The 144,179-nt window shown below is 40.6% G+C and overlaps 2 protein-coding genes across 7 annotated transcripts; one reads left to right on the forward strand and one right to left on the reverse strand.

Annotated features, from left to right (window-relative positions):
* The first annotated feature begins 1,020 nt into the window (after positions 1-1,020).
* On the forward strand, positions 1,021-57,731 carry CHD1 (chromodomain helicase DNA binding protein 1). 6 transcript variants are annotated; one of them, XM_038123801.1, is made up of 37 exons: positions 1,021-1,179; positions 3,997-4,205; positions 21,450-21,654; positions 22,660-22,761; positions 24,083-24,150; positions 25,886-26,035; positions 26,343-26,611; positions 29,012-29,237; positions 30,138-30,238; positions 30,490-30,668; positions 31,689-31,816; positions 32,392-32,608; positions 33,303-33,392; positions 34,282-34,472; positions 35,596-35,784; positions 36,099-36,261; positions 36,677-36,829; positions 37,320-37,391; positions 39,062-39,211; positions 39,795-39,943; positions 40,180-40,276; positions 40,370-40,465; positions 41,448-41,624; positions 41,802-41,962; positions 43,306-43,347; positions 44,061-44,191; positions 44,628-44,766; positions 45,478-45,628; positions 46,583-46,705; positions 47,075-47,212; positions 49,431-49,694; positions 50,092-50,232; positions 52,963-53,141; positions 55,034-55,130; positions 55,336-55,393; positions 56,326-56,536; positions 56,743-57,106. In XM_038123801.1, exons 2-37 carry the CDS (start codon positions 4,153-4,155, stop codon positions 57,104-57,106), a joined length of 5,424 nt encoding a protein of 1,807 aa, XP_037979729.1. In that variant the 5' UTR covers positions 1,021-1,179; positions 3,997-4,152. The 6 variants fall into 6 exon arrangements, with proteins under 6 accessions (XP_037979729.1, XP_037979732.1, XP_037979728.1 ...); XM_038123800.1 differs by lacking the exon at positions 1,021-1,179 and adding an exon at positions 1,246-2,208 and having other exon boundaries at positions 56,743-57,731; XM_038123803.1 differs by lacking the exon at positions 1,021-1,179 and adding an exon at positions 2,219-2,409.
* A 21,001-nt stretch (positions 57,732-78,732) lies between these two features.
* Positions 78,733-96,901, reverse strand: RGMB (repulsive guidance molecule BMP co-receptor b). The gene is made up of 3 exons (XM_038124925.1): positions 96,551-96,901; positions 93,605-94,116; positions 78,733-84,634 (listed from the first exon to the last, which is right to left on the reverse strand). The coding sequence occupies exons 1-3, from the start codon at positions 96,648-96,650 to the stop codon at positions 83,951-83,953; spliced, it is 1,296 nt and encodes a 431-aa protein (XP_037980853.1). The 5' UTR covers positions 96,651-96,901; the 3' UTR covers positions 78,733-83,950.
* Between the last annotated feature and the right edge of the window lie 47,278 nt (positions 96,902-144,179).

Below are 144,179 nucleotides of genomic sequence, written 5' to 3' on the forward strand. Positions count from 1 at the left end.
CTGGGATAAAATTAGTTTTCCTCACAATAGCTGGAATGAGGCTATGTTTTGGATTTGTGCTGGAAACAGTGTTGAAAAAACAAGTATGTTTTAATTACTGCTGATCAGGGCTTATGCAGAATCAGTGCTTTTCCTGCTCTTCATCCTGTCCCACCAGTGAGGAGGCTGGAGGTGCACAAGGAGTGGAAGCCAGGAGAGTTGAGCCCATATGACCACAGAGATGTTTCCGACCATATGGTGTCATGCTCAGTATATAAAACTGAGGGGAAAAGAAGGATAGTGGGATAGGTGATAGGGCACTGCTCCCCTAGGGATGGCTGAACAACCACCTGCCCGTGGGAAGGGGTTAGGTATTTTTTTCTAATTTACCTCAATTTAAAAGTTATTTTCATTTTGACACCCTTCAAACTTGAGTCCATTGCTCTTTGCAGCACTCTTATCTATCACAAAATATTCTCTGTTAAGATGACTTAGGCAAACTTCAGTGCTTCAATAAGGAACATAGTATAATTATCCCCTTGTTGTAAACTTTCAAGCTGTTTTCTTGTTCAAGCAATTCCTAAATGCATTTTTCTTAACCCCAGAGGGATTTTTTCTCTGCCATCCATCAGAGATTTTGTGGTGATCTCCTATACGGTGCTTGAGAACTGAGCCCGTGTGTATGCCTCATCTGGCCTCTGCAGCTCCTCAGACAGGGAATTATTGAGTGTGACAGCCAACACCACATCATGCTTGGTGCACTGAACTGAAGGTTCCTTGGTAGGCTCCAGGAACCCTAACCAACTCAGCTGCAAGGTGGTGTGTACATCAGCTGTCCCACACATGAATGAGCACCAAGGCAGCCAGCATTGCTCACCCTGGAAGAGTAACCATGAGTTAAGGTCTCCAGCTGAGTGACTGTGGCTCACATCTGGGTCCTGGCCAACACAACTCTTCAAGCCTGAATTAATTTGACAGCTGCTGTGACTATCTTCCTCTTGTATACCCACAGGGTGAGTAGCTTCCTTCAGGATCTCCTTCACTGATGACGCAACTGTTTTCCTGCTGATTTGACCTCTTTCATCCTTGCAGGGTGTTCAAAGGTCTGGTGCCAGACGTCAGTCAGTAATGTCCTCACAATCCTCTTGCAGAGTGACAGAGCCTTACAGCGCAGGTGTGCTTTCACGGGGAACAGGGCAGGTAAGCTGCTTCCACTTTCCAGCGCCGTGTTGTGTTGTTTACAGCACACTCTCACTCAGCTGCTACTTTCCTTTGCCACTCTGGGAGCATTTGGATACACAAAATACTTTTTTGCTTGTGTGTTGTTTTTTTCGGGGTTAGGCTGTTCGTTTTTTTTTCCAATAACGACCATGCATCTCATTAAACCATGCTGATCACTGGCAAGGTGTGGGCATAAGAGACCGGGTGTAGATATTTGGATGCAAGGAGGAAGGCCAACTCCCTGCCAAGGAACGGCCCAAACCTCCTTAAGCATGCTTCAGCACCGCTTGTGACCGCGTGAAGGAAAAAACGCGGTTGCATTTGTCGTCGGGCCGTGATTTTACACCGAAAACTGCAAACAAAACCCCTGCGCCGCGCAGCGCAGTATCATGCGGCCCGCTTCGGGCTGCGGCCGCAGCGCTCATCTCATGGCGCTTCTCGGGCAGCGCCCTGCGCCTGCACGCCGGGATGGGAGTATTCCTAGCGCTAGGCAGAAGGGAGGTAAGGACAGATAGCGGACGGGAGCTGCAGCCAGCCGGCCGGCTTCCGCCGTGCTGTGCGAGGCCCGCCGGTGGGACTGCTGCTTATCGCCCCCGCCCGAGGCTCCTCCTCCCGCTGCCGGTCGGTCCCAGGGCGCAGGGCTGACATCACGCTCGGGGTTTCCATCCGATCGCGGGAGGGGGAGGCTGAACGGAGCGGCGGCGTGATGGCGGCGGTCGCCAGGACTTAGGAGTCGGCGGCGGAGCGGAGCTGCGCCCACTCCGGTTCTCCCTGCGCCCCTCCCAACGTGGTCCTAACCCCATTGTTCGAACGACAGAGCGAGCGAGCCCGCGGCGCGGGCAGCGCGGAGCAGGCAAGAGCAGCGGCGGCCGCCCAGGCCCGGCCGCGGGAGCCGCCTGCGACCCGGGTCTGCGGTACGAGCGGCAGTACGCCCCGCGGGGCGCATCGAGGTCTCGGGCCTTGGGGGTCCCTGGGAGTATTGGGTCGGCCGGGCCTCACGCACCGCAGGTAGGCAAAGGCGGCCATGGCTCCCTTCGCCGGCCGGGAGCTGTGCAGCTGCCGGAGATGAAAGCCGGAGGGGGGCGGGCGGTGCGAAGGAAATGCGGCCCCGCTGCCGGTCTCGAGGGGGTCGATGCCTAGCGCCGGGCTGGCTCCTCGGGCCCTCTGCCTGCTCTCCGCCGAGAGAGGGAGGGATTCTTCGGGACCGAGGTGGGCAGTGTGGTCGAGCTGCTCCCGCGCGCTCCTGGGGGGGGAGCCAGTGCAGAGCCGCCCGGGCGGCCCGGGAGCGGCTCCGCTTCGGGCCGCGGGGGGCGCCGGGGGGAGCGACCGTGGAGGGCGGCGGCGGCCTTGGAAGCTCTGCCAGAGAGCGGCGCCCGTGCAGGCCGCGCCGATTGCGATGCGAGCGGGCGCCGCTGCCCGCGCTCCCTGTGGGCGGGCAGCGAGAGAGTGGCGCGGGCGGTAGAGGATGAGAGTCGAGATCGGATCGACCTGGAGCAGAGAGCGGGCGGCGGGGAGAAAGTTTTGCCGCCGCCCGCGATGTTTTCTGGGTGCCCAAGGCGCAGCGGTTCGTGCCGTCGCGGGATCTCTCGGCGCCCCCCTACTTCCCCGCAGGGTGCCCAGTCGCTCTTCGCGGCCCCGCTGTGGCTGCGGGGCTCCTTCGGATCGCGCTCCCCTTCCTCATCGCCATTGTTCGGACCTCGTCGCGGTCCGGAGCGGCCCGGCAGTGTGAGCGCAGAGCAGTGCCCGCCCCAGAGCGCGTGTTCCGTCACCTCTGTCTTGATGGGCTCGGAGTTGGGCTATAGCTTGTTCCTGGGGAGCACCCCGGGGCAGGCAAGACCCTAATCGCCTTCACACCGCTGAGTTCATGAGGGCGCGAGTTGATCTGATTATCACGAAGCTTATACTTGCGGCCTATTTACCGTGAGCCTAAACTTTCTCTGGCTGCATCAAATACTGACTGCGTAGTAATCAGGCCTAGGAGACTGATGTATATGGAATAATGATCATTCCATCTCTGGGATCTTGCTGGTTTGATTTTGTGGGAGCTCGTGTACAGTCTTTTATCTTCCTGCTTCTGCCCACAACTGTAAGTGGGTAGCATTATGTGTGTTCCTGGAAATGCTTGCACTATGTTTTGTGTATGAAATACGTTTTACGAAGAAGACCTTAGCAGAACATTAATATATACCTACATCTTCTAGTAGGCATTTTTTCTTTAATATTTAGATTTGTTTTATCCTGAATTCAATAAAATGCCCAAAGTTAAAACATGACGTATAGTGCAGATAGACAGTAAACTGTTCTCACCCTGCAGTACTAAAGAAAATGTAATTTCTGTAATTTTTCATATTCTGGAGCTAGTAGTTCAGCAGAAATTGCCATCTTTATAGCACCATCCATGAAAAGTTGCATAAAGAAGCATAATGGCAAAAAGAAGTGTATGCTATAGCCCTGCTGCTGTCAAACAAAAAGCAAGACAGTTTTTCCTTGCATTTTGTGTATTTTATTTAGATCTTCCATAAAAAAAAATTATTATGAAGACCTCTTGTTCTCTGGACATTATTTTTTGTTGTTTTCCCAGACAGCGGGAATTTAATTTTTTTTCCTTAGAAAATGGTGATAAAATGATCAGCCATGAACATGTAATGCACAAAAAAAAGCTATTTTTGAGTTACAGATATGATGTCAAACATGCCTCCTTTCACTGTTAGTGGAAAAAAAAAAGTTTAATTTTGGTATATCTTTAATTGCAAACATACTTTAAAATTGTGTTTATGTTTTCCTGTCCTGTTTTAGGTGTTTTGGGAGAAATCTTGAATACCCGCCGAGAACACTAAAGCAAACACATACAGTGTCTGGAAAACACACAAAGTAGCAAGAAGTGTATTTCTGATATCCACCTTGTACCTTGAGTGGACTTCTATTTATTTTTTAAACTTTTTAATATTTACAATGAATGGGCACAGTGATGAAGAAAGTGTAGGAAACAGTAGTGGAGAGTCAAGGTAAGCACTTGTTTATTTCTTTTATTCTTGGCTATGTATTTTCTTACATTTTATTTACTAAAACTAATTTATATTTGAACTGAATGCTGAAATGTGGTGGTTAGCAGGCAGATCATAGTTAGAAAGACTGGCTTTGCTTTCTTACAGGTGCTTAATCTGCTTGTTATGTTCACATCATTTCAGCTAAGAATGGGAGTGATCATGTATACGTCTTACATAATAAAGCTGAAGTAGTATTAAAACCATGTCAGCATCCAACAGCATAGTATCTCTCTTGAGGGAAAAAAAGTGCCTGAAAAAACAAATTCAAAAACATTGAATTAAAGTGTTAAAGCTATCCTCTATAAAGTGCAAGACACCCAAGCATAATACTTGTTGTATAAAACCCTAATTAGGGTGTCTTTAAAGGAGCAGTGGTTCAGTTCAGTTTTTGAGATGAAATATTTTATGATTCTGTCATTCTTCAGAGCTGTCAGACTTGTGTAGCTGAAAGTGTTAACTTTGTTTTTGGAAGTGAAAGGACTGTTGTCCAACCATGTTCTTAACTCAAAAGAAACCTAAAATCAGTCCTCAAATGTCAAATTACAGTCTTCTATCAAGTGCAGAACGTTCAGATGTTTGGAGGAGCCCGATGAGAATGTCCTTGTGTCCATGCAGGATTACAGCCAGTTTGTAGGGGGTGGAATTAAGTTCACTTACTAGAACAGTTCCAAGTTAAAAAAGCCCCTCCTGTGCTACAAAATTTAGATTTCTAAAACTGAAAATATGATAAACCTAGAAGTTTAAAAATCAACTTACCAATAAAGGGTGAGCATTAGACTTTTCCTCTAAGAGGTGGTTTGTGACTGTGCTGTTTTTTTGCCCCCTTTCCTGTCAGATTACAGCCTGTTCAACTGGTTAGCTAATTCTGTCAGTCAGAGGGCCATAAAGAAAACTACGTTCTGCAGACTATGAAACTTCCAGCTGGGTAGAGAGAGATCTGAATTATTGCCTCAAGAGAAGAAATGCAAGAAGAACATATAACTGCCAGCTAATCAGCCAGTTTGTGCTGGCCATCAAACTTCTACAGTGTATGATGGACTGGGAAGACAGGGAAGAGAGAATTTTTTAGGTGACCCTGGGTACAAATCACAATGAAATTCATGAACAGTGAAACTAAAAAAACTTCTTTAATTCTTGTGTATTTTTATGTCAAGATTCCTGTTATATGCAGAAGTGTCCTAGAAAGACAGTTGATTTTCAATTTTATGAATAATTCATAAGATCTAACACAGTAATTTTTGAGGATTTCTGCTTCCTATAAAGTTGATACTGTTATAGTTAACAAACAAGTATGAAGTCTCTTGTGGGGAAAAATATTGCTTGTTGCTTTGAAAAAAAGGCAAAACAGAACCTTCCAAGGAACACGAACCTACCTGGGACAAGTTAGCATGTGAATTTTCTTACTGCTTGAAATAAGCCACCTTACTAAAGGTCTGTGGAGAAACTATTTTGTATTGAGCCGTGATTGCCCATAACTGTCTGTATAACAAAGTTACTTAAAAGCCGTAGCAGTTCATAATACTAAATGAATTAAATGTCATAAAATTCCCATGAATTTAATGAAAAATAAGTATCAGGAGGATGCACAGTACTCAAAACTTCATATTTGCCTGGAAAGTGAGACTTTATTTTTCATCTTAAATGTCCTGCTGAGCACATCTTAAAACTTCAAAAAATTTAAAAATCCAAACAGCTGTATTTCCTAGGCTTGTGTCACTTGATAACTTCATAGTCTAATTCACAGGCAGGCCTTGGAAAGTTTTTTTTCATGTTCATTATCAGAAAGCTGTTCATGTAAGTGAAGTGAGAGAACTTGGCATTTTAAATGATGGAACTCTCTTCTGTCTAACCTAGTTCCATTATTAAAATAATGCAGAATATTTTTATATGACTTATCCTTGGGTTATAGCTGAGTGGTTTTTTACTTTAATGTGTAGATTTCCTGTACTCTAGGTGATTTTCACTCTGAGGTGAGGTACCTTAGCAAGTTGCAACTGTAGACAGATTCTTTACTGTGACTTGGGATGTGTTGCTGTAATTATCCTTCAAATCTGGATGTGTGAATTTTAGAGAATGAAGGTAGAAATCAGCAAAAGAATATGTTTACTCAGCTTATAGTGATCCCATTTAGTCATCCCAAAGCAATTGAGAACTGCTGCTGGGAGTGAATTGCAAAGAAGATAATATTCAAGAATTAGTAGGAAAAAAGAAGAGGTGAAGATGAGTACAGTGATCATCTAAGCAGCAGCATTGGTATTAAGTAGAAGAAGTCTTTGAAAAGTTGTGTCAGTTTGCAAATTTGATACTTCAGAAATGCAGTAAAGCAGTTCAGTTGCCTTTAGTGTATGGTGTCAACTTCCATTCCTGTGTTATTTTCATTAATTTCATTTATTTTCATTGATTTCATGTTTTCATTTCATTTTACATTCATGGTGTTTTATGGAAACACCATGACTTGAAAAAGTTGTTGGGAGCTTGTAGTATTCTCAGCAGTAGGAGGGCAGAAGGGACTGATCAAAGTCTGGTCTGAAGGGACTGGTCAAAGGAACAGACCTTTGACTTGATACACTGTGGTAAGGGATTGTAGCTTGTCTTTATTCATGGTGTCTAGCTATGAAGGTGATTGTTTTTTCTGAAGTGAGAAGAATGAACATTTTGCCACACTACTTCATACCTTTCCAGCATTGCATCTATTCATCTGTCTGCTAGATCACTAGAAAACTTAACCTGGTTGCAGGTGTTCATCCTGAAGTTTTGTTTTGCTACAGCTGGAAAAGTGCATGGCCACACGATTTGGACTTTGTTTGCCTGTTTCAGCCTCTGAAGCTCTAAATCAGTACTAGAACTGAGCATAATGGAAATTGTTGTAAACATTGTTCACTAGTCTTGTTGCTTGGTGTTCCAGTTTCTGTCCAGTAGTCACAGTGAAGTCTACTTTCCAGTTTCTTGTTTACTAGAAATAACTGCTCTATAATGTTTTTATGTAGCTCAAGGTAAAATACCACAGATACTCTTCATCTGTATAGCAAGGGAGTGTAGACACAAAGACTAATTAGCAGTACGCTGAGAAGCTTACTCAAGCAGAGCATCTTTGTATACCATTCTTGATGGCATTCAGTACAATTCATCGTACAATCTTCAATATGAATACATACATTGGAATTACATAGCAATAAGAAAGCTTAATCAGCAAGGAAGGGCAGTTGTACCTCAGCTGCAAGACAAGTGCCAGGCAGAACAAGGACTGCAGCAAAGAAATGTTGGCACTATTTGAATAACAATCTGATTCCCCATCTCTCTGCTGTTTCGTGTTTCTGCAGAACAAGGTATAGAGGACTTGAGCATACCTTTCCTATGTAAAAAGGCATGTGCTCAGTGTAGCTTGAGTGGAAGGTAGCTGGCTGTTTTTGCAGTAAGCAGGAAGCAGCTGCTTACGCCAAAGACTTCTACAAGTCTTTACACACTTGAAAGTTGATGTTAAAAGAAGATAGGAATTTCAGTGGGTTTAATTTGTTTTGTGGATTGCGTAATCTGTGGACCACATAATTAAGTAAAGAGTAAAGACTTGGTCAGCAGGCTTCAGTTTACTAAATAAACGCATACCTTCCATAGAAAGTAAAGAAGATTCGTTTATAGCCGCAACTTTAGGTTCTCGCTTTCCTGAAATCTAAGTGGCAGTTAAAATAGACATTGACCAAGCATACTTGCAGAATTACTTGTATGCACTGGCTTCATTTTAGTAGGAGTTTATTAGATGATATTAGTAAAAATGTGTGTATACAGCAAGAGAGCATATAAATAAAACTGTATATATTTAGATACATATTTACTGCATAGGAATTCTCAGATCAACAAAAGTACCTAAATGGTAAAGAAGACTGTTGGTAGCATGTACTGTAAACAGCTGGTGGATAAAGCAAGCTCTTTGTAGTATTTTTCTCCTTAATTAACAAATAGTAATTTTATCAGGAACAATCTCTTAAAGAATTAAGCATACTGAAGCATGATAAGGTGTCCAAATCCAAGTTAAAGCATATTTTCCCTTCTTTTTGGAAGAGTTCAGAGAGAGCATGTATCCAAGGCCAAGTATTTTTTTTCTTAGAAACCTTTCCAGCTAAAAGAAAAAATTAAAAATTCATGGTCTGGCTCTAGATCTGCATGTGATCTTAAGTTTGGTTTTGTAACTCCTGCTGAGTTTATCCCTGTGTTTTGTCTAACCCAATGGGATGCCACATACCTGTACCACATATTTTAAATTAAATTCCTTCATTCGAGTTTCAAGATTTTTGCTGATGCAAGTTTTCATGTTCCTCAAAACAAAATGAAGTGTTACAATACCGGCAGTGTATACATCAGACCGGTCCAGATGTGGTCCCTCAGCTGTCTTCAACTGTTTTCTTTGGTTGGTTTTTTGTTTGTGGTTTCTAAGGTTTGTTTTTGTTTGTTTGTTTATTAAATCCCATGTAATACTTTTTTGCTGGTAGTCTCTAAGGAGCTTCAGGTAAAGACATCATTGTGTTGCTGCCGGATCCAGCTGTGTGTTGAAGGTTTCTAAGGTTACATAACAAAGTAGTAGACCCCTGGGTAATCACTGATACCTCCTGCCTGTGAAGGTTTCCTGGAACAACTTTGTGCTCTTAAGATATGTGAATTGCATCTTTCAAATAAAGACTTGCAATGTAGTTCATAGGGTCATGAAAGTTGGTAGGTAATCAGTTTAATTTTGGTAACATTGCTTTGCTTACAGTAGTAGCAGCAAATAATTAGTCTACAGGACAGGAAAGACAATACTGGTGATTGTTAGCCCATACCAGGAAAATTCAATGCAGTTCATACTCTGTAATAGCTGAGGACAGGAAATAACATTTGGCAGATTGAACATTATACTCTTTGTGCCTCTGTTTTTTACTGGCAGTGATGAATAAGATAAATCTGCCTTATGCATTGTAATTAAGTTAAATAGTTAAGAATTCTGGAAGAAATAAAACTAGAAAAGCTTACTATTTACATAGCATTTGCCTATAGAAAATTACTTGCAATTTTATGAGTTTGGCATTTAGTATCTGTTACTTCTGCACATTTTGAATGGGGTCTTCATATTCCTATGCTTTTCTTCCTTCAGCTTTTTTTAAAAAACCCAACAACCAAGCATCAAAGGAGACAGTCCATTATTATCTCAGATAAGTTTCAAAGACTCTGAAGATAGTCATCTCTTTTATTTTTTAGTGTGTTGAGCTTTAGTTTGCTTAAATTGTTACACTCTTACTAACCTTGAAACAGAAGATAACTAAGGTAACATTGTCTAATGAATGCGCTTAAAATCAGTGGTGTTAAATTAGCTGTACTTGGATCAGTTATTATCCTAGACAGGAGTCTGAATTTTTTATCAGTTCTTTCACAATGTGATTTGTTAAGCTTTCCATTTTAGGATTTTTATTCCTAGTGCCTAGTTTCTCATTAGGAGGCATTTTTGAATCTGCCCAATCACTCGTTGCCCTTCTGGAATTCCAGGATTGACAGACAGTGCTCAGCAGGGGTTGGGGTGGGGAAAGGGAGAGGTGATTGACACACCTGGGGAAGGAATCTTCAGGGAGAAACCCCGGGGTATCTGAGGCAAACTATGATATCACACTGCAACACATACCAAATCAGATTTGACATGTGCTGCTGTACAGATGGAACTATCAAGGGCTAGAGGTAAGAGATTTCATTCTGGAAAATGCTCTTTCTAGACATTACACCTAAGTTTGTCAACATACATGAAACTAATTTTTCATGTAGAACTTCCATCCTGACACCTGCTATTCATTTTCAGTATATGCTGTTGGCCTGCTACTGAAAGTTACTGCTGACTGCTAAATTTTTCATTGTTACTGGGGTTTGTTTGCGCAGTAAAGAAGTAGTCTCACTTCAGCAGCACCAAGGAGATGATTAGTGCTTTATCCATGATGCTTGTTTCTATTTTCCATATCCTTATGAGGGTCCCCTATTCTGCACAATCTTTTATACTGGTCTTAGTTTAGTTTAGAGAGGGGAGGTTGGATTTTTGAGTGTTTGTTTTTTCTGTTTTAGTTGGGCAAAGTGAATGCAATTTAAGGTTTCTTATTCAGGAGCATCTTTAAACAAATAATAACATTTTCATATTACCTTTTAAAAAATAAGTAATACATGTAATTTGCTTGGAGGTGGAGGAGGGAAGAAGGCTTATGTGACACAGAAGACGGACTTAAATTTCGTTTTGATTAATGGAGTTAAGTGCCTAAAAGCATAAATGGTCTTCAGTGGTTAATCTTACCAAACATTGTATTACTTTATCAAGTACAATTACACCTGTGTTATGTAGCTGAACTTGCTTTGCCGTGTTTGCATCTGCACTTCATGTTGTGGTCTTGATAGTGTTTATAATTTCTGGAGCCATTTGACTTATTGGAATCTCAGTCATCTGGGAAGAAGGTAAGAAAAAAAGACAAATTGGACAATAAAGTACGATTGGTTTGAAGAGGTCAACAGTAGAAGACCAGAGCAAGGAAGGGATAAACATAATGTGACGTGGTAAACTAGGCTGAATTTGACAAACACAGATTCACAACTGAGAATGAAGTCTGTTATGCTGATAGTTCCTCTGATTATGTTAGGTAAAGTGACTGTTCTGCCAGAAGACTTGAATGAAAAAAATAGGTTCAGTTCCGGCTCTTCACTGTCCTGTAGAGAGACCATCTTGACTAAGTTTGGAAATGCTGAGGGAGAGACAGAGGGAGGTCTGAATTTGTGCTGCCTAAAAATGGAGATTTCTTTTAGTTATTGTGTTTAATTGGGCTTTTTTGGAAGAAAGAAAAAAGTAGATACAGATGCATGCACAGGCGAAATAAAAGGCTGGTTAAGTTGTATCTAGGTCATCTGTCCTATTCTTCCTTGGGTGTCTGCAGGTGTCATTAAGGTATCCACTTTTGTACTTTGCTGAACTGTTTCCAATGGGCAACTTAAGCAAAGGCCCTGGCTTGTATAAGAAGAAGAGTTGTCAAGAAATAACACACTTGGCATCTCTTTTTCTGTAAGATGAACCCTTAAGAGAGGGAACCAGAAGCCCTGTTCCTGAGACAGTATTTGTGCGATAGCATTACACAGCAGCAGACAGCAAGTTGTTACGGTATTCCAGTTAGTGTTTAGGAAATATCTAATGTTCTTTGCCATCCTTCCCCTAGAGATATGACACCAGAATCTCAGTAATTTGTAATGTCATTTCAGGTGATTTTGTGAAAGTCAGTGATGTTATTTTGCACTAATAGGCATTACTTGTTGCAAGGAAAGTTGGTCAAATTAGGGACCCTAGTTAAACTGTATCAGCTGACGCTTAAAAGTTCTTTGGCTAGAAAAGAAATTACTTATAGACTATGCCTGGAAAAATGCCGGTGAAGTTGAAGAATCACATAGGCCAACATGGAAAAGAATGTAACAAGATATTATGAATACCTCACTGCTATTATCTCCCTGTGTTTTTAATATCTTCATTGCAGAACTTAGGTTCTGTTTCTTAAGTGCAGGTAAACTGCTTTTCTGTCAGACAGGTTTTTCGTCTTTATCGTAGCAATGATTTTAAAAGTCAAATTTTAGCATAGTGTGAAATAGTCTCACTTATCATTTGGTTTGCATTAGTGGCTTCCCTTGAGTATTTTCAGAAAATACATATTTTCTCCTTATTTCACATTTCCTTTCCTTTTCCACTTCAAGGAAGATTAAACCATTTCTGAAATCCTGCAAATACAAATTGTTGAAATCAGAGATTCCTTATTAAAAGAAGAGATTATTTTTCTTCATGCTCTGAAAAGCTTTTAGACCTCTCTCCAGCTGATTATAATTATTTTTGTCTTGTTATAGCTGATTGTTGGGGTGTCCCATTTCAGCGGATGAAGAAAGTGTCAGCTGAGCTACTAAAAATCTGTCTGAAACTTCTGTATCTATTTTCCTATGACCTTCAGAAACTCAAACAATTGCATTTCAAAAACTGGTAAATGGGCTCTAAATTTGCAGTGGTGCTGCTAGACACTGAAGTGTGGTACGAGTTCTCTATGCTATTGCCTGTTTTATTAGTCACATCTGCAGTTCCATGTGCTAGGGAAAAGGAGAGAAGGTGTTATACCATGTAGTAGATGTGCTAAAATTGAATAATACCAAAGACACCTTTTTCATTTGAAATTGGTTTAGGGTTTTTTCCTAGATTCTGTGTTTATTTCCACTGGTTTATGCCTTGGTTTCTGGACAGCAGTCTCAAGAAATACTGCCTGATCATTCCTGCTTGTTTCTTGCACGTTTTCATAGATGTTTAAGGAAATTTATGAGAACAGAGGCAGTTTTGAAAAGCTCTGTCTTCCCTCTGACACCATAGGGGACATTGGAGAGGGCAACAATATCAGTGTCAGAAAAAGTTGTTTTTATATATCCTCACCTATAGGTGAATGTATTGGTGAGGACTGAATGTGTTTTCAGAGTGTGGAAGGGCATACTGTTCCCAGTATGAATTGTGTAAATATTTCTGTAACTCGGAGCAAAGGTAGGAGCAGTTAAAGAGAAGTTGTACAGTTCTGTTTCTTGTTTCTGCATTCCCCTTTTACTATGAGGAGATGACAGATGTAAATGCTCTCTTTGAATCCCCGTGTGTAAATGTATATACCTCTTCTTAAGTAATTCCATTCCATTTCTATTCTTAAGTTTAGCATCTAGCATGCTAGGATTTAATCTGAATTACTGCTCATGTAGAAGAGAGTCATAGTTAATTTTGCAAAATGGATTACATTCTGATGTTTGTTTCTAATAACCAAGGCTTGCTCCTTGTCTGGGTGAAGGAGGTCATCTCTCCTTTACCTTTTTTTTTAATGCCTTTGTGCAGTGGTCTCCAAAATTGTTGTTTGAGCACTCCTGTCAGTATTTCAGCATGCATCTCAGTGTATATATATTTCATTTATGAAGTATATACATGTAATAATACTTGTGGGATACGGTCTTCAGGGCAGCCAGGACGTGGTGAAGAGACAGAGAAATCTTGACTCCATGTTTCAGAAGGCTGGTTTATTATATTATGATATATAAAAAAGAACCACACTATAACTATACTAAAAAGAACAGAGAGAAAGATGCCTCAGAAGGCAAGACAGGAATAGAAAGGAATGAATTACAAAGTTCTGTGACTCCCAGAGAGTCTGAGAGCTGCTGCCTCCTTGATTGGTCAGTAAATAGAAACATCCCACATTGACCAATCAAGGAGTAGCAGATAGCAATTTGTTTACATTTATTCCTAAGGCCCTCTCAGCTTCTCAGGAGCAGAAAATCCTAGGAAAGGGATTTTCATAAAATATCATAACTACACTTGTACTAAAATCTACCTTTATAAAACATATAAAAGAATTAGAAAACTTAATAGTATGAGCTATAGATTTAATATTTGTAAATATTAGGTTTTTATTGGTAAAAGAACCCTTTTTCTAGCACTTACTAGAAAAATATTGAGAATATTCTTGTTTAGTGATATCTTGGTTTAACATTTTGTGACACAGAGGCTTGAAGGTATGGTTCTTCCTTAAGTTTATTTTGTTACCTTATTTTAATGATTAGCACATCCTGAAGAAGATATCTAGCAAAAATACATGGCTTCAGATGGAAGAAGTGCATTGTCTACTGCACTTACTAAGTCGTAGTACTATTTTTTTCAATCCAATCAGCTAATTAAGTGAAGGCTTTTATTAAATTTTGTCTAGTAAATTTTCAAGTACCCTGTCAATCATTTCATGCATGTTAATCTGAAGGGATGCAGTTTTTGTGTTTTTAACAAATGGGTTCAAAACCCACTGAAACTTCTTGGAAGATTTTTTTAAAAGGCTGGAAATTTTTATCTCCCAGCTTTAAATGTGTATAGATACAATAGCTTTTTTTTAGGTAACATGCATTGGTTTTAGTAATATGATCATATAATGATGGAAACCTTTCCAAACATCTGTTTTCAAAATGCTATCTCTATGGCATGAGTTTCTTTTGAAAAGCACCTGCCTTTTCCCTGTTAAAATGTCACCTTCACTTGGAAGGGATACATAAAGTCTGTTTATTTTTTTCAAAAATATCTGCTAGGTAGCATACTACTGGTAACAAATTATTTCCACAGAAATGGTCAGTATATTTGAAGTACTCTTGTTTTTAAAACAAACACCCTCAGAGCTCACCCAGAACTAATATTCCTGGTTGACAGTGTTGCTTATCAGTTAAACCTCTTATGGTATAAATAATTTTTATGTTAATTTCCTATCTTGTTACAAAATATGGTAAGTATTGTACTATTTAATGGATTTGTTTTCATAAAATTAAGAACATCAATGACTTCCTGCATTCTTCTGGCTCCAGATTCTTTGCTGCAATAGCTTGCCTGTTGATGGAGTGGGTGAATTTACTTTGTACTGCAATCTCTTAGCACCCTTACTAGACTATGGTTTTTATTCCAGTCAAAGCAACCACACATTCCTATTTATATTTGCATTTTTTTTCATAAAACTTTTTTTTTTTTTACTTTTTTAAATTAAAGAAGTAGTTTACTGTTGATAAAATAACTTATCTAGTGCTTTTCCTTTAGTGGCTTAGAAAAAGTAATTTTTTATGTACCTCATTATTGAAATTCCTGAATTTGAGACATGTTAGAAACATCTATTCTTTCATCCAACTGTAGAGCAAACCTTCTGAAATGGATGATATGTTCTACTACTTGTTTTTTCAAATCTTCAGCAATGTTTTCTATGTGTCTTTGAACAGCATTTGCTGACAAAGAAATGTGCTTCAGTTTGTCACTGTAGTTTTCCATGCATTATTTTAGCTATTTTTAAGCCACAAAAATTCAATTCTCAGCTGGCATGATGGTTTTTTCCCCTTGATCTTAGGTAAGAAAACCTCAGAACAGACTGCTAAACATTTATCATTAAATTAAGGGACATTTTTTAAAGTACAAGATTGACTATTATGTCATTACTTGAAACATTACTGGAAAAGTTGAAGGTTTATCTTTGTTTTCTGGATGGTTAGTTTTCAGATGTCTTGTTAATTGTGATGGTTTCATGCTACCATTGCCTAATATCTCAAGGTATAATACACATTTTGGGTACAAGTAATTGTTAACATTGGTAAGTAATATTTGGAATAGTCTTGATAACTGAAATTTTCTTTAATCCAACTTGTCAGATGTCATTAAATTGTCATTGTTTGTTACCTTGAAGTGTGGCTTATGAAGAGCTTGTGTTGTAGTAGAAGTGTCAGTGCTGCCATTTTCACATGCACTCACAGAACTTTCAGTCCATTGTTTCCTTATAGGACTGTTTTTAAATTACTCCATTCTGTAAGGGTTAGTTTGGTTAAAACTAAGTAATACCATCTCATCAGTTAAAACTAAGTAATCCACCTCATCAGGCAGAGAGAGACAAGCTGCACACAGGTCTGTCTCACTGCACACAGAAGGAATGGAGTGATCACACCACTGTCACCTGTCTGGGTTGTGGAGCACATACTTCCCCCAGGGCCCCTCAACTGCCTTGTGTGACACCGACCCATCCGACATACAGGGCTGAGTGAGCTTACAAGTATCAAACTGTCAGCCATGGAGAGAGACTGGGAAGACTGATTTGGTGATCAGAATCCGATTTTATTGTGGGATACAAACGCTTATATACTATTTCAAGGAGATGTAGTAATGTGTACTACAATGATTAGGTTAAAATCACGTACACAAACTTATGCATATAACAACATCTCTTGCTTGCAGAATTTAATGGGATTTCTTTTTCCATTAAACCTGTCTGATTTAATCTTCTTGCAATCTAGGTCTAATTTTCAAAGTTCCGTTTGCTTTTGTCAAGGCATCCTGTTATCAAATCTCTTATGTAAACCAGGTCCAAAGTCCATCATCTGTCTTGTGTCCCCCAACATTCCAACATCAAACCATTTATTAAATAGTTGAATGTTTGTAGAGTTGAATTTGTGGTTTGGGGTCTCCATGCCTCCCCTTCCTTCCTTTCTGTCCCTTGCCGTCCTTCCCGTCCTTTCCTTCTTGCATTTCATGGGTTGTTACTTTAGTTTGGGTGGGGTTTTTTTGCTTTGTTTGTTTTAGATAAAAATAAATCTAAACATCAGTTCCAATATATTCTTTACATACCCCCACTAATTGTCATGTCTGCTTATGTGCACTCCTCTTTGAAAACCATTGTCTTCATGTGCCAGTTTTGTCTCCTCAGTGAAGTGCGGTGAGGCTGGGAGAGGGGGAAGCTGTTTTTCTTTCAAAGAACACCTTAGGGCAAATACTGCAGCTCCAAGGCTGGCTCCTTCGAGCATGATAAATCCTTTAGGTAAATCCTGGCATTCCTCACATCAGTTTGAAGTCTGGATTGTCTTTATCATTAGGAAAGCTGTCTTTAAGAGATAGTCCTGAGGCAGGGTCAGTCTGGCTAATGCGATAATGCAAAGCAACTTCTCACCGACTCATTGTTTTGTTTAGGTCAGCACTACATGCAAAACAAAAAAAAAAAGTACGGATAATGTCCCAATGATGTTACATCTGCAGAGGCAAAGTGCTAGAAATCCTTGGTCTCTGTGTGTTAAATTGATATGATATAGCAACTTCTAGTATCTGTGCTTAAAAGAAGTTGAAATGGAAAACTGCTGCTACACTGGGTTTTCAATAAGACTTAATTTTTACTGCCCCATTTTTTTCATTATGGACACTGCTTAAGAGATGTGCCTAGAAAATGCCACAGATATATTTAACTTTTCCATTTGTTGTGAGGGGAAATATAATTCTTTATTCTCCTCTTTACGTAACTCTTCTCCCTTTGTCCCAAGTAAGTCTGTGCATATTTTGGTGGATTTCTTCATTTTTAGAAAAAGTTACATAGGTCTATGCTTTTACTTCATTGCTGCTGCTTTCTTACAGGCGTTTTGTAGAAAACAAGTAAGATCCTCCGTTATATTGAAAGTGGATCATAAGTTGAGTTTGATATTGGTCCAAAACTGCTTTGCATGAGATATGTGAAGAAACAAAAAAACCAGTTGCTAATCAACTCTATTCTTTCTGTCTTGTAGATACAGAGCTTTATAGCTAATTCAGAATTAATTTTTAGACTGAAAAATTCTATTCAATTTTCGTTTGAATAGATACCTAGTCCTGTTAGACAGTAGAGGTTTTTTTGTTGTTGTGTTGATACAAAAATGTTTTCTTTAAACTGCTGTGTTATACAAAATAATATCATTGGAAGTGCTACACAAATATTTTTTTTAAGTATGAGAAAAGCAAAAGGACAGCATACATCCAGAAGTGTATAAAATTTGGCATAATCTTGGCATTAAAATGCTCTCTTTTGGATCTTTGAGTTATAGAAAGAAAAATACTAATTTTCTAATATTGAAAATACTTTACACACTGAAAACTGAGCCCTAAACCTCTAGTTCTTACTGTAGGTGTAGTTTTTGCCTTATGTGCCCCATCTCTGTTACTGTTGGTTCATATCCTTCATATTTCTCTGGAGGAAAGTCCTTTGATGTATGGACTGTTGCAGCTGTTGGGGATTTGTAGGTGTTATATCTCATGCAGTGCTGCTTGTCTATACTCTCTTAAAGATCTGCAATTTGTCTTTATGCAGAGTTTATTTATTATTCAACTTTCTATCTCCTTTGCAAACAAGAGCTTTAGGTTTCTGACTTACAGTGCTATCTTAGTAAGAGTTTGTGCCTTCAAGTTTCAGGTTGAAACAGTGTATGAAAGTACCTGATAAAAGACACATTGCTTTGGTAGCCCTCAAGAGAGCTTGTCAGTTACTTGTTCTGTGGCAGGTCGACCCAGAAGAAGTCAACAGGCAAGTCAATAGTAGAAATGAAAACCTATTTGTTATTCTTATCTAATTTTTTAATACATGCTGTAGTTCCATGAAGATATCTGGGACTATGTGGTGCATAGGCAAAACTTGTAGTTCACACAAATTTCACACAACTACATTAATTTGGATGATTATAGTTGAAGTAGACTCTTCCCAACATAGACTAGCCTTGTGTGTTTGAACTCCTGTAGTGCTTTTTATGAGTTAATTTCAAATGTTTTATGCTTGTATGTAAACTGACATAGATTACTAAGCTTTGATAAATGTTCCAGTCGTTACTGTTACCCTGGTTGTATAATGATTTTAGGCTACTCAGTTTGTCTTTTCCCCTTTCCTTGTTCTGATTGGACGCTGTGTGATAAGAAAGCCTAGTAAGTTATTATTGGTGCTATAGTGTTTGAATTTCAAATAACTATTTTTTCTGTTCTATGTACTGTATGTTAATCTCTGATAGGGATCCTACATTGTCCTTCATGCATGGTATCATTAGGGCAGCTCTAAATGAGTTGTGGTGAACTTCATTTTTTGTTTTTTCTTCTTGTAATTTCTTGTAATTTTCTTGTAATTTCTCTCCCCATTTCTTTTACTTCTATGTGCAGGTTTGTTTTGTAGTCCTGCATTTATTAGTAATGTGGTTGAATTAAGATTTTTACTCTTTGTCAGATGTTACTGTGAATTGTGATGTGAGTTGCATTAGGCTGCTCTTCTCCATATCAGGCCAATTTATTTTGAGAAACAAGGATTATGGAATAGCACTTACTTTGCTGGTCCTTCTTATAAGCCTAATGGAAATTCATTACCAGACTCAAAGCTTCAGTGAGAGCTAGCTGGCAAGATAAGGAGCCCATGTTCTTTTCTTTGAATATTGTGTGATCTACACCTATATCCACATGTTGGTATTGTTTAACAATAGAGACCTTAGATGATAGTTAGCTGATCTCTTAGTAAATAATAAGATCTGGCATTCACAGGGTTTTTGTTTTTTGTTTTTTTTTTTTTTTGCATTGAGCTCTACAGCAAATAGCATTATCCACTAGACTTTTATTTTCTCTATTTCAGTCCCTTTGGTTTTGAACTTATACTCAATTCCTGTGAAGAACATAAAACAACTTAAAATTTCCCATCAATTGTCCCTGGAGATGTCCAAGAGGCATTTGGTTTGGTGCTGGGTGATGTGGTTTAGGGGTTATAGTGATAGTGCTGGGTTCACTGGGTGATCTTGAAAGTCTCTTCCAATCTTGATTCTGTGATTCTGTCTAATAAGTGTAATTCTTGCTTACTTATGTAAGTAAACTAAATTTCTTTTTGTATTTTCTTTTATTTCTCTACCATTCTCTTCTGTATCTGGTTTAGATGTTTCTTACAGTGTTAGCAAGTTGACCAAGGTGTATTATTCCAGTGTTAGTTTCCTCATGCTACCTTAGAAAATAGGCCCTTTGTTTTGGTTACCTCTGTCTCTGTATGCAGTTAATCCTATGGTTAGCACTGTATTAGTACGTGTGAACTATTTTACTGCTACATGGAAAGCTAACTGAATTACCATCCATATGGCTTAGTGTTTTGCATAAGTTTTTGATTTGGTAATCTGTGTTATTAATGTCCTCTTCGAGCAAGCCTTGTCCTGCATGAGGGTGCTTGACTCATTTCGCCTCCTTCAAGGTTCTGTAGGATTTACATATTTTTGGTAGCTTTTTATGACTGGAACTTTGTCTGGTATTTACTTGTGTCTCTCCATGCTGAGTCTTCTTCGATATATCTTCATTTACAGTTAGCGCTGCCTTCTGTAGTCTCTCTGACAAGTATTTATGGCACTTTGCTTTGCTGAGAAATATGGTTGTTTTATAAAGGTGTGATTCACCTAGGATTTAAGGTAAGGCAATATTTGTGTGCATAAACTCTATTACAATAGTTTTTCTTCTCTTAAAAAGACTATCATGGAGTGTTATTAATTTCTGGTGTCATTTAACCTCTGGTCATATATGGTAGCATCATATTCTGTAACCTGCTTTTTGGGCGAGTGGAGTTTGTTATAGCACCATGCCTGAAGTAAGACTTTGATGAAAGAAATTGGAAATTTCGGAGCAGCCTTCTTGTTTCCCAGCTTTCCTCTCAGCAAGTGCAAGGAACCCAGTAGCAGCATGTTTCTCCACATCTTGCCCTTCAGAGCAAGGAAGCTTCACTGTGTTCACTTTGCCCCTCTTTATTTTCCTGATTGCTGGTTGCAGATGGCTGATGGAGGTGCACTCTGCAGGGATCTGTTAATGAATAGCTTCATTTCTTCTTTTCTGGCACAGTTTTGTTGGTGGCAGCAAAAGCAGAGGAGTGATTTTGCTTTGTTCTGCAGTTCTAAAATAGTTAAGTATATTCTGGGGCAAATGATCAATTTTCCTCTCCCCTACCTCACCTCCAGCTGACTGTCAACCAGATAAATTGTGCTGGCAGTGACCAGCTGGGGTTTGATACAGTTTTGGCTTTAACATTTTCAGTTCCAGTTTCATGTTTACTCTGGTTTTTAAGCATTTGTGTCAGTGTGTACAGAATTTGAAATTATTTTGTTATATGGTGTTTCTTTCTCATGATATCGTTGAAATATATTATTAATCTAGTAAGGAATTTTACTAAAGTTTCAAACTCATCTACTCTGTGAAAAACAAATGCTAAAAATTATAAAAGAAGTATCTTTAATTAATGTGTGTTCTAATTATGTTAAATCTGGTGTAAGATGAATATACAGATGAAGTGATTTAGACAGCCCAAGTGTATGCCAAGGAAAGTGCTTTGGCAGAAGTCATACCACCTCTGACAAATTCAGAGTTGTCTGTGTGGGAAAAGCTTCTGCTGCTCTTTTAACAGAAGACCACAGTCTCTGTAGCTTTCTGTTTTAACACTACCACAGCTTCATGAAGATTGAAAACAATATTGGATAGTCTTTCTGAAGTAGACTAAAGCATTAAGCTAATGTGGCATTTGATGGCACTAAGCAGGGATTTTGAAGGGCAGGGATGGCTACAAAGCATTTCTACCACTTTTAGTTCCCCTGTGTGACACTGCTGTATTAATTTTAATGGTTTTGCTTTATCTTTATTTTGGCTTCATATGAAGTATCTAATTACACTTTACATTCTTATTCCCTGTTTATTTTTAGCTTTATTCAACTCAGCTTATTTAGTCAATTGGCTCCATTTGTGTGCTACCCATTTGTGTGGTCTGACTTAACAGTTGAGTTATAGGTAAAGCTAAGGTGACTTTTTTTTCTTTTAACCCTGTTACTTTGGCAGTTGTGTAATATCCTACTAACTTGTCATTGCAGCCGATCAGATGATGATTCTGGGTCAGCATCAGCTTCTGGATCTGGTTCAAGCTCTGGAAGCAGTAGTGATGGAAGCAGCAGCCAGTCAGGCAGCAGTGACTCTGACTCTGGTTCAGAGTCAGGCACTCAGTCAGAATCAGAGTCTGACACATCTAAAGAGAAGAAACAAATTCAGTCTAAACCACCAAAAGTTGATGGATCTGAGGTAAACAAGATACATAAATGAATTCTTTGTCAAAGAAATGGCAAAGGAAATACTAAAAAAGTGGCAAGAAAATACTAAAAAAATTCTTTAAATTATTTTAAAGAGCAGTGCTCATTAAAAAAAAAGAGGTAATGAAGTGTTCTTAATTAGATTTTAACTTGATTGGGTTAATGAAAGCATGTACTTTGCTGCCTTAAACATTGGGCAAGTTTCTCATATAAGTATTTAAATTTGTGCTTTAAAAATTCTCACATTTCTAAGTATTTTCACTTAAAAGGCTTTCTAAATTTCATCATACAGAAGCTTGTGCTAATTTACTGGAACTTATGTAAGGGAAGGATAACACATACTGTTGTTCCTGAATTCTGTTTTTACATTGTTTCTCAAATGCTTGGTTTCATTGTATCTATAAATAATTGTATAAAAATGTGAAGCTTACATACAGTTAGCTTTCTTTATCAATAAGTCTGCTAAAAGCAGGAAAAAAGTGGTCTTGAGAAATCTCTTCAATCCAGTGGGCCAGAATTACAAGCACTCTCCCATGTTTATGGAGTGGTATACCATATTTATGAAGGTAGTTATAGATGAGCCACACCAAGAACTGAAGATTGTTAAGGATTCTCTGTTAAATTTTTTCCCATGTGTTTAACTACTACTGTATGAAACAAAATCATAGCAGTTGAGCAATCTGAAAGAGTTTATCTGTGTGAATTTAAAAATGTACTTTATAAAATTTTGCTTTAATGATTATCTACACAGCTATGGTTAAACATGTTTCAGTAATTATCCTGGTGATTGGCATATAACATTCTGTTTTGTAGAAATCTTACAACTTTAAAAAGCTTTCTGATATTGTTAGTTAATGTTAGTGTTTTGTAGTGATTTTTTTTGTAGTGATATGTTTTAATTCATAAAATTAAGATGCTACTTAGGAAAAGTAAATATTTGGTAAACTGGAGATTTTAAGTATGTTTAACTGACTCTTGCATGTCTGTTCCTGTTTAGTTTTGGAAATCTAGTCCAAGTATACTTGCCGTGCAAAGATCAGGAGTACTCAAGAAGCAGCAACAACAAAAGGCAGCCTCATCAGACAGTGTTTCAGAAGAGGTGATTAATATAATTTTTAAAATGTACACATTCCTGTCTCATTCCTGCCTTACACATTTCAATAAAATTACATAGAGCGAATTCATATTCTCTGAGTGAGCATAGAAGCCTGGGGTTAGTCTATAAAATCAACATTCAAGCAACTAACATTTTTATGCAGAAAAGTAAAGATACCTCTGGTTACTTGTTTCCAAGTGAGTTGTCCTAAAATTATAGCAGTTTTGATTCTGTGTTTTTTTTAGGTAGCTATTCTGTGTTGTCTAGACAAAATTTTCAAGCCACACTGTACTGACTTACAGTGTATTTCCAGCTTCTTGAGTTTGTTGTAAAGACAAATAAAAATGCTACTTTTTTTCAATGTGTTTTTGGAAAAGATGTCTGCTGTAGTTTTCGGAAATTCCATATGAAGTAGAAAACTACTTTTTACAAGTCTTGTAATAGTTACTACAAAAGAATTGTTGTATTTTAAGAATGAGGCCTGTATTCCAGATATTTTAAAACCTAAATCATAGGCTAAAGAAATACTGACTTTTTGCAGTAGGAATTCTTTTAAGAATACTAATTGGAGCTATGAAATGTAATTATTTGTAAAACTATCTTTTTGTCCTGTTTTACAAAGATTTTGTACTGTAGTCACACTCATTTGGTTGAATATCTATTTTTATCTGATTTAGGAGCTCATCTTTTAAACAGAAAACTTAATCATGTATCATTAAAATGTTAATTTACACCCGTTAAGCCCTCTCTTCCAGAAAGATACTTTTCAGGATAAATGTTACTCTAAACTTAGTTTAAGACATTGAGACTGGCCTTGAGAAAACCTAGCTTTAAGAGGGTTCTTGTTTTTTCTTCTGTTGTAAAGAAAGAAGGGATATGCTATTCTCAAAATTTTCTTAAACTGGTGTTTTTATGTGAACGAAAATGAAAAGTGAAGAAGCTCTTCAGGATAGGAGATTTCATTAGGATTTTTACAGAGACATCATCTTGAGTAATGTGGAGCAGCTTACACCATGACTGTTTTTATGTGGGCACAATGTTGATTTTTTTAAGATGGGAGTTTTATGTGGTATTCTCCAGAGTGGTATTGGCACATTGTATTCATAGATGGATAAATTCAAAAACAATAGCAGTATTCAAACAACTAAATTGCAAGGCATGAAGAGGGTAAAATATGAATAATATGCCTCAAATTTGAAAGTGGAAACTAATGTATCTTTTCAAAATCTACTTGTTATAAGATTTTTTACATAATTGTTTTTTGTAAAAATGAGTTGGCTTTGGTTTATTTCCTTTGACTTTGGTTTATTTCCTTCCCCTGCAGGACTCCTCAAGTAGTGAAGATTCAGCAGATGACTCATCCAGTGAAACCAAGAAAAAAACACATAAAGAGTAAGATATTTTCCTAAGTAATAGCACACATTTTTTTTACCATAGAGACAGATGCTTGTAACTTATGTTGATTTCCTCACTCTTGAAATGCTTAAGTTATCTTCTTAATTTGTCTTGATCTTTCATTTCCAATTTTGTAATTTTAAAATGAACTGTCAAATTAACATCTCTCACACTAGTTTCTCAGCAAAAGAGTCTTCAATATTGTTTGAAAACGTTCATCAGTGCTTTTATTTCTAAAATACCTTGTTGTGGTTTACTTTTGAGTTGGAGGCCCTCCATAGAAATTCTTGTAGAGGTAGGAAACTACTTAAATAGATTGTCTCAAAGCAAATTCAAGTTAGAATCCCTTAATTAAAGCCAGATGGCTTATCTTTTGGATTTTTGTGGGGTTGCTTTTGTTTCCTTTTTTCCTTTCCTTGGACGTGCTTAAAAGTTATTATAGTTTTGATATTAAATAACTCTATTAAGTTGTTATTTAAGCTATTAAGATTGAATTTTCCTGTATAAAGTCAGAGTTTGAATCAAGATACTCTACATCATCTTTCCTGTCATAAAGTAAAAAAATCTCATTTAAGCAGAAACCAGGGTATCCTGCTACTCAGTGTTCTGGTTTGAGAGCAAAACCAGCGAGAGATTCCAAGTCAGAAAAAGGGAGAAAAATCCCAAAACCATGAAATAATACAAAAGAAAAAAAAAAACACTGACAGAATCAGAATACTACCTAACACCCTGCTAGTTAGGGTGGTGGTAGCAGTCCCAATGAAATGGTCTTTTTGAAGTGGTGATCCTGTAGAAAAGATCTGGTAGCTCTTGTCATCTGGAAACCAGTGGGTAAGGGCTGCCTACTCTGTCCCAAAGCCCAGATTATGTCCAGGTGGGGATGCTTAGTTCCTCTCCCCTGGGCAGAGCATCTCACAATGGGCTGATACCATACCAGCATTCTGAGTCATGTGCTGGGTCCTTGATTACTCGTTAAACAGAAATGGCTCCTGGAGGGAGTTATCTCTGCATCATGCAGCAAGGCATTGGTGGGCCCATTAACAGGACATAAGGAAAAAACAATGCCCATCCTGGTTTCAACAGCTCTTGAGGATGGGAATAGAATACATTTTTATATTGTAACCTAGGACACTCAGTCACAAGTGTCTTATAGTACCTTGCCTGACTTTGAAGCACTGATGTGAGAGTTTAGTGGAAGCTTTTGGGAGCCAGTGCCACTCACTAGTTGCAGCCGTTCAGGTTTTTCTGCATTTCTCAAATCTGCCTCTGTTATTTTTCAATTCTTGTGCTCAAGTTGCTGATTTTTCACATGGGCCACAGAGACCATAGGCTTTAGTCAATATGAGACTCTCCAGAATACAGTATGATAGAACTTTATGATTTGAACATGTCTAACTTCTGATGAATATGTATCTTACAAGGTAGACTTGTTTTCTTAGTGTCACATTAACTCAGTTCTTCATGCTGAAATTTATATAGAAATCCAGATTTTTGTTGTTATTTTAGATTTTAAATCTGCTCTTAATCCAAATCCCTTTGATGCCATTGGACATTTTTTAACTTACCTAGTATTCACTGAGGACAAATTTCTGTCTCATCAATTTAAATAACTGTTCCAAGACTTATATTTCTGTGAAGAGTCTTGAAATTATAGCAGATCTCTCATGGGTGAATAACTGTTCTAAAAAATGCAACAGCATGAAATTACTGTTTTGTCTTTCATCATGTACAGTGAAGACTGGCAAATGTCAGGATCAGGGTCAATGTCGGGAACAGGTTCCGATTCCGAATCAGAGGAAGACAGGGAGAAGAGCAGCTGTGAAGAGAGTGAATCTGACTATGAGCCGAAAAACAAGGTCAAAAGCCGTAAACCTCCAACCAGGTAAGAAGTTGGGCGTTTGAATGCTCTATTCTAAACTATTTCTAAAAAGCAATTGAGTATTTACTACTACTATGCCTGTGACTGAAAAAGATAGTACTTACTGAGAAAAAGAAAAAGGTTTTTTTTTTAATATGCATAATAGGATAATATATTAATGCTTTCTAGTGAATACCTTTTCCTGTCTGCTTTAAATGAAAGCAGAGTAATTGAACATTCATTAAATACATGTATTCAGGAAACAGTGCAGAAAATTTATTGTTGCCTCTGTTGAAACATCATTGTTATGTCATATATTATTGTCTTGAAGAATTAAGCCAAAAACTGGGAAAAAGAATGCAGGACCAAAAAAGAGGCAACTTGATTCTTCAGAGGATGATGATGAGGAGGAGGATGATTATGATAAGAGGGGATCTCGTCGCCAGGCAACAGTCAACATTAGTTACAAAGAAGCTGAAGAAACCAAGACAGATTCTGATGATTTGCTAGAAGTTTGTGGAGAAGATGTTCCACAACCTGAAGAAGATGAATTTGAAACTATAGAGAAATTTATGGATAGTCGAGTTGGCCGTAAAGGAGGTATTTTATTTTTAAGTGTTTTTAAAATCCTTGTTAAGATCATGGTGCAACTTCAACTCATATTCTCATATATAGGTTAAAAAGCAATTGTTTTGTTGCAAAGAAGTCATACTGTTTCACCTTTTATATTCATAAGAATGCTTCTATTCCCTTCTAAGTATTGCAGAATACAGAAAAATTGCATACCTAAGTAGAAGATAAAAATCAGCTGGAAGATAACTCTGTATTGCATGAATGCACACCATGTTGTTATGACACTGTTTGTACAGTTCAGTGGTACTTGATCAGTATAAATTATGTACAATGCAGTGGAGAGAGTAGACTACAATGTTCAGACTACTAGTAGTCTGTGAACATTGAAAGACAGTGTTGGTAAGGCTGAACCACTGAAATAATTATTTTAGTTTTAGTTACTGCAGTACAAATACAGAACAATGTATGGAATGGCTACAACAATGCATCTAAAATTGCAGTGGTATCTCGAATTCTACTTTTGAGTAGAATTTGGGTCTGCAAGTTAAAATCATAGATTCATAGATGGTTTTGGTTGGAAGGGACCTTAAAAATCCTCTAACTCCAACTCCTCTGCCATTGGCAGGTATACATTTCACTAGACCAGTTTGGTTGAAGACCCATCCAGCCTGGCCTTGAACACTTACTTCCAGGCATGGTGAATCAACAGCTTCTCTGGGTGTAGCCAGGCAACCAGTTATGGTGCCTCACCCCCCTCATAGCAAAGAATTCTTCCTGTTACCTAATCTAAGTCTCCTTCAGTTTAAAGTCCTTACCTCTTGTCCTACTACTATGTGCCCTTGTCTAAAGTCCCTCTCCAGCCTTCTTGTAGCCTCCTTTAGGTACTAGAAGGTACTGCAAGGTCTCCCCAGAGCCTTCTCTTCTCCTGGCATAACAGACCCAACTGTCAGCCTGTTTTCATACCATAGGTGTTTCAGCCCTCTTTATCTTGTTGGTGGCCTCCTCTGGATGTACACCAGGGTCTCCTTTTTTCTCTTTTTCAAAAATGAGGTTTATATTTCTCCTTTTCCAGTTAGTGAGAACTTCCCTGGACCACTGTGACCTCAAAGATTATGTTGTGGCTTAGCTGTTTCCTCCAGCAGTTCCCTCAGGACCTGTAGATGTATCTTATCTGGTGCCATGGACTTGTGCACTTTCAGTTTCCTTAATTGGTCTCAAACCTGGTCTTTTCCTGGAGTGGGTGATTCTTCCTTCTCCCATTCTCTCCCTGCTTTTGCTTCCTCTGGTGTGGCTGAGTCACTTGCTAGTGAAGACTGAGGCAAAACAGTTGTTGAGTACCTCAGCCTGCTCCTTGTCCCAAGTAACCAGTTCTCCCATACTACTCTTAATTATCTAAACAAACACATGAAAAAACCCCACCCAAATGCTGAGCCCCTTGCACTTCAGGGCTACCTTTCTCCATTAGTTATACCTAGTGTCTTAAATTATTGGCCCTTGCAAGAGCTAGTACTTTTCTTTTCTTTCAAATTCCCTGTCCCATGCTATCCCATATCCTGCTCCACTGTATGGTGTTACTGCTGTGGTCAAAGCCTTAGGAACTAAGCTTCTTTTATTCTTCCTGCACAGATGATGTTGCTGCTTTTTCGGCATTGCCTCTCTGTCAGAGTTTATCTGCCCCAGCAGCTTGCTGGTCTCGTTTCCGTATCAACACCACTGAGATTAGCTCACTTGGTTAGAGCTGGATGGTAATAATGACAGGGTTATGGGTTTGAGCCCTATAGAGGTTTAAGAGTTGGACTCCATAATCCTTGTGGGTCCCTCCCATCTCAGAATATTCTGTGATTCTGTAATCCATCCTCACCAAAATTAGCCTGTTTCCTGCTGCTAGTGTACTGCAGCTACAATACAGTCTGTACCTAATCTGTGCTTTATAATTTTTACCTTGTAAGATAACAGAGGGAGGACAAGCAACAAATTTGTTTAGGAAGAAGAAGATTTATAGTATCCCTATTAGTAGATTTTTCATGTCTTGAGACTGATTAGACATAACATCAGATATCTTTTTTATGCTCAGAGATAAGACTAGTGTAACAGAAGTTAACAAGCAGTATTAGTGTGGAGCATTCCCTAGTGACTGCTTTAAAAAGCAGGAATACAAATAAAATTTTCTACACCAACCCTGCAATAAGATATTGCAGGGTTAGTGTAGAAGTTTTGGTTGCTCTTTTATTCTCTTGACTACCTTGTGCATGTCTTAACATATCTACATCATAATCTTTCAAATAATGGTAATGACATGGGTGCAGTAGACACTAGTCAAGTATATGCTCATCTAAAATTACCACCAATTAATTTACTACATTTCTAACTGGTTAACTTATGACAATGCACACTTACTCAAGGTATATGATGGGGTTTCTTTCTCAGCCACAGGTGCTGCAACCACAATATATGCAGTTGAGGCCGATGGTGATCCAAATGCTGGGTTTGAAAAATCAAAGGAGCCGGCAGAAGTACAGTATCTTATTAAATGGAAAGGTTGGTCACACATCCATAACACTTGGGAAACTGAGGAAACACTGAAGCAACAAAATGTTAAAGGAATGAAGAAACTGGACAATTACAAGAAAAAGGATCAGGAAACAAAACGATGGTGAATATTTTTCTTTTTTATGATACTTATTTTGAAATACTATAGGTATTCTATTGTGTTTCTGAGACTTGTTACCTGGTTTTGAGAAGGTAACAAGAAGGTTTTTGTCTTTTTGGGAAGACATTAACTTTGAAAGCCAAAGCCCCTTTAACATGTTCCAGTAACATAATTCTCTGAATCTGGTGTGGGTGGGTGGGTGTAGGTATGTGTCTGTATCATATAACTGGAGTTTTAACAAGATGGGTAGAATTTAAAAATGAATAATAAATTGTAGCTTTTGGTAATTTTTCCATTATACTTTGATTTGAGTTCTTCAAGAATTGCTGCAAGGATCAATGTTTTCTTGGTGCATTAGCCATTTCAGGTAACTTTGAAGAATTCAGTTTTGTTTGCTGAAACCTGAGGTTGAAGCTTGAGAATAAAAACCATGAAGAAATGCATTTTAAAATGCATGCATTTTAAAATCACCTCTTTAGTGTCCAGTTTTATTATTATGTTTAATATAATCAATGAATATTAGTGGGATTTTTAGCAACTAATCATTAGATGGATTCTTACAGAGTGAGCCACCCTGACTACTATTCCATGAAAATAACTTGTAAACTGTTCTTAAAGTGTACTGCTTATCCAGAGACATAGCTACTACAGCTACCAGTTGTACTAGTCAAGCAGCTAATGGAGAATACTAATTTTCAGTGATAAGTGCTTTCAGTCGTTGATGGTGAGGCACTTAGGCTAGATGCAGCCATTTTGTAGTAGAGATTTTTAAGTTGTTCCTTCAAAAAAACTTTCCAGGCAAGATTCATGGGATGGTTACATTCAGAGCTATAGCGTTGCTGAATTTTCTTAGTTTTAGAAGTATATGGTGTACTAAGTGTTGTGAATTAATTCCTGCTCCAGGCTGAAAAATGCTTCTCCAGAAGATGTGGAATATTACAACTGCCAGCAGGAGCTTACAGATGATCTACATAAACAATACCAGATTGTGGAAAGAATAATTGGTATGTTACAAACTTGTGGACAGAAATCAATGTCAGGGGTCCTGTATGTTCTCAATGCTCTTGTATTTGTAGTTAAGAAATGTAAAATATTGTTATCACCAAATTTTACTCCAAAACAAAACTTCAGGTAAAGAGAAGAGCTGTCGGGCTGTCTGTATGGGCCTAGCTTCTGTTGTATTATTACGTAAAATGAATGTTTTCCTACAGTACAGAAGTAAAATGCTGATCAGAATTCTGGTGCATTTTTGCAGCTCATTCAAATCAGAAATCAGCTGCTGGTTATCCAGACTACTATTGTAAGTGGCAGGGTCTGCCTTATTCTGAATGTAGCTGGGAAGATGGAGCTCTCATTGCCAAAAAGTTTCAGGCACGCATCGATGAGTACTTCAGCAGAAATCAATCCAAGACCACTCCCTTTAAAGATTGCAAGGTGAGTAGATAATTTGCAGTGGATTTATAATCAGTTGTACTGGGTCTGACTAGGATAGGGTTAATTTTCTTCATAGCAGCCTCTACAATCTGTGGTTTATATTTATGACCTAAATGGTTTTGGTAACACATATTGGCTGTTACTGAACAGTGCTTGTACAGTGCCTTCTCTGTGTCCTGTTGTGTCATCCCCACCATGAGTAGGTTGGGAGGGAACACACTCGTAGCAGCTGACCCCCCACTGACCAAAGAAGTGCTTGGTGCCGTTTAATGTCTTGCTCAACAATAAATTGAGTGGGCTGAGCAGGAGCTGCCTGTTGCCTGGAGATTTGTTGGTCATCAGTCTGCTGATGAATTGATGTGTGACTCATTCTGTCACTTGTGGGATTTTTTTTCTATGTGTTCTTTTGATTGGGGGGGTGTTTTTCCTTCACCCAGTTTTTCCTTCGCTTCTTATTTTGACCCACATTTTTTTTCTCACTTTTACCTTTTCATTTCTCTCTCTTGTCCCTCTAGGGTGGGAAGTGAGTAAGCAATTGGGTGGCAGCTTGGCTCCTGGCCAAGTTCAAGCTACCACATCAGTTGCAATAGAAAAAATGTGATTTTTTTTTAAATCCACATATCAAATACACATTATGAGTTTTTTTGAAAGTTTTTTCAGAATACCAATAATGATGTATAGTAGGATGCATGGACAATAGCACTAGTGAGAATAGGTTTTGTAGATGCTAGTTCCCTGCATTTTACTAGCATTCAGAAATGGATTTGTTTAGTATTGTAGTTTATTTAAAAAGAAGACTTTGAGTGAGTTAATGTCCATCATGTTGTGACACTTGGGTTGGCAATCAAACTAGTTTCAACTTGCTAATTACTTGGTGTTTTTATGTGGCCTAGCTTACATTGATAGATAAAAACTAGAGTTGATGAGCTAGTAAATACCTCCTGTTACTTTTTCTATATGAAGATCTTTTGGTAATTTCAGTTACAGTTCAATAATTGATGATCAATTTGCTTTTCGCAGGTTCTCAAACAAAGGCCGCGGTTTGTTGCACTAAAAAAACAACCGTCTTACATTGGAGGACATGAAGGTTTAGAGTTAAGAGATTATCAGTTAAATGGATTGAATTGGCTTGCTCACTCATGGTGCAAGTAAGGAGTCTCAATTTTGTTTGTAAATTGCGAGCACTTGTAATGTATTGAAATGTTTTTTTCTGTTGGGTGGGGTTTTTTATGTGTTGGAAACTTTCATACTGTAATCTCAAAACAGAGGTCCAAAGGGACTGGTTTTGCTCTAAGTAGTACCAAAATTATCATTTTATGGCCAATCTCAACAAAAAACAGCTAAGATGCGTCATTACTTTGCTTTTAGTGTCAATAGAATAAGTAGTATTTTTAAAACAACCAACAGACCTAAAACAGTAAAATGAGAAAAACCAAACAAACATTTATGGAATGTCAATATTGCTGTTAAAATTTAAAAATTAGACTCAGGAGGACTACTTGTAACCTTTTTGTTAATTCAAGGGGGTAGGAGGGATTGGAAATTGTTTGATGGAAAAACAATGTAAATAAATGTCTTCAGAATGTATAGTAGTAAAATCTTGAAAACTGTTATGATTGCATTTTATGTTCAAAAGATAATGATTTCTTTTCATCCAAACCTTCTCTATCTCCCCACATCCCCTAAATAGCTTTGTTTCCTTTTTTTTTTCTTTTTTTTTTAGAGGGAATAGCTGTATTCTTGCAGATGAAATGGGTCTGGGTAAAACAATACAAACAATTTCTTTTCTGAACTATCTGTTTCACGAGCATCAATTGTATGGGCCTTTCTTGTTGGTTGTGCCACTTTCTACCTTGACGTCTTGGCAAAGAGAGATTCAAACCTGGGCTCCTCAGATGAATGCTGTAGTTTACTTAGGAGATATAACCAGTAGAAATATGGTGAGTATTTCTCCTTGTCATTGGAAAGTCTTGTGCGTAAACAAGACATACTTAATATTTTTATCATCTGAATATCTCAAATATTTTGGTTGGGACTGAGCAAATATTTGCTGAAGTCCTATGTCTTTAAAATGTGAATTGAAGGCTTGAATTTTGATCTCATGTAAATGTGTGTGAGAGATTTCCTTTCTGCTTAATAGTGGACAGAATTAAAAATTTTGTCTTGCATTTGAAAATCAGTTATCTTCTCCCATGTGATTATTTAGGTGGATATAGTGAAAGTATATAAGAAAGCCAGTCATGATCTTACTTTATTTCCTGAATGGTTGTTGGTTTGTTAATGCTATTAAACTTACCCATTAAAGTAAAAAGTTCTTGTCTGTTATAAATGTGTATATGTGTGTATATATATATATATATATATATATATACACACACACACACACACACACATATATATAATGTGCATATGTATGTATGTGTACATATTTATGTATACAATGTATATATGTTAATATGTATATATATTTATACATTTTTATATATATATAAATGTTATATATATGTTGTCTTTCTGTTCCATTATCATATTGTTCTATGCTAGTAAATATCTACATTGTTGCAGTATTTAATTTGATTCCAGTCAGCAAGACCTTTTTTCTGCAGCTTGTGGTTTATTTGTTTCTTTTTGTAGATAAGAACTCACGAATGGATGCATCCACAGACCAAACGATTGAAATTTAACATACTCTTAACAACATATGAAATTTTGCTAAAGGATAAGGTAATTGCCCTTCTGTGGGGAGACAAAAACAATTTCCCCAGTATAGAATAATTCTCTTTAGATGTGCATATATTTGATTTATGGCCCATTAAATTTATGGAGAGTCTGATAGTTTTTGCTACAACATTGTGTAGTTTGGGGTTTTGGTTTTTGTTTCTTGGGGGTCTTTTCCTATTTTAAGCACTTCTGGATTTTACATACATTTGGTGAGGCTTTCAGCCTTTTCCCATTTTATGAGGTGGGTAACACTTAATTTTCTTCAGTTTGCTTGAGAGTCTTATTGCTGTAATGATCTCCTCTCAACTTCTTGCTCTGCTTCTTTGCAAACCACCATCAAAGAACTGAAACAGAAACTTACAGAACCTAATGTAATCCCAAATGAGATACAAAGCTAGGAAATCTCATATAGTTTTTCTGTGATATACAAAGCTAGGAAATCTCATATAGTTTTTCTGTGATATTCTGCATACAGTAGTATGTGCATATGTATTAATACTGAAGTGATAGCACACAGAGTTATTGTTAATACTTCTAACAGTATGTGGAAATTGATACAGTTATTCAAGAAGCGTTTGACTTTGTTTACTTCATTGTTTGTATGGGAAGAAGTCAGTAATGATTTTTTTTTCTGCCATGTAAAAAAATGTGAGTCATACTTTTGGATATTTTTTTAAATAATAAATTGATTTTGTTTTCTTAGGATGACTACACAGATTTTCATTAAACCTGGAAATGTAAAAGCCATAATTAGTACTGAAAACATATAACTGTTATTTTATTAAAATAAACCAAGAAATGATCGGGTTTATAGCTTGTTTATATTATGTGGAATATCATGTAATGTGTTGATTTCAATAATGTTTCCCCCCTTCTCCATTTCCTTTTCAAGTCATTCCTTGGTAGTCTGAATTGGGCATTCATAGGAGTTGATGAAGCTCATCGTTTAAAAAATGATGACTCTCTTCTGTACAAAACTTTAATAGACTTTAAGTCTAACCATCGTCTTCTTATTACTGGAACACCTCTGCAAAACTCTCTCAAAGAGCTTTGGTCTTTACTCCACTTCATCATGCCAGAAAAGTAAGAAGGAGTTTTTTGTTAAGTTTTTTATGGCAAAGTAGTGTAGTGATACGAGAATCAGTAGAAGTAGGGAATTGTACTGAAAGATAGCTTAAATATCCTACATAAAGTAAATGCATGTATCTTTGGATGCTGCTTTAGGTAAGTAATGCTGGTAGCAGATGTCACCTTTTGCCGTTTTAGCTGTGTGCAAAAGTGAAGGATTGATGTATGTGTCAGAACCTGGGAAAAAGGCTTTATCTTCGCCTAAGAAAAAAACCATGTAGATTTGCTCTGGGGGAAGAAGAATAAAATTTTTCATATATTAATACTATTGATGAAAACAAATTTGTGTCAAGATGCCAAATATCCTGTAATTCAATCAGATAGCTGATTTTCCCATGTGTTTTGAACACAGTAAACTTATTGCATTGACCTGATTTTGTACTCACTTGCTTAAACCTAAGGTAAACTAGAGGGTCATGTGTGAAAGCACATGTTCCTGTCAGACATCTTGTAAATCCCAAGCACCATAGCTCTGTTTGAGCTATGGATTGAGCCGTGGAATTGAGCTATGGATTATACAGAATATTACAAGCAAAGCCACTGAGGTTGGGTAGCCATTTTTCATTTGTTTGATCATAAATTCCATTCTCCAAGTCGATTAGTACAGACAATAGCTACACATAAGCTAGACCATACAAGCTGCAAGACATATTTTAAGTATATTCTTATTCTCTTGCACACCCTCTTGATGTGGAGCTGGCTTTTTATGCTGTCTTGATAAAATATAATAATGGACTTTTCTGCAACCATCTAGACAAGTGTCCTTGGAGAAAAAGAAAAACATTGCAATTCTGTTGTGGAATCAGAAGTTTTCATTCTGTAGACATTTTTTGAAAATTCCATTCTTCTATTTACAGGCACAATATCTGGGATTTCTTGGGAGATGAAAGCTCAGAAATTATGAATTTCTGAATGGGGAATGAAACAGAAGGGAGTGGGGAAGAAATCTGAATGTATATGTGTTTTTGTGGTATATGTATACATGTACTGTGTCTGTGTTACCTTTCTTCCTGAATTTTGCTTCATCAGGGTGCTTACAGTATGTCATTTTTTTTCACTTATATTTTTTATGTTGAAGGTTTTCTTCATGGGAAGATTTTGAAGAGGAGCATGGCAAAGGGAGAGAGTGTGGTTATGCAAGTCTTCACAAAGAACTTGAACCATTTCTGCTGAGAAGAGTTAAAAAAGATGTAGAAAAGTCCTTACCTGCCAAAGTTGAGCAAATTCTGAGGATGGAAATGAGTGCATTGCAGAAGCAATACTACAAGTATGTACCAACTCTTTGTACATTCTGCTGTTTCAGGGATATGTCTGTGTACAATTTACTGAATTACAGTGATTTGTATACTGTATGGAAGATGGGGCTTTGATAGGGTTTCACAGGGATAAAATTCTGGGAAGCAAGGGCTCAGGAATTGCATTGGTCTAATGTCTATTTATGTAGTTTCTTTTGTTTGGCATATTGATATACTCTTTTGGGAGATGCTTTTTATCTTTAGCTTTTTCATATTTTGACGGTTACATCTGTCATACGTCCACATACAGTTAGAAGTTACTAATATTGTACATCTTATTTCATAGGTGGATTTTAACCAGAAATTATAAAGCCCTTAGCAAAGGTTCAAAAGGCAGTACCTCAGGCTTTTTGAACATCATGATGGAACTCAAGAAGTGTTGCAACCATTGCTACCTCATTAAACCACCAGAAGATAATGAATTCTATAATAAACAAGAGGCCTTACAGGTAGTGTCACTTTTTAATTAAAAAAAAGAAAAGAGAGGTTTTACATTTGTAGTTTTCACAGAATTTTATAGTTCCTTGGCAGTTCATTAGTTCTTATTGAAATATATTAAGGAAAAACAGGTTTTCCATAAAATGTGCATTGTGGGTTTTTACATAGAAGTATTTTTTAATTCTTAATTTGAACTGAATAATTGACAGAGAATTGAGTAAATAAATGTGCCCAGTTTTAATTAGATACTATTGTATGGATGTTTTAAATTGTAAAATTCTTCAGGAATGTCAGAATTTGTCTTTTATTTTTCTGCCCACAGTAATAGAAAGAAAGGCAAACCTCAGATGGATGTCCAACATACCCCAGTGTGTATTAGTGTTGAGATTAATTTATTTTGCAATGTATGTTTCTTGGTTTTTGTAGCATTTAATACGTAGCAGTGGGAAACTAATCCTTCTTGACAAGCTACTGATTCGTCTGCGAGAACGTGGCAACAGAGTCTTGATTTTCTCACAAATGGTAAGGATGCTGGACATCCTGGCAGAATATCTGAAATACCGTCAATTTCCATTTCAGGTAAGAAACTTGCTGGTAATAGGAGCTAAGAAGCTTTAATCTTGAATATTAAATTTTTGTTTTCTTTACTGTGAGGGTGTCAAAACCACTTTTCCAGAACAGCTTTTCCAGAGGTTATGAAATTTCTGTTTCTTGTTGAGGAGCAAAAGCTACTTGGACATGAACTTGGGCAGCATGCTTTGGCTGTCCCTGCCTGAGTAGGGGATTTAGACAAGAAGACTCTCAGCAGTCTCTTTGAGCTTTGTGATTATGTGGTCTTCACCACTTTGATTCAAAAAGGTGGATGGAAATGTCTTCTTTTTCTGGAGGGGGACTGGCTCTATGATGAATGTTATTTTGAAGTGAAACAGATGAATTAAAAAATTATGTGAGCTGTTTATTTACCTTCTTTCCCCCTTCACATAACAGTTTGGCAGCTGGCAATTGAAGTTGCTTTGATATTGAATACAATATAAAATTACTTTTTAACTGTAGTTCTCAATCTCTCTAGAGACTTGATGGATCTATAAAAGGGGAATTGAGGAAACAAGCACTGGATCATTTTAATGCAGAAGGATCAGAGGTATGGTATTTTTTTTTCCTGGGGAGTCTGTTTTATTTTTTCCCAAGTACCAAAAGACATTGCACAAAAAAGGAGAGCTGAAAAAAGTGAGGAATGTATTAATAAGGTTGGAAATTCATTGCTACTGCCTAGAGTATAAGGTTTATATAATATTTTTTTTAGGATGTTAAGTAGGTAACACATAAATTAGGAAAGTGGTAGCTGATTGCTCTATAAATGCTGTGGAATTTAACCCAGCTTTGTTCCTCTGTAGAATTTATTAATATTTACAAAAGTGCTGAACTTAAGCAGTTAGTATCCAAAAATCCTTTGGCAATGGACAGAACTAACTTCATATATCCTTGCACAAGCAATCATATTTTACTTGTTTCAAATACAATTCCTGTTATCTTCATTTGTTGACACCTGTTACACACCATGGAAGAAATAGTAAAGTACTGATTTCTAGCACTTCTTTGTGAGCAACCTGTGAGTAGGTAGGCGTCTGTTATGATTCTTTAGATTCTGAACTGGAATATTTGTACCTTATTTGGCACTCCTATTAGGCATGTCATTCCATACCATTGGATTGGTTTAAATCTTTTGTCCTACAGTCTCAGATTTGAGGGAGAAGAGGTTGGTTGGTCATTGATTTTGGTTTGGTTTAATTTGTATTTGAAGACAGCATTTGTTAGTTGCTGCTGAGCTTGTTTCTGCTTTGTGGAGGGAGAAGAACCAAACTTCATGTTAAATGCAAAAGCTAATTCTCTTTCAAATTTTTTTCATAGACATTGTTGACATTTTCTGAAATCTTAGCAGTTACACTATACATTTTTTGAGATGAAGAATTTATGCATTTCTAAAATTGAGGCAAACTCTGCATTTGTGCAGCAAGAAGAAGAATGCTCTCAGTTTTATTTTTTATTTCCTAAAATTTCATAATATTTTGGGGTGGATTTTTTAGAATTTTTGTGCCACTGAGCTACAGGCTACCTGGAAATCTTTAACACAATTCTCAGGACTCTTTCCTTATTGTAATGGTTACTGGTTCCTGTAACTGTACTGAAAATTGGATTTGGTTGGGGCTTTTTAATCCACTTTACTTTACCTTGGATTTCATATGTTGTTACTTGCATGTCTCAATATCCTTCTACAGTCTTTCATAGTTATGAAAGACTGATTCACTAAGTTTATATTGCCTACAGGGTTTTTTCTCCTTGCTGCTTACCCATTTTAATTTTGTTCATGAATATGCTGAGCAGCATTGAACTTATGAGAAGATTTTTGCTTCTGTCTCTTAATTGGTTATGTGTAGGCTCAAGTGCTCAGACATGACTGTTTATGCTTCCAGGGCTTGGGGCAGGGAGGGTGGGAGAGGGTTTTTGTAGCATTAAAGGCTTTGACAGTAAGATTTGGTATGTTTTTGGCCAGTCTGGTTTTGTTGGGGTGTCTTGCTCAATGATTGTCGTCTAGGACACTGCTTCCTTTAAACTGACTTGAGAAGTCAATAACTATAAAAGAAATTGGTAATCAGTGTTTGCTTTATATTTAAAGAAGCTTTAAGCATAGAGGAATTATGGATTTGGTAGCACCACACACATACCGCATAAAGTAAATTGTAAAGTATGTTGGTTCCTTTAGGAATATTACAAATATTGTATATAAAACTATTTCCTTCTTTATGATTTCAGGACTTCTGCTTTTTACTGTCTACCAGAGCTGGAGGATTAGGTATCAACTTGGCATCTGCTGATACCGTGGTTATATTTGATTCTGACTGGAATCCACAGAACGATCTGCAAGCACAGGCTAGAGCACATAGAATTGGACAGAAGAAACAGGTAAACACACTCAGTTTAAGCTCCAGACCTGAAAGACAGTTCTGTACATTAGCTGTCCACCCTCTGTCTGCACCATTCCAGTCCTCATGTATTTTTGAGAATAACTAATACTTTCTGCATATCTCCAGAAATGTTAGTAATGCTAATTTCTTTTTTCCTAAGTCTCCATACAGGAAGAAATAATATGGCAGCTGTGGTATTTGGGTGGGAGAGGGAGAAGAGTTGTCAACTGGTCTGTCTTAAATTCATTGGTGTTATGTCATTCTACAAAATAACTGCTACATCAGGCACATCTCCAATGCTTGAATATTGTAGTTCTCAAAAGGATTCTTTCCTTCTTACAGAAGACATACAGTAACAATTAGAAATGTAAGATTATTGCCTCTGGCAATGCTTGTGCCAAGTCACTGAAGTTTATAAAGAAAGGTCTAAGATGATTTATTGTAAAACATTTCTGTAAAGACTGTGGTAATGTGATTAAATTAGTATTTCATATTTGAAACCCATGAAAAAAATTCAAAAGTTACATAATAAAGACTGACATTTCTGCTTTTAAAATTTTTTATTTTTTAACTACACATAGGTTAATATTTATCGACTAGTCACAAAAGGATCAGTAGAAGAAGATATTCTTGAACGAGCCAAGAAAAAGATGGTGTTAGATCATTTAGTAATTCAGAGAATGGACACTACAGGGAAAACTGTGTTACATACAGGCTCTACTCCTTCAAGGTACCTTTGTGTTTATTTCTATACCAACTTACCCTTAAGAATATTTCAATTGTAAATGAAAGGCAAAACAGAAGGCACAAAGTCTAGATTTTTATTTGCATAATAAATACATATCGCAAATATATATTAAGAGTTTATATTTAACAGTAAGAAGAATGCTTAATTGATTCATGATTATAGAAAACTTTCGAAGTTTATAAGTTAAAATGTTTTTCCTGAAACATCATTTATTTCAGCTCAACACCTTTTAATAAGGAGGAGTTGTCGGCAATTTTGAAGTTTGGTGCTGAGGAACTTTTTAAAGAACCTGAAGGGGAAGAACAGGAGCCTCAAGTAAGTAGCATTTCTGGACTAGGTAGATAAAATATCCGGAAATATGTATGAATTATTTAATTGTAAAGAGAAACTTCTTTTTTTTACCCTCAGGAAATGGATATAGATGAAATATTGAAGAGAGCTGAAACTCGGGAAAATGAGCCAGGTCCATTAACTGTAGGAGATGAGTTGCTTTCACAGTTCAAGGTATGGCTCGGTTCCCTCCTTCCTGCCATAATTATACTTTCCTTTTTAAACAGTACTATTTCTCCTCTGGCTATCTATCTATCTATCTATCTATCTATCTATCTATCTATCTATCTATCTCTTAATTCTTCAGAAATAGATGCCTCAGTAAGTCAACTCTGTATCACTTCCTAGTAATATGGTTTTTTGCCTATACATGATACCTTACCATCAGTATAAACAATTAGAAATATATTATTTATTTTGATAATAAAATTAGATGTATTTATGAATGGGTTAATGATTAGAATTAAAAATTTGTGTTTTATTTACTGTCTTCGTTATTAAGCAGCTATAGTATCAATAAATGCAATGTGTTCTTTGTGTTTCTTAGCTGATCATTTCTCCAAGTTGCTTTTAGCCCCAAAGTAAACTTGGAATGCCAGGTATTTTTAAGTGTTTTCAGTTAAACATATTATGTGTGCAAAACCAAAAAAAAATGCAGAGCATGATATGTTTGTTTAGTTCAGGAGATTATTAAATAGCTCTCCTGCTAATCACTCATTCACAACATATTTGGATATCTGCATTGTATTAATGTTTGGTTAATTTTATATTATTATAGTTTCACATTTAATCAGGCATTTAAATCTTGTTAGCTCTATTTTGAAGGAAGTTAAACCACAATCATATAGTTGTGAGGGGTGTGATTCTCCTTGTATCTCTTCTTAGCCCATGCTGAAAGGAGTCTGTCTTTCCTAAATGATCAAAAGTACTTTCATTAGAGACTGTTTCAAGAAACATTTCAAATTTATAAATTTAATATGTATCTTATAAAACAATAGCATACATATAAATAGATAAAATATGTAAATGTTATATGTATATATGCTTAAAATATGGGATCAGTAAGCTTGTTTTCCTTAAATAGTAGTGGATTAGGTTTTTTTTTAATTGTGTCATGTATTAACTTGATGAAAATGTACATGTTTTGATGTACAAGGTGGCCAACTTCTCCAATATGGATGAAGATGATATTGAGTTGGAGCCAGAAAGAAATTCAAGAAATTGGGAAGAAATCATTCCAGAGGCCCAGAGGCGAAGAATAGAAGAGGAGGAAAGACAAAAAGAACTTGAAGAAATATACATGCTTCCAAGAATGAGAAACTGTGCAAAACAGGTGTCTCTTGGTTTTAACTGAATTGTAGTTCTGCGTTGCTTTTGGTGTAGTTTGTTGCTTTTGGAGTTTGGGTCTTTTTTTTTTTTCCTTTTCTGAACACTTTTTTTGACAGAGCAGGTAAAACTTGCTTATATTTGTTACTTACATATAGCTTGCTTGCTTGCTCTGGAATTCCAGATTAGCTTCAATGGCAGCGAAGGGAGACGCAGTAGGAGTAGAAGATACTCTGGATCTGATAGTGACTCCATCTCAGAAAGAAAAAGGCCAAAAAAACGTGGAAGACCAAGAACTATTCCTCGGGAAAATATTAAAGGATTTAATGATGCAGAGATAAGGCGGTAAGATATGGGAGGATATGCATATTTAAAGGAACAAGAAATTATGATTATTTTTATTAATAATATTAGTCTGAAAATTATAGCTGGTAATCTATTTTTCCTGAAGTTGTTTGAAATCTTTTTATTCTAGACATTTATTGTTTTTACGTTGTGGTGCTGAAATAGTGAACTGTTTTAGCAAGAATCTGAACCCGTTTTAATGGGGTATAAAATTAGGTTTTAAAAATATGCATGATTGGTTTAAATTTTTTAGTTCCTGCAGCCTATGAAGACAGTAATTTCACTGAATAATTATTGACAGTGATTTTACAAGGGGTACTTTCCTTTAAAAATAAACAAGCAAAATCATCTGGTTTCCACCAATTTACCTAAAACCGTGGGGTGCTCAAAGACTTATGTTACATCTATTTGGTGGCAAATGAAACAATTTGATTGGATTTTGTTTTAATTTTAAACTTCTTGGCACTATAATTGAATTATTACATCCTGCTTTTTTAAAACTAACAAAATATAAAATCCTGTTTGAAACTTGTATTATCATTGGTCCCTTCTGTATATCCTAAATATTTGCTGAAGTATTGTTTTGGTAGGAGGAGAAGGAATTCTTTTGGTTAACATTTTTGGGTTTGTGAAATGCTGCTTTGCTTCTGAAATTGAAGTATGCATGTTTCCCTAAATTGCTGAAAGTCTTCAGAGTATTTTTTTAGAGGAATAACTTCAAAGATCCTTTTTGGCTTTCTATCTCATCTAACAGTGAGGCAAATTGGTACATTTTTAAGGCTATTCTTGTGCTTGAACAAGCAATTTCATTATTGAGAAAATTTTCTTTCTTCTTTTTTTTAATTTTTAAAAAATTATTTCTGTCTAAATTTTCTTTCTCCTCCAAGTATCTCCAGTTTCTTTTGATTGCTTAGATATTTGAACAGAAAGTATCTTTCATGTCATTTTCCTAAATCTTTCAGTTACCTGGTGGAGATTGCTCTTTTTAATAACCATATAACTATACATAACATGATGTCTGAAACCTTCATTTACTGTAAATCCACATTCAGTTTTCATTTTTAGATACATACAGCTGCGGAATCATCAGTCTTGTGAAATTAATAAAATGATTTCTGAAATAAATTATATCTTCTATTGTTTTATTTATATCAATTCTGAAACCCATAAAACTGATTTTGAGTTATCTGAATATATGAAGCTGCTCTACTCTCTCTATTCTTTTTTTCCCCCATTGTCCACATAGCATTATACTAAGATTAACAATTGTATCAATGCAACTTTAAAACAAAAGTTATTTGTTAAGCATATATTTAAATGGTAACATTATTTTCTGTTACTAGGTTTATCAAGAGTTACAAGAAATTTGGTGGCCCTCTTGAGAGGTAAAGTTGTTTGATTATTATTTGTGTGGCACCTTGGAATCTCTTTTTTTATATGCGTTAGAATGTACCATGAAACTTTAGGCAGTAGGGGAAATACATCATCCTGAATATAATGTGACTTTAGTATAGTATCTTCCTTTTCTTCATGTATGGTATATGTGCAGACAGCCACACAACAGACTTTGCCATTTGGAGGAACACTTCCTTTATATTTGTCCGCTGACTTGTTTACTCTTCATCGGTGATAATCATTCACTTGTCATGTTTGATAAGCCTGTTGAAAGCCTATCAGTTTATCCACTCTGTCAAAGTTAGTTTTGCATTTTACATATTGTCAATTGTCATTTTTAAGTTTCTTTCATTATTCCTCTTTTAAGAAAAACTTACCATCCTTAAAAATATTAATCCTTAGAAATATTTATAGTGCATATGATCATATGATACATATATGTATGTATGATTTAATGATTCATTTTCTTTTCTAAAGAAATGTGCAATAATTTAGAGTTAGGGTTCTTTACAGTTCTTGTTTTGTTGTCCTCATACCTCAGTCATTTAGAGTTTTTTTCCTTGGATTGAAATTGTACACCAAATAGAAACCACAGCTGACTGCTAACTTATGTGATCATTTATTTTGTTTTGAAGTCTAAAGGAATCATTCACAACTGCCAAATTTTCAGAGTTACAAAAATAAGTCTTTTTTTTTATTACAGATTAGATGCTGTAGCTAGAGATGCTGAGCTAGTTGATAAATCAGAGACAGACCTCAGACGTTTGGGAGAGCTTGTACATAATGGATGCATTAAAGCCTTAAAGGACAATTCATCTGGACAAGAAAGAGCAGGTACAATATTCAGGGGGCTTGAGAGGATAATGAAAAATGACAAGAAAAATGAGTTACTCTTGCACTCTGATTATAAGAGTTGAGAAAACAATTGAGCAACAATTGAGAAGTTGTTTCTCCAATTGAGAAAACAATTTCGTTGGGAAATATGAACAAAAATGTTAGGATGCATACTGGATAATTTAAAAAAACCCAGAGTTATAGTAAGGTGACTTTTTCCCCTTTCTGTGTGTGACTTACCACTGAAAAATGAAATCGATTTTTGATTTGCTGTGAAATTTAGATGTATTCCTGTTATGTAGGGATTTTTCAATTCTGAAGCATTTAATTCAAGCATATGGTCAAGAAAGGAGATGTGATATAATTGGTTTTTGTACATTTTTGTAATGTTATTTGTAAAGGTAAATATCTTAATAGTGTTGTCATTTATTTTAAGGAGGTAGACTTGGGAAGGTTAAAGGCCCAACATTCCGAATCTCAGGAGTGCAAGTAAATGCAAAGTTAGTCATCTCTCATGAAGAAGAGTTGGCACCATTGCACAAATCCATTCCCTCAGATCCAGAAGAAAGAAAAAGGTACTGATTTTTGCATATTTTTAAGGGAGTAGTAATGCAGAAAACTTCTCAAGGTTTTTTGGGTTTTTTTTTTTTTGCAACTGTGATTTGAACGCTCTAATAAAAGCATTGTCCCTCTATCCCTTTAAGAACTGGCAGCAGTAACCTGCTCCACAGCTATACTTTGTTTTTTCTTCCTTTGCCACAGAAGCCACTAAGAGCTTTAACTTGTCAATTGTATTCACTATGAACTATGTTCAATTACTAATAATAATTAGGACTATAATCCAGGCCTGCTGAGGAGCTGAATGTGTCATCTCTGCTTGAGAGGAGTATCAAAGTGCAGCAGTAGTTGTTCCTACCCTCTAAACTTGCCACCTTGTGTATTGCAGTTCCTAAACTATCCACTTAGTTAGAACACTTGGATTATAATTTTTGCTTTTATTCGTGGCTAGCCAATTCTGTCACACAGCTCACAGCTACAGACAGATATCTGTTCTTCATATTTTAGTCTTAATCAGGTTTAAAACACATTCCAATGCTGATTTCAATAACTTTTATAGAAATACTAAGAAAATATTATTATGACTATTTGGATTAATTTCTTAAATTTACCAGCATCTTAGCAGAGAAAATAAATCTAGTTACATTACCTTCAGTATGTTCTCTTCCCCCTCGCTAAGTTTCAGATGTAAAAATTATGTCTTTTTCTTTCCAATGTATTTCTTCTAGATATGTCATCCCATGCCACACTAAGGCTGCTCATTTTGATATAGATTGGGGTAAGGAAGATGACTCCAATTTGTTGATAGGCATCTATGAATATGGTTATGGCAGCTGGGAAATGATAAAAATGGATCCTGATCTCAGTTTGACACAGAAGGTATGTGATCTACCATAGTTTATCAAGGACTGTTTGCTTAGGTTGATGTTGCTAAGTAGTGTTACTGAAAGAACATATTTTATGATAAATTAAATTGCAAAAACATATGTCAGTTGTACTTCATACATAATTCATATTCTTCTCATGGTATAGTACTAGATTTTGGGGTCTTGCGTATTTATTTTGAAGCATGCATTCTTGCAGTCAGTTGTGTTTTCATATTCTCATGTGGTTGGTTCTGTGTCATTTGATTTTTTTCAGTCTTTTCCTTCTTTACTTCAGATGTTCTGGTTTTGTTTCTCCATCCCTGCTTAATCCCGATGTTCTTCAGTTGAAGCTGTCTACCACTCCCAACATTGAGAGTAGCTGTACTAGAATTAGTGCAATAACTTCTTAGCATGTAGTGAGCAGCAGATACTAAGGAAAAGCCTGGGGTGAAGTAAACTTTGTGACAGTGCCAACAACCTATAGCTTTGGGATTTGAGAAGCCAGGTTTGTGTCCAGATTTGCTTAGTAATGATTCCTACACTTGCCTTTCATTGATTTGTCTGGCTTTTGAAACCATGTATTTGTATTCTTGGCAGCTGCATTTAGAAGATGAATGAGTCAGAGCCAGGAGTTCTGTGACTGACTGGTACGGGTGCCTGTAATTTCTTAGATTAAATATCAGAGTGGAGACAGAAATATGAGGCTGGTTTCTTGAGCTGGTTTTAAACTCTGAGGCAATTTCCAAGACTCTGCATTGGTTGCTTGCATAGGTTTCATTGGAGAGAAATGAAAACTTCTATGAAATTCTCTTTTGCTTTAAACATTCGGATATATTTACTAGGTATAGTTGGAGTGAATTATTTACCGTGTCCTTTTGCGCAGCTTTTTCTGTTCTGTGTGCTCCAGGCTAACATCTGAAGTTGATAATCTGTACTCACAGCTGTGATGCTACCATTTTCTCCTCAGATTTTGCCTGATGATCCAGATAAGAAACCCCAGGCAAAGCAGTTACAGACCCGTGCAGACTACCTCATTAAATTACTGAATAAAGACCTTGCAAGGAAGGAAGCACAAAGGCTTGCTGGAGCAGTAAGTAAAATGTGGCATTCATTAATAAGGTAAAACAATATGCTTATTGGCATGTCACCGGATTCTTTTCATTTTTTAGTTCTGCACTTTTTATTGGTGTAGTATTACTCTATTCCTAATTGTAGAATGTAAGATGAACTCAGGATATTAATTGCAAGTTTTGTATTGTATTATTCTCTTATTATTTGTGTGTATTATCTACTGTTGCACTAAGCTCTGTCTCCAGTCCTGAGTAAAGTAGTGGTCATTAGTGGCAATAAATAAAATAAAAGGTACTCTCTCTCTGATGTAAAACCAAATCTTACGTTGCAAATATATTGCAAGGATACTTGTCAGTTGACATGATTAAAGGGATCATTTTGCATTCAGGGCAATTCAAAGAGGAGGAAAACAAGAACTAAGAAGAATAAGGTGCTAAGGACTGCAAAATTAAAAGAAGAAATAAAAAGTGATTCTTCACCACAACTCTCAGAAAAATCTGATGAAGATGATGATGAGAATAACAAGGTGAGTATCTTTCACACAGTAAAGATACTTGCCATACATTCAGTTCTTCCTGTTAGTATCAATTTGTATTTCATCTTCTGCTTGGTTTAATAAAATTAAACCACCTGAATGTCATCCTTTTCCCGTGGCCGCTACAACTGATGTTGCATTAGTACAAGCACATGGAAGACATCTATTTCAGTTTAATGATAAACGAATAAATAAGGAATTATGAGTTTTCCAAATAGTTATTAAAATATTATACTCTAAATACACTAAATACTAGTGACATTGCTCAGTTTCAACTTTTTTTTTAAAGCATTATCCCTGTATTTGCTAGAATTGCAAATCACAGTTGTAAAACTACTGGATTTTGCTCATGTGTTACTACTACTGGTAATGATTCGCAAGGTAAAGGCTTTTTTACTGAGGCTGAGAAAAATGTCAAAAAGCTCAGTTAGAAAGCGCAGCATAGAAAATTGTATTTCAAGACTTGCATATAAAAGCTGGTGTATACATCATGGCTCTCATTTTTCAGAAAGACTAACCTTGTTGGGTTTTTTTACTTCTGATTATTAATCTTGGTATTATGCTTTTGTTGTGTCTTTTTATTTTTGGTGTTTATCACATAGCAAAATCACTAGACATAAAAATTTGGACAAAATTAAGGGTCATGTCACAACTAATTTGAAAGCAGTTGAATTAAGTCACTGCAATTCTATAATCAATAAAATACTCTACTTGATTTGAAGCAAACAGTTACAAGCCATTGAAATTGTCAGCTGTTCTAAAAGAAAAGCTACTTATGGAAATACATAGTTAAAATTAGCATTAGAAAAGCTGTGATAACTCTATGAAAAAATAGTAATTTTTAATCAATCTTTCAATGTATATATTTAAATTGTACTTTAAAGAATAAAATCTGAAGCCAGCAATTAAAAAAAAAATCAATGTAGACTGCCTTGTGTTTATAGCTAGAATAATCTGCCTGGAATCTGCCTAAGACCTGCAAATGTTGCCACAGTTCCCAGTACATTAATGGGTACAACTGGACCCTAAAACTAAGCAAATTAATTATTCAGAGTACTTTAAAAATGAGTGTTAGTCTTCATCTCCACTCAAAAGAGAAGACACTGCCATCAGTTTATGGACTTAACTATGTTTTGGGAAACTGCCTAGAATGCTGTTCTCTCTGTTAACAACAGGTACTCATCACTTCAGTACTTTTGGACACTGAATAACAATTCCATTTCTGAAAGCTGGACTGTATACTACAATCTTCCTAAACTAGTGGCTTTAGCTACTTAGATTCCATACTGTGTGCAGTCAAACTTACCTGTTTTACTACTAGAATTAATAAGAAAGTGTTTAAATAATTGGATTTTTGCTAGAAAGTTTCCATGATACCTAAACACTAAAACCCAGCCCTGGTTGAGCTCATAACTTTATACTTCTTTCAAGTAACTTGTTCAGTTCAAGTAATAGGCAGTCTTTCATCTGTTTTCATGCAACAGATAAGCAGTTTCTGTATTTGCCTTTCTGGTATGTTCAAATAAATTCAAACATCATGATTATTCTTCTATCTGTGTTATAATAATACTTTATTTATGGTATTTTTCTGTGTCTGAAAGATATTAGTTTTGATCTCAGACCTTCTCAGTGAATATTATAAAGAGCAGTGAGTAATACTTTGTTCATTTCCAAACAGTTAAATGGGCTCATAACAGAGAGTCTGTAATTAAAGATTTTTTTAAAGCCTAGTAAAAGGAACTGTTCTGGAAAATAGAAAGTTAGGATTCTCTTACCTTCTACTGGGTGTGTTTAATATGGGATTGGGACAAAGCTAATTAGATCAGAGGTCTTCTAACATCTCCCATCACTTGACTGTCTTGACCGATCAGGTCAGTTTTGCAAGACCATACTTCTTTTTAGATTTCAGTTCTTCAGTCTAACAGCCTTTAAAGGGACCAAATTCAAACTTTATTCCAAGTTAACTGGATGCAATTTCTCATGCCCACTGCCTCCGCCAGTCAGTACTTGCTTTGTCACACCAAGGAAGTGAGTGCATAGCTCTTATATTTCTTTACCAACTGCATTCAGTTCTATTTAAGAGGTGATTAGATAAATCTACATCCAGAAATAAAAAATTCACAGATAAAAAGTGTTTTAATTTGATAGCTGCAAAACTTGTATAGATAGGAACCCAGTTTGATGTGACGTATATGCTTGCATATTGCAGGATGAGATTGTTTCAGTGAAACATCTGCATAAAAAATTTAAAGCAGAAAAAGAAAATGAAGAAAAGCCTGAGCCAGATACTGGTATTAAGAAGGAAGCTGAAGAAAAAAGAGAGACAAAAGAAAAGGAAAATAAGAGGGATTTGAAAAGGGAGAAAAAAGAAAAAGAGGATAAGAAAGAATTAAAAGAAAAGGATATTAAAGAAAAGAGAGAAAACAAAGTAAAAGAATCCACACAGAAAGAAAAAGAAGTAAAGGAAGAGAAGGTAAATAGGTTTACTTTTCTTACATAGTGCTAGAGAAGGCCACCAGGTTTATGTGAATGATTTTGAGATGAAAAAGTGTTGTGGAACTTATTAGTTGTCATTTCATTAAAGTATTTTATGTTATTTGAAGCTTTATTCTTACTACCTGAAATCATTAGGACAGACATTTGAAATGGGGAAGTACATCTTCAATGATATAGCTCTTAATTAGACTGAATGTGTGCAAAAATTCTTTTTTTCCATTTCACAGGGAAAGTAAAATGTACTGTCATTGAATGCCAGCGTAGATTTTATTCATATATATTGAAGAGAATACAGTAGTTATGGGGATTGTTATATGTTATAATTGCAGAACCAAAATAAAATATACTTAAATATTGTTGTATCTTGTTCTTAGGTAAATGAAATCAAATGTGAAAATAAGGAAAAAACTAAAAAACTTCCATTGCTGGATACTCCAGTTCATATTACAGCATGTAGTGAACCAGTTCCCATATCAGAAGAATCTGAAGAGCTAGATCACAAAACTTTTAGTGTGGTAAGTCACCTTTTAATAAATTATTGTATATACTTATTAGTCTAAATGAGGACAATAGCTGATATTCTTGATACTGTTACTTGGCACAGTAACACAGGTGATCTTGTGCTATGTCTCGGATCATTGAATTTTATTGAGAATGTAATAAAGTGATTTTTGACTCTGTTCTAGCAGTTTTATTTTGGCTTTTTGCTGTATATACACAAGATAATAGAAAAACTCACCCAATAGTTTGTAGGATTAATAGGTTGAGAATATAAACTAAAGATTTATCCTCAAAAATCACTTGTATATCCTGCTTCTTAAGAGCAGATGTGAATGAATGTAATTGGAATTGATGGAGTCTTTGGCTTCATCATATAATACATGTTTTTCTTCTTTGTAAGATAGCAAGAAAAACTAGGATTCAGCACTTTTCTTCTGAAGTATTGCAAACTTTAGTTAGTAAACACAGGAAGAAACAATGCTAAAGCAGTTGGAAATATCTTGTTGAGGTAATGTGTCTGACAGCAAAAGAATTCTGCTTAATCACTACTGCTTACAACAACAGAATTAACATTTGAGAAAAATGTATATGCACAATTTACATGAAGTTTTATAGTTGGCTGAGGCCCATGGAAAAGTATCAGTGAGTTGCTTTGAACAGCTGTGGTTGTTCTGTCATTGAGATTTCAACAGCTGTGTTTTTGCCAGCCAGGTCTGTTGGGTGTCCTGCGGGTGCTGGCTGTGAGAACGACAGTAGCATTCTTATGAGTATGGCAGTTACTGTCCATGGGTTTATTCTTAACTCACCTGTGATTTTCAACACGGGCCTTGAGTGATTCAAGTGGATATGTCAGTGTGGCTAATGACAGAAAATCATTTGATTTTCATGTGCAGTTATATGTTGCTGATCACGTCTCATTTTAAGAATTGCACTCTATAAGCTATCTTTTAAAAAGCTACTTTAATCTGGGGTGAGTTTAATATGTAAACCAGATGCTTAATTACTTAGTGGCATGAGATGGCAATGGAACAGCTTCCCCAGTTTTTCTGAGTTGTCCCTAGATGCTTACCTGGTAATGGTGATATTCCATTTCATTCCATTCCATTACAGGTATTTGTTTGGTTTTTCTAGATTTGGTAGCATATAGCAGGGAAGAATGGGGGAAGGAGGTGGTTGGTGTTTATCATTATGCCATGGTCAGGTGCACTCTAATTAAACATATTTAACTGCACTTTCAAATGGAAATGTTCAGGCTTAACTGACAGTGACCTTGATGACAAGGAGGATATTCCGGTCATGGGTACCATGCTGTTGGAGTTTGATGTATGATTAAGCACGTTTCTGCAATTGAAACTATACCAACTGAATTTATCTGGATTTATTATTAAAACATTGGATTGAAAATATGAAAATTCAAGAATGCACAACCTTTGTCTGTGGCTAGTCTAAGCATTCCCTGTGGCCAAATCTCAAGTGCTGTGTTCAGTTCTGAGCCCCTCAGTTCAAAAAGGACATTTTGGTGCTGAAGCAAGTCCAGAGAAGAGAATGGAGCTGGGGAAGGGTAAGTCTTACGAGGAGTGGCTGAGGCAGCTGAGGTTTTTGAGCCCAGAGGAGAATCAGGGGAGACTTTACAACACCCTACAGCTGCCTGATAGCAGGGTGTAGCCAGGTGGGGATCAGGTATTTTCCCAGGGAACTGGTGACAGGACGAGGAGAAAGGGCCCCAAGTTGTTTCAGGGAAGTTTAATTTTGGATATAAGGAAAGATTTCTTCACTGAAAGAGTGGTTAAGCAGTGAACAGTCTGCTCAGGGAGGAGATAGAGTCACTATGCCCAGAAGTGTTCAAAAGAACAACTGATGTGGGACTTGATATAGTTCAGTTGGGATGGTGGTGTTCAGTCAAAGGTTGGGTTTAATGATCTTGGAGGTTGTTTCTAACCTTTATGGTGCTATACCCAAACTAGCTTTCTTCTAGGTAGCATAACTTCTTCTAATATCTCCAAAGGAGTGAGGTTTAAAAAATGCTCAGAGAAGCAATTTTGATCCTTTGTTGAATGCCAAGTGTAATGGTTGCAGAAAGTATTTGTTTGAAATGTAGTGAACACTCTCATATTTAATTTTGACACTGAGTTTGTATAGGTTTGTAGGTGGTAAGTCTTGCCTTACATGATTATGCTCAGAGTTGTAATTACAAAATACAGTTGTAGTAAGTCCTTTTCCTCAGAAATCATATATATTAAATTAGTGCTTTCTCGAATCCTAGTGGTGTCCTACCCTTAAGGGGAAAGCATCACCCTAGATTTGTGGAAGCCTGCAAGGGAAAGGAACTTCAAAAGTGAGCGAGTCTGCGAAAGCTTTTACACACTTGGAATGAAAATCAGTATGTTAGTCCCTGACCTGCCATATAAGCCCACAGCAGTGGGTTTTGAACAGAAAAAAAAGTGGCTTCACAGCTATCTGGCTGCTGATGTTTGAGATATATACATTAGCACCTTCTACAGCTTGATATATGTATTTTATACAATCTGATGCTTTCAAAGAGAAGTGAATTTCCAATTGGATTCATAGTCTTCCAAAGGGAACCTATAAAACATTTTTAAGACCTCTGAGAAAGTCTTGTGTTTCATTTGACTTCTAACAATACTGTCTTCACCTGTGGTTATATATCACAGTAAAAGGCAGGTCATGCTTTAGAATAAATTTTTTTCTTTTGAATCGATACATTCCTTTTTTCCATTTTACAGTGCAAAGAAAGAATGAGACCTGTCAAGGCAGCATTGAAACAGCTTGATCGACCAGAGAAGGGCCTTTCTGAAAGAGAACAGCTGGAACATACTAGACAGTGTCTTATCAAAATTGGAGATCATATTACTGAATGTCTAAAGGAGTACCCAAATCCTGAACAAATTAAACAGTGGAGAAAGTAAGTTATTTACTTGGGTTTTACTTGAAAAAGGGAAATCTACAATTGGTTCCATTGAGAAGAGTTAAGTTTTAGTTATTTTTCCCCCTGTTTATTTTTCCCCCTTTCTTGTATCTTTCTGCTGTTTTAAATAGGAGTCTATTTAAAGGTGATTATACATTTTTCTGACCTGTAATGGATTGACTTTAAGTATTGATGCAGAGCCCTGTATTTTGTCCAGAGGGTGGAGACATCTCTCTCCTTAACACTGACAGCAAATGCTGCGGACTTGTCACTGTCACTGTGTTTAGTCAAAACCATTCTTACCTTTAAATATGTGTTTTTTACACTTCAGGTCATTTTGGTTTTTTAATAATTTGTGTTGAAAATACGCAGTTCTAAAATTGTGTTGAATGATGATTCCAAGTTGTAGAATTATTTTTTTTTTATGTACTCTAAAATGAAATTGTGTATTATGTATTAACTATAACTTGATAACAAGTGTTTATCACAATGTACTAAGATGCACTTCAAAAGTGAGGGAAGAGTTTGCATCTGTATCAGGTGACAGTATAAAAAGAACTAAGAAAAAATACTGGTCTTGTATTTCATTGATATGTTCTTACTGCAGTTTGACTGACTGTTGTCAGAATGTTCAGTTAATGTCTTTATGCTTGAAAATATATTGTGTGATTATGCTTGAAAATGTGATTATAGAGATCAAATTCTTAAGTGTTGCATTTTCTTGAATAACTCTGTTAGTGTAATATGCTTCTGCTGATTTTACCTCCTTTACTTGAAAATAGTAAGGTCATCTGAGATACAAAAACAAGATCCAAGTCTTAGGTTTTGGTAATTTTTTATTATTTTAAGTGGAAACTTGCAATAGAGCTGTTATTCATAATACTGCTATGATATTATGTGTAGATAAATAAAACTATTTCAGCTAAATTTGATAAGAAGTAGTGTAGTTTATATTGTTAGAATGGTCTCATTAGACATACCATTGACTGGTTGCATACTTAGTCAAACTTCTGGACTATTATTAGGAAATTATCATGTTTAAATAATCACAGTGAAGGAGGAACATACTGTTGCTTTGTGAACCCCCACACTTCAAATATTTTTGAACACTGTTATTCTGTAGACTTTTCTAAGCATTCTACCTGCAAATTTCACTAAAAAATCAGTATATGTTAAAAAAACTTTACCTGTGATAATGGAAGAAAAAGTTTTCTTCAGAATTTTGGCATCTTGACAGCAAAAAACTTAATTTGCTCTTCTTTGGTTCCTTCAAGCACAGATTTGGCAGAGATTTATTACCCTATGACTTCCATCCTCTTTCACAGCTCTTACTTGGTTTCAAAAGCCTTGGCAGACTTTCAAAGTCTGTGGAAAATTTCTCTTGCTGATGGTTTCATACAATAAGGTTTTTTGTGTCAAGTATCTTATGCTGTAAGAAATTTCACATTTGAAAGAATTTTTATTCCTTTAGGTATTTAAATTTTTAATTTACAGACTGTTAAATACTCAGAATTCAAACAAATTTTTAGAAGATATATATGTGTGTGTGTATAAATATATATATATATATACTGATAGCTATGTTTTTAATAAGCATTTCACAAAAATTTAACCATTCTTATTTAGTACTATTGTCCATGCACTTCACATTCTGAAGTACTTACAATAAATATTAAAAAGTGAAAAATTGTTAAAGGAATCAATCTTTTAAATATTTCATTTACAACTGCATAATATTTCCTGTGCAATTTGGCAATACTTTGTAGGTTATATAGCATTTCAGGTTTACTGAAGTGGTGTTCAAATAATTTCAGTCAAATCCATGTTCTGCTACTTAATACAGGGCAAAGAATTGAAAGAATTACAACTTCTCTTTTCTTCTTCCTCAGAAATTTGTGGATTTTTGTCTCTAAGTTTACAGAATTTGATGCCAGAAAGCTGCACAAACTGTATAAACATGCAATAAAAAAACGTCAAGAGTCTCAGGTAATATTTTCACATTGTTTTGAAATACACAAATATATATTTTTTATTATTATAACTTTTATTACATATAGAGGATTATGAAGAACATGGAAATATACTTCAAGTTAGTATTTGTGTTTGCAGTATAGTAGTCTCTTTTGATAGGGTGTTTTTCTAATGTATTCAAATGGACTCTGGGATTTACCAGTGTACTTGTCTTTTTTAGCAACACAATGATCAGAATATTAGCAGTCATGTGAATACCCATGTAATTAGAAATCCAGGTAAGAAACTTTTATGTATATTCTTGTGTTAAATACCTTAAGTGTTCATGTTTATTTCATTTCACATGTCTTCTGGGTCTGTTTTCCACAGGGTTAAGTACCACAGTAATAGACTAATTCAAAAAGCTTCACTAATTTGCTGGTGAAATCCAGCAGAGTGCAGAGTGAAGCTGGTACTTACCAGGTTATTTGAGCGTCCTTTAAAAAAAAAAAAAGTGTTAAATTTTGGAGAGGGCAAGAGGTCTACTTAAAACCTGTAAACTTCTCAGAAATTCTGAGACTTTTTGTAGCTTTCTCAGTATCACTATGATGAAAGAAAGCAGTTTATTAGTCAGTCACAGTCTGACAGGGGCTGTCACAGTCGTTAGTTACAGGGGCTGTCTTTTATTGTTGTCAATAACACTGATTTTTTTTCTCCACATGTTCCCACACCTGCCTTTTTGTATGTAGTACTTTATTTAATCTTGTGTTACTGAACTTCCAAGTATATTGTCATGGACTTAAAATCAACAATCATGGAATTTAGGAATACCACTGAATTTTTTTTGGTAACAAGGTGCTTCTTTAAAACTGTTACTCATACTAAGTCTATCCCTTCTTAGACAGGAAGTTGCTGCCATTCTCTCTAAAATTGCTCTACTGAAGGTACCGTCTACTCACTGCCCATTTGACCACTCAGCTTCATAGACTGAATGGAGAGGTTGAGAAGTTCAGCTTCCAAGTCCTATGCATCTACATTCTAGCTTGCTTTCCTCTTAAATCTGAAATTTTCTTCTGTTCACTGGCATTAGTGTATTTGATTTTCAGATCTTGTTTCTTTTAAATTATGTCCATTTCATACTGGTTTACACCTGACAGGTAGAAGTGCTGTTTGAATTAGGGGAAGTAAAAATGTTTTGGTATTTCATTTTAACTTCTGCTTTATTAAACAGATGTAGAAAGACTGAAGGAGAATACAAACCATGATGACAGTAGCAGGGACAGCTATTCCTCTGATAGACATCTGTCACAATACCACGATCATCATAAGGACAGGCATCAGGGAGATGCTTACAAGAAAAATGACACCAGGAAAAGGCCCTATTCAGCCTTCAGCAATGGAAAAGATCACAGAGACTGGGATCACTACAAACAAGACAGCAGGTGAGTTTCTTGAGCAGTTTTGAAATCTGGTCAGAATTCCCTTTGTGTTTTTGTAGTTATGCTTGTAGGAAGCACAAAACAATCTTATTCTAAATGACACAAAATTGCAACAATGATCTTTCTCTAATGCAGTTCTGTCAATTTTACATAATTGTGGCTCTTAATGTGTTACCAGTAACTAATACAAATAAGTTCTTATTTTTTAGATACTACAGTGATAGTAAACATAGGAAGTTAGATGACTACAGGAGCAGAGACCCTAGGTCAAGCCTGGAAGGGAGTCTAAAAGACAGCTGGGTTCATTTGGATCACCGTTCCCATTCAGACCAGAGGATACATTCAGATCACCGTTCCTCTTCTGAGTACAGCCATCATAAATCTCCCAGAGATTATAGGTACCACTCAGAATGGCAAATGGACCACAGAGCTTCAGGTAGTGGCCCAAGGTCACCACTGGATCAGAGGTCTCCTTATGGTTCAAGATCTCCCCTCGGTCACAGATCTCCATTTGAACATTCATCAGATCACAAAAGTACACCTGAACATACGTGGAGTAGCCGGAAAACATAACAAAGACTGATACTTTCTGGACCTTCTTTTAGCCATATACAGTAAATTAACACAGTAATTGCCTTACATGACTTGAAAGATACAGACGGGATATTCTATCAGTAGCAGTATTGTTACTTCTTTCCAGGATGCAAGGTCTATTATCCCAACAGAAGAAAAATATTTTTGTATTTAAAGTTTATGCTGCACTGTGCTGCAAATGCTGTGGCACTTTTTTTAAGAAATGGAAGATGTTTACTTTTACAGAGACCTCAACACTGCCCATTTCAGACTGGATCTTAGTATAACACTCTTCATGTCAAAGTGGTTTGAGGTTGATAATGTTTTAAGTTATCTTTGTAAATGAACTTTTAAACACTGACCTGTGCTCATATTTCAGGAGGGAATGGGGAGAATATTTTTTTTTCTTAGTAAAGAATTCTCAAGGACTTTGTTCACTTTCCAAAGCTACTTGTTTACATTGTACACTGCGACCACCTTGCCGCTTTTCATTACAAGCTTGAATATTTAAATTCTGTACCTATAACTGTAAAATAGTCAGGATTTCTCCTGTTTGTGATCAGTTACAACACCTTTTTATAAAACAAACAAAAAAAAATAAAAGCAAAACACAAACTAATGGCTGTAAATTGTTGTAAGTTTATTAAATGAACTTCCTCCCCCCTCCCCCGCCCCACCCCCCCCGCCCCAGGCTTTTTTGACTGTTCCTTTCCCCACCAGCTCAGGACTTCTTGTCACAGTTATGAAACAAAATCAGTGTACGTACATGTTTCAATAAAATATTTTGATGGAGTCATTGTTCAGAATGTAAAAATGGGGAAAGGAAACTTATTGCACTTAGTGCTCCCTTTTTTGATACTTTAGATACATGTTTTGTTTTGTGGGTTTGGGGGGTTTTTTGTTTGTTTTGTTTCTTTATGTTGGTTTTGGTTTTTTGTTGTTGGGTTTGTGGGGTTTGTGTGTGTTTGTTTTGTTGGGGTTTTTTTATTGTTGTTTGGGGTCTTTTTTTTGGGGGGGGTCTTTTTTCTGTATTAAGCTGTCGGTGTTGTGATTGTTTGTAATGAAATGGTAAGAAATATCTAGCTAAACTGTGCTCCAGAAAGCTTTTCAGGTGCATTGGTTTAAAGGAGGTGTGTCAAATACCTGAACAGTTCAGTATCCAAATCAATCAAAATTAATGGTAAATACATATGTTCCCTCTTCAACATGGGCAATAATGTCAAATGTGCTATGCAGGTAGTTAATATTTTAGAAGATTTGAATTACGACTTTATTGACAGAATTGTTACAATGCACACTGATTGTACATAGATAACTTCTCTCTGACAAATTAAATTTAAACTAAAAGGACATGTGGATCTTGTAGTTTTCTGCTGTGTTTTTCTATACTGTGTTACTTTTCACCCAGTTAATCATAAAAGCATTAAAAGTACTGTATTTTATTCCTGATGATAAATAGAGAAGGTACCTAACCTGCCATCAGGTAGCAGGAGCTGCATCTGCTGCTGCAGTTTTTCTCTGCTCCTGCAATATGGAGTATTTTTTCCAATTAAGCAGGTTTATGTGGAAGCATTTCCATAGAGCCACGATCTGTCTACAGAGTATGTCTAAGGATCTTATTGTGGGCACAGTTGCACATTAAGTAGTTGCTGCTCATTTAGTGTAGGCTGGGACTTGGTTAATTAATGCCGATTCATTTCTAAACTTTTCATCTTGACAGGAACTGAGGGGTTTGAGTGGTTCTGCTTTCAAGCTTGGTTGTTGAACAGTGTTTAGGCAGCAGAGTCTGATAAGGTTGTTCATGTGTACCATGCACATTCCACTTCCAAGGGTGGAATCATAGAAGTCAGAGCATCTCCAGCCACGGACACAATTCTTCCTGGCTGGGAAGCACACATTTGCCTCCTAGAGCATACACAGGCCATTCCCACAGAGCCTGGTTCTCCATCACTGTGGCTGTGATACAACATTGCAGCCTCACATGATATGGTTGGTCTGTACATTTTCACCTGTCATGGTTTGATGCTGGCCCAATGCCAGTGCCCCCATGAAAACCCATCTTCCCTGGTGTCTGCTGTGAGATGTGATCAGAGACAGAGCAAAGCAGGCCTCCACTTGCAAACAAAAGGGAAAAAAAACTTTATTATCACACAATTACAATAAAATTAACACACAGAGCAGAATGGAAACCTTTCAAACATTTCTCCTCCCCCCACTCAATTCTTACAGAATATCACAAAACCTTAGATCTTAATCCAGTCCATCACCCTTCAGATAATCAACTCAGTCCATCTCCACCCTTCCGACAATCACTTCTCATTTCATCAAGGAGAGAAGGAGCCCTCCTTGTGCCACCACAGGTAAATCCCCGTCACTCAGCAACTACACGTCGTGACTTCTTCCTTCCATGTTCAGTGCTCTCACCACTGCACATGGACCAGAGCTGCTTTTAGGGTTTCCCCTTTCAAGGAGGCCTTGCCCAGTTCCAGAAGAGAACGACAGTCTCTCACCTCATTTCGGGACACCAGTCCCCCCCAATATTTCACCCCCTGGGGCCGAGGGGTCTCACCATCATTTCATCACCTGTCGTCTCCGCACACATCACTCCTTTGGCGCAGCCTCCCCCTAAAATGCAGTCTCTGTATTACAGGAAAGGTTCTATCCATGGCTAATACAAGAAAAGTCCAGCCAAAAGCCACTCCATCATCTCCTCCACCTAGGATTTCCTCAACTTCTCCCAGTCCTTCTTCACTTGCACAACTCTGCATCACACTTGCGCATTCCTTCTTATCCGTTTCTCTCCTCCCTCAGCTCCCGGAGGATCAACATTTGCAAGGTCTTCCATCGTCTCACAGAAGGGTTAAAATCACAGTCTCTGCTTATCTCGAACTCCGGGCACTCTTCCCTTGTGGGCCCCCCCCCTTCTCTTCCCCGGCCAGGCCAGTGCTATCGAATTTCAAGATAGCACTGGCACCTCTCTCTCTCTCTCTCTCCCCCTTTTGAGAAAGGGGGGCTGCCCACTACCTCTTCGAGTTCTTCCACCCTTCCATCATCTCCCGTCTCTGCCCACGGCTCCGGCCCACCTCCCTCGGCCGCGTGGTTTTCCCCTCCCCCACCCAGCCCGAAGCTGGGCAGGGGAGGTCTGACTCCTCCATCCACCGGAACCAAGAGAGGACGATCCCCTGGGAGCTCTCGCTTTTAACCCCTGTGTTCTCAGAGGCGGATCCATATCCTCAATGGTCAAACCAGGTGCCAATATCCACATCTGGGCACCTATTGGTTTGACCACTACCACCTCCCAAAAACTCATTTCCTCTCAAACCACGACATCACCGAAGGTCCTTCCGGTCTCTGAAATACTTGATGGCTTTGATGATGTCAATCTTTGGGAATTAGTCTCTTTATGCTTTGTAACTATAACTTTTACTCAGTCATATTTACAGATACACAGATCACATTTCCAATAGTTTAATTTTTTCCCCTTTGGTTTCCATTACATTGTAAGTATTAGAAGTTTGATGGAGGAAATTATCTCCATTGCTGGTAATGCCTTTTATGCTGTATCTTACTTTTCAATTCCATATCCTCTGCAAATGACCCATTTATAATTCAGTCTAAATGTAGGTTTGATCCTTCTTTTTCTCATTTTTAATGAAGTCTTCAAGGAGTGTGTCCAGTTCTGAAGCATCCATCAGATACTAATGTTGCCCGTCTGTCAAAGATTTTGGGAAATAAGAATTGTGAGGACTGCAAGAAAAGTCCTTGTGGCTATTGATAAAAGCTTGGGTGTTTCATCTACCATGCATGGAAGTCTGACACTTCCATCTTAATCCTGTTACATATTTCTGGTCTACCATTCCCAGTACTACCCAAAAAGAGTAGATTGTTGTTAAGTATGAAAAAGCAGATTAAAAACCGTATTAATGCTCTTAAAGTTTTAGAGACAGAGAAATGCATATTCTGGTTGCTGTTAGTTGTCAAGGGTGATTATGTGATCATCATTTACCTGATCACAGTTGCTTTATGTTTTCCCCTATTTTGATCCTCTGTGCATATGTCGTGGTGTCTGACCAGGATTCAGACAGTTGCTGGTTTCTGAGAGTCTTTCACCACAATCAACAGGACTTGCAAAAGACTCAGGCACCACTCACTGAAGGACTGGAAGTTCCTGTGGTGTTAACATGACACTCCTATGACAGGAGTGTGCCCTGACCTCCCTTTGAGACACGGACTCCATAGGATAAGTATCTTTGATGCCCTTTTGAAGCTTGATTAGCTTGTTTTGTCCCTGTGAGACATGTGTTTGTCATCCACAGACATATCTTGTCAGTTTCACAGCCCTAATTGTGTAGCTGCAGGGCTGCACTTAGAATATGAAATCCCAAGGAAGTATTATGGTAGCAAAACAGTTTTAAGGAGCTGTTTCCATCTCCAATGTTGCACCTAGTGTTGTGTTCAGTGACAATAGCTCTTTTTGGTAGGAAATTATGTCACCATTACTTAGGAATTAACAGAAATCAATGTAGACAATTTCTTGTTTCTGTTAGAGAGTAGTAAATAATGTTAAAATAATAATACCTGGTATGAGTTACCCATTTGTTACCAAACAAGATTTGTTTTACTAAGCTCTGTTGGGACAGGTATGTGCTGGCACTTTAGGTCTTCATTCGTCCAACAAACTAGGGTTGCTGCAGCTGAAATTTCAATTCTGTTCTTAAATTTTTATGCTGAATCTTTTATTTGTGAATCAGTCCAGAAGCAGTAGCTAAGGAATGCAATTTTATGGGATGCTGATACGAGCAGAATGAAGAGAAAGTTCATGGAATTACTTGTTTGTTTCTTAAGCTTTTTATTTTTCTCTCTATTCCATTTACTTATCTTAAGATATAAGTGGAGAACACCTGAGTAATGGTGTTCACCACCTTCTGGTCCACGTATCAAACTCCCATGATGTATTTGATATGGCCAACATAAAACCAGTATTTCTAGTATATATTTTCCAGGCCCATAGCCCTACCAATTTATTGGTAATTATTTTTTGTATTTTTAAAGCTTTTAACAAGTGAAAAATTTGGCATAAAAGATGAAATTTAGTGATTATTGTTAATTTGCATAAAAATGTAAGAATTGCTGTTGTCCTGATTAAAGAAAATAACTATTTCTGAACCTTGCAAAACAAAATAATTCTGATTTTTAAATTATTTGTAGCATCTTCATAAACCTATTCAAAAACTACTCTTGAGATTGAGGCATTACCACAGTTGATCCCATGTTTGCTCTAACAAAATGAAGAGCTTTGCTGGAAGGCTGACAGTCTCAGCTGTGTTAGGATGCCTGAAATAAATAGGGCAGGAGATCTTTCTCCTTTTTAATGCCTTTATTAGAAAGAAACCAGCTCACGTGGGGATCGGGCCATGGCACGTAACAGAAGGATGATTGCAGCTTTGCCTGCTGGAATGCAGGCAGAGCTGGGGACTCCTTTCCTCACAGGAGCATTAGGAAATCCTTACTCCTCAGTAAGGCATTCAATGTCCTCTTCCTAGCTGGCATCCTTAGGTTAGGGTGAGGGGTAAAAAGGGTATTAACAGATACTGGATTAAGTCGCTCACCTTTAGACATCACTTAGATCCCTTAATTCCATGTTGGCTCGTTGTTTTAGGGGTTTTTTGCAGGATCTGGTATGGTGTTTACACCTTTGCATGCTGGTCTTTCATATTTGCACGTCAGCTCCAATTTCACCTCTTCAGTCCCATGTCATCTCCGAGGATGCAGCGGGGTGGGGAGGGGATGCTCGATGGGAGAGGGATTTTTAACCATCAACAGGTAATTAAAGAAAAAACTATTAACAGCAGGGGATTACAACATGAAATTATTAACAACGAATAGTTAAAACTCCAACTTAGCAGCAATTTAACTATGTAAACTTTTTTTAAAAAAATGAACATCCTTTTCTACTCAGAACAATGCCTGTGAGAGAGTCAGGTGAGTGCATGTTTCTTGTATGGCAGATAGGTGACTGTGAAGGAAATGGTGCCCCAGGGTGCTGCAAGTCCCTCTGATGTCTGCTATTCAAACTTGAAGTGTCCAAACCCAGCCTGGTACTGAGTGCACCTATTTTAATACCCCAAATTCCCACCCTACGATTTCACCCTCAGTGTTTCTTGAAGACTTTGGAAATTGCTGCTGCAAGACTTCTGAGACGTTTTGACATATAAACTTTAGATCTATATTGAGTTCAAGAACTAAGGCTGAAGCTGAATAACACACTTGAACATTACATATTATTTATTTGACACAGGTTTTTCATCAGGCAAGTCTGTTTTCTCTGAAAATAAACACATGGCAGAAAATCATGTGACACTGATCACATGAGAGAAAATAATCAGAGAGCTTTTATTACTGCAGTACTCTTAGACCTCCACTATGTTTTATTTGCATCAGAACTAGTATATGCTGCAGTATCTGAAGCATTTGGAAAGTAATTCATTCAATCACTTAAATTAGCTATGGGATTTGGGTTTCCTTAATTCTAGCATTAATAAGTGGCTACCTGTATTGTATAGACCAAATGACACTTTGACATTCTTTTTAATCACTAAGGAGCACAGCAAATTTCAAAGCTCTGATTTATGTAACCATACTAGATCATCATTCTTTTCCAGTCTTGGAACTGTGAAAAGTAGTCAATGACTGAGCAACAGATATGTCTTAGTTTGAAAGATAGGTGTCTGCTAGGGAAGGCAGGAGCCTTGAAACTGAGAATGTAAACCCTCTCCCTCCAAATTATTATAATTTTGAAATTAGGGGCTCTCGGGCAAATATATGAGGATAGGAATAACAGTTTGTTACTAGTATGTGTAACAAGGCAAACAACAAACAGAACCAGGAACCCCGTGACAGCCTTCTCGGCCAAGATGGGAAGGGATGGAGGAGCAGCTTTTCTTCACTAAACCCTGGAGTAGTCAATTCTCAGTGCCCCTGCAGGACTCTGAGGAGCATCAGGCTGAAAAACAACAGGAATGAGCAAAAAATCCCAGAGTGGTGGACGGGATGGATCAGAAACTTGGTGGACATCCTGGCAGGGCAGAAGGGTGCGGGTTACAGCGTGGGGAAACCCAGAGCAGTACAGAAGAAACAGCGGAGACAGGGGAGCGGCAGACCGGCTCTGAGCAGGGCCAGGAGAGGTGAAGCTCAGGATTCCTGGGACACACAGGCAATAGGTCCCTCAGGGCTGAACTCTAGCAGTGCTAGTGAATTCTCCCCACAGTACATGACAGCCTGACCGTCCTCCTCTGATGCCAAAGAATGAGAGGAAGCAGCTGACCCAGCCCCTGTCTTTTACCTGCCTCTATTCTAGAGGAGTCTCTCTAAGAGAAACTCCCTGAGAAAGAAGTGGTGTAGCCAGATGCCACCCTCTTCTCCCAACTTCAGCTACTTCTTTGAAGGAACCGTGGGTTTTGGGCTCTAAATCCCCCTGGCTAGCTTAGGATTTATGCCCGCACGGATCCTACATGGATGAAGTAAAGGACGAGAAGCGCTCTTTCTCCACGTGGTTCTGATGTCCTGTTTATTAGCTGGAAGGGGACATCTGCATCATAGGGCTTCCAGGTGAAAAAAGAGAGAGAGTTCCACACTCAAGGGACATTTATACCCACGGAATGGGAGGCGGGGACGGAAGGCCACAGCCAAGGGGACACAGTGAGGAGGGGCGAAGGGAGGGGCTTCAAGGGACAAACCACCTTACCAGGGGGTACCATGGGAAAAGTTCACCCAGTGCAGAACATCTAAATACCTATCTAGTGCATCACAACACTTCTTTTGTCTTTAAGTATCCATAAGTATCCAGTACTAAGTTTCCTAGCAACTTATTGGAAAAAAATCAGTAAGTAAAAGAAAAAAGAAAGAAACCCAACCCCCAACAACATAAACTACCATGGCACCAAGTATCCATAAGAAAGCTGTCACAGGTCCACAACCTTAAATATCCTTTAGTTTGGTTTTGGTACTGCTTGCAAAGAAGCTGTTAATATGAGAGACAGCTTTCTAGTTTAGTTTAAACTTTAACTAAATTTCACTTGGGAGTGTTCTAGGTGAGTAATGAGATGGTTGGCTCTCATAATTAAGACATGAACATTGTTCATGTTCAGAGTATGTTAAGATAAGTTTTGTAGATGTATAGTTATGTTACTGCAATATGTCCTCCCCTCCCCCCATTGTTATCATGGGATGGCCTTGGTAGTCGGAGCATTGGGGAGGGTTGGCTTGTTACTATAGTAACACCTGACCTCCAATCAAGATGTAAGAAAGTGACTCCACCACTGGACCACAAGGAAGGAATTGACTGACAAGACTCTAGGAGGGGCGAGAGATATAAAAGGGGGAGCATCCATTTTGAAGAGGAGCACGTGGCTGGTAGTCACAGCTGCTTTCAGTCCTGCAATTTTTCCTTGTTTAGTCCTTTTGTTGTAGTTTTTGTTAAAGTTTAATACAATTTTTAAAAAGTGAGCAGTCATTTCTCATCGGAGGGTTGATGATACTTCTCCTGTAATGAAATCTGCAGGTGAATCCTCTATCCAGAATACAATAAGCAGGACGTCAGTTTCAAAATACCTAGAATACAAAATAGTAATTGTTATAAATAAGAAGCTTGACTAGGCCAATATTCAAGCAGCAATCAATTTATTAATTAATATGGTAAAGTATGAGCAAAACAGCACTGGGTACAGTGGGGGAAGTTTTCCCTCCAACTGCACACCGATGGTTGAGGCTTACAGGTATTTATAGGGGTACACACACGCGTTCTCAGCAGTTTCTGTTCCCAATTTTTATGTCACAATTCTATACACTATTGTGATTTAGTTTTTCTCAGGATGTACCCCAGAAAGGAGTATTCCCAGATGGTGGGGTCCAACTTCCGAAAGAAGAAAGTGGTCTCCCAGCTGGTACGGTCCAGACTCCAGATGTGTGTCCATCTTTTAATTGCAAGGACTATAAATCTTGTAACAGTGATGTCTAGCTTCCCTTGGTTGAAGCTATCAATCCTTGAGTTGATGTTCATCTTCCTTTCTCAAGCTGCTTTTTACTGTTTTGCTAAGGTGTTGAGATAAGCATATTTCCTTTACGTAGATTCTAAACTTATATTTTGAAAGCTCCTTACTACAAGCAATATTCTAAAATTATACTTCAAAAGGTTATTATTGCAAAACTGTTTAATGCTTAGCTACGTGCAGAAAGTTCCTGTCCAGCAGCAACATCCTTAAAGCTTTAATTCAGATGCTATAAAGGTTAATTGCAAACAAAGGATAAGTTCAAAGGCCTTCTTCCATGCTTTACTCCCTCAGTTATTTTTTAGAATTCGTCCTTTAATTGTCCCATGATCAGTTTCCACACATATCATAATCACAAGTACACACGCTGCCTGTATGTACCTGACACGAAACACAGCTTTGTATCTCACAGTAATTCTACCTCATAGAACTCTATCAAAGCTATAAAATCTGGAAGGATTTATAACTTGCTTTTTTTTTTTTTCCTTGTCATGTAAGAAAACAGGACTGGAGAACTACTTTCCAATATTCTAAGTGTTCAATAAGTCATGTCAAATTCCAAATAAACACATCTGAAGGTTGGAGTTATTCATTAACCATAATGCTGGAGGGAAACATGCACAAGAGGGATATACCATGAGCTTTAATGAAGAAGAAAAAGCACATGAAGCACAACACTATCTAGTTTGATGTTTTAAAACTATTCTTTCTTTCACATGCCTCTGCTAGTGACTGAAGAGAGGTGAACAACCACAACAGATCATCTTCCATCATGTGTTGGACAAGTTTTTAAAATACACATTCCGTCTGATGTGTTACCTTTGACAGTGCAGCCTTCCTCATTTTGTTTTAATTAAATGAATACATTGTAAAATGAATGGACTTTATCTTTGGGATAAATAGATATCTTTGGAATGACAGTTGGACCCCCAGTTGCCTTCCTTATGATTGTTCTAAATATTGAGGCAGATGGAATCAAATGCATATTAAGCTTGTTATGTATGAAATCGCCAATCAAATCAAATCAATAATTTGCAAGAGCCAAATTATAATAAAATAACAAAGTATAAAATTTATTTTGCGATCGAATGACAAAATCTGGGTCAGCCATGAATCGGACAGAGTCTAGCCTGGGACTAGGCTCTGGGTGACACGCTACGCAGCTCTGAGCCCTGGTTGCCTCAGAGTGGAGCGGCACACCATTGTGAGTTCGAGTCCAGTTTTTATACTCTTTTTCTTGCCGCAGGCCAGGATGTCCTTTGTCCTTTTCTTAAAATCAAGCGAGTCCCAAAAGCTTCTCCGGTCCAGGATAATGCTATCAGATGAAAGATGGTCCAGCTCTTGATGTCTTGGGAATAATTCATCAATTCCTTGTCTTGTGCTAGACAGAACCTGAAAAAGCCGCGCTTCCAATACACAAACCCCTTGTCCGGGGAGATATACAAGTCAAACAGTCCTTACTGGAAATCTCTTACATGTTAAGGGATTTCCCAGAAACAGACTTCAGGCCTGAATGGATTATCGTCGGATGTGTCGTTCCCCACCCCCCCCCCCCCCCCCCCGGTTGTCAGTAGCCATGTGTGCCGCTGATGGCATAATTCTTTACTTAGTTAAGGTTTCTGAAACTCTGTGCTGCTTTTCTCTTCACATGTAAATGTGGTCGTACTATGTGGTATGTGTATGACAACAGGTTTCCCAATCCTGTGAGCCGCTTTTCTTAGCTCCTGGAAACTTGCCTGGGCAAGTTTTCTTGTGCTAAAAAATAACCTCCTAATTCTTATGACTATTTCTAACTTATTTTTATTATTCCCCACATTTATATCTATATTATATTCACCACATTATTTCATTTTCTTATGAATTTTGACTTCATTCATATCGAGCTCACTAATGGTACCTGGGTAAAGTAACCCAACCACACTTATCACAGGGATTTTGAAGGGTGTAAAGTACTAGAGTGTAATAACCGTGGGTTTTGGGCTGTAAAATCCACTCCGGCTAGCTCTGGATTCTAGCCCGCACGGATACTACATAGATGAAGCAAAAGATGAGAAGTGCTCTTTCTCCACCTGGTTCTAGTGTCCTGTTTTATTGGCTGGAAAGGGACATCTGTGTGGTAGACCACCCAGGTGGAAAAAAGAGAGAGTGGTCCAATCCCAGAGAACATTTATACCGGAGGGAATGGGGGGCAGGGACAGAGGGCCACAGCCAATGGGATACCAGTGAGGAGGGGTGAAGAGAGGGGTTACAAGGGCACAGACCACCAGGGGTGTAGGGCAGGGAGGTGAACGAGGATATACCATATGAAGAGAAAAGGGGACAGTCCATGTGGCATAACATCAAATCACCCAGTGCAGGACAACAACTAAATAACTATTTAGTGCACTACAACACTAGGGAGGGACAGGTTTTCTGACTACCTATTTTATAAGTAAAACACATATCCATGATATTCAGTGGAAGTGGCAACATTAGAAAAGAACCCTTTTTAGTGAATTCTGGTCCAAATCCAACCAAACATCTTGGAATGCAACTGTAAATGGAAACCTCATTTAGGAGCTTGGAAATGGAAATATTGTGCCTCTTATGGTGGGGCAACTATTGTTGGAATACTGTTAGACCCAGGAAACAAGCTATATTTTGACCCACCAATTGTTGCTGAAAAGAGGGAAGGCCCCTTTACCAACAGAATGTGGAACTTGAAAGGACATTATTGGATTTGTGGCCAACATGATTATCCCAATGTGGTAAATAGGTATGATTCGTGCTGACAAAATTGAAAGTAATCAATATTGATACAGTAATTAATATTTGGAAATAATAAAACAAAGGTGTTATGTCAAGAAAGAGAGAGGAGGTGTTCCCCCCCCTTCTCCTGCAGATATTCAAAACAGGAAGAACCAAGAGATAACTGTTACTAAATTCATCTGGAAGAGAGGAGAATTTTGTTGGACACCAGGAAAATGTTAATTATATGAGATTTATTGCTTTAATGTTAGAACATAATATTGGCTTATACGATACCAGCTTGGTGCACATGTGTAATCCAAAAGGTGAATTAAAGGACACCGAGGAAGAGGAGAGGCCTTCCTCAAAGAAGACCCCCAAAGAGTGGCACAACCCCCTAAAAGAATGGTGGAGCATGCATGGTAAAGGTGATGATGAGGGTGGTGATACAGGTGTGACGAATCGAAAATGGGAGGAGATGGTGATGACATACAGCATAAAAAGGGGAATTGTAACTTAATGACCTTGTACGTGAGGTGGCAGGGGTCCAAAAGCTCTTGCACTCTCTACCCTGCGCGTACCCCACGCGTTTTGTTTTGTTTTGTTTTGCTTATGCGCTATTATCAGAACCAAATTATTCCTTATTTTAACCAAATTATATTCTCAATATTTTGAGTGTATTCAATTTTATATATATATTAAGCTACTTAATTAAAATTGCTGTTACATTTAATTTTGTTTGGGTTTTTTTTTTTTTATTGGATAATTGAGCAAATATAACACCAAGTTACCTCCAAACTGGTCAGGGATATGTTATATATCCTATATTAGACTGCTGGAGTATTTTTGCTACCACAAGTTCAGGGAAATCAGGAATCAAAGCATATGATGACTTAACTAGAGAAAAGCAGTCAATTGACACATTTCTGGCTGGAGGGGATACTTTCCCCAAAGCAGGGAAAAGATGAATAGCCACCAGAACAGATTATACAGCATGGCACACCAGTCACTTGGAATCCTAACAAGTTAATATCAGGAACCAGAGAACCCATTTATAATTGCAATTAGATAATTAGGTTACAAGCTGTCTTTTAAATAATAATCAACCAGACAGGTACAGTTCTTGATCTTCTTGCTGATCAATCCACTCAGTTGAGGAATGTGGTATTTAAACATGGGATGGTGTTAGATTACTAGCAGAAAAAGGACGTGTTTGTGAATAGATAAATGACTCAAACTACTTTTTTTTTTTTTCAAATGGATGACAACAGAAAAGTGGAAAAACAGATAGCAAAGGAAATAAGACAATAAATTTATGTACCAGCCCAAACATGGAACGAATGGTAATGGGCCATGTTTTCATGGTTACCCAGTGGACTATGGGTTAAACAAATGCTATTTTTCCTTTTATGTGCTATAGCAACTCAAATCTTTTTTTACCCTGCATGATACCCTGCTTAGTGCAGCTCATTCAGAATGTAATCAAGGGGATGCAGGTGATAGCCATGACTACTGATCCAGAAATGGCTAAAGGACAGAAAATGATGTCACCATCAATAAATGCAAAACCAAAGAAGGCCCAGGAAGAAAATATTAAATTAATGATTGTCAGAGTTTTAGAGACAGACAGACAACAAATGAACTCTGTGTTCATGCAGCAACAGCCAGTGTTTATTGAAGGGCAGCCTCTTTTATAGGGGCTTCAAACATCCTCCTCATACAGAGTTGATTGGACAAAGGTTTCAACTCTGCCGAACTTACTGGCCAATGATGTGGGTGCATCCCTGGCTCAAAGGAATTGGCTGGGCTCCCCTTGTCTGAGGTTGAATTCAGCCAATCACTTTCATACATGGTGGACTTCTGTACTTCAGTAAGCTAAGGAGCTTAGTAAGTAAGTAAGTGGTTGACTGTCAAGGCCTAATTGTTTGTGTAGGTATAGACCAGCTATAGCTGTCACAAATTGTAATTAAGGTTTGGAAAGAGAATTTTTGAGAAAATTAAGACAAGGGATTGAAATTAGCAAGATGAATGTGTCCTTATAAACAGACCATGTGAATTTGCTTGTAGATAGGGCCAGGAACTTATAGATAAGGAAGTAACAGAAGAGCATGGACTGATACTCAACCAAGGCTGTGTTAAATTCCTGAATTTAGAGAAAAAGAACAGAGACATAATGTAATTATGAATAGTGTTTTGTTACAAAAGAAAAAAAAGGGGGTTGCATATTGGAAAGGGGCACAGAGTAGGTGATTCAGGGTGTGTCTATCTTCCAAGTACCTCAGCCAGTGGGGAAAGGAAGATGGTGATGTGGCTGCGAACTTTGGATAATAAGGTAGCTGCTTTCCCCAACAATTTTAGAGACTCCAGGGGAAATGCCCCATGGCCTCTCCCTTTATTTGAATAAAGTTACAGGAGTCCTATGACTTCTCCTCGGACATAAAACTCTGTCATTTTGAATTTTTCCACACAGTTTCCTCTTTAAGATTATGTGACTATGAAACCTGGTGAAACTCTTTCATGGTTAAAAGAAATGTACTTACAAATGTCTGCATGACCAGGCTTAGGTAAAAACATATTGATTTCTATAAACTTGCTAGCAATTGTCAGTAATGTCAAAGAACACCAGCACCCTGAAATATTTTAATATGGTTGACTTCTTTTCCCAGAGCACTGTTAATGTTCAACTATTTTTAATGTTAAATATGTAATAATTAACCATAATTTGTATTCATTTTCAGCTTTGTGAATAGTAAAATTTTCGTGCTTCCTACAGTCTGTGTATTTCTCTCAAGCCTAATTCAAACGCAAAATATGTATGTTAGCTGTATTTTGCACTCCAGAATGTAGCAACCTTCTTGCAGTTAATGGCAAAACTAAAACTTAGAGAACTAGATGGTTGGTATAATTAGATTCAGGTCTTTCCAGACTCTGAAGTGACCTGTGTTTTGTTTTCCCACCAAAAGATCAGATTCTAAAATAATGACTTCAGCACAAATATAAAGGTATAATCATGGCTATTTCTGATGTACTTTATTGATTGAAATTAGTATTTCAGGTAAAGTTTACAGCATCAGAAACAGAGACAAGAGAGACAAGAAGAACAAACCATCACACAGTCTAAGAAAAGACCTTTAGAACTGAAGTTCCAGTTGGTAGATAAAATAAAGTGAATCTTTCTTCATGTGTTTGGATAACACCATGATAGACCTGCCAAACTCCTAGGGGGCATGAACAAGGGCAAAGCAGACAAGGAGCAAAGAAGAGTATTTCCAGCAATAGACTGATCTTAATTACAACCCAGAGTGGTCATGTGAGGCTTGTTAACCAGGGCCTGACCTTGTCTAATCATTTCTCCTGACAACAAGGATGTGTCAGCTTGTCTGTATCAGCCTGAACCACTGCTGCACTTGAGGGCACAGACAGAGTCTATGCATGCACTTGAGGGCACAGGCAGAGTCTATGCATACATAGAAGTGTGGGAAATAAAGGGGGCAAAGACTGGAGGGTGTTCTGCCCCCACTTGCAGATCGTACCTACAAAAGGGATTTAGTCCCCCAACAACATATGAGGGGCTGAGACATCCCCCCATCTGGCAGCCCCTGAGTCCCCCCAAGAGAAGCTGGGGGAGGTGGCAAGTGACAGTAGAACTCCCTGTGGAGGGGCAGAGGTTGCCTTCTACCAACCTACCTGGCCTGGGTCAGGATAAAGGAGATGTGCTGCTTCACAGGGGTAGTGTGGGGAGGCTGATAAGGCTTCTCTAGTTCCTGGCCAACTCAAGAATCATCCATACCTTAAGGTGAGGTGAGTTTTGCTTTGATCCACAATTGAGCAAAGGAATTAGTTTCTAGACATATCTGAAAGCGATATTAAAACACAAATGAGGTTAGATGTTTGGGTTCGAAGTGATAACTCACTTTTTTTTTTGATGATAAGGAAGGATAGAAAGAAAATAGAAAAATAGGAAATTTCCAAGAATAATTACGAAAACCACAGGAAAGGGATTGCCAGGAGTCCAGCACTGGTTTATAGAGTGCATGGAGAATATCTTCATCGGGCATGATGGATCTTTCCCTGGTGAAGCTCCCCTGAGAGCTGGTCAGCAATCCCAGAGGGCAGCTGAGCCAGGCAGCCAGATCAGTGAGGGATGAGGGGGGCGGGGGGGTGGGGCTGGAGGCATGAGGAGGGGAAGGACAAACAGCTTTGTAGGGGCAGCCAGGACCGTGAAGGACAGCAAAGACAGCAAAGACTCCGTCACTTTGACAAGTTTTTAGACATGGGGGCAGGTTGGTCACATCCATGATAACTATTTGCTCCCTTGAGGTTGGCTGGTTCATTGGTGTTCAGGAGAAGTTAGCCTGATGTTTCACAGCTTATTACTTGCTCTGCTGATGTACCAACTACAAGCTCTTTTAATGACTTGAAATAGAAAGGATGCCTCATTTTCTAAAATAAAGCACTTTCTAAAGTTTTTGTTAGAGGCAGTTGAACGCTTCAACTTTCAAACCTTCATTTTCTAAGAGGCAATGGAGAAACATTCCTTACTTTTTACTCATTTCCTACACCAGGGGTGACCTGGAGCAGAGCAAGAATGAGTGTGAGGCTCTGCAAGTGAGGACCAGGGGTGCCAGGGCCCAGTGGTGCCACTTGCCAGTGAAAGGAGGCGCTTGAGGAGGAGCAGATAGATGGTGCAGGTCAACAACCACTGTTGCAGCTCATCTTGATTAAAGCTTCAGCTTTTATGACCACAGGGCCATTTTGAAGGATGAGGGATGGGTAGTTGGTCCAAAATGACTGAGTATGACAAAACAGCTTCTCATGTCTGTCAAGTCTGGGCAAGCTAGTGAGAAGAGTTTTGAGCTAGAAACAGCAAGAGATGATCCACCATGTAAGAGATAAAATAATATTTTGCTTCAGCCATAAGAATGTATACTTATGTCTTTTAGGCAAAGATGTAGCTAGCACGAACCTAGGCTGCTTGAATGTGGGGTGGGGTAGGAAAAGGGGAGATAACCAATGCTTGGTACTTAGAGGTATAGAAAGGCGTGTCACAGTGATATTTCATGAAAATCCCTTTGCCAGGATTTTTTCTCTTGAGAAGCCTCAGAAAAGAAATGTAAACAATAATTGTCTGATGGCTATGGAATGTGGTCTGGAGATGGTTAACAACAGGTGCATCTTTGGTTGGTCTCACATGAATTGTTTCTACTTGATGACTAATCATTGGTCCAGCTGTGTCGAGGCTCTGAACAGTCATGAGCTTTTGTTATCATTCCTTTCTAGCCTTCTGATGAATTATTTTCTCTATTCTTTTAGTATAGTTTTAGTATAGAATTTTTAATATAATATATATAATAATATAATAAATCAGCCTCCTGAAACATGGAGTCAAGATTCTCATCTCTTCCCTCATCCTGGGGACCCTCAAACACAACCACAAGGGGGGGGAGGGGGAAGAGAGGTATCAGCTTTATCAGCTTGAGCACTGTGGGCAGTCAGAAAGAATGTGAGGAGTGGGAAAATGGGACAGGGACAACAGCAGTTGAGGAAGGGTGTAAAAGTTTGTGCATTTTAGAGAGATGTATGCCTCTTCAGTGAGATACACCTGACTCAGATGACTTGTTATCAGTAAGTAAGTGATGCTTTGATGACTTTGTCCTCTTTCGTTTTGTTAAAGATGGATAATGAGACGGCTGGCTCTCGCAATTAAGGGATGAATACTGTGTGAATATTAAGAGAAGCTTTCCTGATGTACAGTTATGTTATTGTAGTTTAGATGTCCTCTGTTCTCCCCCTAGTTCCCTTCCCCCTCCCCTGTATTTTTACTGTCAGACAGCCTGGGTTGTGTAGGACAGGTAGAAAGAAGGCATGCACAGGTGCCACTTCCATGGGGCAGTTGGGAATGGAAAAGCTTGTTGCCAAGGGGCATGACAACACCTGACCCTCCAATCAAGTTATAAGAAAGCAGTCTCCACCTATAAACGACAAAGAAGAGTTGACTGACAGACCTTGGGGAGGGGCCAGGGTTGGCTGATACTACCCCTAGGAGTATGGCCACATGGTAGGCAGCCATGAAGGCAGTTCCCAGTGCTGCAATTTTTCCTTATATAGTCCTTTTGTTGTATTTTTGTTAAGGTTTAATAAACTTTTTAAAATTTTTAAAGTGAGCGCTTGTCTCTCACAAACTATATCAGCAAGAGAGTGTTTCTCACAAGCATCAAGAGAGGAAATTGTGACGTGGACTGACATGCAAAGGGCTCAGGCTGACGCAAACAGGAGAAACTTTGTGCCAGCAAAACAGAGAGGAAGGGGGCCCAGCTCACATGAACAAGGATGTGGAAAGAGCACTTTGTACAGTATGGTGAAAGTTATCACACCTTTTACACAAGATCATCATAACTGGGTGCCTCTCTACATGCATGGAGCATATAGTCATTACAGACTTCACCTGACCATCATGGCTTTTCAAATACAAAGGATAAGGATGTTGAGATGCAGCTCACTAGGTTCCAGGATTTTTGGATATTTAAAATTAAAGCTCATCTGCAAAAACTGGTGTTTGTTAATTTGCAGGGATAACAGCCTTTTGCAAGGCTATTCTTGACATAATCCCAGAAATGAGTTTACCTGTGTATAAAAGGTTATGCTGTGGACTTTTTCTGTCTAGGTAGAAAATCAGTATGAGAAGAAAAGTGAGAACACAAGGCTCTGTTAACTTCACACGTGAAATTTTTCTTCAATAGGATGCTTATTTTCTAATTAAATTTACATTTGTGGGTGCAGGCTGCTGGATACTAGAGATGAAATGGTAACTTCAACTTGGGTGCTCCTTGGTAGCATAAGACAATCAGTGTAAGGAAGTGACAAGCATTGTTTTGTCCCTTTGTAGAAAAATGCAGCTAACAGTGAGTGCTATGAGTTTGAAACAAAGCTTTGGAAGTCACATGCAGGGGAGTCTCTTTGAGATTCTAGGATGCAGTGCTGCAGTCAAAGGTGATATACAATAGTCCCTATATTCAAAGTTATGTGTAAGGGTGAAATAAATTAAGAACAGAAGAATTGTATTCCCTCTTTAGCAGTGGGATACTGAATGCTGACTCTGTGCATAAGCAACAGAGATTAAAAGGCAAGATGGAGATATTCCTAATTGTCTTAGTCTCTAAACCACTGAATACTCTGGCTCTAAAGAAAACTGTATCTGGAAACTAAAAATCAAGGAGACTCTCTGTGTACATAGTGGTCCACACACATATATAATAAAGAACCCCACTAAGATGAAATCCTGCTTAAATTGTTACCTTGGGAAGCTTCATTAATGACTGTCAATGTAATGTAATGTAATACAATCCTATTGTGCACAATTACACTACAGTTAGCAGCCCTTAATTTAAAGCCTCCACCAGTGGCCAATATAGTGCCATTTAACTACTGGCACTTTGCTCAGAGGATATTTTTACTGGCTACTTAAAGTTGAAACTGTGAGGGTTTTTTGGTCGTTAGACTAATGAACTGCTTTTAGATTGCAGGGTTGTGGCTGTTATTTTTTTAACCAGAGATATTACATAGAATATTGATTTTAAAGGTTTGCATTATAATTACCAGACAACTGACCTTTTCTTAATATTGAAAGAGGTGGTGAGATTTTCACTTTTGAAGAGAACCTCCTTATTTCAGCCTCCCTCTTACCCTGCTTTTGATTCACATCTCTGACTGGATGAAATGAATCCTTCCTGGTAGAATCCTTCCTGGTAGAACTAAATGGACAGAAATGTTTAGAAGATCATGTAATGCACTCCAGCTGCTGACAAGTGTTTGCTTTGTTTGAGCTATGTAGAAGAAACTCAGAGCAAAATCACCTCAAATGTGCAGAACTAGAGATTTCCCTACACACTTTGCTCTCAGCAGACAATGTAGGAGCAACATCCTAACACATTTATGAAAAGAGCTCTATTTGGCTTCATTTTTATAATTGTGAAATTTAGATTTCTATCTGAGTCTAAATCCTGAAGTAGAAAGTGTTTCCACTTTTAAGGGTCTTCTGTTTCTGTCCGCGAAACAGCAACATCAGGATTGTCAGATTTTATGATCAGAATAAAACAATGCAAAAAATGCATCCAGTGGAAGTAAAGAAGTAATCCACTGTCTTAAAAGAGTTAGCTGATGGTCTGCTGAGACAGAAGAAACTCTCAGCACTTCTGTCAATGAACAGACAGGTCTGATTGTGGAAAGTTCTCAAGGACTCAAACACAGAGGGTCATCTCTGCAGGATTTCATATTTTTTAGCCAAGAAGCCTAGACTAGTTGCAGAGAGAGGGCAGAAGACTGTGATTGCCATAGACACAGGCACATCTGAAATGATTCTTTAACAATTATTCTTATTATAGAGAAGTATCTGTCTCTGGTTATTTGATCTCTTTAACATACATAAAGCTTATCTCATTTGCAAGAAGGTGAGACTGACTTTTTTACATGCATATTAAAAAAAAATCATTCTGAGTCTGTAGCATTCCAAAGAATCCCAAACACCACTGTGCAAGGCACAATTTAATTACTGGGGGCCTTTTACAGGATTTATAATAGCTAAAATATAGTAGCCCATGAACTCCCTCCCCCCAGCCAATTCCAAGGGCTCTGTACCATAGAGTTTGTTCCTCCTGTTGGGAAAGACAATACTCCCCCATGGCCCTCTGTCTCACTGATCCCTATGTTTCGCAACCTACCCTGGTTTCTCCTTTCCCTGTTTCCTCATTGGTTGTATGCCCCTGGGGGCTGGCCCTTCTGCCCTGGAGACCAATCCCCTTTGCCCTGCCCTTAGCTCCGCCCCCCAATCCCTTCCCCGGCTTAAGTCGTCCAGAGCATGTGCTCTTCCTCTTCAGCCTGGGTTTCCTTCAGCCTCTGTGTAATAAACCTCTGCTGGAACCTACCATCAAAAGAGCCTTCTGCCTCAGCCAGCTGTGGCGCATGTTGTGTGTGGATCTAACTGCATTGCCTGAATGAAAACTGTTATGTTTGCCCAATTATTCAATCACAAATAAAAAACCAAATAGAATTAAATGTAGCAGCAATTTTAATGAAGTAGTTTAGAATATATAAAATTGAATACACTCAAAATATTTGCAGTATAATTTGGTAAAAATGAAGAATAATCTGGTTCTGATAATAGCGCATAAGCAAAAAAATTACCGTGGGGTACGGAGTGCAAGGGCTTTGATACCCCTGCCACCTCATGTACAAGGTCATTAAGTTACAATTCCCCTTTCTATGCTGTATGCCATCACCATCTCCTCCCATTTTCGATTTGTCACACTTGTATCTCCACCCTCATCATCATCTTCATCACGCATGCGCCACCATCTCTTTTAGGTGGTCGCACCACTCTTTGGGGGTCGTCTGAGGAAGGTTTCTCCTCTTCCTCAGGTGTCCTTTATTTCACCTTTGGATGCACACCAAGCTGGTATAATATGAGCCCAAACTAACATAATAAGCCAGTATCATGTTCTAACATTAAAGCAATAAATCTCATAAAATTAGCATGTTCCTGATTTCCATCGCAGTTTTCCCTCTCTTCCAAATAAATTTAGTAATAATTATCTCTTACTCCTTTCTGTCCTGAACATCTGCAGGAGATCGGGGGGGGGGGGGGGTGGGGGGGGGGGGAAACGGGCCCCTCCCCTCTCCCCTCCCCTCCCCTCCCCCTCTCCCCTCCCCTCCCCTCCCCTCTCCCCTCTCCCCTCCCCTCCCCTCCCCTCCCCTCCCCTCCCCTCCCCTCCCCTCCCCTCCCCTCCCCTCCCCTCCCCTCCCCTCCCCTCCCCTCCCCTCCCCTCCCCTCCCCTCCCCTCCCCTCCCCTCCCCTCTTCCTGGTATTAGACTTCTAAACCGTTTTGTTATCTCCAAATATTAATTACTGTATCAATATTGATTACTGTTTCAATTTTGTCAGCATGAATCACACCTATTTATCACATTAACCCAATCTGCTTTTCTACAGGAGAGGTTTTTTTGGGCAAGAAGGTGAGACTTTTACTTTTTTACACGCACATTAAAACAAAAAAAAAAATCTGAAATGGTAGCATTGCAAAGAATCCCAAACACTACTGTGCAAGGCACAATTTAAGTGATTAGGGTATTTTTACAGGATTTATAATTGCTAAAGCATTATAATTTTTTTCCCCTCCCAAAAAGCCTGTTTTGGTAACAGTTCTCTCTCATGGCTGAGTATCAGCTCACTTATTATTTTTACAGAGAATTTGTTCATGGTGTTTTAGGCAAGCTAGTGAGTGATGACTGGCAGCACTAGAAGGAAGAAGAACTAGATGAAGGCAGGTCATGCCAGACCACTGGCAGTACAAAGGTCAGAAGTAAGGGATTAGAGATGGCATCAGAGATGGTGATGTGATTTTTAAACTTGGCCTGCCCACATGGGTTTGCCACCACTGAGATGTCTCTACAGACAGACAGTGTTAGAGAAAGTTATTCCTCTGACATACTCCACCTATAGAAAGTGGGAGTAGTTTCAATCCAATATACTCTTTGAATGCAGGTCTCATACACTTCCAATCAGAGCATTTTTCCTGAGAAAGGACAGCAACTTGCTCTTTTATCAAGGTCAGATAAAAATGGTAAGCCCAGTAGGATAACTATTGCAGTCACCCAAGCAGGCAAGAAACCTTTGTTTACACATCTCTTTCACACAATTTGGAGTGGGGATTCAAACAAACACCTCTTACTTTCTAGTCAAATACATAAATAATACGGCTTCAGTGTATGTAAGGTTTTTGCCAGCCTCAGCTGTTGAAACTGTTTTGCTTTCTGTAAAACATTTGAATGGTAATGGCAGCAAGGACACATCCAAGAAGAGCCTAAAAGATAAAATCCTTTAATTAGAAAATGCAGCCCTTGTTCCTCTGCACACTTGTTATATACTGTACATCATTCACTAGCATGATGACATCAGCTTCTTCATTTCTCTTTTCCACCCTTGACGCACAGAGTGCTTTGGGAGAACGGGCCAGTACAACAAGCATGGGGTGGCCTTGTTGCCTTCTTCAGTTCTCCTTTCAAGATAATCAAACATTGAAGGTTTTAGACTACAGGCAAGACCTAGGTCTGGTGTGAAACTTTCCCATACCAAGGTGTCTCCATCAGCCAGGTCTGGGAGACAAGGAGCTGTGCAGGAAGTGCTGGGTCAGGTGTCTCGTCTCTAGTGAACATAGGTTGTCCCTGGGTGTGAACCTAGGCAGGAATTTAAAATGTACCCATCAGGACTGGACTAGTTTCACCCGACTTCAGCTACTTAAAATAGCTGTTTCCTCCTCTCCTGGACAATAACAATAGGCATTTCCAGAAGATAATTTGATCCAATCTAAAATGTTGCCATGCACTCCACCAAATGTAGTTGTAGCTTACAGTAGTAAAGTAGCTTACAGGTTTAGTTTGCCGAATTTAGGTGAAATACGTCTCAAGTGCTGAAGTATGCCTCCAGTCTCTTTTGAGCCACTTAAGACCTCTGGACCTAAGTCTGGGTAAAGTTATCTCCCTGTAATACTACAAAATTATGTTTATTCAATAATAGCACCCAACTATTACTCACAAGATGTGAAAGAGCAAGGCAGAAGAGGAATTTCAACTTGCCTCTCCCAAACTCCAGCAGAATGCTCATCACCACTATACTCTAAACAACTCCACCATCACCTGCCAAACATGAGTGAGCAAGTCAAACTTGCCCAGAAGGTCCTGCAAGTAAACCAGGCAGATGACCAACATGTAACTGGCTGGGTGCAGGTGCAGCTCTCAAGACTGGTTTCATTTTCTCTGCTCAGCAGCAAAACACAGATTCTTTAAGGGGGCTCACTGGACTAAGAAAATAATTAGAGATCCCAGAGAAACATCTGGGTGGGTTCAAGATGAAAAGGCTTTATTGTGTGTCTTAATTTTGGATTTAGATACTTTACACACTAACTAGACATACAAAACTTCTGTAGATCCAGCCCTCTGCACATGCTGAATCAATGACATGTACATATTTTGCGTACATAAATAAATATTCTTCTATTGTTACAGTGTAGACAGAAGTGGACATTAAGCTTTAAAATAATTGTAAAAGAATGGAAATGTAATAATGTAATTGTAAAATAAGTGTAAAATATTCCTCTAAATAAGGTATTGGCACACCCCGTATGACACTTTTTTTATATCTAGTTAATGAGCTCTTACATATACCCCTCCACAAAGTCTGTAATCAATCTTACTGTTTACAGTTAATTTAGTAATAGCAGCTTTTAATGTTTCCAAAGTTCAGTTACAAATATAAAGAATTCTGAATCAGATCAGATGCAGCTGTTTTACATCAGCATCACAAATTTACCAGCATACTTGTACTTGCTCTGTAGCTATGTTGCTCTCCATAACAAGGCAATTCATGAGAACTATAAAATCTAATGGACAACACTGATCCCCACAATCTCTGTTTGTTTTGAAAACAGTTGAAGAGAAGTAGCAGCACAATACAGAGAATGCTTACCTTGCAAAAAACACAGAATACCTGCTAAAAAAAAAAGGGAATTGTAACTAGTCCTGTTTGGATATTGTATAGCTAGAACAGGGAAAGACAGGAAAGAATTTGTATCAGTCAAGACACAGATGGGCATTAAATAACCAAAGCATGAAAATTTCAGTGTAAAAGACAATAGCTGTACCTAAATGAAGAAAATGAATGCAATATTTTAAACTGTGCTCTGTCTCTTCTCAGAAGAGAAGAAAGCCATGACACTCCTAGGCTTTTTTATCAAAACATGTCCACTAATGAAACTCTCATTAGGCAGTACAAAGCTTGCAGAATTGCTTGCTTCACTTTGAAGTGTATATAAGTAAACAGACACTGGCACAGCCTCAAAATTCATAAAACAAATGCATAGTATTCATAATGCTAAAGTAGGAGAATGTAAATAACTGGTATTCTATTTTCTGGCAGTACAGCAGTAATCTGAAAGGAAATGCAATACTGAAGGTCTGCAACTTGACCCATAAGAACAAAAGGTTGTACTCTCCGGTTGTATTCCACTTAACAGATGCTGTATACACATTTTTCTTCTGGACAGTCTTTCCGGATAGGAAGAAAAAAATAATTTTTAGTTTGACAGGCAATTGAACCTACTATTTCTTCTAATAATACTCTTGTTTAGGAGCCTTCTGTACACACAAAATAAAGGATTAGGCATACAGTCTCTGCCAGTCCTGCAACATACTTACTAAGGAAGTTGTCAGACTCCACAACTACAAAGAAGTATCATCATCTGTTGTTAGAAGCTCTGTTAGCAAATGGTTAGGAGTGTTCTAGAAGATATTTAAAAACCCTTTTGAGTAAGCCACTAATATCCAAGAGTAGCTTAAGACAAAGGCCAGCAAACAGATAGCATCAGTAATGGCTGACTGGTTGTTGCATTAAAATACTGATGATCACATTACATAGCCTTCTACAGAGTTTGTGCTGTTAGACTGACACCTGTGAGTGAGCTCCTACAGGTATGACAGCTGCCTTCTGTGTACAGTAAATGTATACATATTTAAAGCTCCTTTTGCCTTCTACGGGAATTTCCACAACTCATTTCACTGATACATCTTCAAGATAAGATTATTTCTCAAACACCTCAACTTCCAGTTGTAATATACAAGCTTAGTAAAGCAACATTCACAGTTGTGATTAGGTTTATTAGGTCTGTATTTCTTTGTATGTATCTGACATAACTTTTTTTAAGTTTTGGCACTTTCAATTTACCTTCACACTGTGTGATTAGCCTTTCAGCTGAAATACTCCAATATATTTAGCAGATGATCTTGTTACACTAAGTTCTGTTATCTTGTCCACTTTTCTGTATCAGTTATTCAAATTTCCCCACCTCTTCTTTAGTTTTACAGAAAATAATTTTCTGTTCTGGGGTTCTTCTGGTCTGAGAGTTCTCCAATAACTTGAAAAGAGGATTTTTATAATGTCTCTCAGGAGGGATGCAGCAGTAACACAGATCCCTGTGTTAAAATTCTTGTAGTTATCTCTGCAAACACTACGAAGGAACTGTACAACTGGGAGTTGTTGATCCTGAAGGAATGGTTCCTCATCTTAGTTTCCTCATCTCTTTCAATAAACTGGCCTGGTTTGCAGCTGCTGGTCATAAATTTACACATCTTATATAGCAGAGGAAAACAAACATCAGCAAGAAGTATAACAACTGTATTCAGTACTTAGCTATCCAATATCCTATCCATCCTATTTGGCTAGGAGACAAACTAAGAATTTGTTTATAGATTACCTGCCCAGTATGTTGGTCTATATCTCAAATTTCTGTGCACCCCACCAGGGGTCACTTATACTACCTTACTGATGTTCCTCAGTAGGGGCAGGGACAGGACACGACAACTGTTCTTCTATTATAACAATTTCTAATATTTACACACTGCACAGCCACTCTTTTACACACTCAGAAATACTTACTGGTAAACTAATGAACCACACCTACAACATTTTGCAAAGATTTGATACATTGTGGGGTTTCCAAGCATGAGAATAACACAAATCTGTAGCCTTCTAGAATACAGACTATTGGAGGGCCTGTGGAGAAAAAAAAAGAAAAAAAAAAAAGGTGTTCCCTCTAAGTTTAAGCTCTCTCCAGAGACCATTCACTGGCTTCAAAATATACATGTTTGGCATTAACTAAAGGTCTCTTGGGAAAACCCACAAGTTAATTCAGTTTAAAAAAACGTGTTAAACCAAGCAGTACTTAGAGAAGAGAAAGCATTGAGTATTTTATGTATAACACATAGTTACTGAGATATATTTAATGTGTGAAAAGTAAAGTGCTTTTTTATCAGGTCTCATTGCAGGGACACTATAAAACTTTTCAACAACTGTAAAACAAATAGATACATAGAATACTGAATCAAACATACATAAAAACAGTTAACATCCTATCTGATTGATGCCCCAAGACAAAACATCCCTTCATATACATGGTATATACATATATATTCCTCTTAACTCAATATATTATGACAATATATTTTTCAAAATTTTGTTAAGAGTCTAAAAAAAAAAATCGTACAAATATGCAACAAGGATCAAGCACAGAAGTCCAAGACTGACAAAAAATTTGCTATCCCTGCCCACACTATCATCTCCACTCCTGGGAAAGATATGCCAGTGCTCTTTGCTGGGGTGCAGTGCCTCCACATCCTGCAAGGCACTGTGAGCAGCAGCTGTGAAGTTGTCATCACCAGTGGTGAGTAGATCAAATACACATGAGTAAAAATATATGTCCTTCACAAGCATCTTCTCATGGCATTTGGTGGTGGCTGTTTCCAGTGTGTACCCTGATCGGGGATGAGATGCAGCACCCCAAGGAAGCAGCTTTCCCATCACAGGCAATGGCAAGTGGCCACTCTGATCAATACGTTCACTGGAAGGGCAGCCGTTCACACACAGCTGCAGATCCTGGCTCTCCTCAAAGGCCATGACCAACTTCTGGGGCATGCGAATGGCCAGGGTCAGGTAGTGCCCAAGCTGGCGGATATACACTGTGGTTCCGATGTACCTTGCATGCATCTCAATGTATTTGCCACTGACTTTCTCCACAATGTGCAAGCTCCTGGTGTTCTCATCTCCTCCACTTGTTGTACCATCAACAAAAGCTGCAGGCAAGTCATCAGTCATTGCTTGATATACTTTCTGATCTGTACAGTCTTGGTATGATTTGAAGATAATAGTTATCTGTGGGGGAGGGGAAAAAAAGGCAAAGTTAGTGGAAAGAAATCGTCATCTCAATCCCTTTTCCATTTTATAACTAAATATGCCCACTGCCTTAAAACCTGACAGTTGTCCACAACTCACGCCTAAGGAAAACAGCCTGTACACATGCTTAAAGCAGTACTTTACCGGATGGCAAATGTTAAATTTGGCTTTTTGTTGGTCTGGAAGCAAGACTATTAGCATGTGGCAACAGCCTTGAGGTCAGGAAAGGAAAACACTATAATTAAGCATAACTACCTCCTGCCTCACAGTTTCTTAACACTTTGGAATGCATCCTGCAATGACAAAGAAGCATAAGGACTGAGTAATTCCCACAATGCTGGCAATTATGGCAAAGCCAGAATGAGACCATGCAAAATCAGGGAAAGGTATAATCAGGACCAAGAAGAACAACTAGTCAAATAACAGCTTAGGGATCCTGGATACATTAGTCCTAGGAAGTGGGAGATTTGACACTTTGAGGCCATGCTAGAAAATGTGCCCACAAGAGAAACAATGCAAGAATGAAAGACACCCAAAGATGTGCCTTGGAAGAGTGAGTGACTTTCAACATCAAAATCATTAGCATAAAGCAATTAATTATATATATATTTAATATATTTTAATATTAGAACTAGCCTTTTAAACCTTTCTACTTATTGGAGTAGGTCACAACAAAAGAAAAAGCAGGTCCTCCAGTCTTACTTGAAGGGAATAACTAGACTATATGGCAAACCAAGTTTGGAGTGTCTAGCAGCTTTCCTAAAACAAAGACTAGAATGAGAATTCACATCCAAGTATAGAAACAGATATACTACTTCCTTTAGAGGAAGAATGACTAGAGGGGAATGACTTCTTGAAAAGATCAAAAGACATTTTGCATCAAGAATAGATATTTTAATAATGGTTTTCATTGATTGATTACATGAAATTAGTTACAGTCTATGATTTAAGTAGTCTGCTATGAGACTCACACAACTTCATAACAGAAGGGATTTTTAAACTAAGGTTAAACTTAAAATCTGTTCCACAGCAACCTCACCTCTCTAGACCACTGGTGTAAGACACAAGCCTTCCCACCTCTCTCCTTCCAGTGCAACAATTTCTTCTTCGGAGTATGCAGACATATCCTAAACAATATTACATTTATTTTCCATATTTGGTTCATCTCAGGTGGTTGAGGCTTTGTCAGTGTTTGTCTCACAACACGGACACTACTTACTATTTTGACTTCATATGTTCTCACTAGTGCTGATTGGATTTTTCCAATGGTTCTTCCTTGCATTAATCAGTTATACAGCAAGAGATGCATCAGCTGTATACCTTGAGACCATCTGTAGTCAAGTAATTTGGTAATGTCTGTGAACCACAGCTGAACTGGAATGTTTATGCCCAAAATCCAGAAAACGCACAAGTGCCCCTGTTGCTGTAAAGATGACCTCACAGCTTTGTTCTTAGTAAGGTAAGCTCAGCAACCTACAGAACAGAAACTTGAGGTCTCTCAAGTGATTAGTATTTCTGCATATAGTCCAGGCCATAATGCAGTAAAAGGCCTTTTATTTTGTGTAACACAGTTTGGATGAAACAGACTTCTATCTCAGCCTGCTCAGACAAAGAAGCATTGCTATTTCCTTGAGCACATTTGCATTGTTCTGCGAGGAGAGAAAATTTACACACCTATAGAAGTAAAACTCTAAGTCTCCTTAGCACTTGAACAAGCCTGAAGCCAAAAAGAGACAAAGAAGTTCAGTGTCCCATTGTTTTAATGAGACACTGAACTGTCTGCTTGATTAAATATTTAAGCAAGGCATCTGGCAAAATTTATCAGGAAGCAGCTACCAAATTGCTCTCTCCAGAAGTCCCTCATTTACAAGAATGAAATGCACACAATTTCAGAACACAGAGAAGCAACAAGAAGCCGTCACCCTAATTTAAGATTAGCAATATAATGGATGCTGAATGAGAGCTGAAACACTATTAGATGAATAAAGGCCTTCATGTATGTTGCAAGGACACTCTAAACAGAGACTCAACAGAGACCATTAAGATTTTCCAAGGACATACTTGTATTTAAACATTGCAGCTCAAGACCCTGATTTTGAATATTCTGTTGTCTGTTGGGTGACATCCATCTAATCCATATGCCAGATCAGTAAAACCAGAGTGCTGCATTGTCTTTGCCTTATCACACATTCCTATCTCAGTATCACGCCTTGGTACTGATAGATAACTTCAGAATCTATTGCAAAGGGAGATGAAGCAAAATGTCATTGCAGAGCTTTCGCTCTTTAAATTCCCAAGGTATCAGAGAGCATTAAAAAGTGAAAATGGTTATTTCTAACAAACCCAACATGTGTTATATATGTGTTTATGTACCTACAGTACTTTTCACACTCTGTCTGGTTCCCAAGAAAAAGCTGCTTATGCGGTACTGTTTACAGACTAGAGATTAGCTGCCCTTTCTAAACTTAGGATGAAAAAATCCAAATGCCAAAATCTTCACATAAAGAAAGATCTTTGAAACAATCAGTGTATCAGCCTTGTTCTTTGGGCACGTGCAGAGGTTTTCTACAGTGAGACACCCTGAAAGATGAAAATAAAGGTTTCCAGAGGCTTATCTGAGGATACAATAATCAAATATCAGCCATAGTAAGATTACTAAACCAAAGAAATCCCACACATAAAATTTACACATTTCATTTTGGACTTCATCCTCTCACTTCTACTGATGCCGGTACTGATGAGTACACTGATCACAAAGCTTTCTTAAATTCCACTGCACATACAAAATCTTTCAAACACAGTCTTACTGAGCTGTAAAACTACCATTTCCAGAGAAGACTTTAATGTGTTTGTAGAAGGTTTAAGACTTGTGTGCCTTAAACAAAAACAACACTTTCAACTCTTGAGTTCTTGTACTTATCTTCCCGTGGGAATCAGACGCAGAAGGGTTTGATCTGCAGCCTTAGAAGAAGCTTAGATTGATGAAAAAATACAATACACAGATACTAGGCAGAAAAATCATAAACTTTTATTTCTATAGTTGTAGATGAGAATATGCCTTAAGTAAGTGAGAAACTGTACTGGTAAAATGGTGAAGAGTTTATAATGTAGGGGTGTGGTTGTATAGAATAAGCTAAGAGTTTAGAAGTTAAAATAGAAGAACATGTGTGCCTGTGACTTAGAAGCTCATTGGATAAAAATATCCACCGTGCAGCAGAAGTAAGTAAAGGTGATGGGTTAGAAAAGTAAAATAAATCCTGTAGCAACTGTCTATTGGTTTCGAAAGTTATATATTGTCTTGTAACAAAGAAACTTGTGAGTACTTTGTGCTATGGCTGACTGCCTGCTCCTCTAAAATCTCACGGCCTCTGAGACTGATGTTTATCTGAGCAATAAATCGTTCATAGCCTGATCATAGCTCCATCCCTACATTCATAGTAGTGACAATAATATCTTCCCTAGTGCCACAATGCAATTACAATGATGAAGGTATCACTATGTTGTTATTTTACTATTCATTTCATAGAATTCTGGAATTGTTTGGGTAGAAAAAGACCTCTAACATCATTAACTTCAACCTTTACTATAACACTGCCAAGCTTGGGGAAGAGTGAGTGAAAAAATGCCCAGTGGAAAGGGACCTAGGGATGCTGGTTTTTCAGCCGGCTGAACATGAGCCAGAGTGGGCGTAGCAGGCCAAGAAGACCAAGGACATCCTGACTTGGGTCAGACAAAGTGCAGCCATATGGACGAGGGCAGGACTCTAGCCGGTACTCAGCACTGCTGAGGTGAGACCTCAAATCCTGTGTTGAGTTTTGCACCTCCCACAACCAGAAAGACATTGAGGTACAAGTCCAGAGGAGGTAAATGGAGCTGGGAAAGATCTGAAGCACAAGCCTGATGAAGAGAAGCTGAGGGAGCTGGGGGTGTTCAGCCTGGATAAAAAGAAGCTCAAGGGAGATCTCACTGCTGTCTACGTGTCTCTGAAAGAAGGTTGTAGGTGGGAGTCAGCCTCTCCTCTCAAATAGCAAGTGACAGGATGAAAAAAATGCCCTTAAGCTGTGCTGTGAAGATTTAGATTGAATAGTAGAGAAAATTTCTTCACTGAAAGAGTTGTCAAGCACTGGAGCAGGCTTCCCAGCCTCTTGAATCATCATCCCCAAAAACGTTTCAAAGGCATGTAGACATGGCACTTACGGATCATGTTTAGAGGTAGAATTGACAGTTTGCAACTGGACTCAATGATCTTAAAGGTCTTTTCCAACCTAAATTATTCTATTGCAGCCTCCAACTTAACTGTGGTATAAAGCTATTTCTACGTAATAAGACAAATTAATCTCTACCTTAAGCAAAATGTCCATAAAGATGAAAAGAATAATAACATGTGACAAGTTACCTGATCCTTCTATTTCTTAAAACATTTAGAACATTCATCTTCCAATTACCTTTTAATTATTTTTCTGTTACACTGTGCTCACTCATGCAAAAATCATGCTACAAAAGATATTGAAAGCGTTTTGACTCTGTGTAGAAGAACATTTATCCCCCAAATTCCTTTACCCTGCTGATAGCACCAATTCCCAGGTTCCAAGGTTTATACCCAATAAATCATGACAGTAAAAAGCTCCGTAGTTTTTTTCTTTCTCTGTGTCCTTAAATTCTCTCTCTCACCCTCAAGCTATCTATTACAAAACACCTGGACAGAAAAAAACTCACATTTCCAATTAATGCAAACAAGAAGACACCTCCAAACAAGAAGAAAAGCTTTCCATTGGCAAGCCTAAGCATCTCTGCCTCAGTTGCTATTCAGGGACAATTACTTCAGTGATATCCAAAACACCTGTCACAGGTGCAAAAGGCTATAAAGACTTTGTACTCCTCCAAATAAAGCACACAATAAATAAAAATTTTAAAACCTCAATATTCTATTTAGTGCACTATACAATACTCTTCCTACCTGCCCCTTGTAATAGACATTTATTCTCAGGGCATTGCAAAACTCCCTCCAAGACAGGGAAGCTCTTTATCTAGAGCTGCAGAAATCAAACATGAATAATGTCAGTGACCTACTCAAAACACATGCAGGAAGTCTGTCAGAAAGAAAAACAAAGAAGAGCTTAAACTTAAACTCAGTTTCCCAGTTACTTGCTGATGATCTTCTTTTTCCACCTGAAAGGCCCTAGGATCCTATGCCAAGGGGCATAAGCACATCAGGCAAGCTCAAAAAACTGGAGTTTTGAAGTTTCAGCTCGACTACAGAATGTAAAATAGCTCTGTTCATGGTGAAAAACATGTTACTATGAGTAACACAAATGTGCAAAACACCTACAAACAAATTGTCAGGAGCATTTTTGTAAGTACACAACTCTCACAAGATGTGCTCTTCCAATTAAGGGATTCAAGGGAAATTTTTCCTGCTTTTCATACTATCATGCCAGATGCAAGGTGAGCAGTAGGGGAGAAACAACATGCATTTATTCCTCAAATTCTTACTTGAAGTGTCCTCCTGGCATTCTCTTGTTCTTTATGAACTTACTGGATAGTCCTCAGGCTCCTGGGGTTCCCATAGTCTCTTAGGTCTTGGAGAGAAGAAAACTTCACACATAAGTTTGCCTTCATTATCAACTCCCTCAAAGATTGATACAGCAGAAAGCTAGGATGAAAGTGATAAGTACTAACTCCCTACAAAGGCAAGTGAAGGTTTGTACTTTTCAAAAGGACAATAGGCTGAAGATTACCCATTCTGCTTCTATGGCTTCTTAAACTACTTCCCTGAGAAATGCATTCAGGAAAAACTAAATCTTCTACTCTTGTTGTCCTTCCTTTCATTAGACCTGCTTTAGACAGGACTAATTAGGTTAGTATTGGCTTAGGCTTCTGTACAATTTAAGTTCAGAATATACCTTTGTTTTTATTTCCCATTAAACATCTATTTCAAATACGTGCAATGAAAAAACAGCCAGACTAACAAAAAGGAACAGTCTGAAAACTTTTCATTTGATGAAGGTGGAAGACCTATTGGCATGCTCTCAGCTAGGGATTACTCTATGTAGATAAATGTCACTGAAGTGTAGCTCTTAAGTTCTTTAAGCTAACTGGTGGCCAAAATAATTTAAGTACATCCAACAGCAGATAGTCAACCACTGTGGAATACATGCAGAGGAAAATGTTAATGGTGTGAATGAAGCAGTGGTAGTGTAGCTTAACAGGCCTTTTCTATTTCATTATAGTAGTCTGCTCCTACTAGAAATACGAGTCAAGGGCATGCATTAGAGATATTAAAACTTATCTTCTAAGTCACTTGTACATTCAGACAACCTTCCTTGCCTACAACAGGTATGCTAAATTCTGTTATTTGTCAAAAAAGAAAAAAATTCAAGGACTGTGCAACTGTTGTGGTGTGGTTTTCAGCTTTATTGTTTTTAGTTCTGTGCTGCAACATGTTTGTGATGTCCTGTTCCATGTACCCCTACATTATTCCCTAGTTGGTTTCACCCTAAGTTGTACCCACCCTCTCAATCACCCTTGCTACTGCCTCTTTTTCCAGACACTTTGATGTCAATCCCTGTAATCCTGCCCCTACAGCCTGTCAGTCTTGGTAATCCTTGCCCCTTGGTCTAGATTCTTCCATGTCAGTTATGTCATTTTCCTCCTCTTATTAGTCGGTTACATCTGCTCTCCTCCGCTCTCCTATTCCATTGGTTATATGATAATTTAGTCCCTCCTTATACCCCTCCCCAGTTGTTAACCATTGGTTGTCAGCCCCCCTTTATAAGTTAAAGTATCCCTGTACTCCTTGCTTCTCTGTGCCTGCTTCCTGCAAGTTTGTTTCTTTGTTATCACCTGCCATCTCCCCTCGGGGAAGGAATAAAAGCAACTTGGAAACTGCAGCCAGAGTGCCCCTCTCTTTCTCCTTAACCATTCCAGCTTGACGAGGATCCCTTTGGTCACCTGCTTGGCCAGGTCACGAGAAGGAGTTTCTACCAGCAGCTGAACTGCTACCCTTGGCCCTAGGCTGTGGCTCAAGGCAGGGAGCAGTCACTTGGAGGCGCGCGCCAAGGAAGGGTGTCGGAGCTAGCCAGCAACCACCGTCACCCCCTCTCCCAAGATCAGAGGCACAGCATCTTGCAACATGTAAGATATATCAGCATTAGAAATATTTCCAGTATCATAAACCATAGATGTTGTTTTATTTAATTGCTTCTGCACACTTAGCTGTACTTGGGCAATGACAGGCATTACTAGAAGAGAAGAAAAAACATCAAATAAAATCAAATTAAAAAAATCAAATCAAAATACCAAATAAAAATATCAATCAAATTTTAAAAAAAGCCCTTTCTTGAGAATAAAGACGAAAGGTAAACCTTTTAAAATCATACTTTCCCTCAGTATGTACATACATTTACTCCTGGTGTTCTTCTCTTTATCTCTTTGAAAAGACATATACCATCATAATGTGCTACCATAGTCAGTCATCTTCAGAATGTGGCTAAACTTAAGATCACCTATCTACTACAACCACACTCTAGCCATCCACACAATTTGTACACAAGAATCTCAACTTTTTCTTCTACTACTATCAGGAACAAGGAAATAAAGAAAATTTGGCAAAACTGAGCATCAAACTTACTGCAGATTATGAAATGCAGCTTTTTTTTCCACTGTAGAAAAAGCCTGTGGAGGAGACTGCGGGAGACATAAGTCTCTGTTGCAAAGCTTACTCACATTAGTCTCATTCCCTTATTTTATACACCTTCAGAAGTCATTCACAATGAAGACTATTTTTGAAACTGGCATAAGTTAAGAAAATGTCATTCTGAGCTTCAGTCCAATCTCTGTTCATTCATCCAAGCATTGCCATTACTTCAATACTTCGGAACCCAGAACAAACTTAATAGTAAAATTGATTTTTGTATATTAATACTACTGCCCAGCCAACTCCACAGAAGATGTGTGGGCTCTATCCTAGAAGTCAACTCCTGCTTCTAACCCCAGTAATGAAGAAAACCTACTTCAAGGCTTAAAAAAACAGTGAAAATTCTCTGGTGTAAATGTCTTGAAGCTGTGTACACATAGCCTGACATAGCTTGACAATAAAAGAGCTCCACTACCACAATTTTTCAAAAAGCCCTTTCACTCCAAAAGAGATACATGACAGTATCAGCTTCAAATGCATGATTAAGTAATTGATGGACACACTGGCTACCTGTGTCCACCAGGAAGAGACAAGGACTTTTCTTAAGTTAAAGAAATAGCATCACTTCTTAAATACTAGTGGATGTATTCCTACTCTAGACTCCTCAAAGTATCTGAGAGGAGTGCAATCTTAAGTCTTGCCTGTTTCAACAAGGGTTTAATATTCTTGGCACAATTTAAAGGCCACTGCTTGTTTAGTAAAGCTGAGGTATTAAGTCCTTGTCACAGATATTTAGGTTGCTAGCTCCTCTCAGTTCTCTGCAGTTCGCCCTCTAGTTTTGGCTCTGAATCATCAGTGTTTTGGTAACCAGTTTTTTGAGCCACTCTCAGTATGATTTGTTTTCTACTGTTTTAGCTGTGAAGTTTAGAAAATTAATAAAAAGCAGACACATACATTCTTTCCATCTTTAAATTCCCTTCCAAACCAAAGCATTGTATGATTTTTTGAACTTCTAATTAGTGCAGAGGCAGTCACAGATGTACAATAATCAGCAACTATTTTAACGTGTTACATCAGTATCATTACAGGCTTGTATGGTGATACACACAGGTTTTCTTAAGCAGGAGCAGAGGGAAGAAAAGAACCTGTTTTGTTTGATGCTCATTAAAGAAGAGGCTAGGAGTCTACTTTTTTATACTACTGCATAGAAGATTCTCAAGCTAATATGCTTCTTCATGGTTAAGGGCTAATGACTTACTTAATTGTCTTAGCCTTTTACTTCTGCATGCACAGTGCACAAAAATAATCTGTACCTTGTTTGTAGCAGTAGCGCTGGATCCTGGGACCACAGGTACACTGGTCACTTGCACTGATAAGTATTTATTGTCTATGAGGGGCCAAGCGCCTTCCACTTTGCATGTCTGGAAGTGATCCTTAAAAGTCCTCAGGTGAGGATCGCCAAACAAGCCACAAAACAGATAAGTAGGAGGAGGTGTCTTCTCTCCCCCCTGATGTTCTCTCTCTTCGGTGTGGCCACTGTAATTGCAAGGATCATGGGTCATTTCAGAGTTGGTGGAGGATGTAGGTCCATTTTTGGTACAGTTTCTCTGGGCCATGAGATCACTGATCCCAAGCACTGCAGAATGGTAGACTAGGTTTCCACGGCATACTTTGGAATTGCGATAGGTACACACAGAATATGCCCGCAGGGCCTTGCAGAATTCCAAATCAAAGTCCTCAAGAGCTGCATTTAAATGTGAAGTAAAGGATACAAAATCAGTGGTGCACTTCTGGATTCCACAAGATGTGTGCAGCTCACAATCACCTAAGCACGAAAAGAGACAGCAGAAAGAGATAAAGCAAATCTCCAAGGTGACAATACCCATTTCCACTCCCACAAGTATCATAGAAAACAACTTAAAGTGCTCACCCATTAGGGAAACATTGCATCTTAGAAAAGAAGAGGTTGAAAGATAGTCTCCATTGCTATCTTTCTATCTCAGAGGCTGACAGGAGTCTTAATCTATTACTTCATATTGTCTAGATGAAAATGTAGAGCACTAAGTCCTGTCAAGTACAAGCCAAACATTTCTTTCTAGATACCAAGGTGAGGATGCAATTCTGTGTTTAAATTAATCACTTAGTCAATAAGGAAGTCTCCATTTAGTCTTTAAGTGCTTTACACAATTTACTGAATTTTTATATAGAATTCTGTCCCTCCGAAGAATGTGGTAAAGGCAACAAAGCAATGCTGTTTAGACATTGTTTAGATGTTAAGACATGTCAAATGTCTAAAAATGTTTAGACAAAAACTAGACTGAATAAAGAAAAAACCAAATTCTCTTCTAGAAATGGGGGGGGTGGGGGGGTGGAGAATGGGTAGGTAAGCAGACAAGCAGTTTGCTTTATTTCCCTGGCACTGCCATAGGTAAAGCTTCATTGTTCATTTTTTTTGGGACTAAAGCATGAAAAAACCCAGTTGTCTGAAGTGCAAGTTTTCAGCTAATGCACCCGCACATTGCAGTAGCTGTACCTTTCAGAGCACAATTCAGTAATAAGACAGGAGGGAAAGAAACTCCCCACAAAAGCCTGAAGTAATTATCACATGTATACAACTGCTACACAGTTCAGTTTACATGAGCAAATCAATCAGATTTTATCTGATTACCCGATTTCCATGAAAAAAAAGTTAACATCCTTGCAAGCAAACCAAAGTTTTACAGTTTTCTCCTCCACAGTTCTCACACGTATGATCTGAAATCCTTCCAGATTCTTATGGCAGTTAACAGCTTTCTGAAGGTAACTTTTACCAAAGAACTTACCAGGACCAAAACTTAAATGAACAAGACACACTGAGGGCAACAGAACCACATATTTCACACAGGTTAAAACCAGAAGGACCCTAATCTAGGAGAGATCACATTTCCTGCCATCCAAAGAGAAAACGGACCTTCATAAATTACAGGTGCACAACTTCATGCAACAGCTGTCCAAGTCTGCAAAACTGTCTACTAAAATTCATCTGTGGGAACATTTATCTGAAATTTCTCACTGCCATAAAGTGGGTTTTGAATGCCACAAAGACACACAGAAGAGTTAAAAAAAGGGAAAACGAAATATATGAGAAACTCCTGAGCCATGAGAAGGGGAAAACAGGCTGAATAACAACATTTTTCATTTTTAAATAGCTGTTTTCTGCAATGCACCCAGTGATAAGAGAATATCAGCAGTTTCTTTCCCTGCCCCTTAGCTGACCTTCCTGAGTCAGTATTCACATGACTTACTCTGACTATCGAAACCATGAATTTATAAGAGCAATATGTTTTGTCAGTGATGCATAGCTAACACAAATCTGTCAAAATCCCAAGATAACACAAAGTAGAATGAGGAATTCTCCACCAACAGCTAAGCATGACCATGACTTGTGTAGGTAGGCTGAAAATTTCTTTGTGCAAGCCATACACACCTCTGCAGAATACAGAAAAAAAACCTTAACAACAATCAACTTCTGTGTTTTCAGATACACAAAAAAGACCCACACCAAGCAAAGTGACAGAGGGAATACTGGGTTTAGAGCCAGACTTTCAAAGCATCAAAACTTTTATTTCCCTTCAGTTGTATTCATAATATTATTTTAATCACAAATAAATCAGGCTAGCTGAGCAAGTCTGTCAAGTGATCACACAGTCCAATAAATCACAGAATCACAGAATTTTTAGGGCTGGAAGGGACCTCTGGGGTCCATCTAGTCCAACCTCCCTGCTAAGGCAGGATCATTTGGACCAGGTGACACAGGAACATGTCCAGGTAGGGTTTGAATATCTGGAGAGAGGGAAAATCCATGACCTTCCTGCCAAGGCAGGATCATTTGGACCCGGTGACACAGGAACATGTCCAGGTAGGGTTTTAATGTCTGGAGAGCGGGAAACTTCATGACCTCCCTGCCAGCCTGTTCCAGTGCTCTGCCACCTTTAATGCAAAGAAGTTCTTCCTCATGTTGAGATGAAACTTTTTGCGTTTCAGTTTATAGCTATTGTTACTCTTCCTGTCGCTCGGTACCAATGAAGGAATCTGGCACCATCCTCTCGGATGGAAATACTTATACCCATTAACGAGATCCCCTCTCAGTCTTCTCTCCTCTGGACTACACAGGTCAGCTCATGAAAGGCTCTACCGGAAAGGGAAAGGACCCGCCAGCTCCTCGCGTCTGCGCGCACACGGCTGCGCTCCTGTCCCTCCCAGCCCCACACTCACGGTACCTGCGCCCAGCAGCAGCAGCCCGAGTGCGGCGAGCAGCCGCCGCAGAGCGGCGAGCGACGCCTCAGCCCTGGGGGCGCGGGAAGGCACAGCGCTTCCCATGCCCGGCCATACAGGTCCCTGGGCCGGCGGCAGGACGGCGCCACGGCATGAGGCGGCGGCGGAGCGGGCGGGCGGGCGGGCGACGTTTTCCACGGTGCTTCCCCCCTCCGTCTCTTCCTGCTCCAGCGGTGCGACGGCAGCCACGGCAACGGGGCGTGACGCGACGCGCACAAAGGGACAGACCCCGGATGCTGGGGGGCGACGGCGGCGCCTGCACTCGCTCTGCGTCCGCCGCGCCCCTCCGGCTCCGCCGCCTCCTATTGGCTACCTGAGCTGTCCGTCACGGCTGGCCTCGGCGCCCGACTTCCCCTGGCGGCAACGACCCGCCCGCCGCGGGCCCCGGCCCCGCGTCACTAACGCACAGCGAGCCGCGCCCCTGAGGCGGGACGGGTCGCGAGAGGCCGCTAGGGGGAATTTCTGGGACAGGGCAGGGAACAGCGCCGGGATAGGAAAGGAAACACCCCGGGGTAGGGTGGGGAACGCCGCCCGGAGAGAAGAGGGGGCCACGCCGGGATAGATCAGGAACACCGCTAGGATAAGAAAGGGGGCACTCCCAGGGCAGGGCAGGGCAGGGACATCTCAGGGATGGGACGTGGAAGACCTGCGGCGCAGACAGGGGACACGGCCGGAGAGAGCAAATGGCAACACCGGTACACAATGGAACAGAGCAGATGGCAGCACAGGGACGGGGGTGGGTGACAGAACACCGAGACAGAGCAGGGGACATCAGCGGGGGGAGAATTAGGAAAAAAATCTGCGGGAGAAATAAAATGGCATCATGTTAGGATATTTTTTGATCATCCAAAGGTAAATTTCCCTTTGACTATGTCACTAAGAAACAGGAGGAGCTACAGCACATCTCAGATGCAAGTAAAAATACTGCTTTCGGGCTGTTTGTTTTTTCAATCTATTTCTCCTTTCTAGCAAGCATATTTCGTATTGCTAAGACTAGACTGGCTGAGGCCAGTTGGTCGAGGTACAGTGAGGCCAGGTGCTGGGTCCTGACATTGGGCCACAGTGCCTGCAGTGCTACTGGCTGGGGCAGTGGCTGGAAGGCTGCATGGGGAAAGGGCCTGGGCATTCTGGCTGGCAGAGCTGAACATGAGCCAGCATGGACCCAGGAGGCGAAGAAGGCCAATGGCATCCTGGCTTGGGTCAGCAATAGTGTGGCTAGCAGGACCATCCCCCTGTACTCAGGACTGGTGAGGTCATTTTTCAAATCCTTTGTTTAGTTTTGGACTGCTCGCATCCAGAAAGACACTGAGGTACTGGAGGGAATCCAGAGGAGAGAAACAGACCCTGGGGAAGGGTCTGAAGCACAAGTCCTCTGAGAAGCAGCTGAGGGAGCTGGGGGTGTTCAGCCTGGAGGAAAGGAGGATGACTTTCTTACAATTTACAACTCCCTGAGAGGGGGTTGTAACCAGGTGGGGATGGGTCTCTTGCTATGTCTCAAATGAAAGGACAACTGGAAATGGTGTTAAGTTGCACCAAGGAACCAGTGTTGGTGATTCTGTGATATGGTTCTTCAGGAAAAGCATAGACAATGTACAAAATACTGTACACAAATAAGAAAACCACAAATACAAAACAGACAAACTGATTCCCTTGGATTTCTCTTTATTAGAAAGTTTCTGGAAAATAAATGTCCAAGAAAGAAACTGTTCATTTTATCAACCATGTCTGAAAAAAACCCCAACCAACCAACCAACCAACCAAAACCCCCAAACCCAAGCAAAAATCTGAGCTTCAATAGCCATTAAAACTAATGTAAATTGCCACAACCTAGGAAGAAGACCTTTAGCTTCTACTGTAGGTCACATAGTATTCATTAATCTAGCTGAGGTTCTGAGAACTATCATCTATGGCTTCCTTTTTCTTCAATGCTCTTAGAGAAACATTTCTGCTGTTGACCTCTACTAAGAGACAACACTATTTCTTTTAATTTTATATTGCTCTAATTTTATTTTTATAATGTATTAACAGCTACTTGCATTCTTTGAAGCTGTCTTTGACTGTGACATTGTCACAGCAAGGGTATACATGTACATGCTTCTTTTGGAGGCTCATAGAGGCTCACCCTGTCTATTCTCCCTCTGTTCCAGAAGTGAAGTAACTGTATTAGTGCAGCTGACTTTCAGCTTATCTTCTGTCTCAAAGGGATTTATCCTCACAAGATCCATGCCACAGGCTTTGTTTGGGTTCTGGCTGAACTGTGGTGAGATCTGAGCAGAGGCAGAATCTTCTCATGCTGAACTACGTAGTATACAAAGTTATACAACCTTAGCTGTTCATGATCCTGTTCTTACCACTTAGCTCTATAAATAGCTTACCTGAGAAGATACTTCATTAGAGGTCATATGGCATATTTCTTTTCTCTTAGGATCTAATATTGTTATACTGCTATGGACTTTTTTTTTTTTTTTTTACTGGAGCAAAACGTACAAAGGAAAGATAATTGACAAGGTGATATATATATAATTATGTTCCTTAACTAATGCTGATTCATTCTACAAGCATAGTCATTGATTTATGGAAGCAGATTATATTATCTTATATCATGCTTATTTATGTAAATCAGAACTAAAACTGAGTGGTTTTACCTATATCAAGGAATTTTTCTCATGATCTCTAATATTTCTAAAGAATTTTAAAGCATTCCAACACCCAACTAATGCACTAAAAATTCCCTAGGAGTAGGAGGATAGCTAGCTTGTAAGGGGATTTAGAAGTTGAGGCAAATCTCTATCTTCCTTGTCTGAAACTGTATGAAAAGTGCTAAGGGACATATTTTAAAAATAATTTCTCAGAGAGTTCACAAATCTACAAATACATTGTGGACTGCCCAAAGGATCTCTTGGACTCCAAATTAGTAACAGGTGTAAATACAGTTGAAGAGTTGATACACTATTATATGTGGGGTTGATTTATGTTTGGGAAAGTAGTGGTGTCCTGAAAGAAATAAAATGTCCTGTCGGATTGGAGGTTTCTTTCTCTTTCTCAAAGTTGCACTTGGAATTGTAGCTTTCCTTAGCAGATCCTTGCAGTGAGTTTTCCCTGAATGTGTGGCTCCACTGCCTATCCAAAACCTACAGTTTCTTTCCCTGCCTTTTTGGAACTGGGGGATCTGTGGGGCATGCCTGCCTATTTTCCCCAGCCCCTATCATGACCCATTGCCAAAATCCTCCTGAATCTTAAGGCAGACATCTACTAATTGCTTCAAATACCACAAGTCAATACTCTATTCAGTTTTAAAATTTCATTGATTATACAATGCTTGCAACCGTGGTGCTTATATACAATTACCAGTTTCATTTAAAAGCTTACTACAGACTGATACAAATGCACTGACCATATATAAAGATAAAATATCACTTTCAGTTCACACAATCAAATGTATTGCAGGTTACAAAGTAATACCTACATATGTATATATACAAAGAGAAAAACATCAATTGAACTACCTAAATATCTACAAAGCAATAACTAAACTATCAGAATGAATCATGTGAGACTCTGTTGTGGTTCAAATTTAGTTTATTGATTTCTTTTTAAGTAGTTCATTCTATTATACCCTCATGTTCTTTTTGAATTGGTTCACCCTGGGATTTTACCCTCCTTTAAAGCTGTCCCTCATGCCATTCCCTGCCTCTTGTTCCAGCTCTTTCCCTGCCAATCAAGGCAACCCACCACTTGATTCCCAAAACTTCTTTGCCACTTAAACCTGGGCTGATCCGTGTCTGCAACACCCTTTTGGAATTTCCCTACTCCTTGAAGCCCCATTAGCCCATGTGACCCATCCTCTCCACCCTCCCCCAATTGGCTCCAGATACTTGATGTAATCCCCTCCCTCCTCCCCTGAAGATTTCCTATTGGTTAGCTGTTTGTATTCCACCCACCCCCACCCCCCCCCCGACTTGTATCTGTACAAAACCCCTTGGACAACACAGCTAGGGACTTTTTGTCCGGCTCCCTTTACTTGGAACAAACTGTTCCTTGTGGACCTTCAAGATGGAGAGCCTCCTCCTTTCTCCTCTGCTTGGTCGCTGTCGTGGCTTGTGTCTGGCACCTTAGAGCACGTGACTCTAAAGGTTCTGCCTCTGGTAAATCCTCATACCAAGGCAGTTCTCCACTCCTGGTGTGGTGCCGGAGTTCTAAGAGTTAGCCCGGGTTCCAGCAGCCACCTCAAGAATCCATTTTTTTCATGCAGGAAAAAAGCCGATTCTTCATTCACACAATACATTTTTACACAGTTTTTACAGACCTTGTATTCAACTTCAATTGGTTAATAGCTTTCCTGACAATTACTCTGTTGGTTTGTTAAAGGTATTTTACTTGTCTGTCAAATTTCTCTATTTTCAAAGTGTTTACATATTTTTTTCACTAACTCTCTGGGATAGATTTACTGTTTATGCAGATGCTAGTTGTTTTTTCACCCAGGAATAGATCATTATGTTAATGAACTGTTCATACCAAGATTGTTTTCACATGGGAACTTGCAAAGTACTAGGTGCACTTAGAAGAAATGACAGGCCAGCTGTCAATCTAGCAGAGCAGGCCTGATTTTATGAGGCTTTTCTTCCATAATTTTTCTACCTGACTTCAACACTAAACTGTACAACTCCACACAGCTTTACATAGAACTCCATACATACATAAGCATAACAATCTGTAGTATATAAATATATTGACATCTGTGTAAATATAACAATTTACATGGTGAGCCTGTACATAAGTATGCAAATACTAAAGTACCTATCTAAATCTCTGTATACTAAATAAGTATAATGGTATATAATTTGAAATACAACTCTTGACATATAGAAACATAGGTATATATAGACAGAAATATAGCTGAATATAGATATGGAGAGAACAAGATATAGACTGAACCCAGCTGGCACATTTCCCCATGATTCCCCTCAGTCGCTTCCTGTGCAGAATAGTCTTTCTGGAAACAGCAGACAGAGATTAAGAAGCAAAGGAAATCACTGAGTCATCTCCACCATGCCCTTAGCCTCACCAAAGTCTCAGCACACATGCAGCTCCCCCAGTCCCTTCAGACTCTCCAAGCCCATCAGCCCCCACAGTGCTGCCATCCCCCTTCAGTGTCCCCAAGGGCCCGGAGCCCCACCACCTCTCTCAGCCCATGCCATTTCTCTGTCCCCTTAGTCCCTGCCATCACCATCAGCTCTCACAGACCCCTCAGTTTCACTGCTTCCTCTCAGCCCCCACAGCCTTACCATACTCTTAGTGCCACCATCACCACCTACAGCAGCACCATGCCTTCAACGCCTCAACAACATCGTTACCCTCAGCTGTACTGGCCCGTCAGTGGCTCCCTGGTGGCTTGAGCCCAGATACTCCCCAGGAGGTCGGTGCCTGGTGCCTCTGGCAGTTCTTCCACTCATGTCAGGTGTGGCCACCTTTCAGCCTGGGGCTGAAACTGCTGCTCAGCCCGGCCTGCCTGCCAACCCAGACCCCAGCATGACAAGAGAGGACAGAGCCAGCAGAGTGGGGAAAGAGGTAAAAAAGCAGCATATAACTCTACAAATATTAATAGATTACCTAAATATCTGTAGACATAGAACTCTAGAAATACAGGCCTCTAGAATTATAACCTCACCTTTCAGAGTGGTGATGTGACATGTACATCAGATGGGGTTGTACTCTGCCACAGATTGCTACATAGCATGTAGCTCACACGCTGTCAACTTTCTGGAAGGTGGCTTCTGTTGTGGGTCTTTGCTGGTGCAGGACAGCCAGCAGGTCCTACAGGAGACACAGGATGCAGGGACTTGTCTGAGGAGCTGCATTCAAACAGCAATGACCCACAGGTGTCTCTGAGTCCTCTGAGAATTCACTTAGACAATATGCAGAAACATCTGGTGCTTATGCCTCCAGATGGAGGAGGGAGGAAGTGCATGATTTTAGTGGGAGTACAAAACCGGGCACTATCACTGCTAAACCATGAAAGTCAGAAGAGAAATGGATGAATGTATGCGCTGAAAAGCCTCTGATATTCTTTTACTGCAGAAAGAAAAGCTATTCATAGCCCAAATGTACATCTTATGTACACAATTAGTAAGGAGAAGAATTTCAGAATTGTATTGTGTTGCACAAATCTGTTGTGCTGTTTGGCAGCCCCACACTGTCTCAAGAACTCGCCTACCTTGAAAATTCCCCTTCTTCCAGACACATGAACAGGACTACCTCTATCCAGGGTCTGAACTCATGTGCTTGACCTGCTGCCTTCTCCTCTCACCTGTAGCACTGGCATCAGTTTGTTTTCAGTAGCACTTTATTTTGACATCTAGAATTAAATAACAGAGGAAAATTCCAATCAAAACTTCACTTTCTACCAACAGTGCTTCCCTCTTTGCTCCTTGCAAATGTCCACTGTAGAAATGGAAGTTGCGACTCGGTGAGAATTAGTTATCTCAAAAATTTACTCACCTTCTGTGGGCTGGTTTTTAGAGTTCAGCAAATAATTTTAAAATGTGCTGCCATCCAGCACATATCCATCATGGATGGGACAGAGATTTAAAAGCAATGTCTGCTGAGAGATCTGCAGACAGATGCTGCAGATTCCCACAAGCGAAAGGGAATTTTCTTTTTGTGAAGGCACCAGGAGTCCAATGCTGGACAGGTGTTGGGGAAGGTGAAACAGGAAAGCCTTGAAAATATGATTGCCTGGCAAATAATTTTGAGAATATGGAAACTGTAAGTGAGATTGAAATGAAAGCAAGCTTTGAGATACTAAGCCTTACTGAACAACTGGAAAACAATAGTATGGCTGGCTGAAGGTAATCCCATTTTCATTAAACAACACCCTCTGCTTGCAGACAGGTCCAAGGGTCAGGGCAGACCCTACTAGCTTGGCAGAAGGGATCCAAAGAGTAGTTTTTAGGGTTTAAAATGTAACACAGTATGGTAATGTAATGATTCTTATAGGCTGTATGTAAATACTATAGGATTTGTATCTTGTACTAGATTGGTTAGTGAAAATTAGAATATTCAGTTCAGAAGAAGATTTATTGTATTGTAATGGGAACCTTGCTCTTTTGCTCTCTTTCGTCTGCTTTTATTCCTCTCTTTTGTCCTCTCTTTTCCTCTTGCTCTCTCTCACTCTCTCTCTCTTTGGGGCTCCTCTTTCAGGCCTGCTCCGAGCTGCAGCTGGCAACTCCAAGCAGGGCCCCTGCACCCATGCCCTTTGCAATAAATGGCAAGTTCCAAGACCTGGCTTTAGAGATGTCTCGTCTCTGTCCATCCCGACTGTCCTACAGACAGGGAACTTTTTTTTAAGAAGGTCTGACTTGTGAGGCTGTAGGAAAGATGGTCAAAGTGGGGAGAATGGGCAGATACACCTACGGGTGAATCCACATTCTGATGGCTGCTTCAAGGACACTCCTGCCATGCACAGGACATGGGCTCTTAGAGGATGTGTCCCTGAGGTGTTGACAACACAAAAGCTATTCAAGTGTCAAGCTATGCAAACACATATGAGATGAATATCTCCCTAGCCTCTACACTTGTCATGGGGACACTCAAGCTTTAGGCATCCAAAATTCATGATTCATGAAAAAAAATGGGAAAAGACAAGCAAGAAACCTGCTGCACACACCAAACAAGAAGCCTGCTCTTGCTGTGGTATGGTATCTCAAATAAATATCTGTGGCCTGTGAAAATTCTGAGAGTTTCCCTGGGCAAATCTGTGAGCCACAGAGATCTACCTGTAATGGGCAGAAGGAAGGAAGAAAGTTTGGAAGCATCTTTCCCCCTCCCGTTACTTTTAAGCCAGTTTTTCTCTCCCTCATAAAGAGACAATATTGAGGATCAATGCACCTGAGGATCTAAGAATCTTTTCCTCTGGTGCTGTGCTACATACAGCTTCAGCAGCATCACTTCACATGGATATCCACAAAGTGACCAAAAGTCACTGCATTTGTGCCCCTAAAGTCTCAGAGGATCCAGATAGAAGAGACTTGCATGCTACCTTTTTGCTCTCTTGACCCACTTCTGTCCAGCACAGCTTTTCATGACAAAGAATAATAACAAGGGGCAGCTCCCTGTCACCCATGCGACCGAGGGACCCCTCTGGCCTCAAGACTCAGGGCACTATAGGCATCCACTTGGTAAACAACTACTTGTGCTCTCATGGCAGCCAACCACCAAACTCCTTGCTGACTTCACTGGGAGTAGCAGCAGTTGCCATACCTGATGCATATGACTGAGTCTGGGCTGAACAAATGAGACAGACAGCAGCAAAAAGAGCTGTCTTTCAAAACAACCACCTGCCTCCTATTTGCAGTAGTGTCTCATCAGCCCAAGGCACCTGGCCACCCTCGGTGCCAGCTTAGGTTTTAGGTGACAGACCCTGGGCTCCTGGAGGTTATGCACCAAGCAGAGGTGAGGACTCCCTTTCCAGACTGAGCAGGGCAGCCCCAGGCAGCAGTTCTGCTCATCCCCATCCTTACTTCTCGGGGAATCAAAAATTACCATTTTATGACTGCTAGACCCAAGACAGCATCCAACCCTCCTGTCACTCACCAGTCCTGTGCTCACAAACACCAGGCCCAGCATCACCATCCTTCACTCACTCGGTTACAAGCTGTGTCAGAAGTTCTCTGTCATATGCTGCAGGAACTTCCTGGATTGTTCGTGCTTCTCTGCACTATATTGCCAGCAGGCATCCCCACCTTGTTCTGTTCTGCTTGCAGAGCCTTGTACCTATTTATTCATGGGCACCTGGAAGGAAGGCAGTCACAGAGGAGTCTCTGCCCTGTCTGTGCTGGGCAAGAACTGAAACACTCTATAGTCACAGCTGAAAGCCTATATCTGTACTGGATATTTTGGCTACCCCACTCTTCCTTGGGTTTTGCTGGAAATGCAATTGCCTTTTCTTCCTCGTCTAGAAAAGCCATCTTCCTCATGGCTTGGCAAAAGCTGGGCACTGGGCCCTATTCCAATGCCAGAACAGAGCAGAAGAAAGAAGGAGACCCCCAATTCCAAATCATCCCTAAACCCCCAGAAAAAGGTTTACTACAAGTCCCACTCAGGATGGTTGACACTTGCGAAAGCCATTCTGAAAGAGTCCTTGCCATTGTGTTGCAATGGTCAGAGATACCAGGCTGGACAGAGGAATAGCTGATTTTAAAAACAGATGCTGCTCAAAAAAAAAAAAGAACAAACCATTCCTATCCAAACTCATTGCCTCACAGGCTCAAGCAGGATTTCTCTGGTGCCCAGAAACACCCAGAAATAGGAGTGAGGGGGCCATTTGCATTCCATCTTCATGACCTGGTTATGACAGGCAAATATGGTCTGTAACCCCACTAATCCATTCATCCTGGAGTCTTCAGTTTGCTGGTATTTTTACCCTGACTGCACTATGGGAATGCTGCTTGCTGTCCCAGGGATTAATTCCTTTCAGGAAACTCCAAAACTCACTCAGGTTCCTCTTTTCTACAGATAGGACTGATTTGAGTTGCCAAAGAGAGGAAAAAAAGCCATTGCTCAGGAACCTCCAACCCTCTAAGAAATGTTGATGCCAGTAGGATTTAGGCCTAGGTGTTGTTCTGAAGCCCACTAAGATACCACTGGTGTTTTTCAGCACCAGGGCAAGAGCAGGGAGGCAAGTAGTGGAGCACCAATGGATTTGGCCGTGGTTTGCAGGGAGAGCAGTGGCTACCTGTCCTTGCCCTGCCCTTCTTCTGCTGGATGGCACCTTCCTTCCTGAGAGAGCTGAGCGGCATGTTCTGCAGCTCCCTCTGTCATGCAACTGGGCAGTAATCCTGAAACAGTTCTCCTTGACTTGACCATGGCAGGCAGCAAGTGGGGCTGGGACAAGTGACAGAATCACAGAACTAGAATGAACTAGATTGGAAAAGACCTTTAAGATCATGTAGTCCTACCTTGTTGTATTGCACTAAATAGTTTATTTAGTTGTTGTTTTTGCACTGAGTGTTTGGTAATTTGCAATGCTCTGTCCCATTTCCCCTTTCCCCCCAAAAGCCCAGGTGGTAATGGTTTACTCCTCCCCTTGCCCCTTCCTCTCATGTATCCCATTGGCTGTGGTCCTCTTCCTCCGCCCCTCATTCCCCGGAGTTTAAAAGTCTCCCACCAGCTGACATTCGCCCTCTTTTTCCCCTGGGACACCACTCTCTTCCCTATCGCGGACCCCCTGGAGTAATTCCACAATTAAGCTGTGGGATTTTTTGGCCCAGAGGAGAAGAGTGCCTTGTGTCTTTTACTTTTGTCCTTGTAAAGGCAGCAAGGGGCCAGGGGTCCATAGCTAGCTGGATCAGACCCGAACTGTGCTGGGAGATATCAGCAATTTACAGCTGGAGCCCAACATGTTAGTCTCCCACAAGGTCTGAGACCCCACGCTGCAGCTGGTAATCCATGTGTGGATTACGTAAACTTTTGGGACTGTCAGCTGCCTCAGACTTGCAGTAACTTTTTGGACGGTGGAGAGTCACGAGGATAGGACTGACAATTCATTCCAGCCCTGAATGAACCAGGCTCAGGACAGAGAATTTCCTTACATCATTCCAGCCAACCCAGCTCCCCAGAAAAGGGTGAGTATACCCCAGAGAGTGCTAGGGGGACCCTGGAGTGACCCCCAGGGGTGGGGGTTAGTTCCCAGCGCATGGAAAAGGTCAAACCTCATGTGGGGGATTAGTGTGTGTGGCGGCTTTTGCAGGTTTGCACAGCACAAGTTCATGTGGTCTGGGCGGCATGGCGCCAGTTGGAGCGTTGAGAGCTGCAGCTTAATGCTGCATGGTTTCAGTGGAGCAGCAGTGTGTGGCCAGTGTTGGAGAAGCCACGGTTCATGTTTTTGCTGCAAGTGGAGGCACACAGCAGGCGGCGGCCCCCAGAAAGTGTCAGGGGACCCAGCGCAGCGGCCACATGGCTCGGATTGGTGCGGCAGCTGGTGGCGGCCATTTTAAAAGCCATGCGGTTTTGCACGCACATGGTTTTGCCTCTTGCCTTGGTGGGGGGGCAGGAGACACCACAGGTGCTTTCCCAGATTGGCTGTGGACAGAGTGCTTTCAGTTTTCTGTTTGTGCTTGTTGTAAGGCAGGTAGATAAAGTTTTGCAGAAAGCAAATAACATCAGAATGGTTGCTAAGTTTTCAGCAACACAGAGAGGCATTTATATCCAAGTTAGAGATACCCTAAGTAGTGGAAATGCTAAGGTTTCCAAAGGAGTTTTGAAATGGTTTGTTCACTGGATATCTTTTCATTTCCCTCGGTTTACCCAGCAGATTGTGAATTCTGTCTCTGCCCGCGACAAAACTGGAGCGTTGCTAACAGCAAAGGCGGAACAGTGTCTCAATTTCTCTTCTGTGTTCCTTTTGATGTGAAAAGAAGTGTTTAAGAGGGAACTAAAAGGACAGGCACAGCAAATCTCCACTTCTGTGGCTCACCCTACTCCTTCTCCCAAACCCTCTGTACCTGAACTGAGAGGGACGTGCAAGGCACACTGAGAATTGCAGGGTACCTGGCACAGCCACTGTTGCCCTGGCTTCCCCTGTCCTGTTCAGTACCCTGGCTCTGGCAGTTGTGTGCAGGCTGACAGAGTACCTTCCCTGAGTCCCTTTAACCCAGTTGCTGTTTCCCCGATTTCGCATTCTGACCACCCCCCTCCATCCCTGAAATGGCAGCAACTACATGGTCGGCATTCAAAATGGCACCAATCGCGTGGTCGGGGGCCAAATGGCAGCGGCCACATGGTGGACCCCTGTGCTTACTCTTCTCTTTCCCACAATCCCTTTTACCCACCTGTCCCCTCCCCCAACCCCTTCCGGTCCCAAAACCCCTTCCTTCCCTTGGATACTCCTCCCCTCCCTCCATGTTCCCACTCTCCATGATGTCATCCTCCAACCCCATTCCTGGTTCCCACAGTTGCTCCACCTCCCCACAAAACCCCACTCCCCCTACCTGTTCCTGTTTCCCTCAGGAAAAACCCCACTCCCACAAAACCCCACTCCCCCTACCTGTTCCTGTTTCCCTTTTTCTGCCCCCCCCCCCCCCCCCCGCCCGGATCCCAAGAGGGTGGGGCTGACAGGTGTGGGGGTGGACCCCTACCCACTCCCCACAGGGGTGGGGCCAGTGGAGGGAGTGTCCCCCTGCCCAGTTACCAAGGGAGTGAGGTAAGGGGTAGTCCCTTGCCCACTCCCCATGGGGGTGGACTGGGGGAGGGTTGGTTCCCTTCCCAGTTCCTTCGGGGGTGGGGCTGGAGGAGGAAGTGGTCCCCCTGCCAGGTCCCATGGGAGTTGGGCCAGAAGGGAAAACCCTGGGGACCAAAACTGGGGGGAGGAAGCAATTCCCTCAGTGGCCCTTGTCCTATACACTGGTGGCAGAAGCAGGTTTAGAAACTGTTATGAATGAGTCAAAATTCATAAGGAAATGAAATAATATGATGAATATAATATAGTTATAGATGTGAGAAATAATAAAACAAGTTAGGAGTAGCTATAAAAATTAAGTGTTTATTTTTCTATCACAAGAGGCTTGCCCAGGCAAGTTCCCTAAAAGCTAAGGGAGATGGCTTGCAGGGGTTGGGAAACCTGTTGTCATACACATACCACACATAGGCACGACCACATTTACATGTGAAGGGGGAAAAGCGCCACAGAATTTTGGAAATCTTAACTAAGCCATCAGTGGCACGCCTGGCTGCTGACAACTGGGGGGGGGGGGGGGGAAGACATATCCGACGATAATCCATTCAGGTCTGTAGTCTGTTTCTGGGAAAACCCTTAACATGTAAAGGATTTCCAGTAAGGGACTGTTTAACTTGTATACCTCCCCGGACAAGGGGTTTGTGTATTGCAAACATGGCTTTTCAAGTTCTGTCTAGCACAAGACAAGGAACCGATAAATTATTCCCAAGACATCAAGAGCTGGACCATCTTTCATCTGATAGCATTATCCTGGGACCGTTTGGGGACTCACTTGATTAAGAAAAGGACAAAGGACATCCTGGCCTGTGGCAAGAAAAAGAGTGTAAGAACTGGACTCGGACACAGCTATGGTGTGCCACTACCACTCTGACACATATAGGGGCTCAGAGCTGTGTATGTGTGTCACCCAGAGCCTAAGTCCTGGGCTAGACCCTGTCCGATTCGTGGCTGACCCAGATTTTGTCATTCGAACACGAAATAAATTTTATACTTTGTTATTTTATCATAATTTGGCTCTCGCAAATTATTGATTCGATTTGATTAGCAATTTCATACATAACAAAACTATCACCCCTTCTCCTACCGAACAAAGAGAGAGTTGTGTAAAAGTCAGAGTTCGAGAGAAACAGTGAAATTTTTAGAAGCATGATGAGAGCCATGTTAACATTCCTTGGATTTGTTCCTAGTGACCTGCAAGATCTTTTCCAGTGTTTGCTTACCCAATCAGAGTTTGATCTATGGGAAAGCTCCTGGAAGAGATCCCTGAGGCGATCCCTGCTCCTTAAGCAAAGCACACAGGGTGCCAAAGATTTAGAAGATAACGACATTACTTATGAACATCTGTGCGGCAAGGGGGAGTGGGCTAAGGCCGAGGACTAAGCTTGTATGTTCTCAAAATTTGTTCTAGATAGATCTTAAAAGCTGCAGAAAATGCTTTTAACCTGTTGCCGACTGTTGAAGGTAGGGGTAGTTACCTAAACAGTCTCCTTCAGAGAGTTTCTTGCAGTTTGTCGACTGGCTCTGTGCACAATTTGAGAGACAAGTACTGTGGGTGGCTGTGTAGCTTCCCCAGGCAGGTGCTGTCAGGATGCCTGTAGCCCCGAAAGCGTCACCACTTCAGGCTGTGTTAGCAGCCCACCAGACACCCGAGCCCAGATGGAATAATTGAAGCCTCACCAGAAAGATGAGAGGGCTCTTCACATACTAGATCCAGCAGGGTTTATTGGGGGTAGATCTGAGGGTCCGGTAGGGTGAAGGTAGGAGGAATCCAAGAAGACAGGGTAGAGGCAGGAGCGAACAGGAACACAACCTCTGCTGAAGGGAACCAGTGGCAAAGAGCCAGGAACTGGGGAGGGTCCAGGGTATATAACTGTGATGGCCTCACAAGCGTTTCAAGCTCGTGACCACCAAAGCTTTTGTTTTCAGGTCTACCCAGTGGACAGTGATTGGAGTGAACATGCCAGAGGACTTAAAGGACTTGGCAGTAGATTGCACAGGACTGGACAGTGAGTACTTTTTTACTGGGGACACCGCACACACACTCATGGAGATTGAGGTGGCTCTCATGACTATCAAAGGAGATATACCCAACCTCATTCTCCTGGCACGCTGTCCACAGCCACCCTTCTATTTGGCCAAGGGGCAAATTATCGCCCAGGCCATTCCTTTTCCAGCAGAAATCTCAGTACTTGACAAAGCATCAAGTGTCTTCTGGGAAGAAGTGGTTGGCGAGGACCAACCACCAAACCCATTATGGGATGCAACCTAACCCGTGGAGCAGACCATGTCCACATGGAAGGGTTGCTTGAAACTGGGGCAGATGGGGCAATCATACCAGAAAGGTTGTGGCTGTCACATTGGGATTTGCAACCCGTGGCAGGCAAAATCCAAGGTGTAGGAGGTATCACATTGGCAAAGATATCAAAAAATGTCGTGCAAATTGAGGGGCCGGACGGAAAATTGGCCAGTGTCTTTCTGTTTGTCACCAATTACAAAGCTCCCCTTGTGGGGGAGAGACACCATGTCCCAGTAGGGGGTCAAATTGGTCATCCCTAAGACACTCCAGGATTTTTAGAAGCAGCTATGGAGTGCCCTGCCCACAAGTTAACATGGCTGGATGATAATCCAGTCTGGGTAAATCAGTGGCCACTATGCAAGGAAAAGCTGAAGGTGCTCGGGGAGCTTGTCGAGGAGCAATTGGCTAAAGGTCACATTGAAGAGACAACCAGCCCTTGGAATTCCTCAGTCTTTGTAATAAAAAAGCCGGGGAAGGATAAGTGGTGGCTCCTCCATGATGTACAAGAAATAAACAAGGTAATTGAGGACATAGGGTCTCTCCAACCAGGGATGCCTTTCCCAGTGATGCTTCTCCCAAACTGTCAATTGGCTGTCCTGGACATCAAGGACTGTTTTTTCGATATTCTCCTACCCCCGGAAGATGCACCATGGTTTGCCTTCTCAGTTCCTACTGTCAATCGAGAAGCCCCAATGAAGTGCTACCACTGGAGAGTATTGCCTCAAGGCATTAAACGCTCTCCTTCCATCTGCCAGTGGTACATGGCTTCATTGCTGTTCCCATTGTGCACATAGAAAAAGGAGGCAGTCATCCTACACTACATGGATGATGCGCTTGTGTGCACCCCCAATGATATAATACTCCAAAACACACTTGACCTAGTGGTTAAAGTTTTAACCTCTGCTGGATTCCAACTGCAGGAAGACAAGGTTCAAAGGATGCTGCCTTTGAAGTAGCTGGGCTTGGAGATCATTGCGCGGACCGTTGTTCCACAGAAACTGGAAATCAAGAGTGATCCCAAAACCCTAGCGGATCTCCATTCCCTGTGTGGGTCTTTGAACTGGGTCAGGCCATGGCTAGGCCTCACCAACGAGGACCTAGATCCCCTCCTCAATTTATTGAAAGGGGAGAGAGAGCTAGCTTCTCCCAGGGAAGTGACCTCAGAGGCAAAAACCGCCATCGAAAAAGTGCAGAAGGCTTTGGCCAAGAGGCAGGCTCATCGTTATCAGCCTGAGCTGCCTTTCAAATTCATTGTTTTGGGAAAGCTACCACCCTTACACGGGTTGATATTCCAATGGATTGAAGGGCAGAAGGATTCACTTTTAATTATAGAGTGGGTTTTCCCCTCCCAGCAGTGATCCAAAACCATCACACAGCCACAAGAGCTAATAGCTCAGCTGATCTGGAAGACCAGGGTAAGATTGCGTGAGCTGGCTGGTTGTGACTTTCAGTGTATTCAATTCCCAGTCAAATTTTCTAAGAAGGGAAAGAACTCTCCCAAGAGATTGACCAAAGAGATGTTCGAGCACCGGCTCCAGAGCAATGCCAGTCTCCAGCTATCTCTGGACAGCTGCAGTGGATAGGTAGCAGTCCATGCCCCGTCACACAAGCTGTTTAATGAGGAATTGCACCTCATTGATCCTCAGAAAACAAGTCGTGGGCCACTCAAGGTGCTTACAGTGTTCACTGATGTGTCTGGGGCATCTCACAAGTTGGTAATGACTTGAAGAAATCCCCAGACTCAGCATTGGGAAGCTGATGTTGAGCTTGTGGAGGGGTCGCCCTAGGTCGCCGAACTGGCCACAATTGTGAGAGCCATTGAGAAGTTCTCGGAGCCAATTAATTTGGTCACTGATTCAGCTCTCCTGGGCAGAGCAGCCAGTTCTCAAAGACATTGAGAACGAACATCTCTTCAGGTTGCTTTCAAAACGAATGTATTTAGTTTCACAGCGGGAGCATCTGTTTTATGTGATGTACCTGAGGTCACATACCGATTTGCCAGGAGAGATTGCAGAAGGCAATCATAAAGCAGATTCTCTTGCCGCCCCAGCAGAAATGGCACGCCTTCCAGACGTCTTCCAACAGGCAAAGCTAAGTCACCAGCAATACCATCAGAATGTGCCAGGTCTGATATGTCAGTTCAAATTAACACAAAGTCAGGCTTGAGCCATTGTGGTTTCCTGCCCCAATTGCCAGCTCCAGGCCATGCCATCACTGGGTGTTGAGGTTAACCCCTGAGACCTTGGGAGTTGCAAAGTGTGGCAAACAGACATCACATATATTCCCAGTATTGATCACCTGAAATATGTACATGTCAGCATAGACACATATTCAGGTGCGGTTCATGCCTCTGCCCACACAAGGGAAAGGGCTGTGCATGCCAAACAACATCTGGTGCAAGCCTTTTCAGTGCTGAGGATCCCTAGGGAAATTAAGATCGACAATGGCCCAGCATACACCTCCAAGGAGTTCCTAGAGTTTGTGCAGCAGTGAGGGGTGGAGCATTAGACAGGCATTCCCCACTCCCCCACAGGTCAAGCTGTGATCGAGCGTGCCCACCATAAGCTCAAACAAGTCCTGGCTAGGCAGGGCAGTTTAGCAGCATGGATGACACCACAACAAAAGCTCTGCAAAGCCCTGTTTAACATCAATTTTTTGAATTGTTCATTTGAAAACATTAGTCCTTCAGTAGTATGGCATTTCCACAGTAACAATCAGTTTAAGTAGTCACAGTGTCCACCAGTTTTCATTAAGGACCCAGAAACTTGGGAAAGCAAGGGTCTTTATGAGCTCGTCACCTGGGGGTGTGGCTGTGCCTGTGTGTCCACCCGACAGGTCAGCGATGGATACCCCAAAAGTGGGTAAAACCTTTTGCCTCCAAAAATCCAGCTCCAGCAGATGGGGATGAGAAGCAAGCAGCTATCACCTCAAAGAGAAGGCGACGCTGGAAGAGGAGGAAGAATCTTCCTAAGACATGTGGCTACATCCTGGCAGAACCCTGACCTTTACTGTGTTTTAAAAATATTTGTTTTCCCTTTTAGAGAAGAAAATTACCTCCCTCCTAACCTCATGATGAGCCCTGTCCGAGTTGTTATCCTTTTAGTGCTGAGCAGTCTGAGAGCCATGTGGATCATCCCTCAGCCATGCCGAAATTTCTGGGTGACCCTGGCATGGACGGTCCAACAGGAAAATATATGCCTGTCCATTGCAGCAGTGAGAGACCCTATGTCTACCTGCCTGGTAGACATTCCATTGCAAACTGGAGAGTTTCTGGCCAAGTTTGACACACCTATGCCAGACCCAGGTCCCAAATCACATCACACTCAACCACACAAAACCCATCAGAGGCAGGCTGTAATGATTAGGAACCCCATACAGGAGTGGCTGCCAAAGTTACTCAGAGCTGCTCAGTAACCCCAAGAGTTAGAGCTGTTGGGTTTCTCCCCTGCACCATATTGCATACACTTTATCCCACTTTCCAACACTAAACCTTTAAACAACATACTGCAATACTGAGAGGAGTTCACTGCCAAAAGGTGGTGTAATGTTTTAAGCCATGTCACAGCAGATAACCCATACCATTCCCATCCCAAAAGCCTCCCTAAAGATTTGTTTCTAATTTGTGGGGATCAGGCCTTCTGGGCTTTTAGGAGGGCCATGTACCATTGGGCAGTTGTCCCTGTTGGCACCCAACCAAATCATGATTGGTGAATGGACTTGAAAAAATAATTTGGTCAGCAAAATTCAAAAGACAAGTGTTGATGATTTGGACCCAAATTGCAATTCAGAAATTTTTCATTGGGCAAAGTTAAAGCAAATTGCTGTATCCCTGTTCTTTCCATGGGTTGCAGCAGCCAAAGCTCTAGGTGAATTGGGCCACCTGGAGTGCTGGGTAGTCAGACAGGCAAACTTGACATCCACGGCCATGAGCTCCCTCCTAGAGGATGAGGAGATTACCAGGAAGGCCACACTCCAAAATCATGCGGCCATAGACTTCCTCCTGCTGCTGCATGGACATGAGTGCCAGGAATTTGAAGGACTTTGCTGCTTGAACTTAACATCGAAAGCACCCAATGTCCACACAGCTCTCCAAGAAGTGAAAAACCTGATTGGGCAAGTCAGGCAGGAGTCTGAGGACTGGTTCAGTGGACTGTTCAAGGACTGGGGACTCTTGTGGTGGTGGACTTCGATAATTAAGACTATTCTGTTGGTTTTTGTTCTTTTTGGAATTCTATGTCGCATACTTTTAAAAGTTATCAAGATTTAATCTCCGCTACCTCAGAAGTCAACCTCACAGAGTTTGTGAACCTAAAGCAAATGGACAGGCCTGCAAATCAGGAGTGGTGGATGAATTCATAATCTGTATCAGAATAGGCTGACACTTTTTAAAAATTTTTTCTTAACAGAAAAGGGGGAGGTGTTATATTGCACTAAATAGTTTATTTAGTTGTTGTTTTTGCACTGAGTGTTTGGTAATATGCAATGCTCTGTCCCATTTCCCCTTTCCCCCCAAAAGCCCGCGTGGTAATGGTTTGTCCCAGGTTTACTCCTCCCCTCGCCCCTTCCTCTCATGTATCCCATTGGCTGTGGTCCTCTTCCTCCGCCCCTCATTCCCCGGAGTTTAAAAGTCTCCCACCAGCTGACATTCGCCCTCTTTTTCCCCCCTGGACACCGATCTCCTCCCTATCGCAGATCCCCTGGAGTAATTCCACAATTAAGCTGTGGGATTTTTTGGCCCAGAGGAGAAGAGTGCCTTGTGTCTTTTACTTTTGTCCTTGTAAAGGCAGCAAGGGGCCAGGGGTCCATAGCTAGCTGGATCAGACCCAAACTGCCCCAGGAAAGATCAGCAATTTACACTACCTATGACCTAACATCTCCTCATCAACTAAACCATGGCACTGAATGCCATGTCAAATCTTTTTTTAAACACATCCAGGGACAGTGACTCCACCACCTCCCTGGGCAGATGATTCCAGTGCACAATCACTCTTTCAGTGAAGAATTTTTTTTTAACGTCTAATCTAAACTTCCCTTGGCGCAGCTTAAGACTGTGCCCTCTTGTTCTGTCAGTTGTTTCCTGGGAGAAGATCCCACCTGACTATAACCACTGCCGAGTTAACTGTAGAGAGTAATAAGGTCACCCCTGAGTCTCCTTTTTTCCAGCCTAAACAACCCCACCTCCTTCAGCCATTCTTCACAGGGCTTGTGTTCTAAGCCCTTCACCAGCCTTGTTGCCCTCCTCTGGACCTGTTTGAGCATCTCAACATACTTCCTAAACTGAGGGGCCCAGAACTAGACACAGTACTCAAAGTACTGCCTCACCAGTGCTGAGTACAGAGGAAGAATTACTTCCCTGGTCTTGATACAGACCAGGATGCCATTAGCCTTTTTGGCCACCTGGCACACTGCTAGCTCATATTCAACTGGCTGTTGATCACTACCCGAGGTCCATTTCTATCTGGGCACTGTCCAGCCACTCTGTCCCCAGCCTGTAGTGTTGCAGGGGGTTGTTGTGGCCAAAGTGCAGGACTTGGCAGCTGAACTTGTTAAACTTCATGTAATTGGACTCAGCCCATCTATCCAGCCTGTCCAGGTAGCTTTGCAGAGCCCTCCTACCCTACAACAGATTGACACATGCTCCCAGCTTGATGTCACCGGCAAATTTATTGATGGAATCAGTAAATTCAATCCTCTCATCCAGATCATCAATTAAGATATTAAACAGGATTGGCCCCCAGCACTTACCCCTGGGGGACCCCACCAGTGACTGGCCACCAACTAGATGCAGCACTGTTCACCACCACTCTCTGAGCCTGGCTATCCAGCCAGCTCTTGACCCAGCAAAGAGTGCACCTGTCCAAGCTGTGGGCTGCCATCTTTTCCAAAAGTATGCTATGGGAGACAATGTCAAAGTCTTTGCTGAAGTCCAGATAGACAACATCACGGCCTTTCCTGCATCCACCAGGATGCAGGATCACCTAGTCATAAAAGGAGATCAGGTTGGTCAAACACGACCAACCTAAACCCTAAACCTCCTAAACCCATGCTGGCTGGGTCTGATACCCTCGCCATCCTGTAGGTGCCATGTGATGACACTCAAGATGATCTGTTCCATAACCTTGCCAGGTACTGAGGTCAGGCTCACTGGCCTGTAGTTTCCTGAATCCTCCTTCTGGCCCTTCTGGTGGATGGGCAGAGTGGCTTTGCAAGCTTATCTGCCAGCTCCCTCATCACCCTGGGATGGATCCCATCTCATGGTCCTATAGATTTATGAAGATCTGAGTGGCTCAGCAGGTCTCTGACTGCTTCCTCCTGGGTAATAGATGGGCTGTTCTGCTCCCTGACACCATCTACCTGCCCAGGAGGATGGTTTTTCTGAGGAAAACCTGTGTTTCTCAATTGAAAACTGAGGCAAAGAAGGTGTTCAGTACCTCTGCTTTTTCCTCATCTTTAGTTACTAAATTCCCTCCCATGTCTAATAGAGAATGGAGGTTGTCCTTACCCTTCCTTTTGCCATTAATATATTTATGAAAATATTTTTATCGTCCACAGAAGTTGCCAGTTTGAGTTCTAACTGGGCTTTTGCCTCTCTCTTTTTTTTTTTTACATGCCCTATCAACCCCCTTAAATATTTCCTGAGATACCTGACTCTCCTTCCAAAGATGATACACCCTCTTTTCTTTCCTTAGCTCCTTCAAGAGCTCCTTGCCCATCCAGGCTGGTTGTTTTCCTCTTTGAGAAGAATAGTGGATTTGTCTTTACAAGCAAGCTGTGGGTCTGCTGGTAGATAAACGTAGCATGGGGAAATAAAAGAAACAATGGGAAGGATTCCACTGATTGATGAATGGAAAAAGATATTTGCTTTTACAAATAAGCTTTGGGTTTACTGATAAATGAAATTAGATATTGAAAGATGAAAGAAATGATGGGGAAGAAAACCCCCTAAATTCTGTAAGAATTAAAAATTAAAAGGGAGGGTTATACATTAGAGGGAAATTTTCCATATCAGGTGTCTCAGGAAGTCTGTACCTCTCCAGTACCTCAGCCAATGGGGAAAGAGAGAAGGGAAATGCAGCTGGGAAATTAGGATAAAAAGGGAGGCTGTGTCCTCCAAAAATTTGAGAGATCCCAGGGGAATGCCCCATGGCCTCTCCCTTTATTCAAATAAAGTCAAAGGACTCCTCTGTCTCCTTTTTGGACATAAACCTCTGGTGTTTGTGGATTAATTTTCCTAACATCTTCAACTCGTCTTTTGGCACAAAGGGACAGTCTGTTCCTGTGCCTTCTAGATTTTTGTTTTGAAGGACAATCATCCTTCTGGGACTCCTTTTTTCTTTAGGTCTGCTTCCCAAGGAACTCTCCAAATAAGTCTCTTGAATAGGCCAAAATCTGCCCTCCAGAAGTCCTGTGTGTCAATTTTATTGATGCCTCTCCTTGTTTCACCAAATATTGAAAACTCTATGATTTCATGATCACTGTGCCCCAGATGGGCTCCAACCACCACATCTCCTACCAGTCCATCTCTGTTTGCAAACAGCAGGTCTAGTGTAGTCCCTCCCCTGGTAGGCTCACTCACCAGCTGTGACAAGAAGTTGTCCTCCATGCACTCTAAGAACCTCCTAGACTGTCTCTTCTCTGCTGTGTTGAGTACCCAGCAGATGTCTGGTAGGGTAAATCACCTAAATGAACAAGGGCTGGTGATCTTGAAACATCCTCCAGCTGCTTGTAGAATAAGTTATCCACCTCTTCTTCCTTGCTGGATGGTCTATAACAGACTCCCACCAGGATGTTAGCCTTATTAGCCTCCCCCCTGATTCTTACCAATAGGCTTTATTGTCGTTAGTTTCAATTTCCATAGTGTCAAGAACCTCCTTATATTATAGTCACCCCTCCACCTCTCCTCTCTCTCCTGTTTCTGTGCTGCAAGAGCTTGTAGCCATCCATTGCAGCACTCCAGTTATGCAAGTTGTCCGACCACATTTCTGTGATGACAACTACATTATGCTGTACCATGGCTTCCAGCTCCTCTTGTTTGTTACCATGCTATGTGCATTAGTGTACATGCACTTCAACTGGGCCGCTAGTTTTACCCCTGACTCTGGCTTACCACCCTTGGGCTTGTTTCTGGAGAGCCTAGTTGCATCCCCTTCCCCCTACGAACCTAGTTTAAAGCCCTCTCAATGAGTTTTGCCAGTTTGTGGGCTAGAATCCCCTTGACCTAACAGATAAATGGAGCCCATCTGGCTCTAGCAGGCCAGGTGCCCTGAAAGTTGCCCCATGATGAAAGAACCCAAAATTCTGCCTATGACGCCAGCCTTTAACCCTCTTGCTGATAATGTGGGTTCTCCTGTTCCTTTCATCATATGTCTCTGTCACTGGAGGGACTGAGCAGAGCACCACCTGTGCTCCTGCCCCATCGACCACTTGACCCAGAGCCCTGAAGTCCCTTTTAATTGCCCTGGTGCTCTTCTTTTCAATCTTATCACTACCAGCCTGAAGTACCAGCAGTGGGTAATAATCAGAGGGTTCAATCAGCCCAGGGAGTCTCCTGGTGACATGCATTACCCTGGCCCCAGGGAGCAGACCTCCCTGGGGGATTCAATTGACATACAGGCCTCTCTGTTCCCCTCAAAAGGCAGTCACCTACTATGACTACCCTTCTTTTCTTTCTAATGCTAGAGGCAGTGATCCATCTGACCAATGAAGTGTAATTAGGTGGCTCTTCAGGCAGATCACTTTCTTCAATGCCATCTGGCTTACCCTGGATTCAGGGCTGTCTGGATTCAGGGCCTCATACCTATTCTGAAGTGACATCTGGGTAGGTGATGGGGGGTTGGGAGGAATTTTCATTACCTCCCCGAGAAGGGACTTATTTCCACTCCCCTTCATTAGCTAGGTCTCTTCCTACTGCCTCATGGTAGGAGGCATGGGAGTCCTCTGATGCCTGGTGGGCCTCTCTCCTGGTTGATGGAAGATGGAAGGGTGAAACTCTACCAGTCTATTTTCCTTTCACTGTCCCTAATACTCCTTCCTCTTTCTACTTCCTCCTTAAGCTCAGCTACCAGACACAGATCATTCACCTGTTCACACCACAGGTACACGTCTTCTGCACCATCCCCTGGTACTGCTGGGAGGCTTAAACACACTGTAGAGGAAAGGGTCTGGACAGATGCATCCTTCTTGGAGCACTCTGTCTTGGTCACTTTTACTAGCTATAGCTTTTGATTATTTGGATACCATTGCTGAAGAAAAAACAACAACAAAAACAAAACAACCCAATCAAGCAAACAAAAAACACCAGCCAAAATCAAGCTAAATAAAATAAAAATGCCACTAGCAGGAGGATGTCTGCATTTCTGCCTGCTTGCCCTGCCTGCATGAACTGCTGCGTGAATTGCTGTGCTGTGCCCTTTGAGCCATGCCACGCCCCTGTTTGCCCATTTCTCTTAGCCCTGCTCCCTAGAGCCTTCTTTTAATTGCACCTCTGATAGCTGGTGGAAGCCTTGCCCTGCACCTGAACAACTAGTGAGAACATCCCACTCAGCTGTTCCTTCTTTAGTGTCAGAAACTTCTACAATCAGGGCTTGGTGGCAGAAACCTCTAAGAGAGGGGCAGGAGAGATAAGCTGCATCCCCTCTGAAGTTCCCAGTGAGTCCCCCACATCCCTGTCCTTCCCACAGCTAGTTGTCTGACCACTTGGCTGGGACTGGTTTCAGAGGCCTCCTTCTGTGTCATGGAATAAGGATTTCACAATTAAAATTGTAAAGCATGTATGTTTTATTCCAGCTGGGACGCATGAGGGATATTTCCACCATATGTGCATACCTAGTCAAGACAGGTTTCAGGTTTAAGTATACATTGATCCCCCAAGCGCACAGCTCCCTGCCCTACCCATTCCCTTCCCATTCTCCTCCTCCTTGTGCTTTATGTTATAATTAGTCTTCTGTGGTGCCATGCCCCCTGGGAATCATAGGCAGGGGTTCTTCTGATGAAATAAGAGGTCTTTCTCAGGTATTTACTACTTGACCTTGTCTCTGGGCAAGCACAGTGGATGTTTGCCTAACTCCCAGGTCAGTTTGTTCCGGCCAAAACCAGGAGCCTGGTTCTTGCTGGTTTGGGTTCTGCTTTATGGATTTTAACAATACCTAAGTCTTGCTTTACTGAGCATAGACAATATACATATTATTTTTTATGGCTTTTACCTAGCAACTAAATTCCTGTGTGTTCTGTTACAAATTGTTTCTACCTAATAAATTGCATTCCTCTTACAAGCTATGTTCTATAGTTCTGCAAACTTGCTAAATGTAATATATATTATAAAATAATTTGTGCTAAAGGAAATTAAAAACCTCAGCATTTTGTGTACTAAAGCCAATTTCAGGCAACAAGCACTAATAGGCTAACTGATAAGGATGGAGATTCAAACACCAGGAGGACAACTCTCTCCAAAGATGTATATTTCAAGCGATTTTTTTTCCTGACAAGAACCCAGCAGAAGGCATTTGATAGGCATCATCAGTAAGATAATGTTCAACATCAGAAGTTTATCCCAGAAGATTTTCACCTGACAGGATTTTGGCAATTATTCACCAGTTCCAAGAAATGCGACAGCAAGAAAGTAAAAAACTACGATAATACAGTAAAGAAGAGCCCCCTTCCAGAGCCCAAAAGACTGTGTAAAATGAACCTCTTAGGAATGACATTTGGAGACCCACGGGGACTTTGGTGTGATAGAGGCCAAATCCTGGCTTTCCCCGACTCTGATCGCCTGGCTCAGAGTAGAATTGCTTGTGGCTTTTTCCAAATTTATATTTTGATTATTTAATAAATTTCCTTAATTATTAAATTGGAGTATTCATTTATAACACTAGATAAGCTATATATTTCTCTTTTTCTCCATCTGTCACAGTACATTATGCTTCTAAAATTCTGAATTTTCATAAACATACATGTTTCCCATATCACTTCATGTATAGTTTAGGAGAAGTTTTCAAGAAGAACACTCTGGAATTAATGTTTCCTCTAAAAAAAAAAAATGAGGCTCCAACAGTCCCTCTCTGCCAATGAGAAAATGAATACTAGTGGATGAAAGTGAAAAAACCCCAACCATTTATTGACAGAGTGCCAAAAAAGCACAGGGGAAAAATTGAACAAAAGGTGGATACTGAATTGTTAGAACCTTACCACCCACCCCCCACCCTCGACCTCTTTTCCCCAAATGCACACACATCCACACTGAAAGAAAAAAAACACCCCAAAATACCAGGGAAAGAAAAAAACCAATGGCCAACCACATCACAGGGAGGAGGGGGAAATAAATGGTGACAGCTTTTGTATCAGGAAAAAAAAAATAACCAAAAGTTTCACACACCAGTTCAGGAAAAAAAATCAGATGGGAAACCTGGTGGATCTCTGTTGTTGGTCTCCTCTTCACAGTCACCAGATGAAGCTGGTGGTTTTAGGGTCCTTTCTTTCACTGGGTCAGCTTTTCTGAGGTCTGGGGCCAGAATGGAGTGGCTGCTTGCCTCCCCACCAGTCCCCTGCTTATCCCATCACTAGTCTTCTTTGGCCTCGGACCAAACAGAACAGTTCAGGGAAAAAACAAAGGCTGCCAAATGATTGTTGTCACAGTCTGCAAGGCCAGGGAAAGGGAAAAAAAATATTTTGCCTATGCTAACAAAAAAAATAAGCTAGCTAAGCAACAAAGAGAGCCCAGTCTATCCATACCATGGATGCCTTTGAAAAGGCTTTGACAAGGCCTGCACAAGACCCCCAAGGTTCCCCTTTGCCTTGGGCCCATCTGGAAGTTGCAGCAACCATTTCTGGGCATAGAGCAGATGATCATGGGGATATGTCGGAACTCAGAATGTCCCACAGACATTCTCGGACGTTCCAGACCCAGGTCAAAAGCATCTGAGACCCTAGCATGCAGCCAGAGACCCCTGTAGCTTTGAATCTAACCCATGGAACAGTTTACCAACTTTACAGGAAGAACAAGAAGTCACAAAAGTTTAAATATTGTAGTAGAAGTAGTCACGAAGTAAAGAGTAAGATTTCTAAGTGCTGTACAGGGGGGTTTTAAGCCTTGTACACAGGAGTCCAAGTTTTATACATAGAAGTCAGGAAATCTAAGATGGTGGGACTTAAGTGTGTCCTATCCTCTGTCTTTCGCCTTCCTAGCCTCCATGTCTTTAGTGATGTTAGCACTCACAGATTAGTTTAAAGTAGAAAATCACCATTCAATATAGATAGTAAGTATTAAAAAAAAAAGTATAAACATGTAATACATAATATATGATATAAAAGATAGCACCAACCCCCTAAAAAAGCAATATACCTTTGTCTGAACTGCTGAACGAGCCACAGCAGTTCAGAGAAAAAAATCTTGTAGATAACCAACAATAAACAACCTTAAAAACAAACAACAAAAAACTATTAAATCTTTCTTCAAAAGCACGAGTTAAAATAAAGACTTTTCCATCTTTCAGAGTCATCCCAATCCGAAAGTGAAACCCCACAGGGATAGAAAACCACCCCAAGATGCTCTGCTGCCATTTCAGGCCTCCTGCCCAACATCATTCTACTTCAGTATTTTACAACCAGGTAAAACTAAATGGATTCTCAAAGCACGAGACAGGAATGCAAAAAAGATCTGAGGATGGAGCATGTTATGAGTAGAAAAGTTGTCCATTTTTTTTTTAAAGGTTGCAGAGTTAACAGGTTAAACCAATTGCTGCTAAGTGTTGTTAATAGGTTTTCTTTAATTACCTGCTGTTGATGGTTAAAAATCCCTCTCCTATTGAGTATCTCCTCCCCCCCCCCCCCACCCCCCACTGTTTCCTGGGAGATAGCACCTGGGACTGAAAAGGTGAAATTGGAGCTGACATGCAAATATGAGGAGCTGGCATGCAAATGTGAGGAACCAGCATGCAAAGGTGTAAATACCCTACCAAATCCAGCAAAAAAACCCTAAAAAATGAGCCAACATGGAATTAAGGGATCTAAGTGTCTAAAGGTGAGCAACTGAATCCAGTGTCTGTTAAGATCCTCTTTGCCCCTCACCCTAACCTAAGGATGTCAGCTAGAAAGAGGGCCTTGAATGTCAGACTGTAAAACTAGGATTTCCTTATGCTCCTGTGAGGAAAGGAGTCCCCAGCCCTGCCTGCATAATAGTGGACAAAGCTGCATTCATCTTCCTCCACTGTGCCACTCCTAGGAGCAGTGGTGATGGGTGTGCGACCGTTGGTTCTCCCCACCTGAGCTGATTTCCATTTAATAAAGGCATTAAAAAGGAGAAAGATCTCCGGCCCTAATTTATTTCAGATCAGCTCTCATCTGAGGAAAGGCCATGAGAGCTTGTTCAGCCTGCCAAGGAGCAGGCCCCGGGGAAAGCTTATTCCCACCCTTAAAGACATAATGGGGGCTTCTAAGAAAAATCGGGAGACAGCTTTTAGCAGGGCCTGTTGCAATACTAACAGGAAAAATGGTTTTAAACTAGAAGACAGCCAATTCAGATTGGGTCTAAGGAAGAAATTGTTGAGGAGGAGGGGAGTGGAACACTCCCAGGCTGCCCAGAGAGCTGCTAGGTGCCCCATTCCAAGGTCAAGTTGAATGGGCTCTAAGCAACCTGATCTACTTGAAGAGGTCCTGGCTTGTGGCAGGCAGGTTGGACTAGATGACCTTCACAGTTCCCTTGCAAGACAAACCAGTTTAAGGTCCTACTTCGTTTTCATTGGGTAAGCACTAAGACAGACCATCAGTCTGAGAGGAGGCCACCTGATGCCTTGGAGTGTAGCTGAGGAGCATACCCTTACACCACACAACTACGTTGCCTGCAGCTGCTCCAGAATTTACCTGCAGAAGCTCCTTAGCAAACCCTTGCCTCTCCTAGGATGCGTCCAGGCAGCAGTCCAGAATGCCACACAAGAGAGAGGAATGTAGCAAGGTGTTCTTCAGCTTTGGGATCCTGTGTGTGGCTATTGTGTATCGGGCCTGAAGTAAAAGAAAACACGAGACTCCACCTGTTTCTTCCATATCTGAACCTGCTCCCCTAGACCCCATTCCTTAAGCTTCAGTTTCCAGTGGCAGTTTCTTCTCTGGCAGAGGTTTAGAGACAAGCTTTTGCTACCAGAACAGAAAAAACAACATAATTGAAGCCACACTTGTTCCAACATCCAAAGGATCTTGTCTTGATTGTCATTTTCGCCGCCTGACCTAGATAGTAGGAGCTTCATCAGCAAAAACCACATTTTACTCCTCTGAGAATTGACTTCAACTTTTCCACAATTGAAAAAGACCTATGTGAAGCTGAAGTTGGTTTCCTGTGATACAGCTAGCAAAGCAAAAGTCCAGTGCAAAGGAAATCTACTTTTGCAGTAGCTGCAAAGAGGCAGTAAGCTTACCAATTTATTTAATGTACCGAGACACAGGCAAGGATTCAGCACACATGTATATCTGCTGTCGGTGGGAGAAAAGTGTACTCAATATAAGTGATCAGCAAATCCCAAACTTTATTGAATAGGCACACATATTTATATTGGTGTTAATGAGACTAATACATATTGCAAAAAGCGAGCTCATTACTGGTTAGTTGCTTATCAGCCAGCTGCACCTACATTTGCATTCTTGTGGGTATACTGTTACAGCTTTTCTGTGTTTCTTCATATTTCTAAGCAAAGATCATTCTCATTATCCTGCAGTTGTACCAAGGGCACAACATCCCTGCCTTACACTAATTGCTAATTCCCATGCTTATCTCCTTCTTGTTTAGCCAACAGTATTATGTCACCGTGACCTTTCTCAGCTAGCCAGCTGTCCACAAATCCTCCACAATCTGCCATCTGTGAAAACAAGGATCCAAACTTATCTAGGCCACCCAGACACATGAGAGAACAATATCTGTTGGCAATGGAGAGAGATGGGGAGACTGACTCGGTGATCAGAATCCAATTTTATTGTGGGATACAAACACTTATATACAATTTCAGAGAGACTAGTAATGTGTACTACAATGATTAGGTTAAAATCACATATGTGGGGGATGGGGGTGGAAAGATTGGCACTGAGATTCCTTGGGAAAGTTCGGTTGTCTAGAACAGATCAAGTTGCTATGGTAACCTCCCATGATCCCTTACACCTGTTATGTTAATGAGCAAGAGAGTGATATGTGTTGTTCACACCCCTTTCTAGAATGTTCTCAGTGTTTCGATATTCCATTGGTTGTTCTATTAGAGCCGCCCCCTTCTCATTCCCCATTGGACAATTTCCAACCACCCCACCTTTGCTCCTCCTCCTATATCCTCTCCCATTGGATCGTTCATACTGTAACCCCTCCTACCTATGGTTGCTTATATACCCTGGACCCTCCCTCAGTTGGAGTCTTTCTCTGGTGCCCTCCTGTGTAGTTGCCTCCCTGCATTTGGATTCTACCTCTTCTTCATCCCTACAATAAACGCATTGGAACTATCCAGGACTGAGTCACCTCCTTCACCCTGGTGAGTGGATTTTATCCATCTGGGACTGGGCAGAAGGTGGGCTGAGGGAAAGCACTATAGGGCAAGGGCACGCTCCATGTCCCTCTGGCGTCCTGCCAGCACCGCCCCAGGAATTACCCTCCGCGGCAGTCAGAGAGGGAACCGGAGCCCCCGCCGCACACATACACAAACTTATGCATATAACAATATTTCTTGCTTGCAGAGTTTAATGGGATTTTTCTTTTTCCGGTAAACCCGTTTGATTTAATCTTCTTGCAATCTAGGTCTAATTTTCAAAGTTCTGTTTGCTTTTGCCAAGGCATCCTGTTATCAAATCTCTTATGTTAACCAGGTCCAAAGTCCATCATCTGTCTTGTGTTCTCCAATATTCCAACATCTCCTCCTTTCCTTTCAACCAAAAATACTCTTTTAATGGCCTTAGTAATTAATCTCTGCACATATTGAAATGATCATGATTAATACAATTATTATCAAAATTACTAAATACATACCTATCCTAAAACATATATTTTAGTTAAAAAACCCAGCCACTAAAAAACTCAGGCTTGATCTTTATAAACTAAAAACATTCCTGATGGCAGCCACATTACTGGATTAATTATTACTATAACTCCCATTGGGCTGTTCTGCAGCCAGTATGGGAGTGTTGTGCCGGGACATACATGGTTCCAAAGTACCTTTATCTATTAATTCTTCAATCACTGGTTTTAACCCCTTTATCCCTTCAAGGGGAATTGGATATTGCTTGACCCGTATGGGGTCCTCTGGTCATTCTATTTTAATCCTTATGGGTTCCATGTCTAATCTCCCTGCCTCACTCTTATTATGCCAAACCTCAGGATTTATCAGACCTTCATCCCTTGCAGTCAATTTATAAATACTAGCAAAAATCAGAGATTCCTTAATCATCAAACTTATCCCTAATTTTACCATGAGGTCCCTCCCAAGCAGATTTTGTTCAGCCTCTTCAACTAGTAATATATCTCCATCACAGATCCTATTTCCAGATTCTACTTCTACATCCTTAGTTATAGATACACTGAAGGGCTCCCCCTTTGCCCCAGTCACTGACATTGAATCCCTATTAGGAACACAACTCGGTGGGAGGTGATGTACAGTAGTTCTGTCAGCCCCTGAATCTACTAAGAAAATTAACTCTTGCTTTTGGGGTCCAACCTTCAACTTTATCAAGGGCTCTTTCAGTGTAACCGACCCCAAACTAAAAAGCCCCTGACACCCCTAATCCTCTTGGAACATTTTTTCATCTTTCATTTTTTTCTTGCAATCCCACCGGATATGCCCCTTCTGATGGCAGTAGTAACATTCAGGGGCTTCCCTTTTACCCACGGGACTCCTTTTCGGGGGAGGGTCCTGCTTTCTTTGGGGAGCTGATGCCTGATTACCTTCCCTGTTCCCCTTGGGAAGTTTTTGGGCTTCCCTTACCACTGCTACTAAGACTTTAGCTTGTGCCTTTTGTTGTTCTTCCCCCCTCCTCATATAAACCTTCTGTGCCTCCCGGAGTAAGTCCTGCAGAGGCTTCTCTTGCCAATTATCAATTTTTTCTAGTTTTCTCCAAATGCCCTCCTAGGATTTTGCTACAAAATGTGTTTTTAATAGGATTACCCCAACAGGAGTGTTGGGGTCAGTTCCCAAGTACATTTCCAGACATTTTCTTAATTGGTCTAGCCATTCAGAGGGAGTTTCATCTTTTTCTTTGCATTCTCCTAAAACCTTACTAATATTTTGCCCCTTTGGAACAGCCCCCCTTATTCCCTGAATTACCAGATTCCTTAAATCAATGCTCTTATTCTTTCCCTCCTCGGTTTGAGCATTCCAGGATGGTCTTTGATCTGGCCAGTTGTCCTCACCCTGCCCCCTTGCTGATCCCTCCTTTCCCAATCTCTAATAGCTGCTTGGCGAACTAAATCCTGCTCCTCGGCATTGAACAAAGTTCTTAGAATGGCTTGTATATCATAATCTGTTTCCCAGAAATTCATCCAACCTTTCCGCTACCCCTAACGGATCATCCATAAGTTTTCCCATTTCCTTTTTAAATGCCCTTACATCCCCAGCATTTATAGGAATATTTACATATCCTATAACTCCAGGGGCAGTGGGGACTTCCCAGAGTGGGTGTCACGATCCTCCCTCATGGACGAGATTGTGATGGTTCGTTATCTGATCTCAGGGTACAAAACACCAACACGGCAAGGGGGTTTGCAGTAACAAAATCAATGTACTTTATTGAACAATCACAGCAAAATGCATTGGAGGGAATTGGGGAGAGAGAGAAAGAGAGAGAGAGAAAGAAGAACCCTATAGGAAAGGAAGGAAAGACAGAGTAGGTATATCTACCAACATAGAGGCGATGCAATTCTTCGAGGTCCAGTCGGTGTCCAGTCGAGGAGTCGCCTTTACGTTGGGGAGATCTCGAAAGGCTAGCTGACTTGAGGGGCCTTTTATATTGAAAGTTGGGAAGGAGGGGGGGAAAGAACACAATAGTCTTATGATCTCAACAGTGGGGAGAGCTATTATTTTCCTGGTTCACTGCCTGCAGGCAAACATGATCAGTTTGATTAGCTGTTCTCCCCACACACACTGCCCTCCTCCCCCCAGATTACAGGTTTCAGTCCTTGAGGAGAAAAAGAGTCTTGTCCACATAGGGATTTCATGTCTCAGTCTTAGAGGGAGTGGTTTCTCCCATCTCAGTCCATCTGCCACAGTGGTTGTACAGTAAATGAAGGGTCTTCTGTGGAGATCACCAAAGGGTAATTCCAGAAGAGAGTCCAGCCAGGCTTGGGGGTGGAAAACTCCAGGCCATTGTTACAGAGCAAGGCAGGCGAAGGAAGGTCAAGATGCTCCTTGTCCTTTTCACTGGGAGCAGTGTAGCGTGAGGTACAATAACTCAAGTTCCAGTCCCGGGAACTTGGCGAACCCCCACCAAACCAGGATGTAGGTTCCTCTTTCTTTCGGTGGTCTCAGTCTTTTTTCACGACGATCGTGAGGCAGATGAGAAAGCAATCTTGGGCAGAGTCATACAGTGGGAAGAGCCTGGACGTTTCCCCTTTCTCCCCACTATCTTCTGTGTGTACTTTCTTAGTTTTCCCTCATGTCTGGCTTGCTGGTGGTGAGCCCACCCCCCCCCCCGTAGGCACTACTTATGTTTCATCTGCCATGGTTTGAGGTGGACTATGTGTTTGTTGTGTGCCTGAGGCTTGGTCCATTATTGAGGAGCCTGCAGGTTCTGCCAGTGCAGCCACCTGAGTTACCTTGGGCTGCTGTGGATTTTCCGGAGGGGGTGGCAGAGACGCCTGAGCCAGCGGGTATGGAGGTGGGAGGTTTTCTAAGGGTTCCCATTCCTCCTTTTTGGCCGTATTCTCTTTGTAAACCCTAACAGGGTATAATCCCACTGTAGCTTGTTCCCATAACTGAGCATATTCCCTTTCTTCATAATTTGGAGCACTTAAATCGTGCACATATGCACACAGGGCTTGGCAGACTCTTTTTTCAAAGGTCCCAAACACTGGCCAAATTATCTTCCTCTTTATTTCCTTCCCTCCCCATACCTTTACACAATAATGGATCATTTTTCTCTTGGATTTCCACCTCCTATCATAGTTGTCATCCCACCTTTCCAACATCCAACCCAAAGGACTATTAATAGGGATTTCTAACTCGGGTTGCTCCTTTTCATCCTTTTCTCGGTTTTTATCACTTTCCTTTCTTTTTCTTTTTCTTTTTCTTTTTCTTTTTCTTTTTCTTTTTCTTTTTCTTTTTCTTTTTCTTTTTCTTTTTCTTTTTCTTTTTCTTTTTCTTTTTCTTCTTCTTTTTCTTTTTCTTCTTCTTTTTCTTCTTCTTCTTCTTCTTCTCCTCCTTCTCCTCCTTCTCCTCCTTCTCCTCCTTCTCCTCCTTCTCCTCCTTCTCCTCCTTCTCCTCCTTCTCCTCCTTCTCCTCCTTCTCCTCCTTCTCCTCCTTCTCCTCCTTCTCCTCCTTCTCCTCCTTCTCCTCCTTCTCCTCCTTCTCCTCCTTCTCCTCCTCCTCCTCCTCCTCCTCCTCCTCCTCCTTCATCTTCCTCCTTCATCTTCCTCCTTCATCTTCCTCCTTCATCTTCCTCCTTCATCTTCCTCCTTCATCTTCCTCCTTCATCTTCCTCCTTCATCTTCCTCCTTCATCTTCCTCCTTCATCTTCCTCCTTCATCTTCCTCCTTCATCTTCCTCCTTCATCTTCCTCCTTCATCTCCTCCTCCTCCTCCCCCCCCCCCCCCCCCCCCCACCCCCCGAGCCCTCCTGTGACTGATCCCCCAGAACCCACCCATGTCCCGGAGTTGACGTGTGTTGCTGCACTGTGTATCTCTGCTCCCGGCTGGGGAGCAGGATCGACGGCGGCTAGCTCCGACACAGCCAGCACCGGGGGACACTCTCCGGATGCACTGTGGTGTCCAGAGAGCGCCTAGCTGGAATATTTAGAGGCAGCTGCGGCAAAGTGAAGAAAAGAGGGTCTCCGTCCGGGGGTAGAAATCCGGTTTTATTGAACACCAGGGGGGCCAGCCGACCGGGGACCCCGGGCAGCCGGCTACACGGGGTTATAAAGGGGGCGGAGAACAGGGGTGGAACTGGACCCAGGTCCAATCGGGAAACAGGGGGGTGGGGGGCTACAAAGGAGTGACTGCTGGGGTAACAAATGCATTTGAACTGGGGGCGGGACCCCGGCTCCTAATCCAATCACTCGACGGGAACAGCAGAAGATTCTGGAACAACGGGAGGGGATGCTGAGTGATGGATAGGGGTCTGGGGAGGGGTTACAGTAATGAATTATCACAAATAAGGACAATTGGGGTGGAGATAAGGGGATTGGCATGAACTGATGGGGAGGGGAGAACCAGGGCAGAACCATGTAACAAGAGTGGACAGGGGTGAACAGAACATACCAACTTTACATCATTTGCAATAAGAATGACAGACCACAACAGTGTGTGTGTTCTCAATCACTTCCCCATTGCCGACCTCTTCCCTCACGGGATAGGGGAACTGTGGTCGTCGGGTCCGCACTTGCCCTGTGATAATATGACATCACACACACCCACGCTTAGTCACACTTCACTTAACCACGCAATACTTATGATTCCTGTTCCCGCGTGGACTTCTTTGTGCACGTAGACCTTTTTACAAGTGGGAAAAAACTATCCACGGTTTTGGAGACCTATTCTCCAAGGTTCTGAGAGCTCTTACAATGGGCCTGTCCTATCCCTAAATCATGGCTTTTTGTTTTTTAGTGTTCTGTATCTAATTGGTCTTTTAGAGGCCCCTGAGCCAGCGGGACCGCCAAGCACTCAGGCTTGGCGGGGCGCCTCCCTGCTGGGATGGAGCTTCTCCAAAGATCCAAATTAGATCACTGCAGCGGTCACCATTTGTTATAAACGTAATTGCCAATTTAGCCAGATTAATAATTTGCGAGAGTCAAATTATTATGAAGTAACAAAGTATAAAGTTTATTTCACGATTGAATTTCACAATTTAAGCAAGCCACGAATTAAAACAGACAGAGTCAAGCCCGGGCTTTGGCTCTGGGTAACACACACACGCAGCTCTGGGCCCCTGTCACTCCAGAATGGCTGTGGCACACTTTGCTCAAGTTAGAGTCCAGTTCTTATACTCTTTTTCTTGCCGGAGGCGAGGATGTCCTTTGTCCTTTTCATAATCAAGCAAATTTCCAAAGCTCCTCCGGTCCAGGGATAATACTATCAGATGGAAGACAGTCCAGGTCCCGGCGTCTCGGGAATAATTCATGGGTTACTTGTTTCTTGCTAGACAAGTCCTTGATGACTATGTTCACAATACACAAACCCATGTCCGGGAAGATACGCAGTTTAAACAGTCTTTCACCGGCAACCCTTTACATGTTAATGGATTTCCCAGAAACAGACTATAGGCTTTTATGATAAGTGAATTATCATAAAATATGCTATCTCTCTAGCTATCTGTGGCCAGGTGTGCAACAGATAGCTTCTTCCTGACTAAGTCAAGATTCCCCAGTTCCTGTGCTGCCTCTGCCTTCTTCACATGTAAATGTAGCATGACTATGTGTGGTATGTGTGAGACAATGGCTTCTCCCAACCTCCAAGAGCTGGTGTATCAATCTTTATTTGTTAGCTCTAGAAACTAGCCTGGACATGTTTTCCCTAGCAGTCTTTATATGTAGTTTTAAACCTCTAGTATTCTTCTAATAAATCTGAGTTCTTATAGTAAAATCATGTTTCATTATACTCATAATGATAATAACATCACACCAAATGCTTTTAATTGTATATTACTATTTTATCTACCTATGAATTTTGACACATCTCTAACAAAAGTATGCATACACTGTCCAGATAGTAGGAAACTCCTGTGGGAATCAAATGAACAGATGAATCAAGCAATGTTACAGTGTTGGAGGTTGCCAGGTCAGTTCCTGTGCTGGAGTGGCTGGTCGGTGACAGTCCAGCCAGGGCTGCCTGTGCTCTGGCAAAGGCTGATTGGGGAGACTTGGCTGAGGCTTGTGGTGGTCCCTCTGAGGCATTGGCTGGGGCATCTGTGTCTTTGCATGGTGCCGCTCCGTGCTTTGGCTCTGGTTTCCCCACATTGGACCCCCTTTGTGATAAATTGGGCAGGAGATCTTTCTCCTTTTTAATGCCTTTATTATTAAGAAACCAGCTTGGGTAGGGAGAACAGGCAGGTTGCGCACATGCCACCGCTGCTCCCAGAAATGGCACGGGGGAGGAGGATAATTGCAGCTTTGTCCACTATTATGCAGGCAGAGCTGGGGACTTCTTTCCTCACAGGAGCATCAGGAAATCCTAATTATCTAGTCTGACATTCGATGTCCTCTTCCTAGCTGGCATCCTTAGGTTAGGGTGAGGTGTAAAAAGGATCTTAAAGACACTGGATTTAGTCCCCCCCACCTTTAGACATTACTTAGATCTCTTAATTCCATGTTGGCTCATTGCTTTAGGGTTTTTTTGCTGGATTTGGTAGGGTGTTTACACCTTTTGCATGCTGGTCTTTCACATTTGCATGTCAGCTCCAATTTCACCTTTTCAGTCCCCGATGTCATCTCCGAGGTAGCGGCCGGACGGGGAGGAGATGCTCAATGAGAGAGGGATTTTTAACCATCAACAGGTAATTAGAGAAAAACCATTAACAGCAGGGGATTACAACATGAAATTATTAACAACAAATAGTTAAAACTCCAACTTAGCAGCAATTTAACTATGCAACCTTTTTAAAAGAAATGAACACCCTTTTCTACTCATAACACCCTTCAAAATCATACTTGGACTGACATTCATTACTGCACCGAGGGCAAATACCGGGAGTTTTGGATCTGGCCTCCCCCTTTTCAAAACAGTCCTTTTTCAAACGCCGAGATTTTCCACAAATTTGGGGGTCCCCCTCCTTAAGGGCATTTTTCTTTATTTTTCACATGGGTCAGGAGGGAATGGATCAGTCTCATAATCTGAGTCTATTGGCCCTGGATCGAAGGGCTCCCCCTCCTCCCTGCTAGAGCTGCAGTCAGCGATATAAACTGCTAATGATAGTGAGAAAGGATGCCTTCCCCTTATTTGTCTGGGCAGGGCTGAGGTTGATGGCTGTGGCCATTCTTCAGTACGAGAGGTGCCAGTTTCAAGCACACAGGGAGAGTCAGAGTGAGGAGAGCCAGAGCAGGGTAGGGGGCTGGCAGCATCCGGCTGCTGTCACTTATTCAACGTCTTAAAAAGTATTCTCCAGGATGGGAGTAGAAGTTACTTAAGGTCCTCCTTTAGGATGAGGGAATCATGCTGTCCTGAAGGACAAGCATGGTTTCATAGACGTCTCTATCTTTGGGAATTTCCTTTCCCATTCCTTTAGTTCCCCGGCTCACCTGTCAGTTGCAGCAGACAGGCCCAAGTGCAGTTCTCTCACCGTCATGATCAGTTCCAGGGGCTGCCAACTGCTGCCAGTCAGACCGGTTCATTTCCTGACTCAGAGGCACCAGTTGTCGGTGATGGAGAGAGATGGGGAGACTGACTCGGTGATCAGAATCCAATTTTATTGTGGGATACAAAAGCTTATATACTATTTCAGGGAGACTAGTAATGTGTACTACAATGATTAGGTTAAAATCACGTACACAAACTTATGCATATAACATGTCTTGCTTGCAGAATTTAATGGGATTTTTCTTTTTCTGGTAAACCCGTTTGATTTAATCTTCTTGCAATCTAGGTCTAATTTTCAAAGTTCCGTTTGCTTTTGCCAAGGCATCCTGTTATCAAATCTCTTATGTTAACCAGGTCCAAAGTCCATCATCTGTCTTGTGTCCCCCAACATTCCAACAAATATCCATATGGCTTAGAAGCCTGAAGCGGTCAAAGAGTGTCCTAGGTTGCAATATAAAAATGTATTCTACTCCCATCTTCAAGAGCTTTTGAAACCAGGGGGTGCATTGCTTTTCCTTATCTCCTGTTAATGGGCCCACCAATGCCTTGCTGCATGACTCAGAGTTAACTCCCTCTGGGAGCCATTTCTATTTAGTGGACCCATGGCATGATTCATCATAGAATGATATGAGCCCATTGTGAAATGCTCTGCCCAGGGGGAAGGAGCTAAGCATCCCCGCCTGGACATAATGTGGGCTTTGGGACAGTACAAGCAGCTCTTACCCACTGGTTTCCAGAGGACAAGAGCTACCAGATCTTTTCTACGGGATCAACACTTCAACAAGACCATTTCATTGGGACTGCTACCACCACCCTAACTAGCAGGCTGTCAGGTTGTATTCTGATTCTGTCAGTGTTTTTCTTTTGTATTATTGCATGTATTTTGTTTTTTTCCCTTTTCCTAATAAATTGTATTTCTGACTTGGAGTCTCTCACTGGTTTTGCTTTCAAACCTGAACAAAGAGCCAATGAATTTGAAAAGATAGTACAGTTTTGAAGAATATTGATGCCCCTTGGTTAATAAAGGAAAAAGCAAACAGAACTGCTTGGGGTTTGGTTTGATTTTCTTAGGTGTCTTGTTTTGGGATTTGTTTGTTAGTTTGTTTTAAAATTGAAATGGGAAAGGTTCAGTGTACCCTGGCAGCCAGGACAGTCAACTATGTGCTGGGGTGCATCAGACCCAGCATCACCAGCCAGGCGAGGGGAAGGATTGTCCTTATCTGCTCTGCACTGGGGTGGCTTCTCCTCGAATGCTGGGGGCAGTTTTGGACACCACAATATAAGAAAGACATTAAGCTATTAGACAGCAGCCAAAGGAGGGCCACAAGGATGATGAAGGGTCTTGAGAGGAAGCCATATGAGGAGTAGCTGAGGTTACTTGGCCTGTTCAGCCTGGAGAAGAGGAAACTGAGGAGAGACCTCATTGCAGTCTACAACTTCCTTGTGAGGAAAGATGAGGGGCAGATACTGTTCTCTTCTCTGTGGCGACCAGTGACAGGACTTGAATAAATGGCATGAAGTTAAGTCAGGGGAGGTTTAAGTTTGGTATCAGGAAAAAGTTTTTGACCCACGGGGTAATTGAGCACTGGAACAGATTCCCTGAGGAAGTGGTCACATCACCAAGACTGATGGATTCTAGAAGTGTTTTGTCGATGCTCTCAGGTGCGTGGTGTGATTCTTGGGGTGTCCTGTGCAGGCCCAGGAACTGGAGTTTGTTATTGTGGTGGGACTCTGCCAAGTCAGCATATTCTGTGAGTGTATGATTCTAGGATTCAACATGGATTTCAAAGGCTATTTATCATACTGCTGAACTTGCTGCAGGAAAATTCTTGTCATTCAGAGACAGAACTCAAAACAAAATGCGTACATATTTAACTGATGTTTCAAAAGTTTATTACATGCTGGCCTTATGTATCAACTACAATCAAGTTTTATGACCTTCAAATGGAGTACCTAATTTTCCAAAGTAGAGCAATTCTAAAGTAAAATATAATATATTATATTATAATATACTGTGAATATAGAATAGAATAGAATAGAATAGAATAGAATAGAATAGAATAGAATAGACATGCAATTGAAACATGGAGGGAGTGTTTAATACATGGAAAGTGTTCCAAAAGATACATAAGTGAAATTTTATAAGGTCCGAGGTAAGAAACAACAGTCTTATTGTTTTCTTTTATCCAATCTGAGCTTGTTAACTCATCAGAGGGTATCTGAAAGTAGAACTTTGTTTCCCCTCTCCCAGGGGCCAGGACTTTGTCCTACAGGCAGCAAGATAATAAATATATATGTGTTCCTCTCTGTCAGAGACTGAAATGGTTAATGCCTTAAACATTGTTATGAAGGAGTTTTGCCCATTATAGAAAAAACAGTATAAAGAAGCTACAACCATGGAAGCCCATCCCTCCTTGAAAATGCCTGACTAGAACATTAGACTGTGAGGGAAGCCACCTAGATAAGATAATGGGGACACTATTGTTCAATCATCTCAGGTCTAGGGAGAAACAAACAAGGCACAGGGAAAGGAACGCATCCACAAGAAAGCCAAACACAGCAGAAAACCCTCCCTTGTCTAGGTTTGAGGTGGGGGAGACCACAGCCAAGAGAGGCCAGGTTTACACAGTCTCGCCCTGAAACAAGGTGGGGGAGGAGGTTTCAAGTGTGTGGTGCAACCTCTGGTCAAGAGGCACTGAACACCCATCCTCCCCTACAGAAACCGGCCCATCTGTGAATCCCAAACCCTGGGAAGGCCACATCAATGTGACATTCACATGGGAGGCAGCTGATGGGATGCGATAATCCATCAAAGACTGCCCCCTCCCCCCCCCCCCCCCCCAAGTACTCCTCAGACTCATTCCTGAGGCCTTGCACCACAGCACTGCTCATGAGTCTGCTGCAGGACAGTGTCAAACTGCACCAACCCCCACTCCCCCCCTCCCCTCCTCCAGGAAAGGTACCTGGGCATTCCCATCTGGCCTGAGCATATATTAATCCATTAGATTCTATGCTTTTTGGGGCTCATCACTGTTATGAATGAGTGTCAAAATTCATATTTATTAGGGTAGAAGAATAGATTCAGAATAGTATAGAGTAAGGTAGAAAGAGAGTTACGCTTAGACATGTTCTCAGGGAAATACACTAGAAAAGTCAGTGCAGCAAAGCACCAACGCCTACCACACCAATAGACTCTATTTACATGTAAAAACCCAACAGAGACAGTCAGTTTCACAATTGCAGCCCCACAGGGGATGATGTCATCAGCAGCACACCTGAATCCCCTGACTGAAGGGGGAAACTCACTACTTAGAATTTTAAAACAGTTCTGGGAAACTTCGGTTTGCAAAAGAGATTTCCAGTAAGAACTGAGTATCGGATGATAAGGATATCTCTCTCGGGATGTGATTGTGTACTGTTAAGATTAATCCTGTCTAGCACAATACCAAAAGTCGATGAATTATTCCCGAAGACATCGAGGACAGGACCACCTTCCATCAGATACCATTCTACTGGACCGGAGAAACCTTTGGAACTTGTTTGGTTATGAAAAGGACAATGGACTTCCTAGCCCGCGGCAAGAAAAATGGGATAAAAAGACCTACATGGAAAAAGCTGGTGTGCTCGCCGCACTCTGAAGCTGCCAGTGCTTAGAGTTGCTCAGGGCGTCACCCAGGGTCTACTCCCGGGCTAGACTCTGTCCGATCCGTGGCTTACCGAAATTTTGTCAATTTGCGCGAAATAAATTTTGTACTTTGTTTTTATATCACAATTTGGCTCTGGCAAATTATTGATAAAATTCAATTGGCAATCTCACTCACAACAAAATGGTGACCCCGACGTGATCTAATACGGATCTTTGGAGACGCCTTGTCCTAGCGGGGGGCGCCCCGCCAAGCCTGAGCGCTTGGCGGTCCTGCCGGCTCGAGGTAAATCCAAAAGACCAATTAGATCAAAAAGAACACTGCAAAAATTTAAGCCACGATTCAGGGATAGGACGGGCCCGTCACCAAGAGCTCTCAGTACTTTTGGAGAAGAGGATCTCCAAAGGAACCGCGGATAATTTTTTTCACTCATAAAAATTCTACGTGCACGAAGAAATCCACGCGAGAAAAGGAATCGTAAGTATCGCATGGTTGAGTGGGGTGGTCGAGCGTGTGTGTGAGTGAGACGTGATCTAATCACGGAGCGAGAGCGGACCCTTAGCTTGCATTTCCCCTCTCCCGCGAGGGAAGGGGTCAGGCGACGGGGAAGCGGATGATACACACACACACGTCAAATCTGGGACACACGGGCGGTTTCAGACGTCGATCACGGGAGGTTTTTGGGAAAGCTAGCCCAAGAAGGGGGTATCAGGGGCGGACCCAGACCTCGGGAGGGGGGTACTTCACGGTAAGATCCCCCAGAAAAAAACCTGAGAGCATTAGCACTAGTGAGGAAAATCTTGCGGAACGATTCACCGTAAGACTAGTAACACTAGTGAAATAGGGAAATTACCATTTCCAAAGGCACAGGCGGAACGACCTAACAAATAGCGTAAGTATGGGACAAAAGAAAAGCAAAGGGGCTAAGAAGACCCTGGGGGAGGGGGAGAAAAAAAAAATCAACCAGAATTAAATATCCCCATTAACAGCCCTTTGGGGTGGATGCTGGAGAAGTGGGACGAGAACTATGACAGAAGGTGGAAATCTAAGAAGAAAATGATACACTATTACATTAAGGTGTGGGGAGGGAAAGAAATAAAGAGAAATGTCATCTAGCCGGTATTTAGGACCTTTGAAAAAGGGTGTGTCGGGCTCTGTGTGAGTATGTGCGTGATATAGGGGCCCCAAACTATGAGAAAGAGAAATATGCTAGACTCTGGGTAAATGCTACGGTAGGATTATATCCTATCAAAATATGCAAAAAGAAAGAGGAGGATTGGGAACCACTTGAAAATCTCCCGCCTCCGTATCCTCCGGTTCAGGCATCAGCGCCGCCAGAGGAGCCACCACAGCAGGGGGCCGTCTCTGCTAGCAATTTACCAGCAGCCAAAAGAGAGGTAACAAACCTCCCCTCAGACGGTTCGGCACAAAGTAATTTGGAAGAAGCACAGGTGGCCCCTACTGGGGAAGCAGATTCACCACCTGCTAGCCGAACAAGAGGAAAAATAAAGAAATCAAAACCTGAGGAGGAGGGGGAGGAAAAAGAATTGCCTAAACTACTTCCACTACGAGAAGTTCCAACGGCCCCGGGTGTTCTGAGATACGTAAATGTTCCTATCAACACGGGGGATGTAAGAGCATTTAAAAAGGAAATGAGTAAACTCATGGATGATCCTTTAGGAGTAGCTGAGAGATTAGACGAATTCCTGGGAAATAGCATATACACATATGATGATATACAAGCAATTCTAAGAACTTTGTTTAATGCGGAGGAACGAGATCTAATCAGGCAGGCAGCAATTAAAGACTGGGAAAAGAGAAACCCACAAGGGGGGAGGGGGGAGGAGAAGTGGCCGGACCAGCGACCTTCCTGGAGCGCCCAGACAGAGGAAGGGAGGGGCCGAATGATCGATCTAAAAAATCTTGTAATTCAAAGGGTAAGAGAGGCGGTCCCCAAAAGGCAGAATATTAGTAAAGTTTTGGCAGAATGCCAAAAGAAAGATGAAACTCCCTCCGATTGGTTAGACCGACTAAGAAAAGGTCTACAAATGTATTCGGGTACGGATCCGGATACCCCAGTTAAGATAGTTTTATTAAAAACACAATTTGTGGCAAAATCTTAGGAAGATATACGAAAGAAATTAGAAAAAATAGACAATTGGCAAGAAAAGCCTCTGCAGGACTTACTCCGAGAGGCACAGAAAGTATATATGAGAAGGGAGAACGAACAACAAAAAAGCACAAGCCCAAATTCTAGTAGCTGCTGTTCGGGAGGCTCAAAAACCCTCTAAGGGGAACAAGGAGAGTAACCCGGCTTCTGGAGATACAAAAAAGCCAAATCCTACCCCTAGAGAAAAATCTGCCAGCCCGAGAGAACCTCCTAAGTGTTTTTACTGTCATCTGAAGAGACACATTTGACGGGATTGTAGAAAAAAGATAAGAGATAAGAAAATGTTTCAGGAGGATTGAGGGTGTCAGGGGCTTTTCAGTTTGGGGTCAGTAACACCTAAAGAGCCCTTGATAAAACTTAGAGTGGGGCCCCAAAGGCAAGAATTAACCTTTTTAAATTGATACGGGAGCAGACCAGACAACAGTACGGCAACTCCCACCGGGGTGCATTCCTAGTATGCCTTCTAGTCTTATCCACTAACTAAAGAAAGCCGAGATTACTTTGCGTTTCAATGGGAAGACCCTGTAACAAATAGGAGGCAGCAGCTTAGGTAGACTCGATTGCCTCAGGGGTTAGTTAACTCGCCAAACTTGTTTAGTCAGGCTCTAGAGCAGCTATTAACAGAATTTTCTCCTACCGAAGGGACTAAATTACTTCAATATGTGGATAATCTACTAATAGCAAAAGAAAAAGAAAAAAGAACAGTAAGAGAATGCACTATATTCCTCCTAAATTTTTTTCCTAGAAAAAAGAGATTAAAAGTTTCCAAATCTAAACTATAAATATTAATGAACACACTGCTCATAAAGTATTAACACAAAAATGAGCAGGAGACAAAAAACCAGTTGAGTACTTATCTAAGCTATTAAACCCTGTGAGCAGAGGCTAGCCTACATGTTTACAAGCGATTGTAGCAGCAGCTTTGTTAGTGGAAGAAGCGAAAAAAGTCACCTTTGAAGCTCCACTGACAGTATTCACACCTCATAACGACCGTAGCATTTTACAGCAGACAGCAAATAAAGAAAGCCGAAGCGAGAGAACAAAACCCCGAGTGAAGAATCACCTCCTCCCTTAGAGACCTCAAGCTTAAGCTACACCGAGCAAGTAAATGACCGACGGGGACAGAATCCGATGCGGGATCGCGAGATGTTCTTGTTATCCTTTTATACATTTTAAGTGTGAATATTGTAATGAAATTTGGGTTACTCACTGCCTAAACGGGGACAGACCGAAGAGATTGTGTAAAAGGTGTCTTAGAACAGAGCAAAGATTAACTGGTTGCCTCCTGGTAGTCGCCACGTGAGCGGGGGCGATTGAATTAGATTCGCGAGAATAGTATGATTAATACATTAACGGGATAAGGGGAAAACTGAATTCGCCTGCTCAAATAACTGCCACAGAGTGTCGCCAAAGAATTAAAGTACCTTGTTGGTCCGTGACGATTAGGGAAAGAGATTGGGAGGCCTGCAAACGGAGATTTGAAGCTAGATATCGGCGAGGGGACCCAAGAAAATATACCTGCTGCCGAGAAGATGGTTTGCCACGCCGTTGGTAGCAACCCAACGGGCGATGGTCAAGGCAGAGGAATACAAATCCGGGTGGTCCTCCTCAGCCTAATCATAATCACCGAAGCGGCAGGAGGAATCGCAACAGGCCTCCCCAGTTCCCTAACGGAAGATCCTAAAGGCCAGACCGGTCTACGGAATAGTCAAATAAAACCAGACCAACTTTACCCTAAAAGCGGCACTCATGAGGGGCTGTATGAAAAACAATCAGAAAGTAAAACAGACCAGGTGACTAATCCAGCAAGGCAACCAGAGGATCTTAGCCATCACAGAAATAAGAGAGAAACAGGAATACTTTCTTTGCCTGTCTGCACAATGTGCAATCGAACAGTTTGGGTTGGAGATAAAAAGGAATCCGTTTTTGTGGCTTACCTACAAGTCAATCGCTTATGCTATGATAATGAGAGACTCAAAATGTGTATAATGGGAGACAAAACTTACTAAGTGGGACAAAACCTAAAGGATGAGAGTACAATTTCACATAATAAGCCAGTCATTTTAGACCTTTTAAGCGAAACCGATAACAGACGGTGTTTTCAATATGACAAAATGTTTTGTTTTTCAAGAAATAGAGAGGGGTTAGATCCAGAGAGCAAACTGAAACAAATCACCTTAGAACGAAAGAAGCAGGAGGCTGAATTCAGGAGAAAAAGAGTCGAACAAGAAAGGTTAAAAACTTTGAGTGAACAATACGATCAGCTGGAAAAGCAATATAATAACATAGGACTACCGGCTTCTAATAAAAACTTATTTATAGATCTCATGCAAGAAATCGCCACAGAACTGGGATTAACTAATTGCTGGATTTGCGGGGGACTGAAATCAGCCGAAACCTGGCCTTAGAAAGGGGAAAGTTTAATCCCAGAACAAATACTAAAATGGAAAATTGCCAGAGTCTCAAAAACAATCCAAAGACCCGAAGGGTGGGTGCTAGAACAAAGAGTCATTAGAACTCATTGTATTAGCCGAGACGGCCCGGAATACACCGAGGTTGTGGGGTACACCCCATGCGTCTCCACCCTAGCAACAAATTCAAAGGACAAAGTTACAATGTGGCAGCCAGAGCCACCAGCAGAGTATTGGAGTCAGATAAGGGGAAACAATTGTGATTAGAACGAACAGCTTGAACTATGTTGGAACAAAGGTTCTGGGATTAACCCTTACCAAGCGGTACCTGATCTAAAAGTATATTGAGAGGACCCAGGGAATGCCAAAATGAGGTGGAAAGCCCCCGATGGGCTCTATTGAATATGTAGAAGGAAGACATATAGTGAATTACATCCTCGATAGAAGGGGTCATGCACTCTGAGGATCATAAGGCCTGTTTTCTTTACCATACCACGCACGGAAAGCAATTCTTTAGGAGTCCCACTGTTTGAGACCCTAAACAGAAACAAGCGAGACCTTAGAAACAAATTCCCTGAGATTGGGGGGAAACAAACTTGGGGTGGAGATGACTGGCCAGCCGAAAGAATAATTGAATACTACGGTCCAGCCACCTGGGCACAGGATGGCAGTTGGGGATACCGAACTCCCATATATTTACTAAACAGACTGATACGTCTCCAGGCCGTAGTAGAAATTGTATCCAATCACACGGCTGACGCATTAGCACTGCTTTCCAAACAACATACTCAGATGAGGGCTTTTGTTTATCAAAACAGGATTGCACTGGATTATCTGCTCGCAGAAGAAGGAGGGGTTTGTGGAAAATTTAATGAATCTGAGTGTTGCATTGAGATTAACGATTATGGGGAAACTATCCAAGGATTAGCCGCAGAAATTAAACGGGTAGCACATGTACCTGTACAAACTTAGAATTCAATTCTACAATCGGGATGGTGGGACAACCTCTTCAATAGTGCTTAGTGGAAAAAACTGATTTTTTTCATCTTATGTTCCATCACAGGAATCCTGTTTCTACCCTGTTTAATTCCCGGTTTTATCAGGCTAATCCATTCAGTCGTACAAGGTATGCAACTCAGCACTATGCCCATAGATCCAGAGGCTGCAACAGGAAAACCCAGACAAATATCCAAAATTATGAGATTAGAGGAAGCAAAAGTAGACGATTTTGCTACCGAAGCTCTCACAAGGTTTGAAGAACAGACAAAAAATATTAGAGGTACCCTTCAAATTTACAAAGGGGTACCCTTTGAAGATTAGGAAATTAATTGATCTGTTACAGGATTTAACAGACTTTTTTGTTTATTTT

This window comes from Motacilla alba, chromosome Z (genome assembly GCF_015832195.1).
Source record: "Motacilla alba alba isolate MOTALB_02 chromosome Z, Motacilla_alba_V1.0_pri, whole genome shotgun sequence".
NCBI classification, from domain to species: domain Eukaryota; kingdom Metazoa; phylum Chordata; class Aves; order Passeriformes; family Motacillidae; genus Motacilla; species Motacilla alba.

What these genes read in the sequence shown, in the direction of transcription:
- CHD1 (XM_038123801.1), top strand. Translation starts at nt 4,153, where the DNA reads ATGAATGGGCACAGTGATGAAGAAAGTGTAGGAAACAGTAGTGGAGAG. An exon ending in GGGAAGAACAGGAGCCTCAA is followed by an intron (nt 40,277 to 40,369) that starts GTAAGTAGCATT and finishes TTTTACCCTCAG; the next exon opens with GAAATGGATATAGATGAAAT. An exon ending in TTTGGTGGCCCTCTTGAGAG is followed by an intron (nt 43,348 to 44,060) that starts GTAAAGTTGTTT and finishes TTTTTATTACAG; the next exon opens with ATTAGATGCTGTAGCTAGAG.
- RGMB (XM_038124925.1), bottom strand. Translation starts at nt 96,650, where the DNA reads ATGGGAAGCGCTGTGCCTTCCCGCGCCCCCAGGGCTGAGGCGTCGCTC. An exon ending in GCTGCTGCTGCTGGGCGCAG is followed by an intron (nt 94,117 to 96,550) that starts GTACCGTGAGTG and finishes TTTCGTGCTTAG; the next exon opens with GTGATTGTGAGCTGCACACA. An exon ending in GCGCTACTGCTACAAACAAG is followed by an intron (nt 84,635 to 93,604) that starts GTACAGATTATT and finishes CCTCCCCCACAG; the next exon opens with ATAACTATTATCTTCAAATC.